Source organism: Gobio gobio (assembly GCF_949357685.1).
Source record: "Gobio gobio genome assembly, chromosome: 1".
In the NCBI taxonomy this organism is placed as follows: Eukaryota; Metazoa; Chordata; class Actinopteri; order Cypriniformes; family Gobionidae; genus Gobio; species Gobio gobio.
In genome coordinates, this window is record NC_137097.1 from 70,005,913 (window position 1) to 70,150,091 (window position 144,179).

The 144,179-nt window shown below is 39.1% G+C and overlaps 3 protein-coding genes across 6 annotated transcripts in view; 1 reads left to right on the forward strand and 2 right to left on the reverse strand.

Annotated features, from left to right (window-relative positions):
• Positions 1–17,445: 17,445 nt before the first annotated feature.
• rai1 (retinoic acid induced 1) lies at positions 17,446–34,225 on the forward strand. Its single transcript, XM_079831777.1, has 4 exons — positions 17,446–23,172; positions 23,544–23,637; positions 24,330–24,379; positions 33,776–34,225. Exons 1-4 carry the CDS (start codon positions 17,452–17,454, stop codon positions 33,782–33,784), a joined length of 5,874 nt encoding a protein of 1,957 aa, XP_079687903.1. The 5' UTR covers positions 17,446–17,451; the 3' UTR covers positions 33,785–34,225.
• A 6,518-nt stretch (positions 34,226–40,743) lies between these two features.
• Positions 40,744–93,749, reverse strand: srebf1 (sterol regulatory element binding transcription factor 1). Of its 2 annotated transcripts, none has more exons than XM_079827997.1 (19): positions 93,348–93,749; positions 83,475–83,930; positions 73,592–73,764; positions 73,342–73,488; positions 71,033–71,251; positions 70,796–70,913; positions 66,836–66,990; positions 66,494–66,671; positions 63,690–63,874; positions 63,350–63,611; positions 60,461–60,627; positions 58,390–58,558; positions 58,188–58,296; positions 55,455–55,564; positions 52,423–52,555; positions 51,100–51,265; positions 48,286–48,468; positions 46,002–46,113; positions 40,744–42,468 (listed from the first exon to the last, which is right to left on the reverse strand). In XM_079827997.1, the coding sequence occupies exons 1-19, from the start codon at positions 93,448–93,450 to the stop codon at positions 42,248–42,250; spliced, it is 3,366 nt and encodes a 1,121-aa protein (XP_079684123.1). In that variant the 5' UTR covers positions 93,451–93,749; the 3' UTR covers positions 40,744–42,247. The 2 variants fall into 2 exon arrangements, with proteins under 2 accessions (XP_079684123.1, XP_079684124.1); XM_079827998.1 differs by having other exon boundaries at positions 70,796–70,910; positions 93,348–93,743.
• Positions 93,750–103,769: 10,020 nt separating this feature from the next.
• tom1l2a (target of myb1 like 2 membrane trafficking protein a) overlaps positions 103,770–144,179 on the reverse strand; it is a 64,300-nt gene continuing 23,890 nt past the window's right edge. Inside the window, exons 2-16 of one of the 3 annotated variants that reach the window (XM_079831264.1) lie at positions 142,682–142,766; positions 134,581–134,659; positions 134,183–134,332; positions 131,456–131,590; positions 131,219–131,380; positions 131,020–131,136; positions 126,822–126,955; positions 125,947–125,989; positions 124,476–124,674; positions 121,713–121,830; positions 121,202–121,277; positions 118,750–118,815; positions 109,614–109,673; positions 107,406–107,448; positions 103,770–104,491 (exon numbers count right to left, since the gene is read on the reverse strand). In XM_079831264.1, coding sequence (XP_079687390.1) covers positions 104,343–104,491; positions 107,406–107,448; positions 109,614–109,673; positions 118,750–118,815; positions 121,202–121,277; positions 121,713–121,830; positions 124,476–124,674; positions 125,947–125,989; positions 126,822–126,955; positions 131,020–131,136; positions 131,219–131,380; positions 131,456–131,590; positions 134,183–134,332; positions 134,581–134,659; positions 142,682–142,766 — 1,616 coding nt within the window. In that variant the 3' untranslated portion in view covers positions 103,770–104,342. The remainder of the gene's footprint in view (positions 104,492–107,405; positions 107,449–109,613; positions 109,674–118,749; positions 118,816–121,201; positions 121,278–121,712; positions 121,831–124,475; positions 124,675–125,946; positions 125,990–126,821; positions 126,956–131,019; positions 131,137–131,218; positions 131,381–131,455; positions 131,591–134,182; positions 134,333–134,580; positions 134,660–142,681; positions 142,767–144,179) is intronic. The other 2 variants (XM_079831265.1, XM_079831266.1) reach the window with 2 other exon arrangements.

Genomic DNA, 144,179 nt, shown 5'->3' on the forward strand with positions numbered 1-144,179 from the left:
AAATACTTTCAGATTGATGGTGCATCTCCAAGGAGACAGCTGTGCTGATCTACTGGTTAAAACACCCAAACAGCAGTGAGTCAGGAGCCTGTAAGGCATACACTGAGCCGCTGAGTTAATATCCTAAAACAACCTGTCATGCACCGCACACACACATTTATCACCCAGAGCTCATGCATGTGCAGAGATAGCCCGAGAACAGACCCCTCCCCTGAACACAAACATGCACGCAAACACACTTCATCTCAGCCACAAACCCTCATAGCCGCTGTTCGTATTTGGTTCACAAAAATGACTGTGGAATCTCCAAAGCAGCTAGACTGAAGGCCAATTTATACTTTTGCGTCGAGTGTACGATGTACCCTGACGCTCACCTCTCAGAAAATGTAACAACGTGTCAATTCTACACGGACTGCAAGCGCTGTGATTGGTCTGCCAGAACCCCTCCCTCAGGTCAATAGATAAATAAAAAAATCTGCGATAGGAGTGTGTGTGTGTCCAGAAATGGGATGAGGTTCATCCTTACATCTGCTATATAACACGATATTTTGAAGTGCAGAGATTCTTTATGTTAGTAAATAAATACATAGATCCGCTGTGTAGAGTTTATTTATTTTCTCATTAAAACCAAAGATGTTAATCAGTGATTGCATATCAAGAACAGGGACACATTTGGGTGCATTTCGTTTTGTGATTTCAATGGCACGAATAAAGTCTCCGCAACAGCAATCGATTGAAGCGCTAGTCTGTGCACGATGCGTTTCAAAAACCTCTCGATCGCCTCTTATGTAACTCTACTAATCAACTAGAGATGCTTAATTTGTATTAGATACAACAACTCAAGCCGCGAGAAAAGCCGCTATTTGCCGGCATCACTGCTGCTGATACTTCGGGTGCGTCTCAATCAGCTCCCTAGATTAGTAGTCAGGGCACTGATCAGTGAGTCAGCCCATTGACTTATGTCCTGATCAGTGCCCTGACTTCTGAACTAGGGAGCTGATTGAGATGCATACAATGACAACGTAAACAAGCCCATTCAAACAAAAGGGTTACCATCAACATGCCTGTGGACACTGCCTACTAGCGTCTGCATGTGTAATTGCACATTGACGCGGACAACAACGCAGAAGTATAAATGAAAACCAATGCGTAACTTGCGGCGTAAAGGATACAGCGTAGGTCCGACGCACAAGTATAAATCAGCCTTAAGGCCTGAAACATACTTCACGCAAGTATGCAAATTCTATGTCATACTTTGTTGCATTTCAGAATATGTCAGAGCACAATTTCGAAAACGCAAGAAGTAGCCGTTGCATTCTCAGCACAGCCACAAGGGGCACTGTCGCAACAGTTTGAAGAAAACCTTAAACGTTAACGTTATTGCTAGGTACCTGAATAATGCCCCCCCAGCAGTAAACATCGGCAAAACATTTGCCCAATTTGCATAGAATGTTTCTTGGCTAATGCAATTTATGTTTTCCTGTTTATCAACGAAGCTAGTTATGCTCACATGCTCTTGATGTGTCTGTTTTCGTGTTATATTCATCGCCTTTTCTTTCAAAGCTCAGATCTGTGAAAACACACTTTTTGGTGATGTAAGGGCAGGGCTGTACGTTAACTTTTTTTTGCATATAGCACTGGTGCTACAGAGGTTGAACGTTTTGAAGCACAGATCAACACAATTGTAGTATAACGTTACATCTCATAAAGCAACCACAAGTAGCAGTTTGTCGCTTAAATGGGCAGGTGACTGGCAAAAGGACTGATAATGTCTCATACAGGGCACGCAAAAGCCAACCCTTAACAAGAAAACTTTTCAGACAAACATTTTCTCAGAATGGCAAACTGCAGGAACGTAACGCTTATTGCTTAACATTGACCATTTTGTTAATATAGCCCAATATCTCTGACTACAGTCCAAACAACATCCATTTAAAATTCAACCTCGCAATTAAACTTAAGTAAAATCCAATGTAAACTTCTCATTTTCATTAATGGAGATTAGTAGACGATTAGTAGACGACGCATAGTAGACGATTTCTGCCACCTGTTGGTTAGTCTCACTTAGCCAGACCTTCAAAATGACGGCAGAAGGTCTGGACTCTTTCACAGCTTTCATTGGTCAAGGACCGCCCAAGAGGACATTTGACTGACATGTAACTCAACCAATCACGTCATGTTTAGGAGCGTGAAAATGTAAAGTTGATGTCTCTACAATAACAGACCGGCGTGCATCTATAAATTGTTAATTCAGGAACGTTGAGCAAGTTTACTGAAACAATGGAGTCGCGAACTCCACATACTTTTGAAAATCCAGCGTTTCGTTGATTCTGGTAAGCGCTCGTTGTCACAGTTGCAAACACGACGGCGTTCTTCTTCCACGAGGGAGTTTGGACTTGTGGCATTTGTTTCTAAGCGCACCGTTAAAGAACGCAACACACACGTCTCGCGGATATCCTGTAGAATTCAACCAATCAGATGACGACTTGAAGTGACTCCTGAAGTGTTTCCAGAAAAGTGTGCCATATGCATCAGACGCTCAGCAAACGCTCCGTGGGTGTGACGCCTGAGGCTGAGAACACCTGCTGGTAAACAAGCACTTTTAAAATGATAACCAGTAGATGGTTGCAGAGGACCATTCAATTGCTAATTAGCCGTAACTGATAAACTGGTAAACTTTAGTACTTTTATTGTTCTGAAGTATGATGGCAAGTACAGGAAAAGTCACAAAGTCTCATGCCATTTAGGGCGTTTTCACACCTGAAAGTCCGCACCAAGGTCCGAACCGAAGTTCATGTTTTGATACATTTTATACATTCGGTTAGTTTTGGTTTGGTTTCACATTGCAGTTATGCGAGCGCACTAAAGAACTATACATGACATACTTGCGTCCACTCGTCATCATCTATGTGGGCGGCTTCTGGACATTGATTGGTTTGTAAACGGACGTGCGTCTGATGTTTGACAAGAATGAATGAACGGACGCATATCATTGCAACTATTGAAGAGTGCGCATTGCTTGACTATTTTCTTTTTGTTACGTTTAAAAGTGGACATTTCAGGCTTTATATACACATACTTCTCATGTTTGTGAGACAAGTAGCTGCTGAGTTTGGGTTTATTTGAGACGCGCTCCAGTTCATGTGCAAAGCATATGATCGCTCCCGCGATTATTGTCTGCTATGGACTATTTGCTTCTTATTTATTAAATCCAGGCAATTATCTGATTAAATGTTGATTAAAATTAAGATACAATTTATACAAAACGAAATTCACATTAAAGAAAGGCTTTCTAAGCAAAATCATACAACATTTCTTTCAAAATCATTTCTGACCTTCTGTCTTCTGACATATTGCGCATATTTTCACTTTTCATAATCAATGTAGCCTAGATTGAATTTAAAAGAAGCATTAAAATATTTAAACATAAACTTCCTGTAAATGGTCTGAAAGTCCGAATGATACAGAAAATGCTTTCACACTAGAAACGAACAGAACCTTTGTTCAGTTTGATCCGGACCGAGACTACCTCTTTTCGTCGGACCAAATTTCATCTGTTTGGTCCGGACCGTGGTACCGGGGAGGTTTCACACCTGTAATTTTGATTCGGACCAAACTGAAAAGTCCGAAAATCCGGACCAAACATGGTAGGTGTTAAAGGGCCCTTAGATGAAGGGAACTTTTTCCCCCTATTAAATCCAGACCCCAACAGCCTAGAAAGGTTAACTAGTGTGATTCCTTTAAAATACAAAATAAACAAACAATTTAATTATTAACACCAATAATGTAATGAATTATTTGAATAATGCATTGAATACCTTATTGTAAATTTTTTGGATATTTTATAGTCGGTTTTTCCTTTAACAGTAGAAGCTGCTGAACGTATTCAGTGAACGTTTTTGTGCACTGAGCTATTTTGACATAGGCTTGTCAGACGTTTTGTCCAGTCCGTTGCAATGGTTATCACTGTCACTCAAAGCAATTTCAGGAGGGACTCTCGGAAGAATTTAGCGGAGTCACTCCCGTAATTAAATGTGTCTGTCAGTAGCTGGTCGTCTGCATGACAAACAAACAAAAAAGAAGAAAAAGTTTTCTTTAAATTATGAATGGATTATATATAGAAAGCGAGAAAAGAGCGCCCGTTTACAGCACGCCTGAACTCACGCAAAACTTTAAACTACACACCGCACAATGAATCTCATTTACATCATACCTAAGCTTTGGTTTTATGATGAGCAGATTTTCCAGTGTGTAGGTCTCAGCCAGTTAACCCGCGCTAAACAAATACTCTTGTTTTTGAAGGCAGCACCGACTAACCTCACACACGAACAAACGGCTGTGTTTGACACACATGGAAAACTGTAGCGCACGCATGCTACTGCAGCAAATGTATTCATCGCACAGAACGGTGAACAAAAACTAGCATGCTCCTATTAAAGACCCACTCTTTGAATAGGTCTTAAAATGCTTGAGGAAGTTTTCATACACCTGCTCTCCTAACGTCAAATCAATGACATCAATTCTTAATACAGATCACCGCGCGTGCACACACGCACACATTTATGCACAGGAAATTTGATGTTTAGAGATCTGTTGGTGAAAGAGGGAGAAGGACTGCGTTAAAAGGGGATAGAGGGCGGCAGAATGAGACAGGCAGATGAGAGACAGAGAACTGGAGTGCTATTGTGTAGACTTCACCCAGGTGCGGGGCACATTGAGTCAGACAGGAGCCACAGCTGACTGCTCCATTTTCCAAGCAGCGCGGACACCGCTGTCCTCTATCCACTTAAAAAAGGAGAGAGAGAAAGAGACATTTTCCCAGCAGGAGGACATGACCTTCAGTCTATCCCCTGCATCCAGCGCCTTTAGCTCGCAGTCAAAAAAACACAGCCCTCTTTAAACCGCGGCTCTTCGCTCAATTACGTTGCAGGTAATTTGTGTGGTATTGGGAATTAAAGTTTAATTAGGGCGACTGGAGTAATTTGGGCCTGGGTTTAATATAATCACGGTGAACTGGCTGCTTGTGAAGTGCCCTGATGTCAGGCTGAGGTAGATGGGATCCAATGCCGCTTTTCATCAACAAAGAACAAAGAATCCCGTCTCCCCCAGCCCTCTGCTGGCTTGGCTGAGATCCACCGGCACATTTTCACTCACCCATCCCTGTCCACACTCCCCCACCACACACACACACACACACACACACACTCACAGCCCCCTAGCAAACAGCGGCGCAGACGGTTTGGACAGACAGGGACGGCAAGAGAAAAGGAAAACAAGGGAATGAAAAAGAGTGTGAAATAAATATGCCAAAGCCAGCACGTCCCTTTGTCTTAGACCTCATTCGCAAAGCCATGGACTCTCTGAGCATCAGAGAAAGCATTTCTGACAGAGCAATCGAATCTGTGGACACTTTTCAAAGAGCAAATCCTCTCCTCCACCACCCACCCCAGGCTCGGCAGGATAGAACGGCTTGTGCGCGCTGTCAAAGAGCATGTTGTTGCGTGGATGTGTGCACTTGCGTTCGGAAGGAAGTAAATACAGAGGCGTGTGGAGGCGGTCAGCATTAGGGTCTAAAAGAAGCCAAACAATAGATCCCAAACAGGATTCTATAAGACATTGTGAGCTTTGTCCCAGAGTCAATTTGATTCCACTAGATGAGGATGCCAAAAAGAAAAGAGGGGGGGAGGGAAATCAATGACAAAACCGCCTGGCAATAACGCTCTCCATTCCACCTTCAACCATCCAGCCATCCATCCATCCATTCCTTCCTTGTCTTCTATCTCATTCCCGCTTTGCCTGCAGTCTACCCCTTCACCCTGCTCTGATTTCATCCATACTGTCAGTGGATTGCTGAATGAGAGGCTTTTAGTGTCAGCCCATCTGGATTTTCAGAGCTAGAAAATTCCCCCGCTCATTCCTCAGGTAACAGGATGGTGGTTGATAACGGCTGAGAGAGTTGGGATGACATACATGGAGCATCAAGGGCATCGCCCGAGGATCTGTCGCAAAATAAAAGACCCCCAGCGTGCACACCTCCGCTACCCTAAAACTTTGCCACGTATACTTCACTTTGTTTTTCACCCATTTACTCCTTTAATTGTATTATAACGTCCTTTATTTTACATCCTCTACGTGGCAACCTTGAATTCTGGCCAGTTCCATCACGCATCCTGCATTTACAACAACCTAAGAGCCAGAGCCAAGTGAGAGTCCATGTCAGCTGTCATTGCTGGAGCAGTGAGCGACTCTCTCTGATGGTTCTCTCTCCGAGGGGTGTGAGTCGAAATGACAATGTGCTATGCAAAATAAATCAATTTGGCACAATCTAGTCGCCAAGCTTCGGAGTAGTGCAGATGTGTTGCTCAGACAGAGTACCATGACTATTATGTGTCCTTACACTAAAACCGCCCGTCTGACGATTATGGCAGGGTGCTGGTGGCAAAAGTGTACCCCATTGAAAATGTGATGGAGTAACGCATAAAAAGGGCCGAGGTGTGTGGAGAAAAATCTAGTGAGTTGCCAACCGAAACCCCATATTTGGAGACCATATGTAAATTCTCCATTTGGGGACATCATTGGCATGGCCACTGTGAGGCATGTTCCTGGATCATCATATTTTGAAAACTTTTCGAAAATGTTGTCCTAAGCTTAACCCAACCCCTAAACCTAACCCTACCCATGACTTATCCCTAAAACTAGAGTTAAATCCACCTGTTTCCGAGGGGGCGCTATTGTAAAAAAGAACGTGGGTACAACTTCCGGTGAGGTGGCGGAAGTAGTATACCAATGGTATTTTGTGTGCTAGTTAGTGAAGAGGCTAAGTGTTTTTCGGATCATTGACAAGGTTTTTTTATCAGATGGTGCCATAGTTAATCAATTATATCACAATACAATAAACAATATAATTTTCGTGCCCTGAATTGTCCTTACTTTACTGACCTTCCACAAAAGCTGCTGCATGACTACTACAGCGTCCTGGCCCTAATTCATGAACAACCCGCTGTCTGTACTTCCCCTGTCACTGATGCTAGCACCAATGCCTTGTGATGGTATACCTGTAGGCTCGGGCTCGGCTCAATGTCCACTTTTAGATAGTTTCCGACAGATTCTAATACGCCTCTGAGCTTTTCAGAGGCTACTGAATCTAGAAAATAGCTAAAAATGCTACCGTACGTGATACGAGGCCTCTTCGTCACGTCATCCTCACAATCAACTACGTTACCGCGGAGGGTAAAGGTACTGTTGTTTCACCCTTTTGAAAGTTCGTTGAGGTTGTGTTCCCACATCGTTAGCAAATTTGGATTTCTTGAATGTCAATAATCTGTTTCCATCCACCTATTTTATGCTGAATAGAAACGCCAAGATGTGCATAAAAAACGTATGCACTCGTTTGAGTCGGATACATTTTCTATCCGAAATGAAAACGTGCGCATAAACTACGATGGAAATGCATAAAGTCCCGCTTGTTTACTTCGAACCGCAAGACGCTCCCACTTTTGACGCAAGGCTTCATGGGGCGTAGGAAAATTGTGAATAGCACTGATGTAGAAGCACCTAACCCTGGTTGTAAGCCTAAACTAAACAAACTTGTTCCTCAAATCTGATTGGTCGATCGGATTAGTCTCAGCCTCAGACGTCACATTGGCTGAACGTCTGATGCATATGGCACACTCAACTGGAAACACTTCAGGAGTTTTGAAGTCGTCATCTGATTGGTTGAATTCTACAGGATGTCCAGGAGATGATTGTGTTGCGTTTTTCAACGGTCCGCCTGGAAACAAATGCCACGAGTCCAAACTCCCTCGTGGAAGAAGAACGCCGTCACATTTACAACGGTGACAATGAGCGCTTACCAGGATCAACTAAATGCTGGATTTTCAAAAGTTTGCGGCTCCATTGTTGCAGTAAACTTGCACAATGTTCTTGAATATATAATCTATAGATGCACGCCGGTCTGTTATTGCAGGCACATCGACTTGACATTTTCATGTCCCTAAACATGACGCGGAACAAACCAAACTGTAACCGGTTGCGTTACATGTCAGTCAAACGTCCTCTTGGATGGTCCTCAACCAATGTAAGCTGCGAACGAGTCCAGACTTTCTGCCGTCAGTCTGAAGGTCTGGCTACGCGAGACTATTCCAGGATTGGCAAAGATGTTGATCCAGTAACATGTCACACTTGGCGAAATCACATTCATCTCATAGGTCCAGAGAAAGTTCTATACCAAAACGGCATTTTTCGTCATAAAATTTGCAGAGGTAGTGAGCTGTCTATGGTCATCATGCACGATATTTCAGCATCAAAATTTGCAGAGGTAGTGAGCTGAGCTAAGTAGCAGCCTTCTAGACATAATTTTTGGGAATCACAGAAACACTGAGCCCCAATATGTGTCTAGGTAGGCAGCTGATGGTCTTTGTCTGTCACCTGAATGCAACAACACACAGCGTCGTCTCAAGGTCACTGCCAGCGTGTCCTCTGCTTCAGGGTAGAAAGGTTAATCTGTAGCTAAGGTGGAGCCAAAATTGGACCGAGCAGGGGTTTGTGGTGCAGAGATATGAAAGAGAAAAGAAAAGACACGTGAAAGAGAGAGAGAGATATCGGTAGCGTGAGTGACACTGCGACCGCTTCGCATCATCAATTAGCCGAGCTGAAGAGGCACAGAGCAGGAACAAGCGCAAAGTGGCGTGCCTCACAGGGAGAAATAAATGACTGTGCCCTTATTGAGCGCAGCAAGGCATATAGCATTTCAGGCCAGTAATGCCATTGCGCCTTTGTACCAGCATTATTGATGAAGTCTGTCTCAAAGAAAACAATCCCTCGGCACGCCAGCATTTGAGACTTCTCATTCCGTCTGAAAGATCAATGTAAGCGATCTTCGGGACGGAAAATGCACTGGGAGAAGGAAACGTCAGCGAGCGCGAGTGCGGGCCGGGGTGTTGAGAGCGTGGCCACAGCGGAGCGCTGCAGCAGAGAGAGGCTGAGATCAAAGCCAAGCGCTGCTTCACTGGAGCGCAGCACAGGGAGACTAGAGCGCAGCGGTCTCACCTTCCTGGCGAAGCCTCCCTCTCTCTACATCTGCTGCATCTCACCTCTCTGCTCCGCTAATGCCCTCTCCTGCACGCGCAGACCTGCCCAAGAATATCAATCAGCCCCGCACCCCCATTTATAGCAGCTCTATCTTTTAAATGTAGAGTCGCAATTCCCTCGATACGATGTGCCTGGTTATAAGCTGCATCTGTCGTTCTCTGCATCTGAGAATTTGTGCGCCATCAGCAGTCGGCATTTATGTTCCTTTGGTCTGCCACAAAGCAGCTTAAAGCCTATCGTGCTGGTGCAAACATGCACTTCAATCTTATTTAGGTTTTATGTGGGCATTAGGGCTCTCGCAGAGGAGCTTTAGACCTGATTTACCTGTGCACACAAACACACACACACCACACGTCTTTCGCTTAGTATCACACACTCTAATGCGCGGACTCAAAAATCGATCACATGCCTTGCCCAGCACCCAGCTCTCATTTCAGACCCCTGAGGCATGATGCCTTGGGCACCGCTGGCACAGATGAAATTGGCACCAGGCACCTCACTGCAGGGAGGGCAGGTTTGCTTTTTCACTCCTCTTAGCGTCGCCATGCCAACGGCGGCAGGTTTCAGTGTTTAAAGGGCACTCTCTGCAGCCTCTTAATAGAAGAAGCAGCAAAGAGTATTCTGAGGGAAAAAGTGTAGAGCGCAATTCTAAGCTAATTGGGGGGATCTGCGCAAGTCATTCGAAAGCATCGCCTGCTCCTGCTGCCAGACGCAGTCATTATCACATTGTTGATATTATGACTCATGATTTTTGAATGATGAGGCTGTCAGTAAAAAAGGCACTTCAATTATGTGGGACGACGCCATATCTGAGAAGATCTTACGTAATCATTTTATTACGTAAGATTTATAAGCGGTCATATCTTTTTCTTCAACGTCTACTGACTACGGATGCACCGAATCCAGGATTCAGCTTCGGATTCGGACGAATATTGGGCTTTTTGATGGGGTTAGTTTTTTTTTCCACCGAACCGAACCCTAGGCTTGCGCTACGCTGGTCGACGTAATGCCGCCACCGTTGATTACGGGAAGGTGTTTACTAGGTTGACCGTTCGAATGCAGGATTCAGCTTCGCATTCGGCCGAATATTGGGCTTTTTGATGGGGTTCGGGTTTTTTTTCCACCGAACCGAACCCTTGGCTTGCGCTACGCTGGTCGACGTAATGGCGCCGCCGTTGATTACGGCAAGGTGTTTACTAGGTTGACCGTTCGAATGCAGGATTCAGCTTCAGATTCGGCCGAATATGGGCTTTTTGATGTAGAACTGTTTGAATGCAGGATTCAGCTTCAGATTCGGCCGAATATGGGCTTTTTGATGTAGGACTGTTCGAATGCAGGATTCAGCTTCAGATTCGGCCGAATATGGGCTTTTTGATGTAGGACTGTTTGAATGCAGGATTCAGCTTCAGATTCGGCTGAATATTGGGCTTTTTGATGTAGGACCGTTCGAATGCAGGATTCAGCTTCAGATTCGGTTGAATATTGGGCTTTTTGATGTAGGACCGTTCGAATGCAGGATTCAGCTTCAGATTCGGCTGAATATTGGGCTTTTTGATGTAGGACTGTTTGAATGCAGGATTCAGCTTCAGATTCGGCTGAATATTGGGCTTTTTGATGTAGGACTGTTTGAATGCAGGATTCAGCTTCAGATTCTGCCGAATATTGGGCTTTTGGATGTAGGACTGTTCGAATGCAGGATTCAGCTTTGGATTTGGCCGAATATTGGGCTTTTTGATGTAGGACTGTTCGAATGCAGGATTCAGCCGAATATTGGGCTTTTGGATGTAGCACCGTTCGAATGCAGGATTCAGCTTTGGATTCGGCCGAATATTGGGCTTTTTGATGTAGGACTGTTCGAATGCAGGATTCAGCCGAATATTGGGCTTTTGGATGTAGCACCGTTCGAATGCAGGATTCAGCTTCGGATTCGGCCGAATATTGGGCTTTTTGATGTAGGACCGTTCGAATGCAGGATTCAGCTTCGGATTCGGCCGAATATTGGGCTTTTTGATGGGGTTTGTTTTTTTTCCCACCGAACCGAACCCTGGGCTTGCACTGCGCTGGTTGACGTAATGATGCCACCGTTGATTATGGGAAGGTGTTTACTAGGTTGACCATTCGAATGCAGTTGGCTGTGAGAAAGTGAAAATGGAACTTGTGAGCAGAAAAACGTGTTGTTTGGCAGTACTTTCAGTCAAAAGAAGTATCTCGTGGTGACAAGGACCCTAAACAATAGCCGCTGGTAAAACATTTGCGTATGAAACATCCGAAAGAATACGAGTTGTGCATGAGGGAATCTACAGACAGCGCCAAAATGCAGTAACTTCAGGTATGGCAAAGGAAGGACAGTCATCCTAGCATAATGATGCCTGTTCTTTTTTATTTTTTACAGTAAATGAAAAATACACTGCTGTGGACATTGTTTACTTCATTAATGTGTTAACTGTGATAATGGACTGAGGATGGGAGTAGGATTCGGTATTCGGATTCGGCAGAATCTTAACCAGTGGATTCGGTATTTGGCCGAACCCCAAAAATCTGGATTCGGCACATCCCTACTACTGACACAAATAGAGTATAGATAAAATACTCTATAGAGTAAATGCTATGCCGCCCCATACACAACAAACTGCGATGCACTGTGTATTCTGACACCTTTCTATCAGAACCAGCATTAACTTCTTGAGCAGTTTGAGCTCCAGTAGCTCGTCTGTTTGATCGGACCACACGGGCCAGCCTTTGCTCCCCACGTGCATCAATGAGCCTTGGCCGTCCATGACCCTGTGGCCGGTTCTCCACTGTTCCTTCCTTGGACCACTTTTGATAGAGACTGACCACTGCAGACCGGGAACACCCCACAAGAGCTGCAGTTTTGGAGATGCTCTGACCCAGTCGTCTAGCCATCACAATTTGGCCCAAACTCACTCAAATCCTTACGCTTGCCCATTTTTCCTGCTTCTAACACATAAACTTTGAGGACAAAATGTTCACTTGCTGCCTAATATATCCCACCCACTAACAAGTGCCGTGATGAACGATAATCAGCGTTATTCACTTCACCTAATGTTATGCCTGATCGGTGTTTATATACTGGTCAAAAGTATGGAAAGAAGTATCTTATGCTCATCAAGCCTCCATTTATTGGATCAAAAATAGAGTAATATTGTAAAATATTATAACAATTTAAAATAATGGTTTTCTGTTTCAATATACTTTAAAATGTAATTTATTCCTGTGATCAAAGCTGTCTTCAGTGTCACATAATCCTTCAGAAATCATTATAATATGATGATTTATTATCAATGTTGGAAGCAGTTGTGCTGCTTTATATTTTTTTGGAACCTGTGATACTTTTTTCAGGATTCATTGATGAATAAAAGGTTAAAAAGAACAGCATTTATTCAGAATATAAATCTTTTCTAACAAAATAAATATTTACTATAACTTTTGATCAATTTAAAACTTAACACATCTTTGCTGAATAAAAGTATTAATTTCTTTCAAAAAAAGAAACTTTTGAGCGGTAGTGTATATTGTTACAAAATATATATATATATTAAATAAATGGTGTTCTTTTTTTTAATTTTTATTCATCAGCAAATATTATAGGCTATAAAAAATTAAGCAGCACAACTGTTTTCAACATTGATAATAAATCATCATATTAGAATGATTTCTGAAGGATCATGAGACACTGAAGACTGGAGTAATGATGCTGAAAATACAGCTTTAATCACAGAAATAAATTACATTATAACATTTTAATTTGTGATAATATTTCACAAAATTAATCTGTATTTTTAATTAAATAAATGCAGGATTGATGAGCATAAGAGGCTTCTTTCAAAAACATTAAAAATAGAAATGTTTCCAAACTTTTGGGCTATCAGTTAAAGATTCATCCTGCCAAAATGATGACATTATTGTGTGATTTTAATTGTTGGATGCAGTTGAGAAGGTTAAGACCTCTGAGGTGGGTCAGGCCAAAAATCACCATTTTAAAGACTTTTGATGCGTTTAAAATCAGCTGTTTTTATCCAGCAGTTAATGTTATGAACTTTTTTCAAAACAAAAAAAGTAATGGAACACCAAAGCGTACCATATGGTGGAGATGGAAATGCTTACAGCAAATTATGGGACATTTGAACTAAATAGGAAAATACATTTGTAATTAAGAACTATATTAATGTCGTCTTCACTTACCGCTGCTTTTGTAATAGATATGCTTAGTTACCCCATGTTTTGGAGGTAAATTGGTGAGCAAACCAGCAACACTTGAAATACTGTGAAGAAGAATAGAATGTTCTGGACATTCAAGGTGTCCATTGCGGACAATGCCTTTAACCCTTTATTTTCCGGAGACTGCTGTTTCTCGGTATGGCTCTATTCTTTCAAAGGTCAGTAAAAAGCCGCAGAGATGTCAATCAAAATGACATCTCAGAGAGACAGGCCTCACGCCTGGCCAAGACAGACAGTCCAGTTGAAAGCCTCCGATCTGATTAGCATCTTTCCGTCCAGTGTGAACCATTCAAAGCAATATTTTCTCTGGAAAACCAACACTCTTATATAAGACATTTGTAACCCTAAATGATCATGATATTTGATGCAGTTTAGATCCAGGTTTTGAATTACGTTTTTACTAAACAAACGCATCTAACTTGCATATCTGTGTGCGGTTCTTGCAGGAAACTGATTACATTTGGTCCTCAAATTCAGTTCATGTCCTTAACGGACTGCGCTGAAATTGAATCGACCCCCTACCCTGACCTTCACTCCCACATCCTTTCCTTCTTCCTTGGCATCTTCTTTCCTGACTCAATGTTTGCTTTGGTTGAAAGCTCCTTATGTGCAGATTGTCTTTCTTGCGCCTTGTGCCCCTCAATCTCATAACTAAGCTGTTTTATGAAGGATTCACAAAATGCCAGAGAGCTGGTTTATTGGTTTATTATTTCACAAATCCAACCGTGTGAGAGTATTCCTTCACCTTTTCCTAAAACAGGTATTAATATAGCTCTTGACTTTGCTCCAAACAATACTGCCCTTCATAGGCAGCCTCCTAATCATATTACATGACTGTAGTTTGGGCAATGTTGCCTTAGCCAGCAGCCATATCACCCTGTAGCCTGTTTCCCACTGAAGCTAAACAGGGCTGAGCCTGGTTAGTACCTGGCTGGGAGACCAACTGGGAAAACTAGGTTGCTACTGGTAGAGGTGTTAGTGAGGCCAGCAGGGGGCGCTCACCCTGTGGTCTGTGTGGGTCCTAACGCCTCAGTATAGTGATGGGGACACTATACTCTAACAAGCACATCCTTCAGATGAGACGTTAAACCGAGGTCCTGACTCTCTGTGGTCATTAAAAATCCCAGGATGTCCTTCGATAAAGAGTAGGGGTGTAACCCCAGCATCCTGGCCAAATTTGCCCATTGGCCCCAGTCCATCACGGCCTCCTAATCATCCCCATGTATATATATGATTGGCTTCATCAAGTCTCCTCTCCACCAATCAGCTGATGTGTGGTGGGCGTTCTGGCATAAAATGGCTGCCATCGCATCCTCCAGGTGGTGCTGCACATTGGTGGTGGATGAGGAGATTCCCCCCTTCTATGTAAAAGCGCTTTGAGTGCCTATAAAAGCGCTATATAAATGCAACAAATTATTATTATTACATTTTATGTAAAATGCATTAAAACTCAGACTATAATGGTGCGTTCACACCGGACGCGAATGATGCGATTCGCGTGAGTGATTTACATGTTAAGTCAATCCAAAGACGCGAATAGACATTCTGCGGTGCGATTCGCGCGAATGACGCAAATTGAGAATTTCGAACGCGTGATTCGCTCAGGTTGAAAAATCTGAACTTTGGCGGATATTCGCGCCGCGTTAACCAATCAGGAGCTTGCTCTAGTAGTGACAACAATGAGGAGAAAATCTGTATATTAATATCTGGTTCAGACAATATGATTATCACTGTGATAACATTAAATGACATGAAACACAACACAGTCTCTTTTTGTTAAATGCAAGTTTATGTATGATCAATAATACAAAAGTATTAAAGCCTAAAAATAAATAAGTAATGAAACTTCACTTTGCCCTCAGCCTAAATGATTTACCAGGGAACAAATTATAGATCCATGAGACCAAAGATCGGCCGTTACATATACACAAAGACGAATTATAGCTTGAGACACCACAGAGACATCAGAGCCAGTGGCAGACGGCAGATGGACTAGCCGAGGAAAGGCTGCTCTCGCCGGGGTTAATGATCGCCGCTGATCCACTGGAGCTCACAACTCCGAACACGCCAGATAAAATGTTCACTCTTTTTATAAATAAACCACAGATTTGAGCTTTAAACAACTACATTATCACCTGAAAAAGTCTTAAAACTAAGTTGTCACACATTAACAGTAGATTTTAACAAAAAAAGACGTAAACACAGCCCATGTCAGCCATTTCTCAACGAGACGAGATGACTGGCAGAAGCCCCGCCCATGACACGAATTCGCGTCTGTTGTGCAATGAATGTCACACACGAATGAATCGAATTTCACGCGCGAATGAAGCGAGTAAACTCAAAATGTTCAAGCGTCCAACTTCGCGCGAATAGCACGATTTATTTGCGTCATTCGCGTCCGGTGTGAACGCCACATAAGAGTTTCCACATTCCCTATACAATCCATAGCAAATGCATAATTAAGTCAGGTGTGAATGAGAGTGAGAGTGAAACAGGCCTCCAGAGAAAGAAAGTGTATTGACTGCATTTGAGGTAAACACACATGCAGCTACAACAGAGAGTATACTCTGTTTATACATGCAGTCACTCTGCTGTTAATGAATGATTTTGTAGTGAAAGTCTCACTGGGAATTCTGCCTTAAAGTACGTAGAAGCTCATTGAGCTCACAGCTGGCTTAAACATACCCCTCTCCCCAGACTCTCTTTCTGCTTCAACAAGCTTCAGAAATACAACACGGAGGAGAATGACGACAAACGACGCCTACAACTCAAGTAACAGGAATAGAAGTTTTACCTACGTGTCTTTTAAAAGTTGTCAACAATTCACACCTACTTTGGAGCACTAAGTTTGAGACACATAGCCGTAGATTTTGACTCATTCTGGAAATGGGCCAGTCCATGCTAGTACACTCTACAGTAAGGGTATCTTTGTCATTATTTGGTACCCCAGGAGACGAATTCTGCCCTCTCAGCAGACCTAGAAAACTTACTGTACCTTTTAGACCACACTCTCAAAAGATCTCTAGCTGTGTCAGCAACATAGCCACACACAAGTCTTTAATCAGCTGCACACGGTGGATCTGTCATGCGATATGTTCAAGCAGAATGATCTGAATGCCAACAATTCTACAAAAATCGGAACACATTTAATGTGGGATAACATGTTAATGCTGCAATAATATGTGAAAGGGAAAGATCCATTCCCTTCACTTGCTCACTCTGGCCAGCTTGTACATTTCACCACATACTGTATGCATTTTTAAAGGCTTAAAGCATAGATCCCCGAGTGGTCTTATTTGGGTCACTGTGTAAACAAGCAGAGCAGCAAACAAGCAAAACTGAAGCGGTGGTGGATGGTGGGGCCTCTTGGGAAGGTGCTAAGAGGGGAGCACGTTGCTCGTGGGCCTGATGGCTTCAGACAGTGCACTAGTGAGATGAATAATGTGTGTGTCTGATGGGACTGGGCGGCCATCCCTCGACAGGCCTACAGCACTGGAGTGGAGAAATAGAACAGCCTCCATCTATGCCTACAAAACACACACTTGCTACTTTAAACTCACTGCTGAGAACAGAATATTACCAGAATATCACATTGCCAACTTTATCAAATTACCAAGCAAGATATCCGCAAATAGCACACATCGAAAAAATAGAATCCTCTAATTGCACATGCAAAATATCCTTTATTTTAATAAAAACACATCATGAACCAAAATTAAAATGCTTGGTTTGTTTGTATGCATGGTCCCTGATAATACGTTTTAAAACCATCTGAGAGAATTGAACAAAATAATAATAGTTGCACACATTATCACAGAAGATGAAACCACCAAAATGTGGAATAGATAGGCTCAAATTCCTAGATTCAATATAATACAATAATGATTGATTGCAGCTGCAGTAAGGGAGAGTAAAATGTTATAGTGCTCATTGAGAGATATGTGATTTAATTTTATGAATGATGTATATATTCTAATGTGATTTGTTTTAGGACAAATACAGCAATGAATTCAATTTAACTGAACGAGAGAATGATCACTGATAAGAAAACGAAGCCACTAAGCACAGCCTCTCTCTTTCTGTTTTTTCTCTGTCTTTCCAAAGAGCCCCCTAGCCGAAGTCATGCAGTCCTTCAGAGAGCGGAGTGGTTTCCATGGCAACCAGCACTGCTACCAGCAGGAACCCCAAGAATTATCGCGCCTTGAGAGTTATAGACATCATCACAGCCAGTCCAGACAGGGCTATGAGCCACACTCACTAGCCGCTGCAGGGATGTCAACAGCGGGAGCAGGTTCTAAGGACTGTTATGGACAGCAGACCTATCCCGTCTACACCAGCGCTACTCAGACTAAAAAACCTTATAGAGGAGCCAAGACCCCAAATCAGCACCTGCAGGCTGGCTACAGCAATCACATGGGCCCTGGATACACAGCCCAGTATATTAGTGAAGGTCACTTGCAGCAAAAATGGGATGAGTCAGCTCAGATGACCCAATTTGAACAGGACATGGTGGGACGGCTAGAGTCTGGGGTCAGTGGGTCATCCCAGTACCTAGAGCAGAACATGCTAGCTATCTCTCAAAGTCAGTGTCATCTCCCCTCCCAGTCCTCTGCCTCAACCTACACAAGTTCCCATCAACAGGGCCTCCCTCCCAATCCCACACCATCTCCTTTAATGTATCCACAGGGCCACCTCCATTTCCCTCAGCACTCGCAGCCCCCTTCTTCATCTTCGTCATCTTACATGGAGAAATGTAATACAATGCCACATGGTTACAAAGGCTATGGTATACCAACTAATGCACAGTATGGAAGACAACTCAGCAATCACAGCAGTCTAAAGCAGAGTGGATACAGGCCTCAGAATAATTATGGTTATCAACAAACTCCCTCACGGTCTGGATTTGAACAAGGCTCCCTGCAAGGAATGTCTGGTACACAGGAGAACCTTCAGAAATTCCAGCACTACAATCAGCCCCAGCAAAACTACTGCATAACAGATATTTCTGTAAGATCACCAGAACAATACTACCAGACCTGCAGTCCAAGTTCCAGTCATTCCCCTGCAAGGTCTGTGGGAAGATCTCCCTCATATAACTCTACACCATCCCCCCTAATGCCAAATCCTGACTCATTCCAATATGGCCAACCTCCCATCAACCCTGCAGCTTCCTCATCCACGAGTTTGCAAGACCAAAATATGCTGATGCCCCCTAATACCCATTCATCACCCAGTGTGAACCACCAGTCCCAGAGCTATTCTAGCTCCATGAAAGAACGATTCTCGGAAAAGCTCCTGTCCAATCCCAGTTTGTGGAGCCTCAATGCCCTGACATCTCAGGTTGAAAACATCTCCAACAATGTCCAGCAGCTGCTGCTGTCAGAGGCTCTTATGGCTAACAAAAAGACTGGCAAGCGAAACCCTGCAAAAAAGGGAGAGGACTATAGAGGTCAGTTAAAAGGTATGGAAGAGTCATCTTGTTCTGATAACCTACATGGTCCTCCTCCATCTGATGCTTATAGCACCCCAAGGTCCATGACAGCAGAACTACAGGAGGGAGGATACTCTAGCAGCACTGAGGACCAGATGGACAGGAGCTATTACTATTTTGGTCAGGAAAAAGGTCAAGCACACACCCAGACACACTCACGTCTCAGTCTTGACACAGCGTCCACTTGTTCCTTAAACTCAGCTGACGATATATCTGTTAGGTCAGGTGACTCAGTTCGAAGTCTCCAGAGTGTAGCCTCTGAAGATAATCTCAACTGTGACCCCAGAGTACAGAGAGTATTGACTGGAGAAGAGCCCAACAGCTCTCTCCGTTGCATTAGAGATGAGAGGTCTCCCATCAGTGTGACGGCTCCAAGTCCTATGAAACAAGAGAGTAATTCACCACCAGACATAAAGTGTTCAGAGAGTACTCTAAAGGAGAACTTTGAGGAGTCAGCATGGACTGAGAGGATGACTGATGAAGAAGAAATTGGACAAAGAAACCTGTCTGCAGACCGTGAGTGCAAAGGAGAGGTCACTGAAAAGCAAGAGAAGTGGTTGGAGGATGAGAAAAGTCCTTCACTTTTTCATAAACTAAATAAAGCAGTATTGGAGGAAGGTTACTCGTATGAAACAGAAGCAAATATCTACCAAGGTCTGCAAAACAAATACAATTTAGATAAAGGAAACTCAGAAGAAGAAATTGACTGTTTTTCTGAACTTAATCACAAATGTAATGAAGAAATAAAGTCAGAACATTTCAAATCAGAGCCACAGACCAATGTTGAAATGCTAGTGAAAACATCACCCGGTAATTCAGCCACTGATCTGTATTTGCCAGAGAATGAAGAAAATTCAAAGAGTGAGAATTCAGTAGATAGCGTCACATGCACTGAGGGACCAGTGGACACCCTTGAAGAACAGCCGTCTGTCCTCTCCCATAACTCCACTGAGGTGAGAGATGAAAAGGAGAATCTGACAACCTCAGAGGAGGTCATTAATAATAGAGCAAGTACATTCGAGGAGATGGGAAACATGCCGCAAGTCAACACAGAACCAGTAGAAAGCTTTGCCCAGGACGCACCACACAGAGGCTGCGAAAGGAGGTCAGCTTTATGTGACATTGCAACTCAGCCTCACACTGCCAAGAGTGGCTTCTCAGCTCTCAATGAGAAAACAACACCACTGGCTCAGGCTAGGGATCATCACATCGATCGTAGTGATGCAAAGGTACTGGAGCCTGACTCTCCTCAGTTGCCAGGCAAGTCATTACTGCACTCTGCACCATCTTGGGCTGACACCCCACCCTCTCCCAAGAAAGGGGATGAGGATATGGAACCGGGGATAAGCTGTCCCAGTGCAGTGACTCCCTCAGCAAAACCAGAGCCTTTGGCCCCATCTGCACATACAAGAATGTTCGGTAAGAAACATGCACGGGGCAGGAGGAGAATAATGCATTCAAGTGTAGGAATCAGAAGGCAGCTAAGTGTAGAAGGAGACAGTGATCCACCTTCTGCCCAAAATCCCAGTATGCCCTCCAGCAAAAGCGCCCTCATTCCTGATCAGATGGAAACTGCTCACCAGAATATTAGCAGTCAAACACAGAAACTAGTGACAGAGAGTTTACCATCGCGAATGTGCACTCGCTCCTATGGTTCACAAAATAGCCCAAAGGTCTGCCCTCAAGAGAGAAGGAAACCAGGTTCAAAACCTGGCCCAAAACCAGGTTCAAAACTAGGTGCAAAGCCAGGTCCAAAACCAGGTCCAAAAGCTGGTCCAAAATCAAATATAAAACCTGGTACAAAGCCTTGTCCAAAATCAATTTCAAAACCTGGTCCAAAATCCGGTCCTAAACATGAAGTTTTACCTAGTGTAAAACCTGGTACCAAACAAAGTTTAAAATGCACAGGGTCCACAGAAAATGCAAAGCCTGGTCCAAAACCAGGTGTAAAGCCAGGTCCTAAATCTGGTCCAAAATCTGGTTCTAAACAAGGCTCAAAGCCTGGGGCTTTACCAGGAGACACGCTTGTTCCAAAGCCAACTCAAACCACCACAGAGTCAAAGCCAATTGAGGGGTCAGTACCTAAAGCTCCAGGTCGACCAAGAGGCATCACCTCTAAGACAAAATCACTAAAACAAAATGAAAATATTCAGATTACAAAAGATCATACCAAGGAAACACATGAACTTATTTTGCAAGATGTGAGCACAGCATTGACTATGGACACACTTGTTGGTGTGGTGGACACCACGAAGGATGAAACTGTGTGTTCCACTTTGGAGTCGAATCTAGAAAGCAGTTGCGTAAAGTCTTTAACAAGAGATCGAAAGTCCATGGTGCTTAGATCACGAAAACAAACAAAAGAAAAGATGACTGAAGATAAAGAGCAAGAGAGTGACAAAAAAACAGAGACACCTTCAGCGATGCTCATACACTCACAAATACAGAATGTTACTGTGGATCAGTCATGTAAGACCGAATCTTCAAATCTTGAATTGCCAAAGCAGAAGGATGTCTCTACAGATTTACTTCAACAACCGAATGAAGAGATAGTTTCCACCAAAAGGAAATCCAGTTTACCATCATCAGACACCAACAAGAGGAAGAAAGGTATGCAAGAGTGTCAGGTAAAGACACAGGAGCCTCCATTAGATACAGTCACAGGAGTCTGTATTGCAAAGGGAAAGCGAAAGAGAGGAAAACATTTGCAAGCAGAATCTGTAAGCACCACAGTAACCACTGATAACCCTCCCACTGATGACATAAGTGACATGCCTTCTGTACCTCCTCAGTGTCCCACTAAAACCAAATATTTGCCTCCTCGGAAAGGCAGGGGACTTAAATACGAGGCAATGGTTCAGAAAATCACATCCCCAGGGTCCAAAAAGCAACCGTTAAATATTCAACCGGATATTGTACCAGACGAATCATCATCAAAACCAGTGGCACAGGTATCAGAGCCGAAGGAGACAATGAACGCCCCTGAGGTGACTCACGTGGAGGGCGAAAGCACAATAAGTACACAAGAGACCCAAAACACAGGAATTCAAACTCCAAGGAAGAAGAGGAGAACGTGGGCCACCGTAGAGAGCAGTGATGCACCAGATGTAGCTCTGGAGGCCGGGAGCCTAGTTATCAACACGCCAAGACTCGCCAAACAGAGAGCCATTAAAAACAACCACGAGATGCATCTGAAGCAACGAAAGAGGAGAAGAAAAGGCACTGAACCACAAGAAAGCACCCCCATTGTAGAGCAACAGGAGCCTAATCAGACTGATATATTACCCCCACCTCCACCCTCCTTCTCTTTACCAGAAACAGGTGAACAGACACAGCATGAGGAGCCACAGACAGAATTATGCTTACCACTAATAAAATCCAAACGAGGCAGGCGGCCATCACTCAAAAGGAAACAGGAGGAGGAACTCTCAAGTCAAAAAGAAGATGACAAAGTAAAGGAGAAAAAAAAGGCTGGCCCGAAAAAAAAGGTTCTGAATGTCCTCAAAGTTGTAGTGAAGAGACCCAGGATCAAGACAAAATGCAGCAATGATCTCCCCCCAACAGTGAAGGGGACATTATCAGACTTGCATCCTGCACTAGGAGATGGCAAATGTTCTTTCAGACCATATGTACACATTGACAGCTCTTTGGAGCTAGCGTCTCTTTGTACCATCATCAACAGGCCTGAGGAAGAGCAGATGCTCAGCCAGGCAAGAAAAAAGAGTGCAGCTAAAATGAAAAATCCAGTCACAGTTACCGAGGCAGTATCAACCTCCTCAGTAATGCTCCAGGGGCCCTTAGTTAACAAAAGCCTAATTGAAAGGTGTCTAACGTGCTGCCTATGTGGAAAGCCAGCAAATTACAGAGAGCTTGGGGACTTGTGCGGCCCCTATTATCCTGAGGACGGCATACCACGAAAAATGCTGTCTTCCACACACAGGAATGATTTCAGACAAAACAGCAACTGTGCAAATGAGACAGAGGTCAGCTACATCGCAGAGCAAATCAACTTGCAGAGTGCATGTGCGAAGGACTCCAATCAAGATAGTGCAACTGAAGGACACAGTGGTCATCCCAGGAGGGGGAAAAGGGCAATTAGGGGATCGTTAAGAACCCGCCCCACCTTGCGGATGAGATTCAAAAGACTACTGCTGTTGCAGAACAAACTTAGTGGAGCTTCTCCCCCTGCTGGCGAGGAGGGCAGTGGAAACGCTCTGCAGAGATTGCAGATGGAGGCTGAGGCGAAAGAGCACTGGGCTCATGAAGCTTGTGCCGTCTGGACCACAGGCATAATTCTGGTAGCAGGCAAACTCTTTGGGCTGAAGGAGGCTGTTCAGAAAGCTGCAACTGCAGTAAGTGTTTCATTTATATTAAACACTCTACATTAATAACTTTATGTACTGTTAAGAAGTGAGACAAGAGCACATCTCAGAACATAGCTTTCTGCACCATATTGTATCCCACCATGACTCACCTGGAAACAAAATCAACTGTAATATCCGTGACTTCTTTCTAGACACTGATACATGTATTTAGTGAGCCAGTGTCACGGCTGAATATCGTAGCAAGCCTAAATTATACTAATAATATACTTTGAGTCTAGTAGGTATAGAATTATATCAGTTATACTATTTTATCTGCAACTTGTGGTAGCTCAGAGGGCTGTAAAGGAAAGAGTCGATATTTTAGAGACAAGCTCCTCAGGCTTTCTGTTTCATCCCAGAAATGCTCCAGGTGCCAAGGTGAAGGAGCTTCCATCTGCTGCAGCTGGAAGAGCTGCACTCAGCGGTACCATTATGTCTGCGCCAAAGAGATGGGTAAGTGACATTTTGAAATGTGCTGTTTGTTTGTCTACAATATGTACTGTCCATCCAATGATTCCACCCTCCACTCCACATGAAGCTCTGTCTAGAAACCGAACAGGGTTTTATTACTAGTCCTATTAGTCTCACAAACCATACTTTAAACTATCAACTTAAGACATGATAGGAAGTTTCTGACCAACAGGTAAAAACAACCAATTATACTTTTTATGTTTTCTGTGACGTTTAGCTGTGACAATGGTGCTTACAGAATAATTGTCCTATGAAGTACTTCACTTAATTAACGGCAAACATTATGATATCTAGTTTACCTACTACAATTCTTGTGTCTATTTATTCATTGGAAGCACTCATTATAGCTTCCTGGGAACTGGCTTGACTGATAATACCCTGTGTACTCTAACTCCCAGAAGTTGCATAGAATTGGATCTGGCAGTTATCGTCAGCTCTGGACAATATGCACCAGATGGTCCGTGAATGCTCTATGGCATGTCATCCAAGGCTGGGAGTAGATTCCCTCCATCATGCATTGCTCTCTGCCAACAGAAATTGTCATTATAGAAAGTGGTTGTTACACCACTGGAGATGGGTGAATTCAGAAACAAAAGGGCAAGCTGACCTTGCTTTCCATTTCCAATGGCATCTAATGTATACCTTCCCTTTCTTTTCTCTCTATCTTTTTCCAGGCTGCACGTTTCAAGAAGAGACCTTCTCTATTAGCTGTTCGAAACACAAGGTAAGCACGTGAATTGGTTTTGCACACAGCAAAGGACATCTCTGATCTAAAAGACACCCCCATTGTACCATGAACTTCAGTGTCCTTGTACCACCTCCATAACAACAGAAAGGAGTGAAACTAGACAGCAGAGCACACAGTTCCTCATCAGCACCATCTCTCAGGGCAACAGATGAGCCCTGAGCATATCTCACCCTTATCTGTCTGCTATTGACTGTGCAGCTCTCTACTGACAGCAGAAGTTAGTGAAGGGATGTTAATTAGACATTCTAGTCTCTCTCCGTCTCCTTGTTCCCCTTTAGAAGCCACAAACTTTAAAGAGAAGAAAAAAAGAAGACATTTAGAAGTGCTGCTTGGTGATTATTACTGGATGGGGAACATACACGTCTTTCACTAAAGGTCTTGGCTCATGAATGAAGCAGAAAACTAAAACTAAAAACATGTTTCATTACTCAAAACAAATATCATACTGAATTAGCAAATTCCTAAACCTACAAATCAAATTTCTGCATTATTCACTCACCCTCCATTACTTGAACCCAGCAGGAACATTTTTGAAGAATCTTCACACATATCTTTTCCAAACAGCGACAGCTCATTACGACAACAGCTGTCGATCAGGCCTGGTCCTCTCATGTCTTTCACTTTCGTCACTCCTCCTTTTATCCTTCCGGATCTCCTCCGTGAGACTCGAGAACGATGTGGAGCGCAGGAGGCACTCATTAACACTTCGCTCCGGTCCCACAGCTCTCGGCCCCGCACTGCAAAGAGTTGCTTGAAGATTCTTCAAAATGTTTTCTTTTATGTTCTACTGAAGAAGTTTATGGGCTTGGAACAACGTAATACAACTTCATTTGACAACACTTGTGGCATAATGTTGATTGCTGTGAGCATTTTCTAGAAGTTGATTACCTGTGTAAAAAGTACACAATGATGCCAGTGTTGCAATGTCATTGCAAATGTATCGAGAGGGCTTTTTGAATATTGATACGCAGTTGTTACGACTTGGTTAATTAGATCACTAGACATGCTTCATCTATGTCATTGTCCATCAGGCAAAAAGTATCTAATTGATTGGAATGCAATAACACTCCCCTCCTCAACAATCAACACCATTTGGGGTATCATTCATATTCGTAAAATGTAGCAGGTTGCATGCCAAAGTTTAATACTTAGGGTTAGTATCAAGAAATGTAGGCCTGGTTTCACAGACAGGGCTTAGATTAAGCCAGGATTAGGCCTTAGTTCAATTAGGGCATTTAAGTAGCTTTATAAATTTGCCTTAGAAAAAGAAAAATGAAACATTACTGGTGGGCATCTTGAGATAAAACAATGGCTTTCAGTCAAGACAGCTCAAACATGCATTTTAGTCTGGGACTAGGCTTAAACCTTGTATGTGAAACCAGGCAAATATTAGTAATGCTCACCCTCACTTAGTTTCACATGCCTCTTTGGTCTTATACTGTTGCATTTGCTTATGCATTCGCCACCTACAGGCAATCTGTGAACTACAACTGAGGGAGGTCAGGGAGAGAGAAAGAAAACGAGATAGACGGAACAAGAAAGGCAGAGAAAATGGGCATAGCAGAAAGAGAGAAAGAGAAATGATATTCAGCAGTAGTACAGCTTCCTGTCGGAGACAGTGAAGCAAAACCTGGATGGAGATCAAAACACCCCACCCTCCTCTCTCCAGCTCTACCCCTCCCATCCTCTTTCACCCTCCCACGACAAAGGAAGAAGAGAACAGGATGAGTGAGAAATAGACAGACAAACAGAGCAGAGGAGAAAGTTCAGAACAAGCAGAGCACACATCAGCAGGGGGATCTAAGGGCTTTGGGTCTCTGGGATGCCAATTTGCCGCTTTAATGAAAGCGAGCGGTAGAGATACCACCCCCGTCCAGGTCTCCTAGGAAATCTCCTCTTCCTCTTCATCTTCCTCTTCTCCTCTGTGCTCACATGCACTCAGTGGCGAGCTCTCTTTTAGGTTCACGTGGCTTGAGAACATGACAACAGCAATGCAGCACAGGCAGAGCTTTAAGTCAGGCCGAAGGGGGCAGCGCAGCAGGCAGGGCAAGAGAAGGCTGCTGTTCTTTCCCCTGTTCTTGCATGAGAAAAAACCCATTTGCATTTCATCAAGGAAATACCAGTTCTAGCCAGGCAACAAAAGAATAGTGTTAAAGTTTAGGGTAAATTTAGGTTCTGCATCAGAGTCGTTTTGCCATTGTTATACTGACACTCGGCAGAGTTGGCACGCATCTTATATTCATTTGGGTACTCACTAAAATCAACACTAGGTGCTCGGTGATGAAAAACGGTTAAATATATAAATAAAAAGACTAGACCAATAACAATTCAAATGCAAATGTTGCAATGAAGTCAAGGCATACATTCCAACAATATAAGTCAATAAGAGATTTTCTTAAATACATTTTTTTCAAAGTTTACATTGTAAACTTGGAAAAGCTGCCTGTACAGGTCTGTAACTTCACCCAAAAATTTAAATTCTGTCATTAATTGGTCACCCTCATGTCGTTCTAAACTAACCGGTAATACGTTCATTCATCTTCGGAAAAACGTAAGAATGAACCTCATTGGTTCTTGCAGAAGCTAAAACTTGCTGCGTAACACAAGAATGAACCTCATTGGTTCTTGCTGAAGCTCAAACATGCTGCGTAACACAAGAATGAACCTCATTGGTTCTTGCAGAAGCTCAAACGTGCTTCGTAACCGAGAATGAACCTCATTGGTTCTTGAGGAAGCTCAAACGTGCTTCGTAACACAAGAATGAACCTCATTGGTTCTTGCAGAAGCTCAAACTTGCTGTGTAACACAAGAATGAACCTCATTGGTTCTTGAGGAAGCTCAAACGTGCTTCGTAACACAAGAATGAACCTCATTGGTTCTTGCTGAAGCTCAAACGTGCTGCGTAACACAAGAATTAACCTCATTGGTTCTTGCTGAAGCTCAAACGTGCAGCGTAACACAAGAATTAACCTCATTGGTTCTTGCTGAAGCTCAAACGTGCTGCGTAACACAAGAATTAACCTCATTGGTTCTTGCAGAAGCTCAAACGTGCTGTGTAACACGAGAATGAACCTCATTGGTTCTTGCCGAAGCTCAAACGTGCTGTGACACACATGAGAATGAACCTCATTGGTTCTTGCTGAAGCTCAAACGTGCTGTGTAACACATGAGAATGAACCTCATTGGTTCTTGCAGAAGCTAAAACTTGCTGTGTAACACGAGAATGAACCTCATTGGTTCTTGCAGAAGCTCAAACGTATTGCGTAACACATGAGAATGAACCTCATTGGTTCTTGCTGAAGCTCAAATGTGCAGCGTAACACGAGAATGAACCTCATTGGTTCTTGCAGAAGCTCAAATGTGCTGTGTAACACGAGAATGAACCTCATTGGTTCTTGCTGAAGCTCAAATGTGCTGTGTAACACGAGAATGAACCTCATTGGTTCTTGCAGAAGCTCAAATGTGCTGTGTAACACGAGAATGAACCTCATTGGTTCTTGCAGAAGCTCAAACGTGCTGTGTAACACGAGAATGAACCTCATTGGTTCTTGCAGAAGCTCAAATGTGCTGTGTAACACGAGAATGAACCTCATTGGTTCTTGCTGAAGCTCAAATGTGCTGTGTAACACGAGAATGAACCTCATTGGTTCTTGCTGAAGCTCAAATGTGCTGTGTAACACGAGAATGAACCTCATTGGTTCTTGCAGAAGCTCAAATGTGCTGTGTAACACGAGAATGAACCTCATTGGTTCTTGCAGAAGCTCAAATGTGCTGTGTAACACGAGAATGAACCTCATTGGTTCTTGCTGAAGCTCAAATGTGCTGTGTAACACGAGAATGAACCTCATTGGTTCTTGCAGAAGCTCAAATGTGCTGTGTAACACGAGAATGAACCTCATTGGTTCTTGCAGAAGCTCAAATGTGCTGTGTAACACGAGAATGAACCTCATTGGTTCTTGCAGAAGCTCAAACGTGCTGTGTAACACGAGAATGAACCTCATTGGTTCTTGCAGAAGCTCAAATGTGCTGTGTAACACGAGAATGAACCTCATTGGTTCTTGCTGAAGCTCAAATGTGCTGTGTAACACGAGAATGAACCTCATTGGTTCTTGCTGAAGCTCAAATGTGCTGTGTAACACGAGAATGAACCTCATTGGTTCTTGCAGAAGCTCAAACGTGCTGTGTAACACGAGAATGAACCTCATTGGTTCTTGCAGAAGCTCAAATGTGCTGTGTAACACGAGAATGAACCTCATTGGTTCTTGCTGAAGCTCAAATGTGCTGTGTAACACGAGAATGAACCTCATTGGTTCTTGCAGAAGCTCAAATGTGCTGTGTAACACGAGAATGAACCTCATTGGTTCTTGCTGAAGCTCAAACGTGCTGTGTAACACAAGAATGAACCTCATTGGTTCTTGCTGAAGCTCAAACGTGCTGTGTAACACAAGAATGAACCTCATTGGTTCTTGCTGAAGCTCAAATGTGCTGTGTAACACGAGAATGAACCTCATTGGTTCTTGCAGAAGCTCAAACGTATTGCGTAACACATGAGAATGAACCTCATTGGTTCTTGCTGAAGCTCAAACGTGCTGCGTAACACAAGAATTAACCTCATTGGTTCTTGCTGAAGCTCAAACGTGCTGTGTAACACAAGAATGAACCTCATTGGTTCTTGCAGAAGCTCAAACGTGCTGCGTAACATGAGAATGAACCTCATTGGTTCTTGCAGAAGCTCAAACGTGCTGTGTAACACGAGAATGAACCTCATTGGTTCTTGCAGAAGCTCAAACGTGCTGTGTAACACAAGAATGAACCTCATTGGTTCTTGCTGAAGCTCAAATGTGCTGTGTAACACGAGAATGAACCTCATTGGTTCTTGCTGAAGCTCAAATGTGCTGTGTAACACGAGAATGAACCTCATTGGTTCTTGCTGAAGCTCAAATGTGCTGTGTAACACGAGAATGAACCTCATTGGTTCTTGCAGAAGCTCAAATGTGCTGTGTAACACGAGAATGAACCTCATTGGTTCTTGCAGAAGCTCAAATGTGCTGTGTAACACGAGAATGAACCTCATTGGTTCTTGCTGAAGCTCAAATGTGCTGTGTAACACGAGAATGAACCTCATTGGTTCTTGCAGAAGCTCAAATGTGCTGTGTAACACGAGAATGAACCTCATTGGTTCTTGCAGAAGCTCAAATGTGCTGTGTAACACGAGAATGAACCTCATTGGTTCTTGCAGAAGCTCAAACGTGCTGTGTAACACGAGAATGAACCTCATTGGTTCTTGCAGAAGCTCAAATTTGCTGTGTAACACGAGAATGAACCTCATTGGTTCTTGCTGAAGCTCAAATGTGCTGTGTAACACGAGAATGAACCTCATTGGTTCTTGCAGAAGCTCAAACGTGCTGTGTAACACGAGAATGAACCTCATTGGTTCTTGCAGAAGCTCAAATGTGCTGTGTAACACGAGAATGAACCTCATTGGTTCTTGCTGAAGCTCAAATGTGCTGTGTAACACGAGAATGAACCTCATTGGTTCTTGCTGAAGCTCAAATGTGCTGTGTAACACGAGAATGAACCTCATTGGTTCTTGCAGAAGCTCAAACGTGCTGTGTAACACGAGAATGAACCTCATTGGTTCTTGCAGAAGCTCAAATGTGCTGTGTAACACGAGAATGAACCTCATTGGTTCTTGCTGAAGCTCAAATGTGCTGTGTAACACGAGAATGAACCTCATTGGTTCTTGCAGAAGCTCAAATGTGCTGTGTAACACGAGAATGAACCTCATTGGTTCTTGCTGAAGCTCAAACGTGCTGTGTAACACAAGAATGAACCTCATTGGTTCTTGCTGAAGCTCAAACGTGCTGTGTAACACAAGAATGAACCTCATTGGTTCTTGCTGAAGCTCAAATGTGCTGTGTAACACGAGAATGAACCTCATTGGTTCTTGCAGAAGCTCAAACGTATTGCGTAACACATGAGAATGAACCTCATTGGTTCTTGCTGAAGCTCAAACGTGCTGCGTAACACAAGAATTAACCTCATTGGTTCTTGCTGAAGCTCAAACGTGCTGTGTAACACAAGAATGAACCTCATTGGTTCTTGCAGAAGCTCAAACGTGCTGCGTAACATGAGAATGAACCTCATTGGTTCTTGCAGAAGCTCAAACGTGCTGTGTAACACGAGAATGAACCTCATTGGTTCTTGCAGAAGCTCAAACGTGCTGTGTAACACAAGAATGAACCTCATTGGTTCTTGCTGAAGCTCAAACGTGCTGTGTAACACATGAGAATGAACCTCATTGGTTCTTGCAGAAGCTCAAACGTATTGCGTAACACATGAGAATGAACCTCATTGGTTCTTGCAGAAGCTCAAACGTGCTGCGTAACACGAGAATGAACCTCATTGGTTCTTGCAGAAGCTCAAACGTGCTTCGTAACCGAGAATGAACCTCATTGGTTCTTGCTGAAGCTCAAACGTGCTGCGTAACATGAGAATGAACCTCATTGGTTCTTGCAGAAGCTCAAACGTGCAGCATAAAACACGAGAATGAACCCTCATTGGTTCTTGCAGAAGCTCAAACGTGCTGCGTAACACAAGAATGAACCTCATTAGTTCTTGCAGAAGCTCAAACGTGCTTCGTAACCGAGAATGAACCTCATTGGTTCTTGCAGAAGCTCAAACGTGCTGCGTAACACCAGAATGAACCTCATTGGTTCTTGCAGAAGCTCAAACGTATTGCGTAACACATGAGAATGAACCTCATTGGTTCTTGCAGAAGCTCAAACGTATCGCGTAACACGAGAATGAACCTCATTGGTTCTTGCAGAAGCTCAAATGTGCTTCGTAACCGAGAATGAACCTCATTGGTTCTTGCAGAAGCTCAAACGTGCTGCGTAACACGAGAATGAACCTCATTGGTTCTTGCAGAAGTGGGAAAATTTGAAATAGACCGCTTAATTCATGTGGACTAGTTATGATCTCTTTTTGAACTTTTGAGCTTCATTTGTGTTCTGAAGACGAACGAAGGGTGAGTAATAATCACAGAATTGTAATATTTGGGAGAACTATGCCTTTAAGCAGTTCACGCTAAACTAAGAGCCCGTACACACGGAGACGCGTTTAGCTGTATACGTAAAAATGTTGTATCGTATCGCCGTTTTGGGAGCCTGAATCTGCTATTTTTTTTAAACCGGGTCCCAGAGTGGATAAATCTGAAAACGTCAGCCAAACCGTACATTCAAGTCTTCTCCTCCATTTTCAGTGTCTCTGTGGCAGAATTACAGCGCCACATACTGGTATTGAGTCGGTTTCAGTAGTTTCGTGATGTACGCAGTTATTTCTTGAGGCGATGCCATGTTTACGGTTTTTTTTCTAGAACAAGGAAAGAAAAAAAAGATCGGATAGGGAAAGCTCTGGCTTTGTGTGGATGTGGCCTGAGACGTTTGTTTGGAACACGAGGACGTGATGAATATCAATGCAGTGCTGCCTAACAAACCAGGGCTGCGGTTAAATCGCGGTGCGAGAGAGATAATGATTACCAGCATTAAAGAGCAGAAGGATTAGCTCAGAGATCAGAGAGAAAGAGAGAGATCGGACCCAGAGCAGAGGAGGGAGAGAGAACGAGGGCAATAGCAAGAAAAGCTGCGGAGGAGGAGGAGAGAGAGATACATAAAACAAGAATACATCCATGTCAGCGCAATTAGGAAACGGTCCTGCAGTGTTTTTTTTTCCGAGAGCGGGCTGGCTGTAGATCCCGGCTCGACGCAGCTTTCATATCGGCGCAGGCAATTAGAGAGCGGCGCATGTGATGCACAACCAAATAAACACACATACACAACACAGAGGTCAAGCACAACGCACAGATTAGAGATACATTGGCAGATTATACAATAGTTGTTATAATAATTATTATATTATATTTAACAATCTCGTAATTAGGGGTTAATTCAGGTTGGTTGGGACACTTTTTCCAAGTCATCTTCCCAATCACCCTGAATTCCCCCCTATTGTTTGTAGCCTAATTATAGTATTAGCATTAAAGTTCATTTAATTTCAGCAAATTTGTGGACATCTGTCATTATCAGCATGGTCTTTACGTCAGTCAATCAATCATTTCTGCTTAGCATGTTGTTATGAATACATAAATCCATACAGATGTGCTTAGCACAGCATTTATAGCTATGCTAAGACAATGAACAGAATGTAAATAAAGAGCTAGCGTTAGCCATACGCTTCATGACATCTTTTTCAGATACTGATATTATCAGACTGATGTTGAAATTATCAAACAGATGTTTTCATATGAAACAAGACCAAATCATCAAAAAATTTATTAAATCCATTACTTACTGTTATGTGTGCTGTTGTTTTCCCTCCAAAATGATGTCACTTCCTGGAGGTTGATGTCATGTTACTTAAAGGGTTTGTTCACCCAAAAATGAAAATTCTGTCATTAATTCCTCACCCTCATGTCGTTCGACACCCGTAAGACCTCCGTTCATCTTCAGAACACAAATGAAGATATTTTAGTTGAAATCTGATGGCTCTGAAAGGCCTCCATTGACACAATGGCACGGTTCACTCTCAAGACCCTTAAAAGGTACTAAAGACATTGTTACAAAGTCCATCTCACTACAGTGATTCTAAAATAACTTTATGGAGTGACGAGAATAGTTTTTGTGTGCAAAAAAACCCTAAATAACGACTTATATAGTGATGACCGATTTCAAAACACGGCATCATGAAGCTTCGAAGCGTTATGAATCAGTGAGTCGAATCATGATTCGGATCGCGTGTCAAATCGCCAAACTGCTGAAATTTGGCGATTCAAACCGCTGAATCGACTCACTGACTCATAACGCTTTGCTGTTCGCTAAACTTTTCACTGTCCTCGATGTGTAACTGTTATTAATTTGTGTAACGCCCTCTTTCCTTTTCTTCTATGCTATTTGGTTCTACTTTGAGCTATGGTATTGATTATTTATGCCCCCCCCCCCCTCTATTGATGTTATTCGTAATTATTATTAAGTTGTAATTTTGTTGTGCTATAGTGTAAACTGAATGTTTAAATAAAGCATTTATAAAATTAAAAAAAGACTCACAGGATGGATTTTGATATTGGGGATGCAGTAAAACATGACTGCGGATTAAAACAATATTCCCAAGTAAACATGTTTTGTTTGTAGCATTTCCATCCGAGTAAGGAAAAGTGAACTCCTGGAACCCTAAATAAAAAGTGAAATATTGTGATGAATGTACCTAAAATGTGGAATCCCATACATTAGGTTTATATAAGGGGGCTTAATAACGCATATATGAATATGAAGCCTTTCTCCACTCTTACGCATTTCAAATGGTTCTGTCTTTCAGGCTATGTAATATACCGGCGCATGAAGACTGGTGAATGTCACCTATGCAGTAGAACAAGGACATGCGTCTGCCTGCGTGCTGCGAGTTGCTGTGGACACTGACACTGAGAAAAACTGGGGCTTCAGTCGAAGCACAAAGATACTGTAGCAATACCAAGATCAGATCATCTCCCAATCCATCCGGCACCCGGCCCAAACACAAGAACCTTCACGACCAAAAGCTGGAGAAAAAAAGGGAAAGACACTTTTGTTATGAATCCGAATGTGCCATTCTTCCGTTTTATCCCGTATTCTGGAGCGGATGTTATCAGTCGGGGACACCTGCTGGCGGATTTGGCCCGCTGCCCCTAGCACTGGTTGGCACACGTGTGTTTCCGCTGTGGGAAGGGGGATTGAAATTTGAAGATGTCATGCAACACTGGATGTATTTCAATGGACACTTACATGTTACAAAGAAGAAGAAAAAAAAGAAATTGTACATGGTGTGCTTTACAGGTCTAAATATTCTGATATCATGAAAAAAAAATGCATTATTTTAATATACTGCTACTCCTAGGCTTATTTCCATGTGCATTTGAAGACAAAACAGCACCACTGAGATAAAAATAACCTGCGTTCGTACAGTGTTGGGGGTAACGCATTACAAGTATGTAATCAGATTACTTTTCAAGTAACTAGTGAGGTAACACATTACTTTGAACGTATCCGAGTTACTTTTTCAAATAAGTAACGCAAGTTTTCCTATTTATTGACTGAACTTGCATTTCCTTCAGCCTGAGGCTTATCCATTTCGCACAGGTGAGAAAAAGTAACGCAAAAATACCGTAACGCATTACTTTCTAATAAAAAGTAACTACTTAGTTACTTTTTAAGGTGTAACGCAATAGTGTAACGCATTACTTTTAAAAGTAACTTTCCCCAACACTGAGTTCGTATTATGTGTATCAGCTTCTCTGCATTTATTAAAGGGACAGTTGAACCGAAAAACTAAAATAATCTGTCGTCATTTACTCAAAACCTTTATGACTTTCTTTCTTCTGTGAAACAAACACAGCAACAGCACATGGGAAATTGTCTGGGAATAGTATCATCACATGATATGAAATATAGCACTATGATTTTATGATACGTCTTGTCACTTTGGAGCTTGACAACCTCACTTTCAGTGAGTGGAAAAGGGCAGCTTGGACATTCTTCTAAATAACTCAAATGAACAAAGAAAGTCATACGGGATTGGGAAGAAACATCTAGATGAGTAAATAATGGCAGGATTGTAATTTTGGTTGAACTTACGAAAGCCTCCGTGTAACTCCTCCTGTTCAAACCGCCCTCTCCGAGCGGGACTCGAACCCGGGTCCTCCGGCATGAAAGTCGGACGCTCTAACAAGGAGGCTAAAGGCTGCAACCCCTAGTGTCAGTCGCTAGAGCGTCTCTTGAGATCAGAGGAGTGAGGTTTACTCGCACAGCAACTACTAGCTGGCCTCCATTACCCTCACCCCCCTAAACCTCACTCCCATCCGGGTCACGGCACCAATGTAACCCCTCCTGTTCAAACTGCCCTCTCCAAGCGGGACTCGAACCCGGGTCCGCCTGCATGAGAGTTGGACGCTCTAACAAGGAGGCTAAAGGCTGCAACCTCTAGCATCAGTCGCTAGAGCGTCTCTTGAGATCAGAGGAGTGAGGTTTACTAGCACAGCGACGACTAGCTGGCCTCCATTACACTCCCCCCCTAAACCTCCACTCCATTGCAACCCCTCATGTTCGAACCACCCGCTCCAAGCGGGACTCGAACCCGGGTCCGCCGATCAGAGGAGTGAGGTTTACTCGCACGGCGACGACTAGCTGGCCTCCGTTACATCCGCACAGCGAAGAGATCCATGTCACAAACAGATTTGACATTTCTGTTCATGTTATTTGTGAAATGACGCAGCAGACGACGTGAAAAACTGATCATGAGAATTCATAGTCATTTAATCAGATGTATATGTGACTAACATACAGTATTATAGGCTTCACTTCACCGCAGTATTACAGGTAAGGCCGCGCATAGAGATGACAGAACCATCACGTAATTATTTGATTCCTAACTCTAAGTAATTGTGTATATAAGTATTTGATGCTGTTTAAATGTAAGATGTGATGTACTATTATAATTGTGTATAGTATTTCTTAGAGATGTTTATTTTCTATAAAACAAATATGTTATTGCTTACAAAAGTTATTAAAACAATGAATTAAAAGGATTTTTTTGTTTTTGGAACTGAATTTGTTCACAGCTACAAAGTGTGTTTGGTATCGCCGTGAAATATAATAGATGTGCGAACACGAACAGCTGTCTTTGGAATTGAGATCAAAATCACGTTTTGTTTTGGTGCGTCTTTGTTTGGCGCTCAACGCAAAGTAATTCAGTGCTATTATCCTTAAAGATGTCTCTGTCTCACAGCCAGCGGTCTGAAATTGCATCTGGAGGCATACAGAAACAGATCTATGCCTGCTCGCTTCCTTAACACCTTTATTTACTCCGCCGGGGGCTTCTGTTGGTTTGGCGAGATGGAAACAAACCCTTTCTATTTCAAGTTTAAGAGTTTGTCTCGAATGTTCAGCCCATGTGAAGTGAACCACCAGCACACATGACTTTCTGCATTTATTTCTGGAAATCATACCTTTTTTGTGTGACAGCAAAAAACGTAATTGGCAGATATATAATTGTAATTATCATTGAGTTAATTAAGTTAATTTAATGTCATAAAATGTAAATTATCAGCATTAAATCTGCTATATTAAAGGTGCAACGTTAGGCCCTCTAGCGGTTAAAAAACAAAATTGCACTCATGTCGTGGAAGAACCTTGTTTTTGTTGTGGTTCGGCTCTGCTAGATTGTGCAGATGAGTATGATTATCCTACAGCTCATGACAAATTCACTACTAGGCTTAAAGGGATAGTTCACCCAAAAATGAACATTAGCCCATGTTTTACTCACCCTCAAGTCATCCTAGGTGTATATGACATTCTTCTTTCAGACGAACACAATCAAAATGTCCAAGCTTTATAATGGCTGTTTCTGTTTTGAAATCCATAAAAGTGCATCTATCCAGTAACCACCATAGACATTGAGGGGGACAAGTCCCCACAATAATTAGAAATGGCCAAATTGTCCCCCACAATATTTGAAATTCTTGCACTGCACTTCATCACGCAGCGCTCTGTGTGTTAGGATGACAAAAAGGTTTAAAAGTTACATTTTTAGTCCGGTCTGCCTCAGGTCTAACGGCGCTCGTCAATGTCAAAATGAATGAGATAGCCAATCAAATTAAAGTAGGCGGGGTTTACCTTCTCTTTTCTCCAATGCTGCGTTCCACTCCAGTTTTAGACACGCACTTGCGAACTTCCCTTCGGGGGAATCCCCACCGCCATTTTGAAGTGCGTTCCACTTCGTGAAGTGGACAAGGGAAGTTTATATGGACAGACCCTCGCTCCCTCGATTTTGAACGAGTCTACTTCATATGTACACTTCAGGCAGCTTCATATCCCACAATGCAACACGATTGTGACGTCACCGCATATCGCGTTTAATTCACCCCACCACAAACAACTCTGATATTTTTATTATTTTTACAAACATTTAAAACAACCCAAATACACCTATATACATATAGAATGCTGCATTAAGCAATTTCGTAAAGGAAAAAAAATAAATAATAAATCAACTCCATAGTGGATTCGAAGTGATCAAGGGACGTTCCAGTTCAGTCCATTGCAAATGTTCCTCCAGTAGTGGGCGCTCATGCAACATAAGCAATGACGCACATCCGAGTGAACGAGACGGAGGGAAGTTAACGAGAGAAGGGCATAATAAAAATGAACTGGAACGCTATAGGGCTGAATCCGAAATGGCCCCCTAAACCCTCAATCACTATTTCCTACATTAGTCCACTAATACAGTTCACTTGAAGGAGTGAATGAAAACGAGTGAGTGAAGTCGGACAGCCGTTGTGTGTACATCGGCTGTACACTCGTTATTGCGGTGCAATGTGGGATAGAATGAGTGCACTCAATAACGTCCACTATGGTTTCGGACACCACAACAAAAGGCTGTCCCCTCAAATAATGCCCTATTTAAAGGGTAACTTCAGTGATTTAGCATTAGGCTTTGTATCAGTAGAAACCCGGTAGTATATTTGAATGATGGTACTTTCCCCCCTCATATCCCCCTGAGACGAGAGAATTATGCATTTTATTTCTGGAAATAAAATCCTTCGATGACGCAAATATCGTAATTTTGCGTCATCTGTGTTTTTTTGGCCAGAGGCTAGAGACTATAGCCACTAGAAGGAGCTGTTCCGCATGTTATCAACCCGCCCACAGGGGAGAAATCTCACGCACAGAATGTAAATGTGCCCGGCCTCTGGCATTCATAACGGAGCGGTGCAGAGCAAAGTGAGTGTTTCAACTTTTCAATGAATTCCTATGATAGTTTAGCTTCCATATGCGATCAGAAAACGCGCCAGACTGGACACGCACTGAGAATATCAACCGCGCTTATCTCAACTCTTCACGCGTGATGAATGAGATCTGACTCCTGCAGCTGCGTCTGTGCCGTGACTTTCGTTCGGCTCACTCACACTTTATTGAAAAGACACGATCGATCAGTTTTTAATTGTAGTGTCTATTCTCTAACTGAACGAAATTATTTTATTACTATGAATATCTAAACGACGGTGGGGTGGAGCCGCGGTGGGCAAGTGATAACCAGTAGCCGTGGCTTTGGGAGTGGCCTCGTAGGGCAGCGAGGCAAGTGCATTGTGGGATTTGTTGTCTTTCATCCACATGAGACAAAAATCTTTTCTCAGTCTAGAAGGCACCAAATTCAAAAATAATTTCATATTTCTACTACATAAATGACCCAGTTTAAATACACTTTCAACTTCCCAGAGTGTCCAACGTCATCCGCTGGAAGAACGCGCGGACGACAGTTAGCGGAAGTTAGAGATTACAGTTTGTAAAGTTTTAAATATGGATATTTTTCTTACACAAACGCATCGCTTCGCTTCAGAAGGCCTTTATCAACCTCCCGGATAGATGCACTTTCATGGACTTCAAAACAGAAACAGCTATAAAGCTTGGAAGAGCCAGGACATATTTTAATATAACTCTTGATTGTATTTGTCTGAAAGAAGAAAGATCGTATACACCTGACTTGAGGGTGAGTAAATCATGGGCTAATTTTCATTCTTGGGTGAACTATCCCTTTAAGAGATAAGCTAACCGGTTTAGATGGAATTGTGACTAGCTTCGTTGAAAATAAATTCCAGCACAGTGCTACAACAACCCATAACGAAACTACCATTCACAATAGATAATAATTTACAACGAACTCTAGAGAGCTAACGTTACATATGGAAATGTATCTGTTCAATAAAATACCTTACTCACCTGTTGAGCAATAAATACGCCATCTGTGCGTCGCTTTTACAACATTTCAAATCCCTCAGGTCTCGCCATCTCTAAAAAGCCAATGTAGATTCGTGTTGTTGTTTTTATTATGAGCTCTGTCGCGTTTTCTTTTTGCCAGCAAACTCTCCTCATGGAAAAACGTCCAGGCACTTATAATACGCTTGCCATAGTGAATCAGGGAAAAATACGCGTTGACTGAAGGATTAATGATATCATATCATGAGGACAGTGACAAACATTTAAGACAAGAGTCAATTTTATAATGAAGGTGCCCCTTACGAAAATTAACCATGGTTTTACTTCAAATAAAACTAAAAAAACATGGTTATTATAATTAAACCATGGTATTAACCATGGCTTTTCTACTCTAACCATAGTTTAACCATGATATTTGTGGAAAAACTGTGGTTATATAAATAGTAATCAATTAGCCACAAAAAAAACATGGTTACTATACTTTTACTATAAAACCATGGTTAATTTTCACAAGGGAAATTTTAACCAAAAGCTTAAACTGTGTTCTCAAGACGAGTGGAAATGTTTTATGCAGAAGTTTACTTTAATAAATAAACATATATATTTAGAGTAAAAGGTGTAGCAAGTGTTGTTACGCTGAGAGACATGGCAACTTCTTAACATTCCTTTGATAGCTTACTAGAAAAGATATAACTAATTGCTTTATTCATTTATTTTAAACAAGATATTAAAGGTGCACTATGTAACTTTTCCGTCGGCTAGAGGTCAAAACAAAGGCGTAGTTTGATGATGCCACGTTTGAGCACAGAATCTTGGGACATGTGGTCTTCACCTCACAGCCGGTGGAAAAGAATCCGGACAGGACTCGGGCAGAAATCATGTTGATGTGATTATTAACGTTACTGTAGTGAAGCAGAAGCAGGAGCGAGTGTTGTGGGAGCTGAGGAACCACAGGAGCGATTGTTAATAAGATGAACACAACACACGCCTCGCGAGCAGCGGGACTTTTATTATGCCACAGTCGCCGGCGCCACTTCCTCTTTTCCGGTCATGAGTATGAGGTAACGCAGTTCTGTTTATCATATTAGACACATCTGAGTGTGTTAAAAATGATGTGATGACGTTACTCTGAGCGTTCTCTCGGCGGCTGCTATGACACTTGTTCACACTGCAGTGAGTAAAGCGTTTATGCAAAATAAAACCAGAAACCGAGGGGAACGCAGATATGACGTCATCGACAGGCGACGCCCTCACACGTCCCGGTTCATTGGTTAAAAGAGCAATTTCTCAAGATTTACAAATAGTTGGAAACATTTGGGATATTGCAAGTACTCAACTGAACAAAATATATAACACTGGCCTAGTGGTTTTTCGATATTTAACTGAAAAAATTTTACATAGTGCAGCTTTAACCGGAAATTAGTAAATTACCGATATGACGTAATCGGTCGCTACACTATGTAACTTTTTTGGTTCAAAAGTTAAATATAGAGCAAATTCAACAGTTATAGAAAAAAATACGATAATGGCATTTTATCTGGGAGCTTTTTAGAACTATTTATTCAGAAATACCTGGAATACAATTGAAAAGTTTGGGATAGGCAGGACTTTTTAATTCTCACCAAGGCTGCATTTATTTGATCTCAAATATTATTGTGATGTAATTTATTCCTGTGGGCAAATCATTACTCCAGTCTTCAGTGTCACATGATCCTTCAGAAATCATTCTGATATGATGATTTGATGCTCAAGAAACATTATTATCAATGTTGAAAACAGTTGTGCTGCGCAGAATTTCTGTGGAAACCTTTGACGAATGGAAAGTTCAAAAGAACTGCATTTATTTGATATCAAAATAGTTTTGCATCATTAAAAATGTCCTCCTGAACAACACATTTTACACATCTCTTAAATGATTGTAAAGAGTTTAACATCAGGAGTCAAAGGCACACAATGGAGGATTTCATTACAAAAGACTTTTATTTACAATCTGAAAGAATAAATCAAATAGAAGACAATATAGGATATACTATGTGTGTGCGTCTGCAAGTCTGAACACGTTTCATCTTTGAGATTTGATCACAAGCACTACAGAAAAGTTAGCGAACAAGTATTGAATGTCAATTGCAAATCTCACGGTTACTGCGGGTAGAAAAACGTGTCTAGTAATCAAGAGTCCGGCTAGAAAGGAAACATAAATACGGTCCTCTCCCTAACAAGCGCTGCAGGTATCAAATCGTATCTTTGGATAAAGATGTTAACGCTGATGTCTTTGCTTTAGAACCAATACCTCAAGAACATTCGATGCCGATGAAATTATTTGGATGTCCTACTAACTCCAATGGAAGACTCGCAACCGAAATGGTTGGGAAACACGAAATGAACAGTTGATTCAATGGCAAACGGCGGGCTCTTTTTGTCTGTAGGTGACCGTGCGGCCCACTCACTAAATAGTGCAAATGGACACAAATCCAGTGAACATTGTCATACTGTGGCTACGGTTCTTCAAATCATTCAAACCGAGCACCTCTTCAAATACTGCTCACCTACAGCGTCAGACGAATCATAAATACACTTAGTCAAAATATATACAAAAGAAAGACTTAATTTTCTCAAAAATTGATGAGAATTCATCCCAGACGATAGCAGATACTTTATTTTTTTTGTCCTCTATCGTAATGTTTGCGTCTCCCAAAAGGTGCTAACAGTAAAGCAAAGCTCTACAATACATGTCCAATTCAAGCACCGGCGTCCAGTTCACCCCAAAACACCATCTTGTGGCCAAAGTCAGCATCGTTTCACAGAGCCATTTCACACAGGAAATGGAATAAAAAATACCTTCCGCTCGATCTTTGTGTAGGGCGTATAAATAAGTTAAATAATTAATCTCATATCAAAAAAACTTGATGAATTGCTGGGGAGAAAAACGTTCCTGGGTGGCATCGACTGAGGCCTGAAATGAAGAGCGTGTTGATGGAGAGACGTTGGGGTGTGTTTTGTAAAAGTGCTCTTAAAGTGTGTGTGTGTGTGTGTGTGTGGTTGGCTAGGTGGAGGTGACGGTCGTTCCGCTGCCTAGTTTGATGATCATCTGTTGGCAGTCGTGGAGGGTGCGTTTGTCGCCGAGTTTCTCCAGCGTCCGGGCGGCGTCCACCAGCATGCCCACCCTTTGGCCCGGAGCGGACAGGAAGGAAGGGGGCAGATAACGGCACGCCAGAATCACGGCCTCTGCCTGCTCGCGCTGGCCTGGATGCATCTCACACTCCTCTGTGAACACACACACACACACACACATTAAACGTAAGCAGGGTGCAAAACTAACACTCAACGGAGTTACTTGCCTATTGGCTCATGACTTTATTAGTAACTGCAATACAATACATGATTTAAATTGAAATGATGTGATTGAAAAACTGTTATGACCTGCAAAATCGTCCATTTTCATTGGAAAATAATATATCATATATAAAATAAATGATAAGATTATACATTATATAAACACAATTTTAAAAACAATTTCAATTTACCAATACCAGATGTTTCATTCACAATATTACAGTTTTTACTTGCGCATTATATATATATATATATATATATATATATATATATATATATATATATATATATATATATATATATATATATATATATATATATATATATATATATATATATATATATATATATATATATATATATATATATTAGGGCTGTCAAAAGATTAATCGTGATTAATCGCATCCAAAATAAAAGTTTGTGTTTACATAATATATGTGTGTGTACTCTGTTAATTATCATTTATATATAAATACACACACAAGCATGTATATATTTAAGAATTTTTATTTAATTTTTATATATAAAACATTTATATTTATATATATATTATAGATTATATAAATGTATATATACAGTATATACATGCAAATATTTCTTAAATATATACATGAATGTGTGTGTATTTATATATAAATAATAATTAATAGAGTACACACACATATATTATGTAAACACAAACTTTTATTTTGGATGCGATTAATCGCGATTAATCTTTTGACAGCCCTAATATATATATAAATAAATATATATATATATTATTCTTTAAGTAACAGAAGTGTTTTTTACGGTTTTATATATTTATATATATTTTTTTTTTAAACCATATTTATCAATGTATTTAAATCATGTACTTCATAGATATGATGTATTATTTTTGATGACAAAATTTTTTTAAAAAAATGTGCAGGTCACAACATTATTAATATACACTATTTATATACACACACCTTATTTATAAATACATACATGCATACATACAATAAACACTAATTGTGAAATATTATTACAATTTAAAATGAGTCTTTTCTATTTTAATATCTGTGAATATGCAATTTATTCCTGTGATCAAAGCTGTATTTTCAGCATCATTACTCCAGTCTTCATTGTCACATGCTCCTTCAGAAATCACTCAGATATGATGATTTGCTGCTCAAGAAACATTTATGATCGAGTCAACCTTATTTATATAGCGCTTTTTACAATGCATATTGTTCCAAAGCAGCTTCACAGTGTTAAACAGGAAAATAATGCAACAGAATATGATTCGGCCGTACAGCCGCTCTCAGAGGCGGGCAGTACTTTTAAAAGTAAGTGTTTTTTACTTTCCAAGTAATTTTATTTTTCAAGTATAGGCACTTTATCAGTGTTCTTCTTTGGAAAAATGTTACTTAACAACCTTCTCAAACATAACATTGTACTTTTTACTGCACTATATTCATATTGATTATCATTTAATACTTCATTACATTAAAAATGTAGTACTGTATACTTTTACTCAAGTCGAAGTCATTAAAATTTTACATGAGTACAAGTAAGAAAGTACTATATTTTTAATGTAATTAAGTATTCAAGGTAAAAAAAACAACAACAACAACAACTTTTATTTATGAAACATATGAGATTATAAATTATGCTTTGGAATGTAATTAATTAAACATTTTCCAAAGAAAAACACTGATAAAATATATACTTGAAAAATGTACTGAACTACTGTCATCAGCTCATTTCAACTATCATACAGTGACAATGTGGGCAGATCAGTCATTTAGTTTATATAGTTAATTTAGTTTAGTAATTACATTTATTCGGATATTTAGTTGAAAATGTAGTGTCCCCAACTGAGCAAGCCAAGCCAAAGGCGACAGTGGCATTAAGATTATTATCAGTGATCAAAACAGCTGTACTGCGTAGTATTTGTGTGGAAAGCATGATATTTTTTTACAGGAATCTTTAAGGAATATAAAGTTCAAAAGAACAGCTTAAAAAAAAAAGTGTAACATCATAAATGACTTTTGATACATTTAATGTGCCTTTGCTGAAAATATAAAAGTATTAATTTCTTGGTAACGCTTTAAAATAAGATTTGTTAATATTAGTTAACTACATTAGTTAACATGAACAAACAAGGAATAATACTAGAGCATTTATTAATCTTAGTTAGATGTTAAATACACAACATTTACTAATATATTATTGAAATCAAAAATTTTACTTTTTAATTAACCGGAGCTGATATAAACTAACAATAAACAATTGCATTTTTTAACTAACTAACTAACATTACAAATAATTAATAAATACTTCAAAAAAAAAAAAAAGTCTTGCTCATTGCTTCAGTTCAGGCATTAACTAACGGGACCTTATTTTAAAGGGGTCATGAATTGAGAAATCAACTTTTCATTCAGCCTTTGATATATAAAAGTTCATCGTGATCGCGCTACCGAGCAATAAACATGCCGAAGATAGCAAGATACTGCGCTGTGCCTGGTTGTGGAAGAACACAGTCGCTGCATAAGCTTCCTCCGGATTCTACTTTTAGGAATTTGTGGTTGAACTTTATTTTTAATGAAGTTCCAGCTCATGTGTGTAAGACGTTACACGTTTGTTCTCTTCATTTCACCGCGGATTCGTTTGTAAACAAGACACAGGTCGAGACTGGATTTTTTTAGATTAACAGATTGAGATTAATACACAATGCTGTGCCTTTTATACTGGATCGGACAGGAATGGTGCAACACTCATGTGAGTAAAACTTGTTTTTTATATGTGTTAGTATTGCATTGTTATAGATCGTTTGATATCTTCTGATTATGTTGCGGAAGTTTTGAACATGCCGATTTGTCTGCAGTGAAGTTTTGCTGATGCACGTACTTGACGTGTGTGTGTGTGTGTGTTAGTGATGCGCGGTTCACGGATATATCCACCGATCGGGCGGGCCAAGTAATAAAATATAACATTCATATTAATTGCGAGTGGATGAAAGATAAATTATTGTGTTTGTTTGATAAAGACGTTTTGTGGGCAGATTCCGGTTGCCGTTTCTCCACAATGGAAGTTTTAAAAACAATTCCCCACATGTACTGACTGGGGAGCCGAAACTCATTATTATGCAAAACTGTTATCCAATCACAGCCGTGGGCGTTTACTTCCAAGTGTCCAGTGCGGCACGCCCATAAAAACAGAGCGTTCCAGGAGAGAGGCTCAAAACCACGGCAGAAAATAGCCTATTACTTATTCATTATGATGATTATGAATGTAAAAACCACACAAACTTCATAAGTTGACCTCAGACAACAGTATAAAAAATTAAAAAAGCCAGTTCATGACCCCTTTAAATTGTCAAAAAAAAGTCTCTGATGTAAACAATTGTATTCAAATAAAGACATTTAAATGAAAGAGTCACAGGAGAGAAGAAGCTAGAGCAGGAAGTGTCTTGGAAAGGCTCAGAGCACAGAAATCACCTGTTCTGCTTCCAGGCGTGGCGCGGCGGCGCAGGCTGCGGTCCAAGAGCTGGTGTGTGCGTGTGGGACTGGCGCCCGCCATCAGCCGAGCTGTGGCTTCATGCAGGAACAGCTGCAGAGAGAGAGACAGAGAGAGAGAGAGAGAGAGAGACAGAGAGAGAGAGAGAGAGACACTGAGTTACACAGGGAAGCAAGTCAAGCTACGCTAGAGAAGCTCAGTTAAACCTGTGCTTTTATTGTCATATTCGTACTTCCTAACTGGACAAGATTATTGTGCAAGCCTTTTTGGAAGCCACTTTAAGCAGGTGAATCTGCTAAAATGTTCGAAAATACAGTAAAAATTGTAATATTGTGAAATATTTTGATATATATTGTAAAATGTAATTTATTCCTGTGATCAAAGCTGTATTTTCAGCATCATTACTCCAGTCTTCAGTGTCACATGATCCTTCAGAAATCATTCTAATATGATTTGACGCTAAATACACATTTATTATTGTTATCATTATTGTGCTGCTTCTTTTTTTTTGGAAACTGATACTTTTTTCAGGATAATTTGATGAATAAAAAGTAGTGCTGTCAAACGATTAATTGCGATTAATCGCATCCAAAATAAAAGTTTGTGTTTACATATATGTGTGTGTACTCTATTAATTATTATTTATATATAAATACACACACACACACACACACACACACACACACACACAAGCATGTATATATTTAAGAAAAATTATTATTTTTATATATATAAAATATTGATATTTATATATATTACAGATTATATAAATGTATATACAGTATATACATGCAAATATTTCTTAAATATATACATGAATGTGTGTGTATTTATATACAAATAATAATTAACAGAGTACACACACATATATTATGTAAACACAAACTTTTATTTTGGATGCGATTAATCGCGATTAATCTTTTGACAGCCCTAGTATAAATATAAATACACTCATTCAAGTATATATTTAATTAATATTTGCATGTATATAGAGTATATATTTATATAATATATATTATATCAATATTTTATATATAAATATAACACATTTTTCTTAAATATATACATGAATGAGTGTGTCTTCCATCACAAAACAGTCGCCAAATATGGACCCTTGAGACTTTCCGACGATATGTGTTTTGTCAAGATTAGAAAAGATTTTGATTATAAAGTAGTTAAAATAAAAAACATAAAAAGTTTAAAAAAAATATAAAATAGTATAAATGTTGTAATATGAAACATGGCACCGCCCACTAGGGGGAGGAGCCCGGAAGAAGAATTGAAAGTACAGTTTACATGGTAACACGACATCCAATTTCAAAGCGGTTTTCACAGGATGAATTATGAGTTTGTAAGCTTTCGAATGATACCCAATTTATGATCATTACTAAAATATATGATACAAAAAAAGGCGATCAAAAAGGCGACAGTTAAGAGGGTTAATGAATAGGAAGTTCAAAAGAACAGCATTTATATGACATATAATATTTTGTAATAACATTATACATGTCACTTTTGATCAGTTTAATGTATCCTCGCTGAATAAAATTATTAATTTCTCTCCAAAAAAAAAATAAAAAATCTTACTGACCCCAAACTTTTGAACGGTAGTGTGTGTAATGTTACGAAAAAAGGCGATCAAAAAGGCGACAGTTAAGAGGGTTAATGAAAAGAAAGTTCAAAAGAACAGCATTTATATGACATATAATCTTTTGTAACATTATACATGTCACTTTTGATCAGTTTAATGTATCCTCGCTGAATAAAATTATTAATTTTTCTACAAAAAAAAAAAACTTTTGCACGGTAGTGCGTGTAATGTTACAAAAGCTTTCTATAAATAAATTCTGTTCTTTTGAACTTTCTATTCATCAGAAAAAAAAATCAACATTAATAATCATAAATGTTCATCATATAAGAATAATTTCTGAAGGATCATGTGACACTGAAGACTGGAGTAATGATGCTTTGATCACGGGAATACATTACACTTTAACACATATTACAATAGTAAATAACTATTTTAAATTGTAATAATATTTCACAATATAGAAAATTTGAATAATTATCGAGGCTGGGCGATGTCATGGTGTACAGCATTTGTTGGTTATATAAGATTTCGGCCGTACTGCCTGACCCAGGACACGTTGTATGCACTAACAGAACATTTCTTAGGTCAATGAACTTGAGACACAAGTATGACCACGTGTGAGTTTTGGTGAGGACTCTGCCCTGTGTGTGTGTGTGTGTGTGTGCGCGTCTCACCCTGCGCATGGCCGGTCTGAAGCTCTGGGCGAGTTTGCGGAGGGAGCTCAGGTCCTGCTGGAAGCCCTGCAGCTCCGCAGGCGAGGCGGCCGTGGGCGAGCTCTGCTGCGACACCACCTGCTGCTCCCGCCACACACTCGTGCGCGTCACCAGCAGCAGATCACACAGCAGCAACTGCACCAGCTACACACACACAGATGGAGATCACATCAGACACTCTCATTACAAAACTTGAGCCTTCTTCCAGAGCACAAATACCATCTGTGTGTGTAGCACAAGCTCAAATAAAGACCACTTTAAATCACATACTATATTTTAGCATCTGTTAAAACCTTTACAATTAGATTAAAGCATGCTAACAATGTGCTAATTCATGCTAACAATATTTGTATCCCGAATGACACTCTATACGCTACGCACTTAACCGTGTAGTGTATGAATTTTATACGTTATTTTGTCATTCATCATCGGAGTCTGAAGACCCTTCCCCTCCGCTACGTAATTAAAGCAGTGACAGTCGAGAGCATGAAGTGTCCATCATTCCACACTTTGTTTTTTGGGTTAATAAACTGCATCATTCGGGCATTTAATGTGCACTTTTTCATTACGATAACACTCTTTATACTAGAAAACATCATAGAATAGAATTCATGATAGAAACATGCTAGCAACAATCTATCCGTCTGTCTGTCTGTCTGTCCGTCCATCGAGCTGTCTGTCTGTCCGTCTATCTATCTATCTATCCATCTGCCTGTCTGTCCGTCTATCTATCTATCCATCTGTCTGTCTGTCCGTCTATCCATCTGTCTGTCTGTCCGTCTATCTATCCATCTGTCTGTCTGTCCGTCTATCTATCCAGCTGTCTGTCTGTCCGTCTATCCATCTGTCTGTCTGTCCGTCTCTCTATCCATCTGTCTGTCTGTCCGTCTATCCATCTGTCTGTCTGTCCGTCTATCCATCTGTCTGTCTGTCCGTCTATCCATCTGTCTGTCTGTCTGTCTGTCTGTCTGTCCGTCTATCCATCTGTCTGTCTGTCCGTCTATCTATCTATCTGTCTGTCTGTCTATCTATCTGTCTGTCTTTCTGTCCGTCTATCTGTCCGTCCGTCTATCTATCTATCCTTCTGTCTGTCCGTCTATCTGTCTGTCTGTCTATCCGTGTGTCTGTCTGTCCGTCTATCTGTCTGTCTATCCGTGTGTCTATCTGTCCGTCTGTCCGTCTATCTGTCTGTCTGTCTGTCTGTCTATCTGTCCGTCTGTCCATCTGTCTATCTGTCCATCCGTCCGTCCGTCTGTCTATCTGTCCGTCTGTCTATCTGTCCATCCTTCCGTCCGTCTGTCTGTCTATCTGTCTGTCTATCCGTGTGTCTATCTGTCTGTCGGTCTATCTGTCCGTCTGTCTATCCGTCCATCCGTCCGTCCGTCTGTCTGTCTATCCGTCTGTCTATCTGTCTGTCTGTCTGTCTATCTGTGTGTCTATCTGTCAGTCTGTCTGTCTGTCTATCCATGTGTCTATCTGTCTATCCGTGTGTCTATCTGTCTGTCGGTCTATCTATCCTTCTGTCTGTCCGTCTATCTGTCTGTCTGTCTGTCTATCTGTGTGTGTGTCTATCTGTCCGTCTGTCTGTCTATCCATCTGTCCGTCTATCTGTCTGTCTGTCTATCTGTCCGTCTGTCTGTCTATCTGTCCATCCGTCCGTCCGTCTGTCTATCCGTCTGTCTCTCTGTCCATCATTCCGTCCGTCTGTCTGTCTATCCGTCTGTCTATCCGTGTGTCTATCTGGCTGTCGGTCTATCTGTCTATCTATCTGTCTGTCTATCCGTCTGTCTATCCGTGTGTCTATCTGGCTGTCGGTCTATCTGTCTATCTATCTGTCTGTCTATCCGTCCGTCCGTCTGTCTGTCTATCCGTCTGTCTATCTGTCTATCCGTGTGTCTATCAGTCTGTCTATCCATGTGTCTATCTGTCTGTCTGTCTATCCGTGTGTGTATCTGTCTGTCTATCCATGTGTCTATCTGTCTGTCTATCTGTCTGTCTGTCTATCTGTCCATCCGTCTGTCTGTCTATCCATCTGTCTATCTGTCTGTCTATCCGTGTGTCTATCCGTGTGTCTATCTGTCTGTCTGTCTGTCTATCCATGTGTCTATCTGTCTGTCTGTCTATCCATGTGTCTATCTGTCTGTCGGTCTTGCCTTCAAAACCTTCAAAACTTTAAGCTTTAAAACTTCTTTAAAACTTTCTGGCCAGGCTTTTTGAAGTAAACAAAAGTGTGTCTAGACAGACTTTATTTATTCATTATTCTTCTTCTTAAAACATCAAAATGTAAAAAGACAGCACAAACACATTTTTAAACCAAAACACGTCACAAAAGAAGTTTGTTCAAATGACAAAAAAAACAAAACAGATAGTGCTCAAAAATATTAGATGGAAAAAAACTCAAAATTATTAAAACCAAAACTAAAAATGAAAACAAAAAAAATAAAAGCTAAATATAAACAAACACTCTATAAATAGCACTGGTTTGTGGTTGTCAAACATAATTTGACCATGAACAGATGAACTGCAACCATGAGACCAGTGGGAACTTGAGGAGAACTGCCTTTAAAGCAATGAGCTGTGCGTGTGTTGAGGAGAGGCACTGGCGCAGCTCTGGATTGCACTGCAGGAACATTGCACAGTTGAGACACATGCAATGCAACTACAATGCACTACAGCCCTGTCCAAGACAAAACACACACACACCGCACACATCGCAAAATGGCCCCGCCAAACTAATGCGACTCTAAGTGACTCCTCCCCGAAGTGTGCGCTTACCTTGTCTAGGGTGTTGGTGGTGCAGTGTGGGCCGAGGTTGAGGCTGTCTCTGAACAGGCCGCTGGCTTTCTCGCAGTAGCTGAGGCTGAGCTGGTAGTTCTCAGGTTTGGCCAGCAGGGAGCGCATCGCTTTAAACGTGTTAAGGCAGGCTTTGGGCAGCGGACTCCTGCAACACAAACAGGATGTGTTTAGCACAGGCCGAGCTAGAAGCAATAAACCCACACAAAGCGCACATCAAACGAAGCGTTGTTCCCGGGCGGCCGGGGGAAAGATAAACGGGGCTGTATCAACAATTCGCCGGGAAAACCATTGATAACTCGTGCAACCAATTTCATCTTTATTTACTTGTGGTAATGATATTTCATTGAAAGGAAATATAACCTGAGAGTGGCTTTACGTGGTCACAGCGATTGAATAAAGTGTTTCAATGGTTTCCTGGAGACCTGGTGCCTGTTCCATGATGGTAGTTTAACAAACTCAGGGTTACAGGATTAGTTTCGAGTTGACAAAACCAAACCAATCTATTCAGGCTTTGTTGGTCCCATGATGCTGATCATCAGCTTTCTCTGTCAACTCAGGCTTTGATCCTGAATTTAGGAGTTCAGCTGAACAGCCAATCACACGCTGTGGATCAGTGAAACTGAGATACACTTCTCGCTTCTGCAGAATATTACATGATTGAAAAATATTACGAATTTAAACAAATAGACAGGAAGAAAAGAGCTGTCTATAAAGAAATATCTTATACGTCAATGCAAGTAAAAGTTATGAAGTTAGTTTAGTTGATATATAGAGAGAATTGAACATTTAAGATCACCTGTAGTCATTTTTATAGCTTTATTTATTGATTTTAAAGCTTATTTATATATAGGCTATTAATATTAATGTTAACTAAGTGCCTATTAATGATTGATTAACTAAAATATATAAGGGTGTAATTACATAAATGATATCTAAATCATTCAAAAGTATTATTATTATAAATAAGCATTGTTAAAAGCCAGACGCGTTAGTCTTTAAAAACCATTTGCTATAGTGACCTTTAATTTGGATAGAAACAGAGGGAGTGACTTTATTGCATCAGAGGCGTGTCACTTTGCTCACAGCTGATTGGTCCAATTTCAGTTTGAGATGTCTTATCCAGAACATAACCTGCCCTGGAGCAGGTTAGCCGTGGAGAGTAAGTTACAATGAACACGGCTAAAAGCCAAACCACTTTAATGGTACCTAAAACCCAGGATTGGCACAAACTAAGCTTAAACATATCTGGCTAGCCAGCTAAACCGGCTTCATGGTACAGGCCCCAGGTCAAATGTCACTCACTCTGCGGACTGAAGGCTGCGGGGCAAGTGTTCCACCGCTGGGTACAATCTCTCTGCCGCCGCGTCATCGCCCTGGAGCCAGTTAATGACCACCACGGCCACCGACGACCACCATTTGGAGTGAGGGTCACAGCCTGGAGGTCAAGGACACAATGGTGATCACACACACACACACATTACATTCACCCTGACTAACATCTGCTTCAACGGAGACATGCCGAGAGGAACGCAGTGTGACGTGAAATGTGCCGGAAACTTTCTATTTAAGCAACACTATGTCGTTTTTCGACCTTAAAAATAATGTGGTAGAACAACTCTTAACCCTTAAAGACCTAGAACATTTTTGGGGGCGCCTTTACTTTTTTTCTCTCACCCATTCTAGCAGTTAGCATCAAGTGTCATATATCATTTTAAACAGGAGAGCATGACGTCTCAATCTAGCTCATTTGAAGACCCGGTTTTACATTTATTTAGTCTGATAATGGATTAGATTAATAGAATTTTAAGGGAAAAACGGCAGCAAAAATGTTGTGTTTTTACTGTGAACTCAAACAGAACTTCATGAAGTTTGGATTTTTTTCCTTTAGAAAGTTAGACTTGGTTGTGTCACATGTCTGTCCTGTCTTGTGAAGCACATGTGGTGTGTTGTTGTTTTGGGCTGTGCTCGTGTCTTTGTCTGATCCCTCCCCCTTGTTATCTGATTAGTGTTTGATTTCTTCCCCTTTATATAGTTCCCATGTGCTCATAGTCTTTTTGGTTACGTTGTAATGTCTACGTCCTCCGTTCCCTGTGATTCCCTGGTATGTTCAGTTTTCTGTTATGTTATGTTTTTTTCCCCCTCGTGGGTTTTGTTTTGAGTTTATGTTTTATTTTATAATAAATTTCTATTCTCCTGCACTTGAGTCCTCGCACCAGTTTTCCTTTGTGTTAAACGTGACAGAACGAAAAGACTATGAGCACATGGGAACTATATAAAGGGGAAGAAATCAGGAGGGAACAGGTGGAAGAAATCAAACACTAATCAGATAACAAGGGGGAGGGATCAGACAAAGACACGAGCACAGCCCAAAACAACAACACACCACATGTGCTTCACAAGACAGGACAGACATGTGACAGGTTGTTTTATGGTGCGTTCACACCGGACGTGAATGACTCGATTCGCGTGAGTGATTTACATGTTAAGTCAATGCAAAGACGCGAATAGACATTCTGCGGTGCGATTCGCGCGAATCACCCGAGTTAAAAAATCTGAACTTTGGCGGTTATTCGCGTCTCGTTAACCAATCAGGAGCTTGCTCTAGCAGTGACAACAATGAGGAGAAAATCTGGTTTATATTAATCATATATTAATATCTGGTTCAGACAAGTGTGCATATGATTATCACTGTGATAACATTAAATGACATGAAACACAACCCAGTCTCTTTTTGTTAAATACAAGTTTATGTATGATCAATAATACAAAAGTAAAAGGTATAATAAGCTATACATGAAATAAAGCAAACAGTCAAACATTCAAAGTCAGTGCTAGTCGGCTACAACTGTAACGTAAAGTTACAGCCTAAAAATAAAAAAGTTATGAAACTTCACTTTGCCCTCAGCCTAAATGATTTGCCAGGGAACAAATTATAGATCCACGAGACCAAAGATCGGCCGTAACATTTACACAAGACGAATTATAGCTCGAGACACCACAGAGACATCAGAGCCAGTGGCAGACGGACTAGCCGAGGAAAGGCTGCTCTCGCCGGGGTTAATGATCGCCGCTGATCCACTGGAGCTCACAACTCCGAAAACGCCAGATAAAATGTTCAAATAGCCACTCTTTATATAAATAAACCACAGATTTGAGCTTTAAACAACTACATTATTGCCTGAAAAGGTCTTAAAACTAAGTTGTCACACATTAACAGTAGATTTTAACAAAAAAAGACGTGTAAACACAGCCCATGTCAGCCATTTCTCAACGAGACGAGACGAGCCGGCTGGCAGAAGCCCCTCCCATGACACGAATTCGCGTCTGTTGTGAAGTGAATTTCACGCGCGAATGAAACGAGTAAACTCAAAATGTTCAAGCGTCCAACTTCACGTGAATAGCGTGATTTATTCGCTTCCGGTGTGAACGCACCATTAGACTTCCAGATGAAATTTTGTCTACATGTAAAAATCCCTCATCAAGTTATAACCATTTATTATAGTATTATTCTAGGCGTTTTTGAGTGAAAACAGGTGTATTTTATTTACTGACAATGAAGATGTGTCCCAAAAAAAGTCTAGGGAGTAAAGTAAATAGAAAGATTGTTATATAATAACAGAACTCTGAATCGGTGTAAAACACAAACTACATGCAAATAGAGAAATATATAATAATAATATAATGCATAATAATTTGGAAGAGATTGTATAAAGCTCGTATCGGCCGATAACGATCAATCGGAGCACCTTTACTTTGAATGAGTTGCACATGCAGTGGCGATTCGTCCAAATAGGTATTTTTTTTTATCATAGCACCTTTCACTTTTCAAAAATGACCGGTAAATCGGTCCTGGTAATTTAGCAGTATAAGAAGTTGTAACATTACCAGTAAATTACCGGTATGATTCGCTGTGTGAACAAAGAATGAAGATGGTCAGAGCGTCCTGACATAAGAAGTCTGCTTTGGGCCAATCATAAAGTTCTTATGGAGATGACGCGATGCACTAGATGGACGTCTTCGTGTCACGCTCAAAAAACCCTGCCTTCTTTTTCATTCATCAGGCACTGCGGACACTATTATGTGTGATCATCCTGTCACGCCTGTCCCTCTGACGTAAAACAAAGGAAGTCAAATTGAACAATGTATTTTGTAGCCGATGTGTAGATGGTCTCTAAAAAGCCAGAACACCATTTGCTTGAGCGAACAGCACAATTGTGTATTTACCGGTATATTAACTCTGGTAATTTTACGGTAATTTACTATGTGAAAGGGGCTGTTGATAACATGATCCAGGAGTCAGAGCAGAAGTGAATGGAATCTAAAGTGAAGCTGACCTGTGACGGTGGCCATGTTTGATCCGATGGCGAAGGACTGTGTTGTGGCTCCTGCTGCGTCTGAGGCGCTGGTGAGTAACTGCAGGTATTCCAGAGCGTCGGAGTATTCCCTGTCCAAACAAACACACACACACAACTCAAAATCACACACAAGCCACAATATAAAGGGATAAGGCTGATTTAAAAGTGTGTGGGGCACCAAAATTTAAAATTTAGCATCATCAAATCCTCAATTTGGTTATATTTAGTAACCAATGCTGCCAGATTTTGCCATAGTTACCTAAACAAACTCTTAATATACATAAGTCTAGATTTTGATTTAACATTTCAATTGAAGCTTCACGTTGTTATAATTATAGTATTGTCAAATATTAATTAAAAAAATACTAGTATATTTTTTGGGGGTAGGGTTGGGGTCGAAAATTTAAATATTACGCTTTAAATGTTCACCCACTTTTTCAGCTGCCTTGGTTTCGGATGTATTTTTTTCCATTAATTTTTTCCTTTTTGTATTAAAAAAAAAAAAACTTTGATAAAACATGAACCAAAACAACCAGCTCTGAGGTGAATCACAACATTACAAACTTTCATTTGAAGCAAAAAACAAATGTTTACGTACTTATACACGTAATAATAATACAATAGTCTGTCTCCCTAAGCTAAAATTGCTCAAAACATATATATATGTTTTTACACTACATACACACATTTGACTATTGCATTATTCAAGTGCTTCATGGGAGTGGGCGGCATAAAGGAGTTCTTTTGGCAAGATTTGCTTGGTGGAGATTTTTTTATGAAGAATCATGGGTAATGTAGTTTTTAAGTCCGGAGTTAAAACATTTGTTTAAAAAAATTAAGTTGAAATAATGTGGACTGACGGTTTCAACAAAAGCATTTCATATCGATTAACAGCCTTGGAGCTTACAAACAGGTCTGTCAATTCCCCTATGCCGAAAATTAATTGGATTTTTACTTCCACCCTTCCTGTTGCACTCTATTAAGGATGTATCGTAAAATTAATTTGCAATATTGCAATCCAATAATAACCCACTTTCAGCCACTTCTGTCCTGATTTCTTCAAGGGGAGGGTCTGTAACTGGATAAATATAAGAGCTTTTTCAGATCTAATTGGCAATATTAAGCTCACGCAATTTGAACGCGGTCGGAGAAGACGGAAAAACACAGAGCAGCAGTTGTTGCGTCGACAGCCACAAGACCAGCCGCACGCTGTGAGTGTGTGTTAGACATCAGAAATGGTGCGAGAACATTGTGCTTAGTATGTTTTTCCTCTTGGGTCTTCAGCCGACAAAATTTAAATCCTGTCTGGCTTGTGCGCGTCCCATAATGTGCATTAGGTCAGTAGGCGGAGAGCAGGCAGTCTTTCGCGGCGGTTCGATCACATGAGTGTTTACACTAGGAAAGCAATCCGGTCGAATGTGTTTTCAACTACCTCTGGAAGTGATCCAAAGTGGACAAGCTAAAAGCGTTTTAGACCCTGTTAACACATGTATTTAGCGTCGTCCCCTTGTGATCAGATCGACTAAATGGCATCTTAACACCAGGTGTAAACAGGGCCTTTAGGTGAAACCAGACATCTGACAAGTATTAGCAATGCACAATAGAAACGATGGATATCTCTTCTAGAAACCAGCGCAGCTCTATTCCCTATAGAGATTAGTATAAACTAGAGGTGGGAGAAAAGGTCGATGCATCGCGATTCGTTATCCAACGATTCAGAATCGATTCTCAAAAATTCAGAATTGATTCTGTGTTCAATTCAAACGCGCGGTCACCGGCCAAACAGAAAAACCCGTTGATAAGCGAACGTTCGTATGCTGGTGAATTGGCTTCGTTTAAGATAAAAAGGACAATCTACGACCTGCTCATGGGCATCACACCCGTGGGGACACTTTTCCCGATGAGAGGGTTCAACAACCGCACGTTTTATGCAGCTTTTCCGCAGTTTTGCACAAACGCCTTACAGCAGTCGCTCCTCCGTTCCTCAGGCCACTCTGTGTCTGAGCTTGCTGCGGCTGCCTCTCCATTTAAAACATGTATTTTGCTTATTAAATGCAAAGTTTTTCATTTCAAAAGCATTTCTAAATTAAGTTCATATTTCCAACAAACGAAATTGAGCCAAAATAACGAAGTGGTGCTCATAAAAGCATTTCTAAATTAAGTTCATATTTCCAACAAACGAAATTCTGAGCCAAAATAACGAAGTTGTGCTCAAGTAGGCTATAGGGCGCTTTCCTTGCCATTAATGCTTAATAACACTCCTGTGTCTCCGATGCGGTGGCCGGGACATAAACCCACCAACATCCGTGGCATAATTTTTGTAATGACTTATCGAATATTGCTGAACTACTTGCACAATGTTTCAAACGAATGGAAAATTCTGAACAAAGACTTGTGCAGACACACACTGAATTTGGCTTCTCAGCGAGCGCTAAAGTTGTTTAAAGACATTTTTTGTTAAAATGTTCTAAATTGTCACACTAAGTTTGTAAATTGAGCACCGTTTATTCTTAATGATTGTTCTTTGCAACTGTATGGCTTCATATGTTTCAGTAGAGCTTGTTAATCTTGAATATAACTCAAATTTTGGTTAAAATGTAAAGTTCATGTCGAATCGTTTTGGGAATCGGATCGTTACTCCCAGAATCGAATCGTTAAAGTGCCTTAAGATTCCCACCCCTAGTGTAAACTAGCGCTGAGAAAGACACCCACCCGTCCTCATCGGAGAGGGTCTTGACGCCTCGAGGCTGTGCCACACAGTAAAGGGCCTTTTCCAACAGATGCTCCCGGAACGCCTGGGTCACCTGAGCCAGCGGGTCAACTACAGACAAACCCAAAAACAGTCAAGGGTGAGACCGAGGAATCATCATCAGAAACGCAAACTGATCCTCACAAAATAGTGCATAGTGCTGACCTGAGTTTCCTGCCTGGCTGTAGATGCTCTCCTTAGGGGTGCTGCGTATGGACCAGTCCTCATCCACGAAGAAACGATGTCCCAGAGGGTGACACAACCACTGCATGGCAGGAGGGACGCTGCCACTGGGCGAGAGACAGGCCTGCCGAGCGCTGCTTAAGAACACTCGCTGAGACAGAAACATCAAATCTCCACTTACAATATGCAACAAACAAAACAGTACTGGATGAAAAGAGACTCTGACGCTGTTCCAAAACCTAGTTAGCTCCCTACGAAGGCAGCATTTTAAGTGTTATGTCACGCCAGAGGTGGACAAAGTACACAACTCGATTACTCGAGTGAAGGTAAAAGTACTACTGGTCAAATATTACTCTGTTACAAGCGAAAGTTGTTAAAAACTATTTTTACTTAAAGGGTTAGTTCACCCAAAAATTTTAATTCTGTCATTAATTACTGACCCTCATGTCGTTCGACACCCGTAAGACCTCCGTTCATCTTCGGAACACAAATGAAGATATTTTAGTTGAAATCTGATGGCTCTGAAAGGCCTCCATTGGCTCAATGGCACGGTTCACTCTCAAGACCCTTAAAAGGCACTAAAGACGTCGTTACAAAGTCCATCTCACTACAGTGGTTCTACAATAACTTTATGAATCGGCGACAATAGTTTTTGTGCACAAAAAACCCTAAATAACGACTTATATAGTGATGACCGATTTCAAAACAAAGCATCATGAAGCTTCGAAGCGTTATGAATCAGTGAGTCGAATCAGCAGTTTGAATCGCCAAATTTCAGCAGTTTGACACGCGATCCGAATCATGATTCGACTCATTGATTCATAACGCTTCGAAGCTTCATGAGGCCTTGTTTTGAAATCGTCATCACTATATAAGTCGTTATTTAGGGTTTTTTTGCGCACAAAAACTATTCTCGCCGCTTCATAAAGTTATTTTAGAACCACTGTAGTGAGATGGACTTTGTAACGACATCTTTAGTGCCTTTTAAGGGTCTTGAGAGTGAACGGTGCCATTAAGCCAATTAAGGACTTTCAGAGCCATCAGATTTCAACTAAAATATCTTCATTTGTGTTCTGAAGATGAACGGAGGTCTTACGGGTGTCGAATGACATGAGGGTAAGTAATTAATGACAGAATTTTCATTTTTGGGTGAACTAACCCTTTAAGTTAAAGTACAGAAGTACTTGCTTTTAAAAGTACTTAAGTATCAAAAGTAAATTTCCTTTATGTCAATGCATTATTTTATTATTGTTGCATTGTTGTATGAATGCACGCTATGCCATGGTGGTTTAAGCCAGTCATCTGACATGCTAGCATACGACTACCTTGAACTAATTTAAATACTTTAAATACTTTTTACAAAGCTGCTGTCACTTTAAGGCAGAATTTACAAATCCTACACACTGATACACATCCGATATTCCCCCAACGGTTTACGTTCACTTAAGACATAATCAACTTTGTTTACGTGAATACTTTCCAAAATGAAATTGTTGACATTTTGTGTGCTTTGGTCTGTTTAAGTGCGAAAAAAACACAAAAGAAAGCTCTATTCAGTACTCTTGCATCTCAGAGAAACATACAACAGACTGAACTGAACTCTTTCATCGTGCTTTTTCAGATTCATCCATACGTCTATGTTTCTCTTTCTCCCAGACATTTACATTTTGCACCAAAAAAAAACTTTTAAAGAAGAAAAAAAATCATCCAATGACTTGCAAAGCTGCTACAGAAACGACTTTTGACTTCGAGGGCCTTGATAGAAATGTATAGGAGTAAAAAGTACGATATTTGTCTTTCAAATGTAGTGAAGTTAAAGTAAATGTTTCCCTAAAAAATAATACTTCAGTAAAGTACAGATACTCAAAAAGTGTACTTAAGTACAGTACTCAAGTAAATCTACTTCCTTACTGTCCACCTCTGCACATAACCTAGCGCACGACATACTTGTACAGCACTTTTGAGGTTTCGTCTTATTCAAGATTCGTAGACAGACGTGCAGCTCGCTAGATTCTGGAACAGAGTGTGTGAGTGTGAAAGCGTGTGTACTAACAGTAGTGAAGTGGAGCAGGCGGGGCAGGCTGGATTTAACCCGTAGGGCTGCAGACACATAGACTTCCGCCAGTGTGGCCACAGGGAGACAGTCTCCGGCACACTCGGCCAGGTTAAGGGCGCTCAGTGCCATGTGGATGGCAGAGAGGTGGCTTCCTCCGAGCTTGCCTGCACACACACAGATCAACATCATGAGCACATATGATTAACCACTTCAGCTCAGAATTGTTTAGAGAATTAGGCATATGTGAATTTAAAAGAGCGCCCCACCCACATACATTGAAGTAAATTGATAAAAATGGTCTCATTTTACAGAAAACACTCTAACTTTTAACACAGTGGTGGAATATTGCATACATTATATTGTATTTATTCACAATTTTATGATAAACATAGATTAAAAAGTCATATTTTGATTTAATTTTTATTTGAAAATCTATCATTTTTAATCTGTTTGGTCTTTTTCCCTTCAGAAAGTTTCTGTGGATTCCACTAGGTGTCAGTAAACAGGGGAAACAAATAACTTTCTTGAGATCTCAAATTCACCTTAGTATCTTTTTCTATGTAACATAAACGCAAAAGAGATTGGGTTATCAAGAAAGCCGAGGTTCTAATCTTTCAAACGATACCAAACATGTCTTGTTTTGTGCTGTACAACTAATAGATTTTTTCCAATGATTATGATGATGCAATATTGGATCGGTGAGGGGGTGCAGAGCTGAAGTGAAGACTTGTCACGTGAAATGCCAGCAAACAGCAAACGACAGACCAGAAGTGATAAAAGGCGGCTTAAGGGTCCATTCACAAAGAACATGTTTTTGTGGTTAAAAATGTGAGATGCAGAAAAAAGCAAGGTCTCGAGCAGGGGTGTCCAACCCTGCTCCTGAAGAGCAGATTTCAGTTCCAACCGTACTCCAACACACCTGTCTGTAATTATCTAGCACCCTGGACACCATGATTAGCTGCTTCAGGTGTGTTTGATTGAGGTTGGAGCTAAAATCTGCAGTGTGGTAGCTCTCCAGGACCAGGGTTGGACACCCCTGGTCTAGAGACGCGTTTTTTTAAAGTTGCCATTATTTTAACTTGAGCACCGTGTTCCACGTCATGCAAATACGTGTGAGTGTGAGTGAGAGAGAGAGAGAGATACTGCATGATTGACAGGAACAGATGAACGAAGCTGATCAGACAGTTGAAACGAATGTGGTCTAACAGCGCTCGTCAATGTCAAAATGATTGAGATGGCCAATCAAATCAAAGTAAGCGGGGTTTACGTTCTCTTTTGGCTCGTGCACAGTCTTCACACACAGACGAGCGCGTCAATCTATCGCTTAATGCCGTTGCTGGCAGAGACTCTATTCTTTCCGGTGAAATCACAAAACAAAATGCAAATGGCCTTATTATACAATCATTGATGAACATCTTTGATTTTAATGAAGAAAAACGATATGAGAGCGGATTAGAACCCGGGACCTTTGACACGGTTGACAAAAAGTCTACCACCAGACCACTAGAGAAGTCTTTCGCGGATCTATGCATTTATTCACACACTCATGCAAAGAATATCAGGACTAATAATATATTTGACGCAAATTAATGCAAATATTATTTGCATTAATGATTATTTCCCAACTAGAATTAGACCTAGAATTTCGTTCACTGTTCTGTTTGACCTGGTTACGGCCTTGCTGTGAATTAGTCGATTACTTAAAATAAAATAAAAATCATTCATTATTTCATATTAGCCTACATGATTTAATTTCTATAGGCTATATTTAGTTCAAATTCAGAGGAACAGTTCATGTTCAGAAGAAACATTCATGTTGAAGAACTGTTAAAGGGTTAGTTCACCCAAAAATGAAAATTCTGTCATTAATTACTCACCCTCATGTCGTTCGACACTCGTCAGACCTCCGTTCATATTCAGAACACAAATGAAGATATTTTAGTGTAAAGCTGATGCTGAGAAAGGCTTCAGATAGGCCTCCATTGGCATTCAGTACATTTACACTCCCAGGATCCATAAAATGCACTTAAAACGTTGTTACAAAGTCCATCTCACCACAGTGACTCTACAATAATTTTACGATGCGACGACAATAGTTTTTGTGCGCAAAAAAAATCAAAATAACACCTTTATCCAACTTATTCTTGTCTTCCGTGTGTGCCTCCACGGCGCATGCGCGAGAATATGACGTAGCACCGGCGTTCGGGAATCCATGAAATGCACACTTTAACCCCATTTTGAGAACTACGGCGAGACCTAAAGCACGATCAATGAAGAATTCAACAGCTTAGACACGTGCGTCTTCCTCTGCTTGTAAACAAATCGCTTCTGGGTCATGTGTCCGAGCTCCGGATCTACGTCATATTCTCGCGCATGCGTCGTGGAGGCACACACGGAAGACAAGAACAAGTTGGATAAAGGTGTTATTTAGATTTTTTTTTTGCGCACAAAAACTATTGTCGTCGCATCGTAAAATTATTGTAGAGTCACTGTGGTGAGATGGACTTTGTAGCGACGTTTTAATGGGTCCTGGGAGAGTAAATGTACTGAATGCCAATGGAGGCCTATCTGAAGCCTTTCTCAGCCATCAGCTTTCAACTAAAATATCTTCATTTGTGTTCCGAATATGAACGGAGGTCTGACGGGTGTCGAACGACATGAGGGTGAGTAATTAATGACAGAATTTTCATTTTTGGGTGAACTAACCCTTTAATAATAAAGATTGAGAAGATTGGATCAGTTGTGCTACTTTTTTTTGGAATACTTGAAACACTTTTTATGTGTAAAATTTGATGCGGCCCAGCCTGACCCAGAGTCTACCTCCAGCGCCCCCCCCCCAAGTAAAATGAGTTTGAGACCCCTGCTCTAGAAGCTAAAGCGACTTACCGGTCATGTGGAGTTGGTGTAAGCGGTGGTAGACCAAGGCGGCATCTCGGCAGCTCTTGCGGGCATCTTCCTGTTGGGGGCGGTTGGAGCGAAGGGCTCCGGCGCGGCTGGCTAGCCAGCGGCCCACCCACAGTCTCTGCAGACACAGACGCAGGGCGGACCACAGTACAGCACAGGTCAGGTCCAGTTGAGACGTGGGCAGAGGTCGACCAAGAGCTTTGAGACACGTCCAGAGGTTCTGAGAGGCCTGGGCAAAGTCTCCCTGCAGAAACGCGTAGAAGAATATTATAGAAACAGAAGCGGAGTAGGGAAACTTGTGAGTGCAAGGGAGTTTTTATACCCTGGCTAGATCCAGGTCGGCCTGCTTCCGGTGTCTCCAGAAGAGGACGGATGATTCGGAGTGAGGTCTGGTCACAGGTTCTCCATACACGAGCAGTCGGATCAAAACTCCAGCGACCAGAACACCGTTTAACAGCCACACCAGAAGAGTGGGCAACATCCAATCCATCCAACCCCAAGACTCGGCTACACATATCGAAACAAGGCCACATTTAGATTGGGTGGAATGCTATTCTGAACATATTGTGTGTCTTATGAACTAAAGGCCCCGATATACTTCAAACAAAATACATTTCCAACAAAATCAGGAAGTTCATTGGAGTTCGAAAAAGCTTGGAAAGCAAGCTTTCCACAAAAAGTCAGACTGCTTCAATTACATAATAGGTGGGTGTGTCTCTGAAGCACCGCCTTCTTTGACATGGGAATCTTCTCCGGTTCATTTCTTATGTTCAGCCCGTCAAGGTCATATTTGAGTAAAAACTTCTTATTGAAAGTGACACCGACTCATCATACTGTAAAGCTGCTTGATTTAAACCAATCTATTGTATAAAGTGCTGTATAAATAAATGTGATGTGACTGCTACCTTGCAAACATATCCACACCGCTATGATCAGAAGCTTCCTTAACTACCGTTTTCTCATTGCTATTATTTTTGTTGCACGTTTATTTTGTTATTGAGAGGAAAGCATGCAGCGTATATTTACATATTCATCTAAACGCCGCTCTCAGCAGTGTGGATGGCGTCGGCAAGTTTGCTAACAGTATGTATTTTAACTTGTTTTACCCCTAAAGACCGCGATTTACTTCAAGCGTAATCGAAAAATGAACTGTGACATAATTTCGAACATAACCAGGCCGAAACAAACCACGTTTGGAGTTTGTTTTGGGAGTTTGAAGCGGCTTAAAGCGAACTTTCCAGAAAAGTTTGCTCCGGCTGGTAAACACCTTCGCACTACCATTGGTCCATGGTGAAGTAATAGGTGGGTGTGGCTCTGAGGCTCCGCCTTCTTCACTGGTTCATTTCTTCAGTTCAGTCCGTCAAGGTTAGACGTCCGCGAGTGAAAACATGAACGCACTGAAGGAGCCGCTTTATACAAACAAAATGAAGTACTTTTGATGAAACGTTTCATGTTTTCATGTTTCGCTGCTTGATTTTAAGCAATCTATTATATAAAGCGATATAATAAAAGGGACGTGGCTTTATTGGAGCGCCGTAGAGCTTGTGCAAACATAAACACAAGCTTAATAAAAAAACAATGCGTGCCGTTTTCTCATTTTTGTTGTTGTGTTTATTTTGTTATTGAGAGGAAAGCACGTAGCACATATTTACATATTCATCTAAACGTCGCTCTTAGCAGTGTGGGCCGCTTTAAAGTTCACAGTATATTTCGAACTTCGGCGTGAATATATCAGGGCCTTAAGCGAAGACTGAAAAGCACTTTGCGGTGAGTATATCGAGAAGCTGCTCAATGCAGAGCAAAATGGGTGGAGCTCACATCTAGCTCCTCCTCGCTAGACCTCCAGCGAGGAGGAGTGAATGTAAATGAGTGCCGAAGTTATGACGTCACTTTGTAGGCCAAAACGCGGTTAGCATTTTAGCCCTTCCGGTTCCCTCGCCCTAAAGTCTATGGGTTTTTTGAATGGGTTTTTGCTAAATCGCCTGAAATAAGGTCTGTGGTTAACAAAGCCTCTAAATATTTTCACGTTTTGATCTATGACATAAAACACATTAGTTAAAACCTGCTTGTGATTTTTTTTTTTTAAACTTTAGTTTGCTTAACAAGTTGCTAAAAGGGACTACATCCTTTGGCGGGGACTTTAGACGTCATCGTGACAAACAGGCAATCTCTCACTCGCCCGCGTTTCAGCCTTATGAAGAACTTATGTGGCGTGAATAAATCGCGCTATTCGCGCAAAGTTGGACTCGCAGAAGTTTACTCTCTTCACATGTTCGTCTCGTTGAGAAATGGCTGACGTGGGCTGTGTTTACACGTCTTTTTTTGTTAAAATCTACTGTTAATGTGTGACAAAACGTAGTTTTAAGACTTTTTCGGTCGATAATGTAGTTGTTTAAAGCTCAAATCTGTGGTTTATTTATAAGAAGAGTGCCTATTTAAACATTTTATCTGGTGTTTTCGGAGTTGTGAGCTCCAGTGGATCAGCGGCGCTAATGTTAGTTTCTAACATTTTTGGAAAAAACGAATGGGCAATATTTCTCATGAAAAAGTGGATATTGTTCATACACAGCGCAGATCATAATGAGCGATAATGTTTTTTAAATAAAGTTTGAGGAAGCTTGATGATGACGTTGATCCGCGACCATGGTGTGCTGTAGTCCGTTTATAGCCTACCGTTAGCATTTTATATCTGACGGCTTTATTTAAGCTTCAAAATGTATACATTTTGGATTAATTTGTAAAGATTATCTTGATAGACAAAACGTGTAAGGGTCATAACTCTTTGTTGAACACAGATCTTATTTTTTGCGATTTTCCAAAAGTCTATGGGGAAAATGCATGGCTTTTCGATCGAGGGAACCCATGCGCCGCTAACTTTCGGGTTGGCCTACAAAGTGACGTCATAACTTCGGCACTCTATTTGGGTCTAATGGGTGGAGCTATAATATTCAGCCACACCCCAACGCTACCCACAACTCTAGCCCTCCACCCCGTTAGTTGTCCAGAGAGGTGGAGCTGGACTATTCCCACCACACTGGACCTCCAGAGAGGAGGAGCTAGACATCATTTGACTGCAGTGCGTACCACTTGAGTATATCAGGACCTTAAAGGTGTGAGCATTAGCACCTGCTTCCTGCATTGCCAGCATACTCCTTCCTGTGTGTCCTGAGACAGACGCCCCAGAGCTACTCCAGCCGCCACACAGCAGAGACGCCAGCGGGTTAAAGGACAGGAAGAGCAGGGTGAAGGCGCACAGAGCCATGCGAGAGCGATCCAGCATTCCTCCAGCCCTCTCCATCACAGGCTACACGAGAGAACAGGGAAACAGAGAAGCCGTTAGATCGTGATACGTCTATTCTTCCAGGATCTCGACCTCATGCAATTGAGTTACCCACTACGCGTTAACACATTCAATTACTTCATGACCAAAGCCAATTCATTAAAAGGCATGCCAGGAGTTTCTGCTACCTTGCTGTCTTCTCCCATTGGGCTGTCCGGCTCCGAGTCGCTGCCGTGGTGGGAGAAGGCGCCGCTGGATTGAGGCGAGCCAACATCTGATGCTGGAGGGGTGGGGATTTCCGGTTTCACGTCCACCTCCATGGTCACAAGGTCCTTCAGAGACTCTGAGGAGGCAAAGCGACAGGTCAATGCGAGGACAAAGAAAAAGAAGTGCACTTTTAGTGTACTTCAAATCTTAAAAGTGCACTGTATTATAACTGTATTATAATGATGCTCACTGTATTATAACTGTATTATAATGATGCTCACTGTATTATAACTGTATTATAATGATGCTCACTGTATTATAACTGTATTATAATGATGCTCACTGTATTATAACTGTATTATAATGATGCTCACTGTATTATAACTGTATTATAATGATGCTCACTGTATTATAACTGTATTATAATGATGCTCACTGTATTATAACTATTATAATGATGCTCACTGTATTATAACTGTATTATAATGATGCTCACTGTATTATAACTGTATTATAATGATGCTCACTGTATTATAATGATGCTCACTGTATTATAACTGTATTATAATGATGCTCACTGTATTATAATGATGCTCACTGTATTATAACTGTATTATAATGATGCTCACTGTATTATAACTGTATTATAATGATGCTCACTGTATTATAACTGTATTATAATGATGCTCACTGTATTATAACTGTATTATAATGATGCTCACTGTATTATAACTGTATTATAATGATGCTCACTGTATTATAACTGTATTATAATGATGCTCACTGTATTATAATGATGCTCACTGTATTATAACTGTATTATAATGATGCTCACTGTATTATAACTGTATTATAATGATGCTCACTGTATTATAACTGTATTATAATGATGCTCACTGTATTATAACTGTATTATAATGATGCTCACTGTATTATAATGATGCTCACTGTATTATAACTGTATTATAATGATGCTCACTGTATTATAACTGTATTATAATGATGCTCACTGTATTATAATGATGCTCACTGTATTATAACTGTATTATAATGATGCTCACTGTATTATAACTGTATTATAATGATGCTCACTGTATTATAACTGTATTATAATGATGCTCACTGTATTATAACTGTATTATAATGATGCTCACTGTATTATAACTGTATTATAATGATGCTCACTGTATTATAACTGTATTATAATGATGCTCACTGTATTATAATGATGCTCACTGTATTATAACTATTATAATGATGCTCACTGTATTATAACTGTATTATAATGATGCTCACTGTATTATAACTGTATTATAATGATGCTCACTGTATTATAACTGTATTATAATGATGCTCACTGTATTATAACTGTATTATAATGATGCTCACTGTATTATAACTGTATTATAATGATGCTCACTGTATTATAACTGTATTATAATGATGCTCACTGTATTATAACTGTATTATAATGATGCTCACTGTATTATAACTGTATTATAATGATGCTCACTGTATTATAACTGTATTATAATGATGCTCACTGTATTATAACTGTATTATAATGATGCTCACTGTATTATAACTGTATTATAATGATGCTCACTGTATTATAACTGTATTATAATGATGCTCACTGTATTATAACTGTATTATAATGATGCTCACTGTATTATAACTGTATTATAATGATGCTCACTGTATTATAACTGTATTATAATGATGCTCACTGTATTATAACTGTATTATAATGATGCTCACTGTATTATAACTGTATTATAATGATGCTCACTGTATTATAATGATGCTCACTGTATTATAACTGTATTATAATGATGCTCACTGTATTATAATGATGCTCACTGTATTATAACTGTATTATAATGATGCTCACTGTATTATAACTGTATTATAATGATGCTCACAAGCCCTAGGTGCAGCTCGGTCAGATTTCAATCATATTTGTGGAAACATTGGTATGGGTGCCTGTTAAGGCTCTCATGAATCAAAGTATGTCTGTATGTGTTTATGTATCTATGCCTTGTTTTGTTTTGTTTTTTCTTTTCTTTATGTTGTATGGCTTGTTGTTGGGCCTGTAATAGTTTATATATATAATAATAAGTTTTACTTTTAAAGTACATTTTAAATCATTTTAACTGTAGTGTGTTTTTAGATACTATTTAAAGTTAATATATTTTAAATGTAGTAAATTGCATCTTCATCATTACAATAGTGTAAATCACAAATATATTTAAATACATGACAAACAAGTTTAACAAGAAATGGTCTTAAAAGTATATTTTAGCTTTCCATAAATGCTTGTCAGTACATTCAGCTGTAACTTTAAACATATTTCAAAAGACAATAGAATTAGGAGATTTTATATAAAGATGTACTTAAGTCCTCATTAAATAAAAAGAAAAACACTAAAGTTCAGCTAATTGCGTTTAATATAAATTTAAACCAATACATTTTCATTTAATTGTAAAAAACGCACCTGCGAACCGTTAACCAAGGTCCGCTTAAAAAGGGTTCGGTTCATGTGAACTCCGGTACGGTTTGCGGCGGATGTGCATCCAATCGTACTAAATCACAGAAGTGAACATAAAAATGTGTGTTTGTGTTTTCCTGGTGAGTGTGACTGACGTACTGCAAGCAGAGAGCTGCATATTTCATTTCTGCTTGTCTTCAGCGTTCTTTAGAGCATTTGCAGTACATTCACGGCATTGAGACGCAAGTGCCATTACGTACTGAAGCTTTGGAAACAAAACCAACAGTTCAAAAACAAAAATATAAAAGTGAGGTGAGCAACGCTATGCGTTTCGCCACCTTCTCGCTTGTCTTCTTTACCAAGCAACCGGGTAAACAGCTGCTGATTTGATGACGCAAACACACCGCGGTTCGGACCCAAATAATAAAATCTGAACACAGTCCAGCAGGGAGCAATCGAACTCGGGTTCGGTCCAGGCAATCGAACCAAGTGTGAAAGCTCCCCAAGTGTCCGAAAACATTACATTCGTCTAAGGGGATGTCTAATAACTTATTTACACTTTTAAAGAGTTGGATTCTAATGCTAAACATGGCAAAATAGTCAATGTTTATTAAAAAAAAAAAAACAACGAGTTGCACGTATGATGGAGTATTTCTGTGCAAAATACACTCCTTCAGGATTCGAATACGCTTGGGAACGTTTTTTTTCGAGTATGGCCCTGTATGACGTCATAAAGGGCGGAAATGTTTGTATGGGCACTTCTCCCGGATGAGCACATGCACATCCACCCGAGCAAGAGCAAGAACCGCCCATCAGCGAGCTTCGTTCGGGTTACAGAAGCCGTCAGCAGAGCTGTCATTTTGTTTTTAGACCACAAAATCAACAATGTCACTAAAGAAGTGTGTTTCGGATTGTGAGGGAAAGATAACCCAAATAACCCAGCATTAAGGAAACAGTGGATGCAGTTTGTTTTGTTGGATGCAGTCCGGTCATGAGTGAAACTGCATCAAATGTGTGTGTTTTGTTGGCAATCGACACGTAAGAGCATATAATGTCAACAACACGAACGTATAGAGAATCGAAAGTTATCCAGGGATAATGCCATGATGTATTGTGTGTGTGTGTGTGTGTGTGTGTGTGTTTCGGGACTCTTTAGCTCCGGCCACTGCACGCCTGCATGAGCTCGGCTGTTTTCTGAAAGAATCAATACAGCGTATCTGTCTTTTATAAATATGGTAAAACTAAAGACTCTTCGGAGATATGAAGGATGCAACACTACTCTATAGACACTCAAGATTAACATGAGATTAGAAACGGTGTGTGTTATGTACCCTTTAATCTTGATTAGCATTAGCCAATAGTGTTGTTTCAGAAGTGAAGCAAATTAGGAATGTAAAAAGGGTCCATTTTGATTTCATGTTGACTTTGAAGGTACTGTGGATGAGCTTACTGTTCTTCTGGATGGACATCTTGAGTGCCATGTTCTCCTGCTTTAGTTTTTGGTTGGACTGCTGAAGGTAGCGAATGTAGTCGATGGCTTTCCTCAACACTGCCGACTTATTGAGCTGCTTAAAAGAGAAGATAATAGCAGAGACATTTTGAGACGATTGTCCTTTTCAAGGGTCACTACCATGAGCAGCTTCTCTTGGTGAACAAATACCCAGATTTGCACAGACAGTGAGCTCACCTTAGCTTCTGTCCCAGCCACCAGGTCTTTGAGCTCAATAATCTTGTCGTTGATGGAGGAGCGGTAGCGTTTTTCAATGGCGTTATGGGCGGTGCGTTTCTCGCCCTTATGTGGCTGGCCGCCCAGTTTCCCACTGATGGCGATGCGATTGATGGGCAGTTTCTCTGCGTCCACCATCAGTGGAACGGTGGTCAGAATGGTGCCTCCACTCATCAGCGCCTGAGACGGGAGACACACAGGTCAACAAAATAAAAACTTCATGAAGGCCTTCAGCAATGCCTTAGGCGTTTGGAAAATGGCAATTGAAATGTCAAATGTGAGAGCCTTTTTAACTAAAAATAAGAACTTAAGTTGTTCAAGTTTTAGGTTAAAATGTGACATTTAATATCAAATATCTTGAAAAATTATGTATAGCACTACTAATTCGATTGCCGGCCAGTTCACACCAACAATAAAGCAATAAACTGAAGCGAATCTGAGACTTTTCAAACTTTGATTGGCGAAAAGTCTCAAATTTCTTTTTTTTTTTATACTTTATGATTTTATTTTTTTACAAGACAGACAAAACAAAAAAAAGGGAAAGAAAAACCAGACAGACAGATCGTCATAGATTAACAGAGATGTTCAACATCATGTAAAAACAGGAAAAACAAAACAACAGGAAAAAATAAATAAAATAAAATACATATACATCTCATGGATAAGATTTCCAGTTTTTCCAATATGCTTCATATTTTAGGTTTAGGTTTATAGGTTTAGGTTTATTTAAGGTTTGACAAGGCAGGGTATTGCAGTACAAAACCCTGAAATGTGTCAAACATAACACATACTCAGAAACAACCATTATATCTCACTTATCATATCCACTTACTTTATATTTTATATATTTTTTTTTTTTTTTTTTTTTTTATCTTATTTCCTATTTTTATCTTACTTGATTTATTTATAACTCTACTTATGTTAATACTTTTTATTCTAATTTTATTCTATTTCTATTTTAATTTCCCTTGTGTTCTTGTAACTGTTATTTGCACTGTCCATGGAGCGGACCTGTTTACATTTCACTGCCAGTTGTATATTGTGTATATAACTGTGTATGTGACAAATAAAACTCTTGAATCTTGAATATACCTGGTTTAAAACAAGCTAAAAAGCATAAAATCAAATAATTCTAACATAATATTATCATTAACTTCTGTGAGGTAATACAAGACAAATACACAGGAAAACACATATTTCCTCCTGTCTCATGTTCAACGTCAAATGTTCCATAACATATATTTCCTGTACTATTTCTATCCATTCTGCAATTGTCGGGGACTCTTTACTTAGCCATTTCCTAGTTATTGCTTTCTTACTACCTGCTAAAAGTATTTGTAACAAATATCGATCTGTCTTTCTCAGCCCTGATGGTAGATTTCCTAAGAAATGTCTCAAATTTCAATGGGAACCTGCACCAGGGGCTTGACACTTGAAAATGCATCAAATAATGTGTTTTTTGGGATACAAGGAGACATTTACAAGCAAACTTATTTAACCCTTATGTTATGTTGGGGACGTTTTCGTCTACTATGGGGTGCTTTTGAGTCTTAATTTGGCCACAACTTTCTCTGTGTTTCAGCAAATGGAATGATTTTTGATGACAAATCTTATTTGGACATATTTTGGGAAAACGCTTTGACATTTTTCACAAAACTCAACATGCTGTGGGCAAATTCACTACCCGGCTTTTGTTATGATCGGGATGAAAACATCCACTAAATTAAATAATTAATCCACTATTTTTTTTTTTTTTGCATAAATCTATTAAATCAATCTCAGTCCTGATCAAAACTACTACATGTCTTCTTTTTTTAAATCCAGGATTTGTACCATTCAATTGCCAAGTTCATAAATTCTTTTTCGATATAAAATCTTTTCTTTTCGATATAAAATGTGATTGTGGACTGGATTTTTTTTTTTACCTTTTATCATAGTCTTGGGCATGTTAAAGATTAGTAACAACATTGGCTTTGATGCATTGCTAGTTTTTGTGCAGCATCAGATTTACTAAAAGCGTCATTGATGTATATTTACAACATGTTTTTTTAAACGCTGGTCATTGTAGCCAATCACAGGCATGTTTGATGAGCGCGTGAACACAATGGTCAATCAAAGGTGTTTACGATTTCGCTTTCCGATTACATTTTTTAAATTTCAGTACCGACTTGGTATCGCGTCGGTACTTTTGACAACACTAGTTTGCACACATCCATGTTTAGTGAAGCGCTGGCACCTTGTGAAGGGGCCGTGGGAGTGTGTTTGTGTACCTGTAGTGAGGTGCCCTGGATCGGGGCAGTGGATGTCGCCAGCGTTGTGATGCAGGGTGACGCTACTGTAGTTACCATGGACACATCAGGCTTCAGAGTTGTGAGCAAGAGAGAGTCTGCCTTAATGAACTGCGGCTGCAACAAAACCTGCGAAACACAGGAAAAACGCTCAACACACACACACACAAAAAAGCTGTTTGGCTGTAAAATGCAAATGTTTGGGCATTAGTGGGTCAATTAAAGCACTTACAGGAACCTGCTGAACCTGAGGGGCGATTGTCTGTGTGGGTGGGCTGGAGGAGGTGGCCAGGATTGATGAAGCCGAGAGGCTCTGCATCTGGGCTTGGATGGCCATTGGCTGAACATTCTGTGGGGAGGCGGGGAGATTCGGGATTGGCTGAGGAGAGCTCTGCTGAGTGACAGCTGTAAGAGCCAATGAGATCATGAGAGGAAAGAAATGGTAAGATGTCGCACTAAGAAAAAAAAAAAAAACAACTGAAAATGTATCCATTTTGGCTGCAATGGTGTGGGCCTGAAAACGCAAGCTTTTGAAAACGGGGTTGCGTCCGAATACTTCTCTACTATATAGTATGCGAAAAACAGTACGCCAACATAGTAGTATGTCCGAATTCATAGCATACGAAAAACAGGAGGCGAAAAAAGTACCCGGATGGACACTTTACCATCCCATGAGGCGACGGGAGAAGGTGATGGGACACATGATCATGACAACAAGGCGGATGTAGTACGTACAGATTACATTCATACTACTTTAAATGTCGTGAAATTCGCTCGAATTCAAATTTAGTACCTACTGACATAGTACGCGATTTCGGACACAGCCCAAGTTTTGGAAAACTGAAATGTGAATTTGTAAGTCATTACGGGCTCAGTCTATAGGCGCGTAGTGTTTATTTACAAAGTGGCATCGCCATCTACTGGCCTGGCATGAATAATACACGTTTTTGTGGATGGGATCGTTTGACACATTGTCGTCTGTATGCGAAAAACGCGAAGCACAAACAATGTTGTCGTGTAAACGTACCCTCAAACTCTTTGGGTTCACTTAAGACATAACCGACTATGTTTACAAGAGACGTGCGTTTTTTGACAATTTTTGTATGTGACGTGCTGGTTCGAAAATATGTGAAATAAGTAGGGCTGCCCCCGACTTAAGTTTTTTCTAGTCAACTAGTAGCTGTTCATTTAAGTCGACTAAGCACACATTTATATTAATTAATTTAATATACTGGAGAGAATTCGAAACAATAATGAGCGTTTACATAATACATTCCGCACTCAATCACTCAATAATCATTATGAATGTGTCAATTTTGTGTGTGACATTTTATCTGTTTATTAATAAACTAGTGTTTTCTGTGTCAGTGCTGGCTGCAAAGATGAAGTTGACGATGCTACATCGCCATCTCCGCAGTGGACGCGCAAAGAGAGAAATGAACATTTCATACGGAATACATAATCCGAAAGTATAGAAGCCTATTTGTTTCGTAATCGTTTCGTTTTAAAAGTAGACATTTCAAGCTTTCTCATGTCGGAGGCAAGTACCTTCTGCACTGAGTTTCAGTTAGTTTATGAGAGGCTACAATTCACAGTGATCGCGCCGGCGCCTCCATGTCATGATTAAAGGCTATTCTCTGCTATATTTGCTTCTTATTTATTAAATACAAGCAATTGGCTGATGAAACATTGATTAAAATTAAGATTAAAGCCCCTTATTACTTTAAAGAAAGGCTTTCAACAAAACAAAACTTAATGAAGTGGTCAAAATCATGTCTGACCCACTCCATGTCTTCTGACATATTGCGCATCTTATAATGTAGTCTATCTTACTTGTGCTGTTCACTTTTCATAATCTACATAGATGAAATTAAAAAATAACTATAATATTTAAACATAAATATAAGTAACTAAATACGTTTTTTTATTGGCTACAACAATAGTAAAGTCAGAGAAATGTCATGTCGGAGCCAGTGATGGGATTTGATTTGTTCTAGTGTTAATTTCGTCAGCTATTTTTATTTTATTTAGTCTTAGTTCTGTGTCAAATGTGCTTTTTTAGTTATCATTGTATTTAGTCTACCTTGTCCTGTTTTTGTTTAGTCAAGTTTTAGTCGACTACACATCTGAGCATTTTAGTCTAGTTTTCATCAATGAAATCTAAGTCACATTTTCGTCATGCTCCATTGACCCGATTATTTTGCTCAAAATTGCATAAATAGTCAGATAAAAAGATAAAAAGTCAAAAAGTAGATTAAAAGTCATAATAGTGAGATAAGTCGAAAATACGACATGCTAAGTCATAATTATAAAGATAAAATGTTGAAAATATGATTTTAAAAGTCATCATTATTAGATAAAAAGTCCAAAAATATGACATGCTAAATCATTGTGATATGAACGGCTGAAATTAGGACTTAAAAAATTCTGAGATAAATGGATTTAAAGTCAAAATTATGACTTAAAAATCCTAATTATGAGATAAAAAGCTGAAATTAGATTTTTTAAAAGTCTAAATTATGACGGTGCTTGGCGACTGTTCATTTTAAGCTGTGTATGCCTAACCAGGATCTGCGTTTATAGATAGTTTTAAGCTGAATTTTACCAAAAACTCTTAAAATATACAGTAATATTTTGTTGCCAGATCACTTGTGACACAGGGATACACGCTGTATTTTTTATTTTGCATAAATCCTGAGAAGTTTATGCTCTGGATTACATAACGGTCCCCTTTACACCCGGTAATGACATTAGACTTAGACGATATCAGAGTTTTCATACCGGTAAGGTTTCCGCATTCAAACCGGCATTACTGGTATTACACTGTCCTTTGCACACATATGTAAATATGGTAACACTTTATTTAAAGGTTCAGTTCTCACTATGAACTAGTTCCTTATTAGCATGCATATAGGATATTGGCTGTTTATTAGTACTTCTAAAGCACTTATTAATGCTTTATTCTGCATCCCTGAATCCTACCAATACCTAAACTTAACAACTACCGTACTAACTATTATTAACCAGTAAATTAGGAGTTTATAGAGGCAAAATGTCCATTCTAATGTGTACTCTAATTAAATATTTATGTTTCACATTCTGTATCCTGCATTTATGTTAAGTACTGGAATTCCTTGTGTGCTTGAATAGACTTGGCTAATAAAACACACACACACACACACACACACACGTGTAACGTTAGAAATACATAACTCAATTGACCCGGACTGAACTTTGATCTACGCTAGTGTGATGCTGTATTGTCTCTTTGACCCAGTGGAGACATTACCTAAGCCACGCAACGATAAGCAGAACGAAAACGAAATGATAAAAGCATATGCTTAAAGAAAGAATGTGGGCCGGGCTTCTTTACACATGAACACGGAGTACGATTAAAAGTCACTAGGTGACCAGGACTGACAACAGTGACTGAACCTTGAACGCCGATCGCCTCTTCATAACGAATCACAGCTACCTGAAGCGAACTGCTGACATGACGCGACTGGTCAAAGGTGACGCAGTTTAATAGTGGCCGTCATAATGCGCATTACTCATGAGCAACATGCGAGTAATCATTTACACAATACACTACATAATCTTTTAGAAAGTCATAACACAAGCTTTCATAAAAGCTCCTATCTGATCAATCAAATATGCCAGGACTGAACTGATTAAAAACTATGAAATCACTGTGGGGCTACAGCAGGACAAGCTGATTATTGCCAAGCCCATACATTTTCTTTACATGGTTTATCAAGACTTGAATAATTGAACGTTTCATTATAAAGGCCTGTTCACACCGGGACGATTTCCACGCATTTACCTCGTGACTAAACAAAGGGCGCCAATGTGTGTGTGCACTCCGACTCGTAAAAGCATTTAAATGCCTTTTTTTTTTTTTTACTGGCCGACCAATGAGATCGCCGCTTTTTTTATTTCATTGGATAGGAATCAGATAGCGCAAGTGTGAAGCTGGTCCAACTAGGGTTGGGTACCGAACTCAGTACTTTTAAGGGCAGTGACCGAATTATGTCGGTACTACAGAGTACCGATTAGGGCTGAACGATTAATCGAAATCGAACCGCAATTGCGATTTGGGTTTTGTGCGAAGGGCAAAGTTTAAACCGACCAAACAAACTTGACAAAAATAGTCTTTGAGAATCTGTTATCATTAGATTAGATTAGATATTAGATTCAACTTTATTGTCATTACACAAGTACAAGGCATTAAATGGTAATTTGAAGTGCCAGTTTTACTTTATAATACAGTCAAACCTGAACATTGCATTAGAAAGAGAACAAACGGAAAGCATTTGTTTACCCATTGTTTTATTTGATTCATATATTTTATTTCACATAATTTTTAGGGCTGTCAAAAGATTAATCGCGATTAATCGCATCCAAAATAAAAGTCTGTGTTTACATAATATATGTGTGTGTACTCTGTTAATTATTATTTATAAATAAATACACACACAAGCATGTATATATTTAAGAAAAAAATATTATTTTTATATATAAACATTTATATTTATATATATATTATAGATTATATAAATGTATATACAGTATATACATGCAAATATTTCTTAAATATATACATGAATGTGTGTGTATTTATATATAAATAATAATTAACAGAGTACACACACATATATTATGTAAACACAAACTTTTATTTTGGATGCGATTAAACTTTTGTCAGCCCTAACATTTTTTACATTTCTCTGTTACTGTTTCACCAGTCTCTTATTTCCCTATGTGTGTGTGTGTGTGTGTGTGTGTGAGTGAGTGTGTCTATTTTGCAACCTTGATGGCTTACAGTCGCATGCTTTCATTGCTGTGCACTTTATTTCTTACATTGATGAATAATTGCTTTTATTTCACACATTTCCCAAAATTAGCTTTTGGAATGACATGCGTTCATTTGTGTGTGCGCGTGTGTTTTTGTGTGTATAAGTGTGTGAGGTTTTTTTTCTGTTTTGCACTCTTGATGTTTTAGAGATTCACCCCTTCACTGTTGAGTCCTTTTTTTCTGCATCGTGGCTGATTTGTAGATTGTATGCACAAAAAAAACTCTATTTTCATATTTTTTGCCAATTTCCCATTCATTTCCTATGGGGGTCAATTTTGACCCGAAAGTCCTGAGTGTGACTATTTTTTTTTACGACCACTTATACTTTTCAAATCCTGTCCCCAAGGATTTTTTTGGGGTGTTCATATACCAAGTACCAATAAAGTCACCAAGTTTCGGACCATTCTGATGAAGCTACGATTTTTTAAAATATTTTATAAAACGCTTCGGGTCATTTTTGACCCGAAGTACCCCAGAGGGTTAACTTGACAAATACTAGGGGTGTAACGGTACACGTATTCGTATTGAACCGTTTCGGTACAAGGCTCTCGGTTCGGTGCACGCGTGTACCGAACGGTTATGAATGCAATCTTTAACAGTTAACAGTCGGCTTGTTTAAAGCGCGGAACACACTTCAATCCTAGTTCCCACACGAACATATTGAGTATTCAGTCCATTTTATCACGAAATTCAAACGATAAATGCATTTTAATGCTCTTTAATGTTACGTGACTGATAGACGCGTATCAGTTCAACTTCAAGCGGCAGCACGCGCCGCGCGAGTGAACGCGTCGCGATCAGGAAGAGAATAAATATAAATTAATATCTTGTTGAGGATACATTACAACTTACTGAAACGTATCATGTGTTGTGTAATCACTCCATCGGTGATTCAACCGCGGAAAGACAATAAAACAGCTGGTAAACAATGTCGTGTAGAATCACGTTTACCTCAGAAGTCAGTGTCCACAGCTGTTAGCTCACTAACGTTAGAGAGATTAACTCTTTCACTGAATACATGCACTATATTAGCCTATATATTCATTATATTAGCCTATATATATTCATTATATACCACTTAGCCTGTTAGTGATGTCTTGTTTATTTAATGTATGTTTAAATAAACCTGTCATTAAAATTACAGCCACTAAATGATTATATTTCAACAAAAAATTGGAGAAAAAATTATAATAATTCGATTTAGAAGTTACTGCAAAAACTGCCTTATGTGAAGCTTATGAGTGTTGATTATTATATCTAAAAATAAATAGCAACTGAATTTAGGCTAATAGTTTGGGCTCTGTTGTTAATCTTTAATAGCAATATGTAAGGGCTCCCTATATAGTTTACAGCATTATCTTTAAGAAACTTTTAGTTATAACTGAATTAATTTAAGGACAGACACAATTTTTTTTCATTAAACCACTGTTGAATAAAAATTAATAAAAAGCAATTTTGTAAAACTGCTGTACCGAGTCCGTACCGAACCGTGACTTCAAAACCGAGGTACGTACCGAACCGTCAGTTTTGTGTACCGTTACACCCCTAACAAATACATTACTGTTGAACAGTAGAATTTAGATACGTCTCAATGTTACAATAATACTAAAACTAACATAATAATACTAAATGATCAAAACTTTATTTTTTTAAGTAATAAAACACAATTTTAACTTTAACAGTATAAAGCTCAGTTGTGCAGCAGAAAAAAAGGTTGTTTAATTAAGTTAAAACTAGATAAATTAATGTTTTATGGCTTCATTTGATTACCAGAATTTGTGGGAAATCTTTTCATAGAAATTGAATTAAAAAGAAAAAAATAATAATATGGTTGTTTTTATGAATTAAATTAATTAAGTAGCTAGTGGCCTACAATTAACTGGTAAATATCACAGTAAACAAACATCACAGACAATGGCAGATAGAGACCAGAGCAGCTCTGGCATAATGTCAATAACACTCATGACCTACAGTTTCTTTACGGTTATTGATTTATCCCTAAAGTACAGAAAAAAGGTACCGTTGGGTTAAAGTATAAACGGTCTCCAAACCTAGGCCCAACTGAAGACTGAAAAAAAGACAAGTAGTTGGCAATTTAAACCCCACTTCATTGGAAAGCTATTCAGTATAAGAAAACACCTAAAACATTCGGATGGGCTTATTAGAGTCACTTTCCCCACATTATATCAGATGCTTTAGTCACATAGTAGTTCAATATTCATTAAAGACACGTATTAGAAAGTGCGACCAATTAGCTTATCAGTTAGCAGTGATTTACACCCTTTGAGATGAAGTGCCAATAGATGTAACTGACACATTTATGGTCAAAGAGAGATACGCTTTATGTTCCCCGGTAGCTCACGAATGACAGATTTCTAGCTTTCACATTTGTACGGCCCTATGATTTTCACAATGCAGAAAACAGACGGAATCAGGCAATACAGCCATTAATGTTCAGTGTGACACTGTAGAATGAATCATTTAGCAGACGCTTTTATCCAAAGCGAATCAAATCGTGATATGGACTAGCGTCTGTGAATATTAAAGCGCAAAAATACAGCTATTGAAATCTGAAGTCTGCGTGTCTCTGTGTGAATGTATTTAGGGAAAATACCGGTATATGTTTGATTTCAAACGGTTATAAAACTGATGAAGAGCCATCAAACCTTGCCAAGCATCGGTCACTTGCCCATCCTGACTTGTACAAGACATTAAGAGATCGACAGGTGAGGGCATAATTCAAACCATCTCATTTAGACATTTATTTTCTTTTAACAATGATCGACGCACATAAAAATGATTGTATTGTATCGTTTAAAGGGTCATGAAAATGCCGATCAACATGTGCTGTCATGAATTAAGCAACGCGTCTTCTCATAGGATAAAGACGCGCAGTCTCATGAATAATTATGAGACACACGATGAGTCATCGCCGGACTATAGTACGAGAAAACGTCACAGCCTATGACGAATTTAAACCAGAAAGTTGAAAATAGAGCAAAAAGGTTTCATATTAACTAGTTTTCTCCCACATTCAAAACTAACAGATGGTCACATTGTCTTCAACACACATAATTCTGTTAAAATCTAAGAAACTTTGGTTTAGGGTTTCATAACCCTTTAAATAAAACAAAATCTCCAGCATTTGATTTCAACCAGTGACATTTAGATTCCATCATATTTGCACACATTCTACTTACATTCGCGAAAGACATAACCGACTGTGTTGATGTGCCTACTCACTAAAGATGGACATTTTTGACATAATTTAGTGTGTATTTGACTAAGGAAAAACAACTTAATTTGGAAAGCGCGAGCTCTTTTATTTCCTGTAGCTCAAACAGTAGAGCGTTGCGCTAGCAACGCCAAGGTCATGGGTTCAATTTCCAGGGAAAGCAAGAACTGACACAAATGTAAAATGTGTTCCTTGAATGCAATGTAAGTCGCTTTGGATAAATGTAATGTAATGTAAATGTCTCTTTAGGCTTGTGTGTGTGTTTGTTGGTATGAGCGCAACGAAAACTCTCTCAAAGAGCTCCCGTACCGAAATGCTAAAAAAAAATTGCTTGCATGTTCAAATTGGCAAGGTTTAAAAAGACGTGGGCAGGGATTCAACAGCGAAAGTGTTGAATCGGAGCGCACAGATTGCTTTTATAGTGCAGGTGCGATGTCATTTGGGACATTTGGGATATTGTAAATACTCAACTGAACAAAATATATAACACTGGCCTAGTGGTATTTGGATATTTTACTGCAAAAATGTTACATACTGCACCTTTAAGTTTAGGAATTGGTAGGATTAAGGGATGTAGAATATGGTCATGCAGAATAAGGCATTAATATGCATTTTATAAGTACTAATAAACAGTCAATATCCTAGTAATATACATGCTAACAAGTAGTGATGCACCGATCATGATTTTACATGGCCGATTCCGATACCGATTTTTATTTTATTTTTTATTTAAAGCTACACTGAGTGATTTTTTCCCCCATCTAGTGGTGAAAAGGTATATGACCATCCAGTGAATTTTAGTTTCTCTTCCTCTCAATTCCGATTTCGTTTTAACTCCTACGGTGGCCGATTCAGTCCAAGATTAATATGGCTTCCAGTTCGACCTCGTCCACATTCGACACGGTGCCATCGAGTGTTAAAACGCGAAAGGCGAAGCTTGAATTTACGGGTATGTCCCTCTTTGGCTGATGTACTTTCAAGATGGAGGGGCAACATGGCGACCGGCATTCGAACCCCTCACCCGTATGTATTTTCAATGGCATATTATAAACTTACGCGAATACTTTATTACTTGAAAGAAGTAAATATACATTAATGAGCACCTATATTTTTGAAAGAACTAAGTGTTTTTAGCTAAAAATAAAATAAAAAAGTTACACAGTGTAGCTTTAAAGAATGAAAGTATACATGAACAAGATGTTTATTTGGTATTTAACAGGCCAAATTGGCTTTTGGCCAAAACGGGAAATTGAATTGGTTTGAACTTATGTGAAATTAAAGGCAAGAACTGCATATTCTGCAATCTGGTTATTAAAAATAACCCAAGTTGGGTTGAAAATGGACTAATCCAGCAATTGGGTTGTTTTAACCCAGCGATTGGGTTGGTTTAAGCAAACATTTAACCCAACCGCTGGGTCAAAACAACCCAATTGCTGGGTTAGTCTAAATTCAACCCAACTTGGGTTATTTTTAACCCAGCATTTTTTTAGAGTGTAACCATTAAATGACTAGGTTGTAAATAGTTTTAAAATTAAGTATAGTACAGTCAGTGTGCACTTTATATGCTGCTTGCTTGTTGATACTGTGTGCAATAGTGTGATTATTTTATTTATGCTTAAATATTTATTTTCAGAATTTATTTTCACTACTGAACTCTTTTTTTTCCTTGTTCTACCTCACCTGTTTTTACTATTTGTTAAATATTGTTTTTTTTTAGTTCAATAAATGTTCCTTTAATGTTAAATTGTTATCATCATGATCATTGTGTCTTTTTTATGATGTAAATTGAGGGAGCAAAAGCAGTATCGGCTCCAAATATCGGCTCAAGAAAATCGGCAGCCCGTATCGGTCATCGGCTAAGGCTGATGAAAAAAAAATCGGTATCGGCACTAAAAAAATCCATATCGGTCGATCCCTAGTGAGAACTGGACCCTAAACTAGAGTGTTACCGAATTACTAAAATTGTATTTAACATTAAAAATGGGAAAGCACATAATTCAGACACATTGCGCTAATAAAACTCACCAGTATAACCGTTCTGGATGGGGAAAGTGACCACAGGCTGCGTCGGCGAGCTGAAGAGGACCTGCTGGGTGGTGCCGAACACAGGGCTCTTCCCGGCCGGGGAGGATGGGTGGAGGCTGGGAGACGGAGCGGGCTGAGCTTTGGGCTGCGTGGTCTGCAGTGTTGCAGGGGCGGAGGTCACCTGAGCCAGAGGAGACTGCTGGAAAGTGGGAGGGTGGAACACCTTGTCCGGGATGGAGGAGCTGCGGGTGATGGGGGGGCCCAGCAGGGCATCCAGGTGCGGGCTGCTGCTGAGGATGGAGGAGGTGTTGGTGGGCGTAGAAGCGGCGGGTGGAGGAGAGGAAGGGCTGGAGTGAGGCAAGGCTGAGAGCTCCTGCGCGGCGGGGGCAGGAAAGGAAGTGTGATCGAACAACCCTCCAAACTCCATGTCCTGGTTGTTGATAAGCTGGAGCATATCTGTTAAAACATGGAAAAAGAGATGGATATAGTGAGCAACAGGGGCATCAGACTAATGGTGCGTTCACACCGGACGCGATTCGCGCGAGTGAATTACATGTTAAGTCAATGCAGAGACGCGAAAAGGCATTCTGCGGCGCGATTCGCGCGATTGAGGCGGCGCGAAGGACGTGAATTGAGCGTTTTGAACGCGCGATTCGCGCAAATCGCGGGAATTAGTTGAAAAATCTAAACTTTGGCGGATATTTCGCGCCGCGTTCACCAATCAGGAGCTTGCTCTCGTAGTGACAACAATGAGGAGAAAATCTGTATATTAATATCTGGTTCCGACAATATGATTATCACTGTGATAACATTAAATGACATGAAACACAACCCAGTCTCTTTTTGTTAAATGCAAGTTTATGTATGATCAATAATACAAAAGTATAAGTAAAAGGTATAATAAGATACACATGAAATAAAGCAAACAATGCAGTCAAACATTCAAAGTCAGTGCTAGTAGGCTAACGTTACAACTAGGGATGGGGCCGATCCGATCCAGTATCGGTATCGGGACCGATACCAGCTTAATTCACGTATCGGATTTTCCCGATCCAACCTGCGGAGAAATCCGATACCCATGAGCCACGTCTGCGCTTTCCAAAAGTGATTCCCGCCGGCTTGTCTGCTAGCTGGCTGCAAACTATGGAATGGATTTCCTGAACGGAGGCGCGGCTCAATGAGACACAGAGTTATGAGACACGCCCCACTCAGGAAATCCATTCCGCAGTTTGCAGCAGGATAGCATTGAGCAGCATTGTGGCTAGCCAACATGTCAGCTGTGTGGAAATACTTCACACTGGAAACACCGCAGAGCAAGACAATGTTTGCAAAACCATAATTCAGAGAGGTGGAAGCTCCCTCGCGTCGTACAACACAACGAACGCAATCAAACATTTAAAAAAGCTGACAAGACTAGGGTGACATTGAAGAGATAATAATCAGGGCTTGACATTGACAATCGCCATCTGCGTGTGTATTTCGGCTGTGTAACACTCACACCAGCCGCTTTGAACTTATTACGGTCTTCTCAAAAAGCCATCTGTTATAATCGCGTTGCGCATTATAACCAATCACACGTGTTTATATTGAGTTTATGAATATAATAATCAGAGGCGTTCAGATTAGCGTAGTTTTGTTCAGAGCACGCGCGGCTCTCACTCGCTGAAATCTACACTCAAAGCGGAGATAAACGTGCGATGCACGCAGGAGATTCATTCATCATACAGTGATTGACAGTTTTTGTTATATTTCAGCACCGAAAATAGTTTCAAACAAAACACTACAGCGCATCTGATATGACTGGCATTAGGTTGGCGAATCTAGGGACCGTCTCTAAAGTTACATACAGCATTGGTAGGCTATACACGTTTCTAACTTAAATGGCATTTGAAGAGAATGACTTAGTAATAAAACTGACTGTAAAGTGTTCATCTAGGTGTTAGGTATGATGCACACCTTTTGGATTTTTGATGTTTAATCAAATAAACTGTCAAATCATATGAAAATACATGCTTTATTTCACTAGAATACTGTATGGGCTCTTACACAAAATATGCTAGATTTAAATGTGTCATAGCTGATAGAACACTGATGAGAATATTGCTTGAGAATATATTTACAGATATAATATTAGAGATTCATGCATTATGCGTTGCCATTGACGACGGCCATTATAAGGAAGGAAATCCCATAGAATCTAGCTTAAAGTGCTTAGAGCTGCTTGATTTATTTTTTGTTTATTGATTTTCAAATATAAATTGATAACCGTGATAATTTGGGTCACTATTATGTTCATATCATACTTGCCTGTTGAGTGGAGTTTATGTCAGCATCATAGAAAATCAACAATAATGATAATAATAATATTAAAGCAAACACAGCTCTGGTATCGGAATAGTATCGGTAGCGGCCGATATCCAAATTCAGGTATCGGGATCGGATCGGAAGTGAAAAAATGTGGATCGGTGCATCCCTAGTTACAACTGCAACGTACAGTTATAGCCTAAAAATATAAAGTAATGAAACTTATCTTTGCCCTCAGCCTAAACGATTTGCCAGGGAACAAATTATAGATCCATGAGACCAAAGATCGGCCATTACAAGACGAATTATAGCTCGAGACACCACAGAGACATCAGAGCCAGCGGCAGAAGGACTGGCCGAGGAAAGGCTGCTCTCGCAGGGGTTAATGATCGCCGCTGATCCACTGGAGCTCACAACTCCGAAAACGCCAGATAAAATGTTCAAATAGGCACTCTTTATATAAATAAACCACAGATTTGAGCTTTAAACAACTACATTATCGACTGAAAAAGTCTTAAAACTACGTTTTGTCACACATTAACAGTAGATTTTTTACAAAAAAAAGACGTGTAAACACAGCCCATGTCAGCCATTTCTCAACGAGACGAGCCGCTGGCAGAAGCCCCGCCCATGACACGAATTCGCGTCTGTTGTGCAGTGAATGTCAAGCGCGATTCGCGCGAATTTTACGCGCGATTGAAGCGAGTAAACTCAAAATGTTCAAGCGTCCACCTTCGCGCGATTAGCGCGAATTATTCGCGCGAATCTCGCCCGGTGTGAACGCCACATTAGGGAGCTTTAGGGGCAAGAATTTTGTAGTGATGTCCGAGACCATAGTGGACGTTATTGAGTCCCACAATGCACCACAAATCTAAATTAAAATGTAAAAAAAAAACACACACACATAATCAAGATGTAAATTAAAATCATGTTTCTTTCCCCCTCCCACTCCATCAATAACTAATGATTGTATTGAAGAACATACAGTTTTAGGTTAATTAGTTTAATATATCAATAATCCCCCAGTGTCTGTTAATAAGAAGGTCAAGCAGACTTGACATAATTACAGCAAAAATACTGAAAATAGCGTTTTTTAGATACCACAAGCCCCCACATATTATCATCCTTGTGCGAGGGTATGGCATAACATGTAAAAGAAAGCTGTATATTTTCATGTATAATTTATACAGTGAAAAATGAATATTATAAATATGTGTAAAATATTATTTGGAAAATTTCTAGCCTCATATTTTCAATATGTTAAAGTTCTAGTGAACCTTAGGGGGCTTTAGGGGCAAGAATTGGGCTACTTTAACACTGTTGCCGCAGGCTATTTTTCCTGTCTGAGGGTTGAAGTGACCCCAATAATGTGATATTTAGCATCGGGAATGCGACTTTTAGCAGGAGAACCCCACCTAAAAAACGCAGATTTTACCCCCGAAACGCGATTGGCCTTGTTTTGGGCTAGTTTTCAGCAGTGTGGGGGAAAGTTACTTTGAAAAGTAATGCATTACAATATTGCGTTACTCCCTTAAAAAGTAACTAATTGAGTTACTTTTTAAGAAAAGTAATGCGTTACGTTACTTTTGCGTTACTTTTTCTCACCTGGGCTGGGCTTGTTTTTGTTTTTGTTTATAACAAAAAACTTTTATTTTTGTGCAACGGTAAAGACATCTTCATACCAAAATTGAAATAATAAGCCCCAGGCTGAGGTAAAAACTCAAATTCCCGCATGAACAGTAGAGGGCGCGGCTCTGGATGATGGGAGAATAGGATGCAGGAGAAAAAAGTTTTACCAATAAAAACAAAAAATCAAGTAATTTTCATCATCATAGGTCAGCAGCGAGACATTGGTAAATTAAATATAAAGGTAGATTATGCATAAAAATAGTTGTTTTATTTAACATTTAATTATTGGAGGTTTGCATAGTACTCTCTGATTTTGCATTTGACTGATTTTAGTCATTTTGAGGAGTACAGAATCTTTATTGTGCAAGTGAGATAAATAAATGCTCACATTTGGTCTAGAACTACAATAACCATCATGTTCACACACACGCCTCTGCACTTATTTTTCTCAACATGGGGGCAGGAGAGCTGTCAGTCAAATGAATGTGAAAAAGTAACTTGAGTTACTTTTTTGAAAAAGTAACTCATATATTTTGTTGTAAATTTGAAAAGTAATGCGTTACTTTACTAGTTACTTGGAAAAAGTAATATTATTACGTAACTCAAGTACTTGTAATGCGTTACCCCCAACACTAGACTAGAAATTGGGTAGATTTTGTAGTGAAAGCCTGGCAACCGTGTTTAGGGGTCCCTGTGGTGAACGCACCGAGGGGAACAACCGCACTCTTCTGCAAACCAAACACGAACTGACATGATCCGAAGAGGAGGATGAACTAGGCAGTGATGTGCATTTTAAACACAATATTGTCAGTATTATTTGCACTTACGTGACATTGAAAGCCAAAGCAGAAACTGCAACACACAGCGATGTTTCGTGAACAAAGCTTTGAACGGGACGGGAGTGTCAATAATTCAATGACTCAAACATTAAGACACCACCACCTAATATTTGAAAAGTATCACTTCATTTTTACTATCATTGCATACTTCCACTTTGAACATTTCTTATTAAATGCACACAGGAAAATCTAAATCTAAATCTAAAATTTAAGGGGGCACATATGTTCCCTCAAAGGAAAGGGTGGAAGAGAGGGGAAGGCAGAAGGATGTTAAATGAGTTTGGGAACAACTGTCCTATTTTAATCAATTCCAGAGATCTGAGGATCTCAAAGTGACTCCATGAGCAAACCGAGACACATTTTCAGCGTTTAGAAAACAAACAAAAAAACGTGCGTTTTATTTTCTACACAGATCTTTCACCTTATTTGTGAGCCAGGGGGCGTATTATAGAAACATCTTAACTTTTAAATCCTATCTTATCTGTTTGGTAATCACTGCAATTTCTGTTAGGACCGCATTTAGGACAAAGGCTATACAGAATGACTTAAGTGCTTAATCTTATCTTAACTACGGATAGGAAACGGGTATTACAGAAGCATCCTAACTCGACAAAAAGTCCTAAAAGCTGTCTTAACTTTAGTACAACCCCACTGGTGTCCTAACTTCAAAACTTTTTGGAATCCAAAGGTAAAAATCACAGCCTTTTTCGAGAGAGCGTTGCATTTATTGATGATATAAGATGAAGAGCAGCGACGTTTTGATGGTGGAGATACTTTTGGAGGACCCAGAGGATGTGCTGTGCTTTAGTGATAAAATACTCGTAAATAATCACAGACTCCCACCACACATGATTTTGCAGTTAATTGATGAATTGCGACCAACATTACAGAGGCCAACGAGCCGTCACGGAGCATTACCGGTCGCTCTTCACCGGCATAAAGCTGGTTTGACGCTGGACGTTCGGTATTCGCAACTTTAGGGACCGTCTCTAAAGTTACATACGACATTGGTACCTACACATTTCTAACTTCAATAGCATTTGAACGGAATATGTAAAAGGTGTGCATCATAGCTGACACCTAGATGAACACTTTACAGTTGGTTTTGATACTGTAAGTCACTCCGTTCAAATGCTATTGAAGTTAGAAATGTGTATACCAATGACGTATGTCACTTTAGAGACGGTCCCTAAATCTGCGCATATCGTCAAACCAACTCTATGCCAGTTCATTCTTCAAGTGACTAACGCCTTATACTTTTTTTTGTTGCAAAAAGTAATAAAACAGGCTTTAACTTTTCAACGGAGCTTAACAAAATGTCAATTTCTGCCGCACTGGAATTAAAAGCACGTCGTTGTTTCTCCATTTTGATTTTAGGTTTACCTCAGAGGCAGTTTGCGCGTTGTTGGTTGCTCGGCAACAGACCTGACAGTTGACTACCAAACTCGACGGAGCGTTTTTAAGATTTCCTAACTACAGATAAAATGAGATTTTGTAAGATAGGATAATAATCTTAAATCAAGTTAAGATTTTCTTTGTGAAAAATCCTAAATTTACTTATCACATCTTAAGTTAAGACCTAAGATAGAACATTTTTGTAATACGCACAAAACCAGTCATTAAGGGGCAATTTTTTGAAATTGAGATACATCATCTGAAAGCTAAACTTCAACTAATAAACAAGCTTTCCATTGATGTGTGGTTTGTTAGGACAATATCTGTCAGAGATACGAGAAAATCTGGAATCTGAGGGTGTAAAAAAATCGATATATTGAGAAAATCACCTTTAAAATTGTCCAAATGAAGTCCTTAGCAATGCACATTACTAATAATAATACATTTATGATATATTTACGGTAGGAAATTGACAAAATATCTTCACTTAACATCCTAATGATTTTTGGCATGAAAGAAAAATGGATCATTTTGACCCACACAATCATGTATTGTATACAAATACACCCGTGAGACTTCTGACTTATGGTTTTTAATGGTGCTCCAGGGTCACATTTGCTTGTTATTTTTAGTTTCATCTCAAAACGACTGCGATGTCGAGATGTGTGAGACCCACAGAGCACAAACTCATTGTCACACTCATCAGGTCCGGATCCCTGTGAACTAAACCATCATCAAGCCCAACTGTAGGGTCTTTAATATGAAAGATTGATAATTAATAATAACAGTAGGTGTCCGTTTATCAGGATCCTATTATCCATTCATCTGGTTGTGCCAACATAATGACATGCTAATGATCCCGAATTATCTGGAATTTAAAGAGTCAATTTACTTTAGAAACACCCTAAGGCACAAATTAATCTGGAAATTAAAGTAAAAGGCTTTTGTACATTCATTATTAGAACCAGGCATTGTTATTATTATCATCACATTTTTATTAAATAATACATTATACTTATTTGGATCTGAGATAAAGAAAATAAAGTATTTTGTCCACGGATTACAGATGTATAATTCAATTATTATTCATGTTATTATTTTCTTAGAATTTGTTTTTTAATAATTAAATGTTAGATTATAAAATAACACATTATTATTGGGATCTGAAGAAAGGAAATAAAGTATTTTAAGCACAAATATTATATATAATTTAATATTCGTTATTTTTTCAATCAGAGTATTAAAAAAAGAAATAATTAATTAATAATAATAATATTGGGATCTGAGATAAAGAAATAAAAATAATCTGAGTAAAATCAGTGTAATAATAATAATATTAATTATAATTATTATTAAATAATGCACAAATATGATATATAATGTATTCATATATTATTCATGTTTTTTTTTTAACAAAGTATATATATTTTTTAAATAATTAATATTAGGATCTGTGATAAAGAAAATAAAAACAATCCGAGTATAATCACTTTAACAACAATAATATGAGTTATTATTACTATTATATTATAAAATAATACATTGTTAATGGGATCTGGAAATAAAAAGTATCTTATGCACAAATATTATATATAATTTATGAATATATTATTCATGTTAATATATTATTATGTAACAGAGTATATATATTTTTAAATAAATAATATTGGGATCTGTGATTAAGAAATAAAAACAATCTCAGTATAATCATTATTATTATTATTATTGGGATGTGGAAATAAAAATAATCAGAGTAAAATCTGAATAATTATAAATATTATTATTATTAAATACATAAAACATATTAGGATCTGTGATAAAGAAATAAAAACAGAGTATAATCAGTTTAACAATAATATTATTATTACTATTATATCATAAAATAATAAATTCTTATTGGGATCTGGAAATAAAAAGTATCTTGTGCACAAATATTATATATAAATTTAATATATTATTAATGGTTTTTTTTAATCAGAGTATTTTTTGTGAATAATTAATTTATATTGGGATCTGAGATATATAAAAGATAAATAAAATAATCATAGTAAAATCAAAATAATAACAATATAATTATTATTATTATTATTATATATGAATAATATTGGGATCTGATTTAAAGAAATAAAAAAGAAGAGTAAAATCAGTATTATAATTATTATTAAATAATAAATTCTAAATATTGGGTTCTGTAATAAAGAAAAAAAAGAGTACAATCAGTATAATAAAATTATTAGTATTATTATTAGATTATAAAATAAAACATTAATATTATCAGGATCTGAAATAATGAAATAAAAAAAATTTGGGCACAAATATTATATATAAATTTAATATATTATTAACATTATTATTTTCTTCAATCAGAGTAGAATATTTTTTTAATAATACAATTTTAGATGATAAAATAACACATTATTATTGGGATATGAAGTAAGGAAATAAAGTATTTTATGCACAAATATTTAATATATTATTTGTTTTTATTCCAATCAGAGTATTAAAAAAAATAATAATAATAATATTGGGATCTGAGATAAAGAAATAAAAACAATCTGAGTATAATCAATGTAATAATGATATTAATTATTATACATTATTATGTGATCTGGAAATAAAAAGTATCTTATGCACAAATATTATATATATATAATCTATTAATATATTATTAATGATATTAGTTTCTTAAATTAGAGTTTAATCAGCATAATAACAATAATTATTAGTATAAACAACAACAACATCATGACTAACTTTATTATAATAATTATTATTATTATTATATTAGTGATATTACTCTGCAGGAGAGTTAATTCCCAACATTATAAAAAAAAATGAAGTGGTCAAAATGTGTTTTTCATACATGTGACCTCATATAACATTAGACTCCTTCGGTGTGTTTGTATGAGGTGATCGCGCTCGGCCAATCAGAGGGCCAGAAAGCGCCTCGCGATGCCGCGCAGCGCGCGCGCGTGCTGGAGGTTACTATCGGGTACCGTCCGCTTCAGCGCAGGGGTTACTGTCGGTTACTACTTCACTACTACACCCACCGTACATTTACCATTTTACCATTTAACCATTTAATCATCCTCCATTTGACCATTTAAAATGATCATCATCATCACAAATGAATAACTAAAGGCTCGAATAACGACATACATGTACATAAACACACACACACACACACATATATATATATATATATTCAAATTGTGTTTTTAAATGCATTTCGGTATGTGATACAGGACTGCCGTTTTGTTTTTTAATATTCTAGCTGTCAAATGAGAGAAAATGTGTGAGTAGGTCAGAAGAATATAGAGGGAATGTCCGTTAGTAACCTCGCGTGCACGCTGGAGGGGGCGGGGCCGCGCACAATATAACGACACCCTGTGTTTTCATGCTCGTTCTCATCACATTTAACACACACAAAGCGCCACTAAACTATTAAACTGTGTGTATATAAAGGTCCCGAGCATGTGATATTCGCTCTCCTGGCTGAAAACACACAGTGTCAGTGTGTTTAAAGAGGATATTTATGAGCGAAAACAAACGACACATATGTTCTCTCTCTCACACGTGTACGCGCCTGACAGCGCTGTCAATCAATTACTGCATGTATGTATCCGTCCCCTAGGCTACAAGCTCGCGACCCGCTTCGTCCGACCTGCCAACCGGCACTGCAAAGTGTAAACAAACGGTCTCTTACCGTCGATGTCACTGAGCAGAGCCGTGTCAATATCACTCGGGTCGTGTAAAGACATGCTGGAGTCCAGGGTGTCCAGTGTCGAGTCGTCAAAAGACAGATTCATTGTCCTCAAATGCTCTTCCTTCAAAAAGTACTAAAGTCCCACCACTCACAACAAGCGGTATTCCATGTAAACTAGGAACTTCTTGCACTCATCGAGCAGCCAAACGTGCATTTGTTGGCGTAGTTTTCGTAGGATACGTCCACTCGGTTGTCGGTTAAGTCAACTACCTGCTCGCGTTCGTTTCCATACTGCCGCACAAGGCAAAGTTGACTTAAGAGTTTGCTTTGGACATTAGCATGCTAACACTCAGAGCCAGGCAAACCCCAGACGGCTGTGGGTGATTGACACGCCCCTCGACCAATCAGAGCTCGCTCCTTTAGTTGACGCTCCTTCACATGGCGTGCGCGCTCTCACACTTGCGCTGCACTTATTTGAGATTTACCTTTTACTGTAGTTTAGTTTTAGTCGAGATAGAGTAGCTTTTGTTTTAGTGTTGTTTTTACATATATTATCTATGTTATGTTTTGTATATACATGATTTTCCAGCTTTTAAAACACGTTAATAATTACTTTCAATCTGTTCTGTTAGTACGCTGAGAGTCAATGTGTGTTAAAAGAGGACATGAAATCAATATATATTGTTTTTACTATAAAGTCCTGAATATACACCCCCGCTTTTGTTTACAAAATCTCAGTCGGCAACTGCGCGTTGCGGTGGGCTTGTCTCCGTCAGCCAATCAGAGTTGAGCGGAGGCGGGCACTGGGAAATCAAGTTAGTCTGAGCCGCAGCGATGACTCCGCCTGTAGAACCAGAGGAAACCGACCAATTAGGAGCCAGAAGGCGAGTGGGGCGATATGACGTCACGTGTGGCTCTGCGATTACATCATGTATTTCTTGTAGAGAATAATAAGGATAATATATTTATCCGAACGGGGGATTAATATGAAACGCTTGTTTTATAAACGAAGCGTTTATTAAAATGGTGGACATAAAAATAAAATAAACGAATCCAATATATAAGCCAAATTGATACTATTCACTTGAACAATGAAAATAAATACATAAATTGGTCAAGGTATTACATTAGGATGTATTGATCTGACCTAAATAATCCGTTGACTTGGTGTCTACAATGTTAAGTAATTCTATATGTCGGTGAACTCGCACATAGATAACAACAAACAGGAGTGAAGTGGGTCAATGACCGGGAGTAGCACCGCCGACTGACTGCAGGAAAATGGCGGAAACCAAGGAGCTCGGAAATATGGAAATATGGCATGTTCGTGAGGTGTTCATGTCTGCATGTGTGTTAAAGGCAAACAATAGAGCCCCGAGGCTTCAGTCATTCACCCATGAAGCTCTTCAGAAGCTCTGAACCTCCCATTTGGTCCTTATCCCAGTTCATTTATCTCATTGACAAATGCATAATTATTGTGCATTGTGGACACACTGGTAAAACTAGTTACAAAAATGATCTTAGACAATTGTTGAGTGGCATAAGTTATTCTATTTTTAAATAACAGCTGTATATTGAGATGAGATTGTGACATTTGTTCATTGCAGGTCGGAAACATGTAAAATAATAATTTCTCTTGTAATGTAAGTTTGTCCTCTTACAGACCTTAAAACTAGACAAATTATTTAAACGGATGAGACTGTGTTACGTGACTTTAGAACAAGTTTTTTTTTTTTTATTCAACTTCACATGGCTAAAAGTGCCCGTAGTTGAAGAAACGGCCAAATGTGAATGGGAATATACTTAGCCTAAGAGATATTGTACTCTTAAGTAAAATTCAAGGGGTGCCAATAAATGTGGCCAACACATAAACATTTATTTAATAATGTAACAATCATTCTAACATGCTGATGTGGTGCTAAAGAAACATTAATATTAGACACAGTTGTGCTGCTCAATAATTTTGTAGATCATTTGTAATGTTTTTTTCAGGAGTCTTTGATTAATAGAAACATATTTATAAATAGACCTTTTTTGTAATATTTATTAATTTCATAAACGTCTTCACTTTTTTTGTCATGATTTGTAATAATATCAATGCCTTTGCAATCAATTATGAAAACAAAGGCATTATAATATCAACGCCTTTGCTAAATAAAACTATTAATTTAATTTTTCTTCTGTTTTTAAACTTGCTCACCCCAAACTTTTGTCATATAGGCAGCTGAAACTTTTTCCAACATCATCATAATAATAGGAAATTATCTTATAATGATTTCTGAAGGATCATGTGACACTGCCGACAGGAGTAATGATGCTGAAAATACAGCTTTGATCACAGGAATAAATAAAAATATTACAACTGAAACCATTTCATTTCAATTGTAATAATATTTCAGTATTTTTGATCAAATAAATGCTGGTGAGATTGACAGACTACTTTCAAAAACATTATTGGCACCCTTGGTAAATATGCTCAAAGATGGCTGTAAAAATAAATCTGAATTATTTTATACTTTTGATCTTTCATTCAAAAAAATTCACAAAAATCCAACCTTTCATTGAAGTAAAACAAATAATAACTCACATTATGAAATAAATGTTTTTTTTCCAAAACACGTTTTTATTGGCACCACTAGAATTTTTTTAATGAGTAAAATATCTCTAAAGTATATTCCCATTAATATTTACATTTTTTAGCACACCAGATTGACTAGTAGCATGAAATTGTCCAGCCATGACTTCCTGTTCCACAGGAGTAAAACTATGAGGAAACACAAAAGCCAAATTCACTTAATCATTATCACAATGAGTAAAACAAAGGATATAGCTCTGATGTCCAGCAAAAGTGTGTCGATATCGTCCTAATGCACGGCGAGGAGGAGAGTTTGAGTGGACAAAGACTCTCCGAGGATCACAGGTGGATAATTGCAGAGATTAGTTGAGTCTTGGGGTCAGAAAGACGAAAAATTATCAAACAACCCCAACATCACCACATGTTGTTTGGGAGGGATTCCAGAAAAATCCTCCTCGCTCATCCAGAAACAAACTCCAGCATATTCAGATGTCAGACACGACTGGGACTTCAAAAGGGACTGGTTTCTGTGGTCAGACGAAACTAAAGAAAGAGCTTTTTGGCTGAAAACCCACCAGATGGAAAACAGGTGCAAACAGGGATTAAAAGTACCCCATGTCCACGGTTAAATATACAGCTGGATCTTTAATGTTGTGGGCCTATTTTTTTTGCTGGAGGTCCTAGACATCTTGTTCAGAAACATGATATCATGGATTCTAGCAAATACCAACAGATAAAAAAATCAAAACCTGACGGCTTCTGCTAGAAATCTTATAATGGGCCGTGGTTGGATCTTCCATCAGAACAATGATCCAAAAAAATGTAGCTTCTGCCATGACCGTCCCAGTCCCTGACCTGAACCCTTTAGAAAATGAGTGAACTGAAGAGAAGGAGCACCAACATGGATCTGTGAATCTGAAGGATCTGTGAGAGATTCTGTATGGAGGAATGATCTCTGATCTCTGGTCAGGTGTTCTCCAAACTCATCAGGCATTATAGAAGAAGACTCAGAGCTGTTATCTTGGGAAATGGAAAGTATTTAATAAAAGGGTGCCAATAGTTATGGCCAACATGTTTAGGGAGAAAAGCACTTATTTCATAATGTGATTTCCACCCACTTTCAATTCTTTTACTGCAATGAAATGTTAGAATTTTGCCAATTTTATGAATGAAAGATTAAAAGGATAAATAACGCAGATTTATGTTTTGCTGCCATCTTTGATCATATTTACCAGGGGTGCCAATATTACTGACCACAGCTGTATGGGATTTCAGTTTGTCATCTTACCCCAATATAACAACTGTCCATGTGTCAATTTATATTTGTGATGTAATTATCATGTTATATTTTATGGAGGTCCACCAGAGCCAATTAAAACAGAATTAGAAACCTGAATGAACCGTTTTTAAAATGTAGTCAAATGCGACAAATAAAGTAAAGTACTAAAATGTCACTTTCACAACTTTTTTCATAGCTAACCTTAAAATGATGGAAGATTTATTAGATGCGCTTGTCAAAATGAATCACACAGGGAAATGTTTGCATTAAGCAAATGAATCACTTTAATAAAATAGTTTGGATTAAACAATAAATCTGACAATAGGAAACTTTATTACACGTCATAATTCTAAAACACAGTTAAGACATTATGAGGTAAATAATCCAAATAGTTAAGACTTTTAATGTCACATGATGGCAACATTCATTTAAGCGGTTAATCCAAACAATGATGAAAGCGGAGCTACACTTTCCTTCTTACGAGCGGAAATCAAAAATAGATACTGCAGATTAACCTTAATCTATGTATTATTACATTATGGCATAACAAATGCTGTTCATAGATATTTTTTCGAATGGCATTGGTTAAGAAACTAATCGGGCCATTGTTGATTTTGCTCTGAACATGTTGCAATTTCATTTGAATCAAAGCCACAGTGACTTACACCTTCAATTCAAGTAAAGCACACACACTCCTCCAGTGTTTCACACATTGAACTGCTGATCTGACTGATTTAGGGGGTTTGCGACAGGTTAGATTAACAAAGTTCAAGCCCTTGCCTTCCCAGGCGTTAAACATTTGACTGTAAACTGCGGTTACTTTATATACATAAGACTGAAGTGAACATCTTCCTTAAACATTGACCTCACTTTGTTGGGAAGATAGCAGTGCAACATTTAGCATGATTAAAACTGTTCGGTACAGCTGCTAGTGACTGGAATGAAAAGTAACGGCAATCCCTCAAATAAAGACGAATCACAAATAAAGAGGGGCGCAGTTAAAGGTACACTATGTAAAAAACTAAATTGCACATTTAGCGTTGTTTTGGTTCTGCGTGACTGCGGATGAATATGACCCGTCACTATAGATAATGCTTTAGGGCCCTTGTGGTGAGGTTAGCGAGCGAGAGACGTGGGAGGAGCGAGCGAGACCGGTGCAGGATTGAGAATGAGCGCGAACATGAGAGGACTCGAGAGGCGGCACTCATTCTCAATCCTGCACCGGTCTCGCTCGCTCCTCCCACGTCTCTCGCTCGCAAACCTCACCACAGCCCTTTCACACCTACCTGGTTTGGTCCGGATTTTCCAGTTTGATCCGAATCAAAATTACCCGTGTGAAACCCTGGACCAAACAGACGAAATTTGGTCCTGACGAAAAGAGGTAGTCTCGGTCCGGATCAAACTGAACAAAGGTTTGGTTCGTTTCTAGCGTGAAAGCATTTTCTGTGTGGTTCGGATTGTCAGACCATTTACAGGAAGTTCCTGTTTATGTTTAAATATTATTTTTTAATTTAATCTCGGCTATATTGATTATGAAAAGTGTAAAGATGCGCAATATGTCAGAAGACAGAAGGTCAGAAATGATTTTGACCACTTCATTAAGTTTTGTTTCGTAGAAAGCCTTTCTTTAAAGTGAATTTCCGTTTTTATCTTAATTTTTCATCAACCAATTGCCTGGATTTAATAAATAAGAAGCAAATAGGCTATAGCAGACAACAATCGTGACACTTGCATTGCTCTTGAACATGTCTCATTAATAAAGCGAAACTCAGCACTTGCCTCACAGACATGAGAAATATGTGTATAGAAAGCTTGAAATGTCCACTTTTAAACGAAACAATTCGAAACTAAAAGAAATAGTCAAGCAATGCGCACTGTTCACTAGTAGCAATGATATGCATCGGTTCATTCATTCTTGTAAAAGACGCTGACGTCAAACACACGTCCGTTTACAAACCAATCAACGTCAAGATGCCGCCCACATAGATGATGACGACAGGACGCAAGTGTGTCATGTAAAGTTCTTTAGTGCGCTCGCAAAATTACAATGTGAAACCAAACCAAAACTCAATTCAATTCAAATTTATTTGTATAGCGCTTTTTCACAATACACATTGTTTCAAAACTACCGAATGTATAAAATGTATCAAAACATGAACTTCGGTTCGGACCTTGGTGATAGAGCGCTACATGTAATGCACTGTATCTGTTCAATAAAACTCCTTACTCGCGCCATCTCCGTGTCTCTTTTACAACATTTCAAATCCCTCAGTTCTCGCCATCTCTGAAAAGCCAAGTCAATGTTGGTTCTTGTTTTATTACAAGCTCTTGTTTTGCCAACAGTTCTTCCCTCTATTCGACGTTTGGAGTTAAACTTTCTCGCTCGTGACAACTAACCTCTGCCTCTCCCACACATACACGCGTCAAAGTAGACGGAGCGACCTTTCTCTATTTACGGATATGACGAGACACACACACACACACACGAGTGACGCATGTACCCGTAATTTCCCACGAAAACAATCCCGACAGGTCTAAAATATACACACTTATGCACTGTAAACCCTAACGCTCAAAATAATTAATTGGGTTGACTAGAGCCAACTCAAATTAAACAAATTTGTTCAATCAAATTAAAGTATTTAGAACTTTATGTTTTGAGTTCTCAAAACTGACATATTTTGAGTAATCTGAACCCTTTCATTGTTTTGAGTTTTGTGAACATGTTTCTTTTAATTTAGACTAACTTAAATTTAACCGAAACTGGGCTGCGATTTCTATTTCCCAGCATGCTTTGCCACGAGACTCAAAAGGGACAGTAAATGCCCAAATGAAGTGTTATATTATGTTTTGTTTGTGCACGATTAAGTGGGAGATTTAGTAGTGTTTAATGTTTTGCTATGCTAGTTTAGAAGAGTTTCTGTTATGTTGGGTTTTTGGACGGTTTACCATCATGGAGACGAATGGAGCATGAACTTAGTTTAACAAAAAATATATATTAAATGTTCTATAATGTCTTATTCATTCAGCAATTTCTATGCTAATGCTATCAAAGCATTGTGTTACCAATTAGCAAGTTAGCATTTAATGAATTAGCTAGTTAAAGCTAGCCAAGTTTCCACTACTAAAAATATTGAAGTTGAGATTTCATGATAATTTTAAGTTAAATGTATGAATACACTTTCTCACATAAAGACAGTTAAGAGCAATTCAAATGTATGAGTACAAAATCTGCTAGCTTTGCTAACTCAAACTTTGAATTTCTGATTACCTCAAATTTGAGTTTTGCCAACTTATTCGGGTTTACAGTGTAATAGGATTACCAGAGTGAATCAGGGTAAGACAAAAACACACTTTGGAAGAAGGGTTGATGATGTATTGACTCGAATGTTGAACAAAAAAAAAAGTTACATAGTGTACCTTTAAACAGTGATGTTTTACACAGAGTTAATACAAACCTTAAGTACTATACACACTTTCCTACTGTATATACACATTCATGTATACGTATGGATACATATCTTACAAAAGCCCTTAGGCAAATATAATTCTTGGTTAGGTCTAGCAAAGCACAAAACAAAACTTTCTGATTCATCGCTACTGCCAAATGTGAGGATTTTTCCATACTGAGATCAATCAGGAATCTGACAATAAGATGCGGTGAGTGGGAGAATCTTATGAAGAAATGTCTTTCATATTTCACCCCAAAACAAGAGAAAATAGTATGAACATATTTTTAAAATGTTTTTAAATGAAGTCACTTATCAAGGCAGTGAATCAAAAATACATTAAAATATTATTACAATTTAAAGTAACCGTGAATATATTGTTAACATTTAATTTATTTATGTAATCAAAGCTGAATTTTCAGCATCATTACCTTCCTTCAAGAAACATGTTGAAAACTTTATGCTGCCTCATATTTTCCTTTGATTTTGGGATGAAATATGACCCAAATCTTTCTTGACTTTGTTTTTAAATGAGCCTGTTCCAGGAAATCATAATCAAAATTAAGAATTATTATTTTTCAAAAGCGTGTTTTTGTATCACTGTAGACACCAGGGGCCTCATGTATAAAACCTCCGACAGTTTTCAGATTTGTGAATCCATGCGTATGCCAGAACCTGTGCAAAAATCCCTTTATAAAACCAAGTCAGCGGAAGATTATGCACACGTGCATTTAAAAAAAAAGCACCCCGAATAAAAAAAAAACATATATGGAGCTTACAACGCCTAGTTTTACCATGAATAACGTCATCTGCATATCACTTCCATATGAATATTCCCATCCCCCCGACACTATGTTTAACGATACAAGATATTAGGAAAATATAAGATACGGACTATAAATGCCGTCATATTACATTGCTAAAAATCATTCAGTATCCTTGTCTTGTTTTAGAATAATTAAATCAAATGAGTTATTTCCTTCAAATTCAGTGGTATATTTCATAATATTGGGAAGGCCACAACAGGAGTCACTATCAAGCTAGCGTCTGTATTATACCGTCTTTAGTTGCCAAGCCATCTGCTTAGATGGAGTAAAGTGCGCATCGTTGATCAATTATTTGCGTGAAAATATATAAAGTATAATTATCATGCGCCAAGCAATCCTCGCTGTAGTAAAACACAGCATGCCACAGGAAAAGTGTTCAAAAGCTGCGCGTCCCCTATAAATATTTCCATTTAAATTAATGTAAAAATGCTGGATAATGACTTCATGTCATTTGAGCGCTTTACTCCATCAATGAGAGTGGAATATTTCCTCTAAACGTGTATTTCAAAATTAAAACGAGAGTTTATTAATTCGCTCATACCAGTAAGAGAGTGTCCTTTACAGTGTCCTTGTTATATGCGTTACATGTACTTACCATAGTAATAACAACAGTAATGCAACTAACCCTCAACCTTAACCCTAACCCTATAGTAAGTATATAGTTAATTAATATTACCCAGTACTTAAATATATAATTACACTGTAACAAAGACACCTTAAAATAAAGGGTTATGCTGCGTTCACACCAAACGCGAATAGAGCGTCAAAATCGCGTCTGCCGCATCTAATTGGACGCTTGAACATTTTGAATCCATTCGCACGAATTGGACGCGCGTATAAATTGAGCGTTTGAAGCTAAATAGACGCGAGTTCAAGGCGCTCCAGGAGAAATATGTCATAAAACACCACTCTGCCTCTTTTCATTTTCATTCAAATATATATTAAACATTAATAGCCACACTAATGTGGTCCAGGCAACTCTTACATTATCTTCACTGCATGTATATTTAAATATCTTTAAAAAATAAACTTATGAAACTTCTCTTTGCCCTCAGTCAAAACGATTTGGCAGACAACAAATTGTAGATTCATGAGACCAAAGATCGCATGTTAGATTCACACAAGACGAACCACTACAGGACATCAGAGCCAGCGGCAGACGTCAGAAGGACAAGCCGAGGAAAGGCTGCTCTCGCCGGGGTTAATGAGCGCTGAGCGCCCGGTGATCGCCTGGATCTCACAACTCCAAAAACAAAAGATTATTTTTTTTAAATAGGTGCTCTCTTTATAAATAAACCACAGTATTGAGCTTTAAACAACTACATTCTCACCTGAAAGAGTCTTAAAACTACATTTTGTGACACAATAGTAGTATTTTTAAATTATGCGGGGTTTCTCATCACGTCACGTCACCACGTGACAGCAGCAAGCAGGCTCCTGATTGGTTAACGCGGCACGAATTGACGCCAAAGTTCAAATTTTTCAACTCGGGCGTCAGACGCGAATTCGCTTCAAACGTGTGAATGCACAAAAAGCACCACTCGGGCTTAACGCGCGTATTGCGCAAGACGCTCAATTTGCGTAAAATTCACGTCATTCGTGCGAACTGGATTGCGTCCATCGCGCGAAAAGCATCTATCGCGCCGCAGGAACTCCAGACGCATGTCAACACGCCTTTCCTTTGACTTAACGTTGAATTCACTCGCTCCTGACGCTCTATTCGCGTTTGGTGTGAACGCAGCATTACACTTTATTTTAAGGTGTCATTGTTACAGTGTAGTTACATAATTAAGTACTGAGTAATACTAATTAACTACATGTGCTTATTATAGGGTTAAGGTTTGGTTTAGGGTTGACTGTTATTACTACAGTAACGATATGTACAGGGACGCTGAAAAATAAAGTGTGACCAAATAAAGAGCAACCTTTCTTTTTCACAAATCCCGATGTGTGCGTGGAAAATTGCGTACGCCCATTTCTACGGCCGTTTTGTGCGTGCGCAACGTTTATACATCAGGCCCCTGATCTATACAGAGCCCCGCACATGACACACAGACAATATATATGTATATCATGGCCACAAATTAAAAATTAATTCCCATGATTTACTAAATTGTGGCCGCGTTGAACTAATTCCTTCCCTCATTTTGATTTAAAGCAAGGGAACACATTTATACAACATGGCCATGATTTAGTAAATCAAGGGAATGAATTTATAAAACGTGCTGACATATTAGTAAGTCATGGGAATTGATTGTTAATTGGTGACCATGATTATCCATCTTTTTTTTTCGCGTCCGGGGCTCTCCATCTACACTCTAAAATGCCCTCAAATAGTGCCTTTAAACCTCAAGACGTCAACATATTTCGTTAATCGATGGAGAACAAGTTTATTCTATCTTTGGTAATTCGCACATGATGATTACGAGAATGTAGCCATTTTCCTTCACCAGACCCTCATAAGCATGAGACAGCCAATCACGAGCTTGTCTCTGCGCTCCTACGCCTGATTAAGATCTAATGTTTTCCTGCTCACGGGGACAGATTGAGTCCGTAGTTGACTCGCCCCTATAGAAGAACGGACGCACCTCACAAAACCGTAACCTCGTGGAATAGCAATCCCGTTAGTTAATTACTGAGCAATAAATACTCTATCTGTTATTAGCTCTCTAAAGAGACTTATTTGGGCTACATGTTGGCTTAAGCCATCGCTTGACTGCGCCGTTCAGCGTGAAGGTTAAAGCTGTAATGAAGCAGGATTCTCACAGTGGGGATATTAGGGGTCCTGCTGCCATCAGTAGGTGCAACAGCAAGCGTTTGGAAGTCGGAGGGAATGTGGTTGCGGTCTCTCTCTGGGTCAGTGTCCTACAAGGCAAAGAGATTGTCCTCCGTCTGTTCGGTCTTCCTGCGGCTGCCGCTAGATGCGCTGACGGGAGGTCTGGACTCTCCACCAGAGGCCGGCGGGGAAGCCTTGTCTGCAGCTTTGGCCCGCTCCGCTAAGAACTTGTCGAACTCTAAAGAGACAACAGGAGAACAATAGACACCTTTAAAAGGGGTTAGCTCACCCAAAAATGTAAATTCTGTCATTAATTACTCGCCCTCATGTCGACTTTCGTTCATCTTCAGAACACACATGAAGATATTTCTGATGAAATCTGAGACGCTTTGACGCTTTAGAAAGCGCTCAGATTTCATCAGAAAGATCTTCATTTGTGTTCCGAAGATGAACGAAAGTCTTACGAGTTTGGGACAACATGAGGGCAAGTAACACGTTTTCATTTTTAGGTTAACTAACCCTTTAAATGGAACTGATTATTATCATATTTCATCCATCAGAGAATACATGGAGCTCATACTCGAGGAGGAAAAACATCTCAGTTTTAATCAGACACCCAAACTGGGCCAAAATATGCCAACATTTAGTACAGTTGCTGATACTTCTACGACCAAAAATGTAAATCATGATTGATTGTAATGTAAATAAATGTTTCCGTGATGAACTTTTTTTCCATGGCTAAAGCGAGACGAGACGACACCAACGTCATTAAATAACTTTATCAACATGTAATATTGTAACTAAAATGTCGTTTAAAAAAAAAAAACTCAACCAAAGTCAAATCATGATTGATTGTAATGTAAATCAGCAAGACCTTTAATGCTGGATTCAGACTACACAATAATTACTATAGTCACTGTGTCAGATTATGCAGATTTTGACTCCTAAATTCTTGAAATGTTGTTGACAAGAAAAGTCAGATTACACATTGCTTCCCGACCAATCATCGCTTGCTGTCTTTAACGACGAACATCATCGAGAACTGGCGACTGACTTCCAGAATAGAGTTAATTTTGTTAATCTGTGGTGAAAAATGTTCCTTGATGACCTTTTGGTCCATGGCTAAGACGAGACGACACCAACGCCATTAAATGATAACTGACTATATCAACATTGACTATAATGTAGTTTAAGCAATAAAAACTCAACCAAAATCATTCTTTGTTTCAGTCTAATAAAAGATGATAAAACATTAGTGTGTTTTAAGCCGCTATGAGCTTTCATGCTTACGGGTGCCAAATTTATTCAAGAATTAGTTTCTCCAATCAGAGGTTTTCTATTAAAAGAACATGTTTTCTGTGTTTTATTTAATCTTCGCAATCTGGCAAAGACGCGCACATGCTCTCTCTAAACTGCAGAAGAAGCGTGGATGATCTGAAGACAAACGAGTAAGATGCAGTTTAGAGATCTCCACCAAACCTCCTGAGTGACGACCTGTAATAAATCCAAACATGGATATCTCGACTATATTTGCAGTTGAATGTTGCTTCAATAGAAAAACATTAATGCAATTTGAAATTATTGGATTACTAGGAATGTCACCGTTTTAAATTTTGAGAGAAGTCTGTAGTCGGCCTTTATGATAAACAACCTATAATAAATCAGGAAACTACAGTAGATTAGGCACACACACTAAAACATGCGTATTTGTGCTTATAGGTGAAAGTGCAATCATTTCAAAAACATCACATTTCTGTTGTTTATGAATCACCACAACAGCCTAAGTCAAACAGATCGTGCCAACATTGAGCTGATATTGTCATATATAGTCATAAAACAGTATTACAAACTACTTGCATAAAATGCATATAAATATTAATTGTCACTCAATATCTCAAAATGCATAGTTTTATGATCAAAGCGCTGCAGTATTTACTGAGGGACAAACACATATAATGCAGATACACAGATCAAACATTCCTCTAAAGCCTGATGGATCATATTTGATAATCACATTTTAACAAGATTTATAAAAAAAAATAAAACAGATAAACTGCCAGTCAAAAGTTTGGAATCATTAAGATTTTTAATGGTTTTTAAAGAAGTCTCTTATGTTCACCAAGGCTGCATTTATTAGATCAGAAATACAGCAAAAAACAGTAAAATTGTGAAATATTTTTACAATTTAAAATAACTGTTTTCTATTTGAATATATTGTAAAATGTAATTTATTCCTGTGATTTTCAGCATCATTACTCCAGCCTTCAGTGTCACATAATCCTTCACAAATCACTCATGAAACATTTCAGAAACATTTAAGATTATTATCAATGTTTTTTTTTCAGGAGTATTTAATGAACAGAAAGTTCAAAAGAGCAGCATTTATCTGAAATATACAGCTTTTACAACATTATAAATGTCTATAAAGACACTTGATCAACTTAATGCATCCTTGCTGAATAAATGTGTTATTTTTTTTAAGTTCTTTCCCCCCAAAAAATTAATTCTTACCAACCCAAAACTTTTGAACGGTAGTACAATGTTACAAAAGCTTTCTACTTCAGATAAACGCTGTTTGAACTTTCTGTTCATCAAAGAATCCTAAAAAAAAAATTTTTTAAATTGATAATAATCTTAAATGTTTCTTGAGCATCAAATCATCATATCTGAGTGATTTCTGAAGGATCATGTGACACTGAAGACTGGAGTAATGATGCTGAAAATCACAGGCATTTATTACATTTTACAATATATTCAAATAGAAAACAGTTATTTTACGTTTTAATAATATTTCACAATATTACAGCTTTTTTTTTTGTATTTCTAATGACAGCCTTGGTGAGCAGAAGAGACTTCTTTAATCCAAACTTTTGACTGGTAGTGTGTATGGAAACTCAAGTACAGCTAAGCTGCTTCAGTCCAGTAAGAGTTCATTATTAAATATTACTAACAATATAAACTTAGGTTTACTTTATAAAAAGGAAGACGTCTTCCAATGAAACTAAAAGGCTAAACAAGTATAAACTCAATGAAGGCATGCAGTAGATTGTGTACAACAGGTTTTTCTACAACTGGTCAATTTGAAACGGCATTTTATATATTTCCGTAATTGAACACCTCGGAGTGAAACACAATGCAAGGCTGTATTGTACCTTCACTCGTGACTCCGTCTTCTGCCTCTGCCTCCTCACCTTTCTGTTTAAGGAAGCAAAGAGAGCATTATTTACATGTCAGACCATTTACATACGCCACATTGTGCCACAAAGACAGAACAACCCACCATTCAGCAATAAAACCAGATTACAACATGACATTGTTATAAACAGAGGTACATACTGTATATATGTATGCATTTTCCATATTTATGACGATAGATCAGTGTTGGGGAGAAACTGACTGAAAGTAACGACGCAAACTAGTCTTTTTTAATATTTACAACAATGAGAAGTGTAACATGCCCAAACACATTCTCCTATAATGTCGGGGAAATCCATGTTATTTAATCAAATCGATTGGCTCGGTTGATTATTTATATTATAACACGACTCAAAATACAATCCATGTACCTTCTTCTTCTTCTTCTTCTTCTTCTTCTTCTTATCGTAACAGGAAGTTATCGCGTTCATTAGACAAACAGATACTACGACGATACTTTTTGGTGATTGCCGCCTCTTTTTTTGGGGAGGGTTATTACAGCTTAGACAACACATACTTAAATGTTTATCACTTTTAGCAGTGTTTTATGTAACTTTAAAGGGTTTCCTGTAAAATGACACCAGAATTGTGTATTTAGAGACCACTGTATGTGGGCATGGGAAGCTTTTCAATTTGGGAAGGCCAAATCCAGGCGGAAATCCCCAAAAATGGTCCCAGAGCTAAAGAGGTTAAAGTACATTTTAAGTCACTATGATTTAATAATCTTTTGTCATGCACTAAAGAAGAACACTACACGCACTATAACTTTAATAATATATTTAAAGTTAATACATTTTAAATGTGCTAAATTGTAACTTCACATTATACATGTAAATATGTACAATACTGTATTATGGCATACACGTTTCAATAGAAATGACACTTAAGTATATTATTTCTGTATTATTTTGTTCTCACTTAAGTATATTATTTCTGTATTATTTTGTTCTCACTTAAGTATATTAGTTCTGTATTATTTTGTTCTCACTTAAGTATATTATTTCTGTATTATTTTGTTCTCACTTAAGTATATTATTTCTGTATTATTTTGTTCTCACTTAAGTATATTAGTTCTGTATTATTTTGTTCTCACTTAAGTATATTATTTCTGTATTATTTTGTTCTCACTTAAGTATATTATTTCTGTATTATTTTGTTCTCACTTAAGTATATTATTTTGTTCTCACTTAAGTATATTAGTTCTGTATTATTTTGTTCTCACTTAAGTATATTATTTTGTTCTCACTTAAGTATATTATTTTGTTCTCACTTAAGTATATTAGTTCTGTATTATTTTGTTCTCACTTAAGTATATTATTTCTGTATTATTTTGTTCTCACTTAAGTATATTATTTCTGTATTATTTTGTTCTCACTTAAGTATATTATTTTGTTCTCACTTAAGTATATTAGTTCTGTATTATTTTGTTCTCACTTAAGTATATTATTTCCGTATTATTTTGTTCTCACTTAAGTATATTATTTTGTTCTCACTTAAGTATATTATTTCTGTATTATTTTGTTCTCACGTAAGTATATTAGTTCTGTATTATTTTATTCTCACGTAAGTATATTATTTTGTTCTCACTTAAGTATATTATTTCTGTATCTCCGCAATGTGTTTTCTCTACGTGAGAACGTGTGTGTGTGTGTGTGTGTGTGTGTGTGTGTGTGTGTGTGTGTGGTGTGAGAGTGCCATGGCTTGTCGGACATAGCAACAGTAACTAAAAGGGGCGGGTCTTTGCGACGAGTTTTCGTCAAAGTAACTCTCCCAACACTGTTCAATGGACACACATCACATGACTTCAACAAACTACACAATCATTTGAACATCAGTACAGACACAACACAATAAGCAACAGATGAAGGGAAGCATCCGGCATCAGTGAACTGCGACTCTTTATCTGCATCTCTGACTGACCTCTTCAACGGTCATCGCTTATCCCTAGTTAATGCTCATTAGTATCATGTGAACGGGTGGCATAAGGTGGACTGACAACATGATTGGTGGAAATGAATGATTAGTACCGAGGTGAGGAAAGAACAAATCCAAAAATAGAAGAAAGAAAAAAACGGACTTGGGATAAATGAAAAGCCAGTGAGATGACATGGTGTTACCATGGAAACAAAAACAGAGAGAATGAAATCAAGGTAAAGAAGTCTCACCACATCGGCACAGAGCCACTCCTCAATGTCATCCATGACAGAGGACTGCGATACGGGGATCTATGGAGCAAAGCCACGGGCAAACCAAAGACCCCGAAAGCCACGGAAAACAAAAACAAACAACATCCCAAACAAACAAAAACACAAACAATAAAATCACCAGAAGGTCTGAGAGGAAAATAACAACAACAGAAAAATGCAGTCAATGCCAAAGCGAGCCACGCGCCTCACACACACACACACACAAACACAGAGCTCGGAGCAGTTTCACATGCTGTGAGAGTGGAAAATGAAAGGACACTGAAGGAGAGATGCCGTGATGTGTCACGAATATAAGACGAGCCTTTTATCCACAGAAATATGGGATTATGATGAAGGAGATGCTCTTTTAACAGCCACATCAGAGCAGCGGCACAAGGGCTCCCCCTACAGGCTCTCCGCACATTACACACTTTATTGCACAGTCAAATATCACGGCCACATATTAGTTTGCTGTGGCATTTCTTAAGAAAAAAATGTACGGTTTTTATTGAAGAGCATTTAAAGCCGCCCTATTATGCTTTTTTAAATATTCCTAGTTTTGTTTTGAAGGTCTCTTAAATGCATCCAAGGTCAAAAAACACTTTCATTTCATATCTTTCATATTGAATCTTTCGATAAGGGATTCAGTCTCTCCCATCCTTTCTAAAAGCCCAGTCTGTTGTGATTGGGCCATCTGACCAATCAGAGCAGAGTAGACCAGTCTGTTGTGATTGGGCCATCTGACCAATCAGAGCAGAGTAGACCAGTCTGTTGTGATTGGGCCATCTGACCAATCAGAGCAGAGTAGACCAGTCTGTTGTGATTGGGCCATCTGACCAATCAGAGCAGAGTAGACCAGTCTGTTGTGATTGTTCTACTCTGCTCTGATTGGTCTGTTGCCAGGGCTCGACATTAAGCCGGTTCACGTGCTTGTCCTTCGAAATAAAAATCTGTCATTCACTTGTCTGAGTAAAAAATGTGCTTGTCTGGAATTTTTTTATTTGTAAATATAATTTCTTCTGAAGCAATATTCTCACCAGAGTTCAATAAGCTTTGACATATTTATATGCATATTTGTGATATTTTTACCTTTTATAAAGGGCATTTTTTTCCATAATCTTATTAAATATAGGCTATGCTTCAGCTTTCATTTTATTTTTTTTTACTTTGATCTAGGAATTAATTCAGAACAAGACACTATAGGGCTGTTACCAATCAAATTAAATAATTTACACAAAAAAAACGTACAACTGCATTAAATAATGTAATGAGATTGTTTAAAATATGTTTGAATATACGAATAAGAAATAAACTAAACCACTAGTAGGTGGCAGCAGGTGACCGTCTTAATGAGTGAGTCATTGAGTCGATTCATTTAAACGATTCATTCGAACGGATGATTCATTCAAGAATGAGGCAGTCGTTTACGAATCTTTGATTCAACCGATTCATTCAAAACGCTGAATCATTCAGTAACGCTCTGTTGCTGTGAGATGCGTTACGGTTCTGCTGTGATCTTTGTTTGGAATGATTTTTGCAGCTGAAATCGAACAAAAACAGTGAATATTGCATCTAAATGTAAGTGCCTTAATGTTAATTAATTGTTTATGGAACTGTCGTATGAAATCAGTGTCATTTTCAGTCGTGATGTTATTCAGGAAAACAGCACTCTTGCTCGTGTGATGTTGCTTAACTGTATCTTATGTTATAATATAAAAACTCCACAATTTGTCATTTTAACCGTGTATGTTAACTGAGTTTCTTTGTATGAGCGGCGCTCGAGAGGCTGCACGAGTGTCAACAGCGCAACCTTGTTACCGTCAGATCATTATACATTATATATATTATTATCCACTATCGATCACCAATTACACTGAATGAATGCAGAATTATTGTTGCATTTTGGTGATTCCCTAGTTATTTTTGTTATGGACGTTTTAATCAGCTTGTCCGGTCGGGAAGTTAAATTCTCTTTTACTCGCCCTTCTCAAAAAATCCACTTGTCCCGGACAAGGGTTAATGTCGAGGCCTGGTTGTGATTGGTCCGTTTACAGCACGTCCCATTATCATTTCTGAAATTAAGCTCTGGATCTTCCTCAGCACTTGATTCACAGTGAGTGATACAAACAGTAACAATGGCGTCGCGTTTGACCGAATCTATTCTAGCCTGAGTCCTCCTCCTTTGGAGGTGCATCAGAGTGGATTTGAAAACAGCGTCTTCACAACATGTCCACGACACAAACCAAACACTTCCAGTCTCAGATGCAACTACAGAGTTTGTCAAAGTAGACATTGTTTGTGAGCAGCCAATGACGGCCATAGACTGGCGTTCAATGCGTTACAAACCTTACAGCAGGAAGACTAGAATTACTGATGACTCAAAGTGATGATTCAGGCACAGTCGCTTCTTCTTTTTTTTTTTTGGAAGAAAATAAACTCCATTTATCTGCACTTTGATCTTTGAAACTTTGCAGAGCTTTTACTGTCAGCTGTACTACACACTACATGAACGACGATATCTGAAAAAGCATAATAGGGGCACTTTAAATACTACCAGTTCAAAGTTTGGACACAAATAATGATTTACTATACTATGAAATTAGTTTAGTGGACAAGTTTAACCCTCTGGTGCTCTTCGTTTAGGGGTTGCATTGGTCATCTTCCCCGTCATAAGTGACCGGACACCTAAAAATTAAACTTCCTCCACCCCAGTAAAACCAATGCAATTTATTTTTCTTCAATAATATATTTTTCTTTTTAATTTTGTATTTTGAGATGATTTGATGGTATTTTTTAACATTTATGCAATAATTATGGTCTATTTTTGCCATTGAAAATTATTCACTTTTTTTTTTTTTTAATTATTGCAGTATTTCAGGTTAAAATAGAGACTAGGCCTTCAAAATATATATTTTTTTGAAGGCAGATTAGTGCCCTCTTTTGGAATTATTTAAGAAATCATGCAACCATGGCTGTAACCACTAGAGGTCTCTATGGAGAATTCACTAGTTCTGTTTTGAACACATTTAATGATTTTTTTTTTTTATGGATTTGAATATATATTTAAAAAATCTGAAAGACTATTTATTATAAAGTTTTAGATATTTTTTGGTTTGTTAGAAATATAGATTTTTTTCTGTGAATTTGTGTTTTTGCAGATTTCCCATTAATTTCCTATTGTGTCATTTTTGACCGTAGAGCACAAGTGGGAGTATTTTTTTTACGACCTCTTAGCATGCTCGAATCATGCCCTATTGACAAATTTTTTTGTGTGTTTACATACCTAACGCTAGAAAAGTCACCAAGTTTCATATCATTCTGATGAAGCTGTGATTTTTAAAAATTCCAAATGTGGTTCATAGGTTCAGTTTTTCATAGGTGTGTGTGTGTGTGTGTGTGTGTGTGTGTGTGTGTGTGTGTGTGTGTGTGTGTGTGTGTGTGTGTGTGTGTGTGTGTGTGTGTGTGTGTGTGTGTGTGTGTGTGTGTGTGTGTGTGTGTGTGTGTGTGTGTGTGAGTGTGAGTGTGAGTGGATGTGTCAATATCACACTCTTGATGTTTTAGAGTGTCACCCCTTTACTGCTGTGTACTTTTTTCAGCATTGTGGCCGATTTGTAGATTGTAGACACAAATTCTGTGAATTTTTGTGTTTTTGCCGATTTCACATTCATTTCCTATGGTCGGTCATTTTTGACCGAAGACAATGAACGCTACTTTTTTTTAATGACCAATTAGCATGCTCGAATCATGACCCCAAATTTTCCGGTCACAAATGACCGAAGAGCACCAGAGGGTTAAATTGTGCCAATGCATGACTTTCTTTACAAAACTAAAATGTATGTGTATGAAAGAGAAGAAGCCAAAAGTAGCCATTATATATGTGAACTTCTTCAATAATGTTTAAAGTGAATCCCAGGATGTTCCTCATGAAGTTGGTCCAGAGAATAAAGTGTTTGCAAAAGTTTTTTTTGGTCACTACATAAGTCCATCCATTCGTGTATTTCAAAGTGTTGAGTCTAAACTAGTATTGTGACATGTGGAAACAGTGGGTGATACTGCATATAATATTACAATATTTGTTTGTTATTATTATTTTGGTTAAGGTAAAACTGTCAAATCTGTTAGAGCAGAACAGCTCAGACTGATGTGAATTAATGGGTGAGGTGGGTAGTTTTAATAGTAGTGATGATAAAAGAAAGGCTCTGACCGCACAGCTGTCCAGTTTAAGGACCTTCTATAAGCCGTTCACACTGACAGTGATTTTATATGAGTGGATATATAGTACTGTTCAAAAGTTTGGGGTCTGTAAGATTGTCTTTTCTTTAAGAAATTAATACTTTCCTTCAGCAAGGATGCGTAAAATTGATCAAAAGTGACAGGAAATATAATATAAATGTCTTTACTATTTCAAATAAATACTCGTTTGAGCTTTCTATTCATCAAAGAATACTGGAAAACATGTATCACTGTATTCATCATTGATAATAAGAAATGTTGAGCAGTAAAATGCTGAGAATTCAGCTTTGCATCACAGGAATAAATTACATCTTAAAATATATTACAATAGAAAACTGTAATTGTAATAATATGTCCCAATATTATTGTTTTTACTGTATCAAATAAATGCTGCCTTGGTGATTATAAGAGAATATTAAAATCTTACCAACCATAAACTTTTGCACACTAGTGTAGTTTTGGTGAAAGTATGTGTTCATACTGTCGGATACCCAATGGGCGTCGGAAGCAAAAAAAAATGTGGGTGGGTCCTCTCCCAGAATGCATTTTTACTGGAGTAGATGCCATTTACATTAAGGACAAATATACCGCCTTGTTTGCTAAATGTCTGGTTGGGCCAGACAAAATGACGGAAATCACTGAATCATTTAGAGCGGCAATAGTGTTGGGGTAAGACGCATGGCGGAAAGTCGACGCAAATCGACCCGAGTTCGAATCTGCCTTTTGCTGAACTCACTCTACTCCCTTTTCCCATCACATATCAGATCGGAAAGGCATTTATTGTCAATAAAAATGAAGAAAATATTCGAAAAGTGGAAATAAAGCGTCTAACATGTGTAATAATAAGTGTTTATCGGTTAGGGGTAGGTAAACAGACATTGAGGCTGAATTAGAGACGATAAAAGAGAGTGGGCCCAATATCATTGGTCGTAAAAAAAGTGGGTGGGTCTTGTCCCACATACAATAGTTCCGACGCCCATGGGATACCCTAACGTTATTAATGGGCTGCACAATTGGCCAATCTGATAACAAATGGCGTAATTGCCGCTGAAAACTAACATTCTTGAGGGGAAAGAGATCTCCTGATCTCCTCCACTCCTATTGGTAGCCGTCAGATTGTATTGCAGCTAATTTGCATAAAGTTAAACTTTGGTGCGTCACTGGATACGCCCGCAATGCATCGCCGACATTCTTGGTGAATAATCGGAATAATGATAATTTCATGTAAACGGTTTGCTTGTGTCATGACTACGTTCACATGTGCACCAGTAATGAGATTATTTCTAATAACCGGAGTAAGGTCTTAATCACAGTAAGATGTTTACATGACACGAGCAGAATTTCGTTATTCTGATTATTCGCTAATAAGTATGGTTAAACCACGCTCAGATAGACATGGTATGCATGTTACCAGCCATAGTTTTAATATACTCACACTAAATTCAAAATACATTTTTATGGACGTAATGAATATTATTCGCCCTCGTGATGAACATTGCAATGCTGGTTTTGAGCAGAGACTGCCCAGCGAGTTGTGTTGACAGAGTTTAGCGATTTGGAGATGTGAAAACTTCAGAATAATGTCACAAAGTTCATTCATGAAGAAGTGAACAACACACGGCATCTGTGTAGAACCGAGCGCATGCACACTTTGGTCAGAGCGAGATTAATGTGTTTGATCCATAGTTTAATGCGAATATGGTTACTACGATTATTAGCTGAATTACATTAGTTTGTTCGAAGTATACATGAGGTAAAGTTCACCTGCAATATTGCCAAAGTCCCACTATAATCGCAATATGAGGTTCGCATGTAGACGCACTCATTATTGCGAGTTATGCTGCCTTCACGTGCTAGCGGACATTTCATAACTCCAACTTCAGAAGTCTTGTTGCTTTCAAGTGCTTTGTTGTCTGAATGAACAGGAATCATGGAGGACGCCAAGTTTATTCTTGCTTATTTATTGGGAAAATCCTACTAAAATCACCTTCATATGTAGTGTCACATGCACGGACAACCATATAAACATTTATGATGCCGTCCAGATAGTCTGTTTACTGACGATTCTGTCATTTCGGTCAAATGAAGGCTATTTTCGCTGTGTATAAAACATAGCCTAGAAATCTAGACGCACCCTAGCGGCAGCAAATCAAATTTGCAGACAGGGATGTCTAGCAACTCTCCGTTGGCTTGCGAGCTGGAAAAATCAAACTCTGTTCAGGCCAATCATGTTGTGTATAGAGTCGGTGGGCGGGCTTAACATAATGACGGCAGCGGTTCTGCGTGTTACTTGTAAACAAAGAAGCTGGCGAACAGCAGTCTTTCGAAACGGCTTTGGCTGCGACTCTGGAAGACGAAGCTTTTCTTTGAGAAAAGAACAAATAACGGCACTGAAGTCATTCTTAAGAAAGGAAGATGTGTTCAGAGTTTTGCCGACCGGATACGACGAAAGTTTAATCTATCAACTAGCTCCGCTTCACCTTCTCCGTTGCTCTGGTTGGTTGTAGCGCTATCCTATTGCGTGCAGAGGGAATTTGAAAGACAACCGTTTATCCCGCCCCTCGGATTGAGCCCTGCCAATGGGGAGTTCCCAGACCCAACATCTTGATGTGGGTCAGGCTTGTCAGGCTATATAAAACACACAATACACTTCAAATGATTACTCGTATATGTAAATATGCACTACATTAGTGTTTCTCAACGGGGGCGGCCAGAGCACAACGGGGGGCGTTGGAAGCAAGATTTCTGAAAAGGGGGCGTTCACGAGTTTACAACAAAGATCCAGGCAAGACAAGATTAAACATGTAGGCTAATTACTTGCAAAATAATTGCCTACAACATTATCAAATCTGCCAGTTTAATGCGACATGTAAGCTATGTATCATTTATTTTGCAATGACTCAAGCCTCAATCCGGTGTAGAGCTTAGATCGGGCTCCAAAAATCAAGCCTGACCCTACCCAAGCCTGTGCACGTTGTGTCCGAGCCTGGCCCGGCCCGGCCCGACACATTAACTTTAATTATGAGCCCGAACCAGATTAAAACCCGACCATTTTTTAATACTTGGGCTCATAACAGAAGCGACGCGGTTGCGACGCGCATGCGGTGCGTTTTTCCAGGCGCGCCTAGGTCGCGGCGAGATGAAAACAACTTTTCAGAGTGCCGCAAGCCCACCGCAGGTCATGTAACAAAAACCAACCGATCAGCTGATCATAGCTGAACACTAGGGCAGATTTGTATTTCTCATCTCGCAAGCGCTTGGAGACAGCAACGCGGCCGCGATTTCCACGTGTTCCACGCAAACGCCCCTAATATAGTCCCAATATTTATAAACACTACTTATAGGTGTGCCAGTGATTCAGGATAAGACAAAAACACGGTTTGGGAAATGGATTCATGATGTACTCGATATTCATTATATACATTTTCTACATTTTAAATTGAAAAAAAAGTTATGGATTTAATAATAGCTAATAATAGTAAGAAAATAATGATGTGAAAAATATACATATTATTGGGGGGGGTAAGGGACCTGGGTAATGGATAGGGGCGCTGGCCCAAAAAAGGTTGAGAACCACTGCAGTACATTAATGACAAGACGATGTAGCTCTTGTGGGGAAAAAACTAATAAATCACACCTGACACAGCAGTAGTTCTCCCAGCCACCATGTTTAAAGTTTATGGCACGCCTATCTCGGAAATTTGGGTATCAAAATGATTTCCGAACTTCCCCGTGGTAAACACGACATCAGAGTATGTGCAATTTTTACCTGGCAAACTCATATTTACGATAATGCCGATAGCATAAGTCCTTACTCTGATTTTGGCAATAATAACATAATTGGTGCGCATGTAAACGTAGTGAATGAAAATGAATGACTTCTGGGGACAAATTTCAAACCAGGAGTGAACGTTTCTTGAAACTCCAGCCCTAAGATTGGAGTTCAACAGTAAACAAGACCCAGAACCTTCCATGAGCCGAGGGCCGTTTATGATCGTGTTAATTCATGTTAGAGTCCAGGGTCTAGCTAGTGTATGAAAATGAAATCTTCAACTTTTCTCCTGAAAAAAAGTTGCGTTGCATCCGAAATCACGTACTGAGTAGGTACAACAATTTGAATTTGAATTTACTTTGCGACTGTTAAAACAGTACGCTCAATATAATATGAATGAAATTACATCCGCCATGTTGAACCTACCAGTGGTCGCTTCACTGCCATTGACAAATCCTCTCCTGTGGCCTCATGGGATAGTAAAGTGTCCATCGAATGCACACATGGGCGGAGACTTTTCACCTGTTTTTCGAATAGGGTGAATTCAGGGTGATTGGGACACTTTTTCCAAGTCATCTCAATGGCAAAAAGTGTCCCAATCGCCCTAAATTCACGCCATTTGGACATACTACCGTTTTGGCATACTATATAATAGGAAGGTATTTGATTTTGGACGCAACGTATGTTTCCTACTTGTGATGGAAATGAGGTGATTCACAGTAAAAGGGACAGAGCAAATAGAAGAGCCCTGGAGTTATTAGAGATCAGAGATGTCGAGAAAAAAAAGATGCTCTTTCCATACAACGAAAAAAAACACCATAAAAGAGGTCTATTCAATACCTTCATGGTGTGTCTGTGGTTTTGTTGTACAGAAAGAGCTGCTTCCATGGGGAAAAAACAGAATAGAAGTTTGATGAGGGTGAGAAAATAAAGACCGATTTGTCATTTTTGGTTGATCTCTTAACACATGCAAGTCGGAGAGAGCTTTGAGAGAGCGGCTCTCCCTTTTACTGTGGTGTGTGTTTTAGTGGAGGTGGGAGGTGTAAGGGATGAGGCTGAGGTCAGGGCTGGGTGGACACGAGGGGACAGTGGTTCTGGTGAAATCCTCACCATTCCTTGGGTAATGAGCCAGCTGTCTATGGGCTCCAACTCAGCGTTAGGACCCTTTACATTCGGCTAAATCAACAACAGAAAACACCTTACACACATGAAGAAGAGCAAAGCACCCACCCCAAACAAGCACAGAGACATGTGGCCACCTCCATCTTCAGGGGAACTGAAGCGGGTGTCGTTTAAGGCAAGAGAAATGTCATTCTGAGTCAATGAACTAAGGTAGATGGAGTGGGAAAACAAACAAAAAGAGAGGAGAGGGGGGGAAAGAAGTGTAAACTTTGACCCATGGGCTGATCGCTTTGCATTGCACCTCTAATCCACGACCGTTATGTAACCGTGGTCGATTTCAACACAAAGCATGTCTGGAACCAGAGATTCAATCAGTCTATGATTTCTTAATATCACTCTTGAAGATTTCATAATAATTCTTTATATTAAGTTAATTCAAAAATAATAATAATGTATGAGCCTTGGCAATTATCACTAATAAATATGGGATCTTATTTTGTGCCCAGATCTATACTTGAAATAAGTGCAAATTATACAAGTAAAGACACAATTACACAAGTAAAATTCGTTGTGATTTTTTTGTTGTGATATTCGTCAGGGTGATCTGTTGTTATAGAGTGCAAATGCCAGGTTCTGTAAGAAAAAAACTACATTTTCTCCATAGGAAAATAATATTTCAATGATAACTTATAAACCTTTAAATACAGACCAACTGTGAGCTACGAGGCGGTTAATCGATGGTATTTGCTTCTGTTGAAGCTGCCAGCTCGCAACTACAATCGTTTTTAACAGCAGCATTCGTGGTGAAAAAACTACATTACCCATGAGGCTCTACCATAGGCTGTAAAAAAAATATGGACGTAGGATTCTGAAGAGCAGTTTTGAAGCGTAAAGTAGGGACGAGCTGGCCGTCGCCATCTTGGCAGCGCATTACTCCCGGATAACAGAAAATGGGCAAAGAGGCGGAGCCGAGGTGACGCGATGACTAACAGACAGCAGACAAACGGCAATCCACCTGTCACTCAAAGTGGCCACGCCCTTAATTATGCAGAACTTTAAGGCTTTATCTAATGTAAACGAATGAGTTATAAAAAAATTCACCCCCATCACAGTTGTCATGAAGGGCAAAATTAGCCGTATAGACCAAAAGCACAATTTGTACCAGGCTGTAAACATGTTTTATTCTGCTGTAAAGTTGGGCATTTTAACATGAGGCTCAATGAGATTCTGCTCTGTCTCTAGTGGCCAACCCATGAATTGCAGTTTAAGTCACTTCCGTATTGGCTTCAAGAGAAACTGCGGGAGGTTGTCGCTTGGGCGGCACAGAAATTCCACCAATCAGAGAGTCACTTCAAGCAAAACGCATAAAAATATCTCGTTAGCTCCGCCCACTCCCATGAAGCATCGCAAATAATATAATTGAGTCCATCTAGAATATTTAAATATATATGCATATTTGGCAATAAAACTTCATATTCATTTTTAATTTTTAATTTGATTATGCTGTTCGCAAAGCTTCATGGGATTTTAGTACCTTTATATTTTCATCCGGTTTTCAAATACTTATTTGCTTCACATAAAAGTTTATAGTGTTATGATTTACCTCGTAGCTGGTTGTCTTGGTTCATGGCTTAACACGTTTAAATTTAGACTTTTTTGAAATCTCTATGGAAGGAATTAATGGGAAAAATACTCCCAGAACAAACGCCGCTAAAAAAGGGACGGGCACTGATGCACTCTATAACACAAATGGGAAAAAAAGCCATTAAAAGAATGAAATTCTTGAAAGAATTAAGACGTACTGTACGCTGTAATCAGTATATATTAGAAAACTAAATATTTTAACAACTGCTTCACTGCTGATTAATATTTAAAAAAAACTTGGTCTACCAAAAAGTCCAAAAAAAGGAGATAATTTAGCCTTTTTATGGCAAGGTTTGTTCAATTTGTAAAATGACATATAGTGTGTCTTCCCAAAAACTTGAATGAATTAATAATTCATGGAGTTAAATATATTTTATTTTTTAACTTTACCGTTCTTTTTAAATAAATAATGATTAAGATGTGTAGTACACTTCATTATGTATTCAAGGTGAGAGGAAAATATGCAGAGCATCAAATCCCATTTTTATAGTCATTACATGTAAACTTTTCCTGAAAATGATTTAAAAGTACTTTTTTTTTTTTTTTACCATATCAAACTAACATGAATTCAAGAACTTCTAAGAACATGACGGAAGAGTGCCCTATCATGGGCACTCTTATTTGTGCGATTCAAGACAAGTGCGATTTCCCATCGTCTGAGGTTCACAGCACACTATAACAATAACAAGTGAGAACTGAGCGATCGGAGAGACCCATCAGCCATTAGCACCACAAAAAACCCAAACCCTTCATCACTGTGAAAGTACGGAGAAACATCATGCTGAAGGAAACTCACCCCAGTGGCATTTTGCTGCCTGATGTCTAAAGCAGACGCCAGGCTAACCAGAGCCTGAGGTTCTTCGTATGTAACACTGGAAAACAAGCAAAGATAATAGTTTAGACCTTGTGTAGCCCCAGCGCATTTGTATTTCCACAGATGTTACGGATTTATGGATGAACCGCTCGTTTTAAAATCTTTCCGGTCGACATTTGTTATAACATCCGCTACAAACATTACACAGCGATTGATTTTATTAGACAGGAATTAACAACATTAGATTCAAACAACATTTAAAAAAAACTGCCGAGGATAAAAGCACAAAAAAGCCAAAGGCTTATTTCCATTGTGGTCCTCAACCTTCCTTAACTTTCCTTAACTCCTTATCCCTTCACCAGCGAATCACTCTTTTAAATATACAGAGCTACCGCAAAAAATAAAGTTCAAACTGATTTCTAAAGGTGGCAGCGTGCTTGTTTCTCTGATATATAAGTTCTGTAGCCGTAGTAGTGTGGATCTGGACACTCACTTTTTGCGCTGGTCAGCCAGAGAGCTGGACCTGGTGTGGGCGAACATGTCGAAGTCATCCTGAGGGTTGTGAGCGGTCAGAGAGCTGAGAGTGCCGCTGACGCTCTCTGCGCCAACATCTACCGGGAGAAAATCATCTTAAAGGATTAGTTCACTTCAAAATGAAAATGTCACCTCCAAGATGTTCATGTCTTTCTTTCTTCAGTCGAAAAGAAATTACGTTTTTTGAGGAAAACATTCCAGGATTTTCCTCCAAATAATGGACTTCGATGGCAACCAACGGTTGAAGGTCCAAATCAATGCAGTTTCAAAGGAAGGGCTTCAGAGGCTCTGATCCCAGACGAGGAATAGGGTCTGATCTAGACAAACCATCGGCCATTTTCAAAACAAACAAAAACATTTATATACGTTTTAACCTAAATTGCTCATCTTGTGCTCTGCGACACACCAGGGATGACGTAATCACGGCGGAAAGGTCACGCTAGACCTAGGCGGAAGTACCGCCCCCGTTATTACAAAGCGCATATGCGAAGACTAACTGTGCGTTCACACCAAGCCTGCAGCGCTCCTCTCAGAAACTGAAGCCTCCGCTCCTCGATCGCCCCCCCGGTGGCCGGTCCCAGTATAGCTCATAAACCTCTCCATGTATTACAATTAACGCGTGTCAAACTAAACAATTAAATTCCACTTCAAATAACTGTTTCCTAAAGATGGTTTCTGTCATTTTAGGACGTTTTTATCACGATGATTTCATTTCAAGTGTTCGTTTTTTAAATAAGTTTAGTTTTAGTGAGATATTTGATAGTATAAAAACGGGGGGTGTGACGTCATGATTGACAGCTGAGATTGACGGCTTCTCTGAGTGAAGTTTTCACTGAGGCACCAACAGACTTTTTCGGGATTTTCAGGAGGAGATTGGAGCTTTAGCTTTAATTTCTACATTTTCATAACTGTTGATTTCACACAAACGTAATGAATTGTTCTGCATCTGTGAGAGTGTGGGCGGCCTTTTGATAATCTCGCCTCTACTTCCTGCTCTCTACTGCGCAACTCCGGTCCCAGGATAGCTACTGCGCAGACTCTGTCCCAAATCTGCGCAAGATGTCATTGCCGTGTGCGGGCCTCCGAAAGCTTCAACTCTCGTCAGCGGAAGTCAATGAAGAACTACGTGTGCGAATAAGCGTAATTTATTCGCGCGTAGTTGGACGCTTGAACATTTTGAGTTTACACGCTTCATTCGCGCGTGACATTCACTTCACAACAGATGCAAATTCGCGTCATGGGAGGGGCTTCTGTCAGGCGGCTCCAGTCTCGTTGCGAAATGGCTGACATGGATTGTTTTAAAATACGGCGAATAAGCTCAATTTTCCGGCTTTAGCTAGCTTGAATATATATATAGCTCAAATTGAGTAAAGAGCGCTTTTTACAACTTACCAGACTGTCCGACCTCCTCACTCACCTTCTTACAAGCAAGATCCTTTTTATTCCTGTTTCTATAAAGTATGAAGTATCGTACAGCTCCGGGTATCCACATATGATTTTGTCCTCATTGTTGTCACTACTAGAGCAAGCTCCTGATTGGTTAACGCGGTGCAAATATCTGCCAAAGTTCAGATTTTTCAACTCGCGCGAAGCACGCGTTACGCGCATCAAACACCCGAAACACTCAATTCGAACAATTTCATTTGCGCGAATCGTGCCGCATAACGTCTATTCACGTCTTTGCATTGACTTAACATGTATATCACTCGCGCTTAACGCTTATTCGTGCCTGGTGTGAACACATTAGTCTTCTCATGCTAGCTTGGGGCGGTACTTCTGCCTACGTCTAGCCTGACCTTTCTGACGTGATTACGCAATCCGTGGCGCGTTGCAGAGCAGCGCGAGATAAGCAATTTAGGATAAAAAGGTTTAGGTTTTTATTTTTTTAGAAAATGGCCGATGGTTTGTCTAGATCAGACCCTATTCCTCGTCTGGGATCAGAGCCTTTGAAGCCCTTCCTTTGAAACTGCATTGATTTGGACCTTCAACCGTTGGTTGGCATTGAAGTCCATTATGTGGAGGAAAATCCTAGAATGTTTTCCTCAAAAAACATAATTTCTTTTCGACTGAAGAAAGAAAGACATGAACATCTTGGATGAGATGGGGGTGAGTAAAATATCAGGAAATGTTCATTTTGAAGTGAACTAATCCTTTAAAGTCAGCTTTAAGTTGTATAGAGGAATAAAAGTTACATTTCTTTCACCATACAACAAAAAAACATGTTAAATTCTTTTCGTTGCACTTTATTTTACAGTATGTGCACTTACATGAACTTACAGTGTACTTACCTAACACTGTGTCTACACTGGACGTGACAAAGTGCCCATTGCAAAGCATTTGTCCTTCATGTCAGTACGTCATAAATCGGACGAGGCATTGGTTTACTGTCTGGGATTTGTCATGTCGTGTCAGTGTAGACAACATCACTGACTATACTGGGTTTTATTGTCTTTTATCGCATTGTGCCGTTCGCGTCCGGTGTAGACACGGTGTATATGGTGTAATATAAGAAAACTACATGGGTTAAGGTTAGGTTTTGGGGTAAGTTCAGGGTTAGTACCTATGGTTATTACACAGTTATTGCAATTACTATAGTAAGTACACAGTACAGGTGGAACAGCGCTATAAAATGAAGTGCTGCCATACTTTTATCAATGTTTTTTTTATTTTTATAATTAGTATTAATTTGTCATCTTAATTCAGATGTGCTTGAGATCCTCACCAAGTCCTGCCAGCTGTGTGGAGAGGGAGGCTGTGTTTGCAGCAGCAGGAGCAGCAGCAGCAGCAGCAGCAGGAGGAGGAGGCTGAAGGGTGGATGTGGGCGCATGAGTGGGCGTAGCACTGACCCGAGGACTGACCACTGCTGGAGAACCAGGACCCAGATCTATTAGATTGTCCTCCTCTGAAGCCTCATTCAGGACCTGTGCATTCACAACACACACACACACACACACACACACACACACACACACACACACACACACACACACACACACACACACACACACACACACACACACACCTAAGTTAACAATCAGCATTCACCTATTATATATATATATATATATATACACTAGCTTCATAAATGGATTTGCATCATAATGATAATTCAATTCGGCTCAATAAAAAAAGCAAATGAAAAAGCGATTCAATAGTTTTTGAATACCATTGTATTTTTATTTTTTATTTAAGTATTTCAATATTTTATTTCAGGGACACTGCATTATGTTCAATCAATTTAGATGAATATATATTATTATGAAAATATTACACTTATAATTAAATAACCTATTAAATTATAACAAATAATATAATATATAATCTATACCTTAAGCATGCATATGCATATATGCATATATGTGTGTGTGTGTGTGTGTGTGTGTGTGTGTGTGTGTGTGTGTGTGTGTGTGTGTGTGTGTGTGTGTGTGTGTGTGTGTGTGTGTGTGTGTGTGTGTGTGTGTGTGTGTGTGTGTGTGTGTGTGTGTGTGTGTGTGTGTGTGTGTGTGTCAAATTAAAGAATACATGCTTAAGGTTTATTATACTTCAGATATACTGGTTATGCGAGCATATTAATATAACTTAAGCATGTTTTTTATAACTTTTATAATGAAAACATTTATAATTAATATTATGCATTTTTACGTAATTGCTTTGGCAAAATATACCCATGTATGTCATGCCAATAAAGCAATATGAACAGAACAAAATTGAACATTACACACTATTTTATATACATGCTTAAGTGATATAATTATATTTACATAACCTATAACTATATTTAGTGAATATTTAATTATAAGTAATAATAGTAATATTAAAAATAATAACAACTAATTAACTAAATAATTTTTTTTATATGAATACATTCATTATTTAAAATGCATAATAATAAACGGCCACATTCACAAACACTTTTTTTATGTAAAAGCTGAACTTAAGGCCTTTAATGTGTGTGTAAAAGGTAGGAAAAGGAAGACAACAGGAAATTGTATTTGTATTTCTAGGGTCTCGAGCTCTAGAGTTCAAGACACTTTCTACACGACAGCGATGCATCATACTTGCCTCTCTCAGCTAAGCGTCATGCAAACAGTAAAATAAAAAATAAACAGACACACTTAAATCACAAGGCATACGTGTACCCTGCAAGAAACAATGACAGAACTGATAGTATGCGTTAAGAAAGCAGAACTCACCCCGTTGTTTTGAGCCGCTCTGCCTAACCTGTATCTCTCGTACCTGTTGGAACACAAGAGCGCTGGTGAAACACTCGTCAAGATGGAGATGAAATAAATGTCAATGTGTTTTCAGAGCCTGTGCGCTCCGCTCTTAAAGGGTTAGTTCACCCAAAAATGAAAATTCTGTCATTTAATTACTAAACTAATTACTTCAGAACACAAATGAAGATATTTTAGTTGAAATCTGATGGCTCTGAAAGGCCTCCATTGGCACAATGCACTTTACAATCTCAAGACCCTTAAAAGGCACTAAAGACGTCGTTACAAAGTCCATCTCACTACAGTGATTCTACAATAACTTTATGGAGTGACGAGAATAGTTTTTGTGCGCAAAAAAACCCTAAATAACGACTTATATAGTGATGACGATTTCAAAACACGGCCTCATGAAGCTTCGAAGCGTTATGAATCAGTGAGTCGAATCAGCAGTTTGAATCGCCAAATTTCAGCAGTTTGACACGCGATCCGAATCATGATTCGACTCACTGATTCATAACGCTTTTGCGCACAAAAACTATTCTCGTCACTCCATAAAGTTATTGTAGAACCACTGTAGTGAGATGGACTTTATAACGACGTCTTAAGTACCTTTTAAGGGTCTTGAGAGTGAACCGTGCATTGAGCCAATGGAGGCCTTTCAGAGCCATCAGATTTCAACTAAAATATCTTCATTTGTGTTCTGAAGATGAACGGAGGTCTGACGGGTGTCGAACAACATGAGGGTGAGGAATTAATGACAGAATTTTCATTTTTGGGTGAACTAACCCTTTAAGCAAAGGCAAGGCTGAGCTGACGTGAAGGCAAGGCTGATGAGCGCATCTTTTTGTGCTCACCTCTCGTAGCGCAGGAAGATGTTGTTTAAATCGTCGTTGGCGTGTAGCAGCTCTTCGGTGACCTCTTCGTTAGACACACGAGAGATGAGCTCCACTATCCTGTGCTGCATGGCTCGACACGTCCTGTTCAGCTCCTGAGACACAGCAGTGATTCGACTCTTACATGCATTGTGGAATCAATGCATTAAGGACCCACCAAAACAAATACATAATATCCAAACATATAAAGCACGGGTTCATAGAGGTGCAATAGGCTAGATGAGGTTTTAAAATACTGTGCTAGTACACCCTCTTGTGGTGATGTGTAGATTATGACATTTCTCTCGTTTACTCACCCTCATGTCGTCCCCTATTTATATGGCTTTCTTTCTTCAGGAAAACACAAGCAAAGATTTTTTAGGAGAATAATACATTTCTGTGAGTCCAGTGAATGGGTGGATACGACCCCAGTGGATGAATTAACGGCCCTGTTTACACTTAGTATTAAGATGCGTTTTGGTCGATCGCATCACAAGTAGACGAGGGAGACTCGTTTCCCGTTTACACCTGGTGTTTTAATCCGTCTCTTTTGTCCACTTTCAACCACTTTTTGTCCAACCCAGACTTGTTGACAGGCACGAGGAAATGGTCTAGCATTTCTCCGGTGCTGGCCTCTTCGCTCTGGCTTCCTGTTGATTTTAGAGTCCAATATAAAGTTTGGATTATGACGCTTAAAGGTTTGCATGGTCTTGCTCCAGAGTACATATCATGCCTGTTACAGCATCAATGTTCTGCTAGACCCCCGAGATCCTCCCAGAGTTTGCCCTTACATATTCCCAAACCACAGGAGATCGAGCCCCACGTTTGTGGAATAGTCTTCCCCTGCATATTAGATCCTGTGACTCATTATTATGTTTTAATCTATGCTGAAAACACACCTCTAGGCGGTGGCATACAGTTGCCCCTAGGTTTTGGGACAGTGATCAGTGTTGTGTTTTGAGTTATGCTATGTGCTTAGTGAGTAATTTCTAGACATGTAAAGCACTTGTGTTGATTTTAAATGTGCTTAACAAATTTAAATGTTGAAGGCATTTCCTTTTTTATTATCTTATTTCTAATATGTGGTTTTATTTGTGGTCTGTGTTTTGTTTTATTATCTTATTTCTATATGTGTATTTCTATTCAGTAAAGCACTTTTAAAGGACAACTCCGGTGAAAAATGAACCTAATTAACACATGGTTACCGAGTAGATCGTTCTCTGGGATGCGTTTTCATGAAAATCGAATGTAAAGAGTTTTATCTCTAAAAACAGATTAGCTTATGACGCTAGTATATGGGGCATAAAATAAGTTAAATTAAATCGCTAGTTAATACCACTAACCAGGCTCAAAATAGCCTCACACTAACACGGTAGCATGATGAGGGTCCCTACATGCAAACCGAAGTTATACTGGTTACAAACAGTTTAATAAGCAGATACTTTATAAAGACTGTACATTACGCGTATACAGACATCTTGGAAAACAAGTTGAGCCACGAACGCTGTGCTAAGTGATGAACTGTGACTTGGAATCTCATATGGACCGTTGTTTCCGGAAGAAAGCACTGAACGCAACAGAGAAAATAAATAAATAAAAATATTTGTTTAAAAGAAACTGAACGCGACAGAGACTAGTGCTTCCAAAGGATACACACTAAAGAGATGGTGGATTATTCAACCGTGGCTCGACTTGTCGAGACTGTGTTCCAAGATGGCTCCTGTCTGTATACGCGTAATGTTCTGTCTTTATAAAGTATCTGCTTATTAAACTGTTTGTACACTTACAAAGTTCTCAATGCTTCGGTTTGCATGTAGGGACCCTCATCATGCTACCGTGTTAGTGTGAGGCTATTTTGAGCCTTGTTAGTGGTATTAACTAGTGATTTAATTTGACTTACTCTATGCCCCATATACTAGCGTTATAAGCTAATCTGTTTTTAGAGATAAAACTCGTTACATTCGATTTTCATGAAAACGCATCCCAGAGAACGATCTACTCGGTAACCATGTGTTAATTACCCCTAGGTTCATTTTTCACCGGAGTTGTCCTTTAAGCACAGTTTTAACCTCTTAACAAGCGCCCCATTTTTGAGAATTCTTTGAAAACGATATACCCAAATGAAAATGTCTGCAGCTCTTAAACCCTATGGTCTATATTCATAAACCTGGTCTTATTTTAAACTAGACACTTGAAATATTGCTACCCAAGAGTCATAATAACTCAAAGTAATATGGGAACAGAGTAATATACATGTAAATATACATGTAAGTGACTCACGTTTTTTGTTTTCACTTAGGGAAAAAAATATTATAATTTAATGTTAAGAGCCTGAAAATAACTTAAATATAAAACTGAATGTCTAATCATGTCATGATTCAAATATGAGGATGATTCTCTCAGTAATGTAGCTTCTGTGAGCTTTTATGTCAAGAAAAGTCTAGGCGTCATTTCAAAAAGGCCATTTATTTCAGAACATTTGCTATTGTAAAGAGTAGTTTTTCATTCAAATAAATCTGCAATAAACTGCAATATACTACTAATTATAATGGATAAACAGTTACTGAAAAACTAAAGCAACTATTTACAGAGATTACAAAGTGTAAAAAACTCATTTAGCTGATGGGAAGCGTCAGTGAGAGACAGCGTGCTCCACTGCAGTTGCGCCATGGAGAACGCGCAGCCAGCGCGCAAACAGTATTCACCAAAGCCTACTTACGCAAACTGCGCAAGATAATGCCTTTTGATTGGTTACTAAGTCCATCAATCAAACCTTTGTTGGAAAGGCATTGGCTGGGCACCGAGTGCCTTTATCCAACGAAAACCATGGGCGCAATGATTGACAGCTCACCAAGCCTGTAAGGCACTTCCTCTATATGATGCATCCCAGAAGAGACTCTGATTGAAGGAGAGAGACGAGGGTTGAACCATTTCACGTGGGAGAAACTATTCTAGCAGGGGGAGTTTGCCAGACACGGATTAGAATCGATATTTCATTGAAAATGGACATGATTGATCACGCTAACTCAGAACTCTCTTGCAAACAACGGAGGATTTTTAGTTTTTTCCCTATTTTTTCGTTGTTTTGGATTAAAAAGTGGGATGCATTTTGAAGAGTGGACTCTTACACAGAGATGTATGCGGGTGTTTATTGGATTCGTCCGATCTGATCTGAACGACAGGAGATGAAAGATGAGTAACGCTGATATTTTGCTAATGTTTACATGGACGGTCCTTTAGCGTTTCATTTAACCCTTTCCTCTCTGGTGTATTTATTGCAAAAACAAGTTCAGAACATGAATCTTGAGTGTTTTAGCTTTCAAATGATGCATAGTTTGTGATAGTTGATTGAATATTTTGTATAAAACAAAAGTAAATAAAAGTACACACCCCCCCACTTCCGTCAACCCCCCCGTACACGAACCGGTGCGGGTTAAGAAGTTAAAAGGTCCTATATACATAAAGCTTTACTTACTAAAGAAATCATATTGATCTGTTTAAACTGTTGGACAGTCAACAAAGGCCCTCGTGTTCCCACTTTTACTTTTCAGAAGAGTGATAACGTTATATGTGCGTAACTTTTTTTTGCAACATGTTACATGGATAAAGAAGGGGGGGAATCTCCTCATCCACCACCAATGTGCATCACCACCTGGAAGATTCGACGGCAGCCATTTTGTGCCAGAACGCCCACCACACACCAGCTGATTGGTGGAGAGGAGATTGAGTGATGAAGCCAATCAGTATATGGGGATGATTAGGAGGCCATGATGGACTGGGGCCAATGAGCAAATTTGGCCAGGATGCCGGGGTTACACCCCTACTCTTTATCGAAGGACATCCTAGGATTTTTAATGACCACAGAGAGTCAGGACCTCGGTTTAACGTCTCATCTGAAGGACGGTGCTTGTTAGAGTATAGTGTCCCCATCACTATACTGAGGCGTTAGGACCCACACAGACCACAGGGTGAGCGCCCCCTGCTGGCCTCACTAACACCTCTACCAGTAGCAACCTAGTTTTCCCAGTTGGTCTCCCATCCAGGTACTGACCAGGCTCAGCCCTGCTTAGCTTCAGTGGGAAACAGGCTACAGGGTGATATGGCTGCTGGTAAGGGTGATAGGGTGATTTGAGCATATATTCTCTGTAAAGGAATGAGCGTAATGGGAAAACTCGCAAACCTGGAGCAGTTCGAGATCAGAGGCGTTTTCTTGGCCCGGCACCATCTCGGTCAGCATCTCCGACATCACTTTAATATTCCCACGCACAATGTCCAGCTCACTTCTCAGTCTTGCGATCTGCATGTGCAAACAAAACATTTCCAGATGAACTAAAGATATGAATAGAAAATAAAGTGGTAAAATTGTGATCTATTGTGACCTGCTCTGAGTTCGCTGTGATGGAGCCAGATCCAGTTGGGATCTGGGCGGGGGTTAAGTCGGGTGTCGCAGCAGCTGCAGGTTTAGGGGCCGCCTGAGATTCTGTCTTGGGCTGCGTGGGTGCTTTGTACTTGTGAATGCCTGGATCCACCTCTGGGACTCCCTAGAAATGACACACAAGAGGAGATGAAGCGAAATGAACGGTAAACAAGCCCTGAGGGCGCGGAGTGTGTCTCACCCGCTGTGGCGTATGGATGGGTGACAAGGCGTCCAGGTCTGCCATGGGAAACTCAAGTCCTTTCCTCTTCAGCTCCTCGTAAATGTGCACGACTCCGGTGAGGTCTGGGCTACTCCTGAACGCATCTGCCCAGGACTGGGGTGGAACACAAACACTGGTTAACGTACAGTGGACAAGATGAGAGCTGACATTTACACCTAACCGGGGATTATCAGGTAAAAGTCAGACCGTTTTTCAGCCATTAGTAACACGTGTGTCTTTAGCAGGTAACTGGAATCATGTATTTGCACACTGAATTTTGTTAATCACTGTTGCTGATGGCTATTCTGATGCTGATGACAAGTAAAAATCATTCAGGTCAAAGGTTGAAGTAGTGGTTCTCATCCCTTTTGGCCCCCATTGTCCACATCCGATACTACATTTCTCAGCCAATACCAAAACCCGATTCAAAATTGTATCGGCCAATATCGATGAAAAAATCTCTTCCAACTAATGCTGTAAACTATAGCAGGAATCCTCTCATTTGGTACATTACTATAATATTAGAGGTTCAAATTAACAACATAGCACAACTTATACACACATAGTTATCTGTATATACATGTGTATTTGTATTTGTATTTGTTCCTAGTGATGATTTGATTATTTTGGGTGTTTTGATTTTATGTAAAAGCCTAACCAGGGACGAGGGCCGCAAACTAGCTTTATGCTATATGCCCTATGTACACGGCATCGGTTGTCTGTGTGAAACAATGCCTAGTGTATTGTCCATGTTAAATAAACAAACGAATAAATAAATACAATAAAACAAACTATTATATTCATTCACAACTCATTCATCAACACCTGTCTTCCTGATAAATGTATTCAAACATACATATAGATATAATCATTGTAACAGTAAATAAGCTCCTAGTGTTTTTTTATTGCTGACTAATGAACTGTGAACATTGGATAATTTTCCTGAGGTAAATGCAACTTTAAGTGACATATTGTTCACAAGCTGTTTTATTGACGTCTTTCCACGGTTGAGACACTGATTGAGCGATTACATGAGCCATGATACGTTTCAGTAAGTTGTACGGTATCTTTCAACACACCTTCTGATGTTCATGCATGTTTTTTTCATGCTTTAACTCGTATTAGAGTGGAAGAAAAAGAAACTGAGGTGCTACAGCGATCTGTCGCGTCACATTTGAGAGCGTCGCAATGAGATTTATTGTTTGAATTTCATGATAAAATGGGCAAAATGTGAAAGCTGAGACTGCTCATATCAGAAGTAACAAGCACAAAGTGATTATTGGAATACTGCTTTTGACACCATTGATCATAATATCCTACTTTCCCGGTTGAAACATGTTGTCGGTATTAAAGGTACTGCTCTGGAGTGGTTTAGGTCCTATTTATCAAACAGGACTTTTGCTGTCCGCCTTGGCAACTATGTTTCTTCATCAGCACCCCTTCCAATTTGCAGTCCCTCAAGGCTCTATTTTTGGCCCAATGCTGTATTCCCTGTATATGCTCCCATTAGGGTCCATTCTCAGGAAACATGACACTTCGTTTCACTGTTATGCAGATGACACACAAAATGATCTGCCACTGAAACGGAAAGATGCCAGTCCTTTAAAACTTCTGTTTGATTGCCACAAAGACATTAAAGATTGGATGGTCCTACATTTTTTACATTTAAATGAGAGCAAGACTGAAATCATGATGTTTGGTGCAAAAAACACAGACCTGGATACCCTGACTTGAACTGCGGGTGATTCATAGAGTCAAATATAGCGTGATTTATCGATGTCGAGTTAACTTTGACAGCCCTAATTTCAACACAAGATACATTTTCTTCACACACAGTATGAGTTGCAGTCTGACACATTTGTCTGTCCCTTTTGATTGACAGGATATAATCGGCCCTGATCATTGTTGTTTTTAAACATCGACTGACGGCCAATAGTGAAAATAATTGCTTTTATCTGCTTTTTTATTACTTTTGACAAACATATGCATCACGTTAAGTATATCAGTTTGTTTATATGTTAAATCTGTGTAATCGAAATGGATGGAAAGTTTTGAGTGAACACTTTTTATTTTTATTTTGGCTTGTTTTTTCTTATTTTAAATCATCTTAAGTCATCTTAAGGTCCCTTGAGGAAGTTTGCTATGCTCTGGTTCCCTTGTTGAGAACCTCTAGGTTAGAAAATGGCTATAATTGGCAAATTTTGAAGAATAGATTCTCTGGATGTTAGGGATATGCTTGTTGTCTAATGTTTGGACATTTTACAGGCTGACCATTGGATTTGGGAGGATGCAATATTAGACAAAATGCAGAGCGCCCGCTCCAAGCGGGACTCGAACCCTGGTCCGCCGGCATGAGTGTAGGACGCTCTAACAAGGAGGCTAAAGGCTGCAACCTCTAGTGTCAGTCGCTAGAGCGTCTCTTGACATCAGAGGAGTGAGGTTAACTCGCACAGTGACGACTAGCTGGCATATGCACTGTATACAATTTTGGAAACTCTGTCAATCGGATTCTGTAATGGCTTCCAGTCAGCTAGAATAAATGCCATTGCAAGCTGCTAGTTTCCAGCCCCAGTGAAAGCGGCCATCATCAGAGGCAGTCCTCAAGCCCTACCGCACACACCCATTCTGGTGGTTTCTGAAGGCCATTTTCGCTAAAACAAAGGAAGAGCTCAGGGGGAACTGAGCCATTCGCCTCACTCAGTTCACCTGAATCAGTGCCAGCACTTTATCCTGCACTATAGCGGGAGGGTTGGTCTTCGGAGTGATGATTTTCACCATGACACCTTCGATGAAGTCTCTGTTGGCGATGTGGACGTGAAATCGATGGCCGCAGTTTTTCACGCAAGTCTCCAGCACCTAGAAAAGACAATAAGCGCTAAGATAATTGATCATGTAGACAAGCCAAAGCTTGCAGATGACAGCATAAAACAGCATTTCCCGCTAGCATAATGCATCCAAAACACCTTCTTTAAAATGTCAAAATAGCCTCTGGCAGGCCTGGAGGAGAAGTTTACAAAGTACATAGCCATTAAAGTTGCAGAGCAACTGATTTTGTTCCTTGACAGTATGAGCACAGGGGTTTATGTGAAAGCGAGGGAACTCACAGTTAGAGCCAGCATCACTTCACGGAAGTTCCTGTTGCCGTTGAGTCTCTTTTTCACCGCGCGCATGGCATCTTTGGGCCTGTGGGGGCAAACAGTTTAGATGAGGATAGACGACCTCGCCCGTTCTCAGCATAAACGGCATATATTACCATCCACACTAATGGACGATCACGTTATGTTTCATGCTTCGGTTATGTTCTGCCATAATTGCACTTTGAAGAAAGAAGGATTTGATTGGCTTGGACTCCACTATTCTGTTAAGGTGCGATTTCACGATTTGAATGATGTTTTTGCGTCATAGACTTGTGTATTTCAGCACAATTGGATCATCAACCATAATTACCCAGGAGCGTGACTATCCATTTTATAACATACAATTTAGCAGAGCAGTCTGTGAGCTCAGGATGGGAATTAAAAAACTCATTTTGACTAGACACCACCAGAGCGCCAGTGCTGAAAGCCCTCTTACAAACACTGCAATTCAGGGTCAGGAAGTTCATCAACTCCAAGCTCACACAAGAAGCAGCAGTTGGGTTTGTTTTTCCTTTGGCGTGATCAAAGCTCCCATGTCTTCCAAGTCAGATCTAAGGAGCATGAACTTATGTGCAAACCAATGGGAGAAATTATCCTCAACACTGCGCCATAGTTAAAATAACCAATCATTATTTGTGTTACCAAGATGGCCGCCGACTGACTTGTCTTAAAGTGCCCCAACTATGTTTTTTCAAATATTCCCTTTCCAGCAGTGTGTAATATAACTGTTTGTGAAACGTAAACAGTCTGTAAAGTCGAAAGTGCACAATAAATAAAGTTATTGTCTCCCAAAGGAAAGATTTGCTTATATGAGTTGTTTGAATCTCAAATCTCAGTTCAACATCACTAGAAAAGACATAATGCCCGCCTATGTTGTACGTTGTCTGTCTGTGAACATCATTTCACGAAGACTATTTCTCAAATCTCGGATGGGTCACTCCTAGGGATGGGTATCAAGAACCGGTTCCTTTTTTTTTGGAACCATTCAAAATTGCCCAGAACCGGTGATTCGATAAGAAACGCGCATTTTGATTCTGCTTATCGTTACTGTGTGCGCATTTTATTGTGATTTTTAACCGCTACACACACACACACACGTCGTTTCCTGTGCTGCAGACACACACACACACACTACCACGCGCGCGCGCACAGAACGGCTTCTCATGGTTCTCAGTTTTCTTCCTCGTCTTTTTGCACAGCACGCGAATGGACAAATACACACAAAAATGTTAAAAAAAACACAGTCGGTTATGTCGTTGACAGCAGATTTTCTTGATGCCGTCTTTATGATAACGTTAATCAAACAATAAAAGACACACATGCTGCACACACACACACGTGTGCACAGAATGGCTTCTCATGATAAATGAATAGTGCGCAATAATGAACCGAGTTCTCTTCCTCATCTTTTTGCACACGCAAAACAAAAATGTCAAAATACTCTCGTAAACACAGTCGGTTATGTCGTTGATGGCAGATTTTCTTGATGCCTATGATAACGTTAATAAAACAACAAACTGGGGCCTCCAGATGGTTCTAAGGGGTCTAAGAAAATTTCAGAGAATAAAAAGACAAAGCAAAAATGGATAAAGTCTACCAAACATTTCAATTGTTTCAGTTCTTAATGTTTATCTCCCTCTCTTGCCGTATACATACTTTCCAGAATTGTATGTGTTTGCTTTGTATCTTTAGTGCGTTTTTCTCACCCCTTTATCTCGCTCACTGGGGTTGTAAGGCAGTTTTCTTAACACAGTATGTGAGCTGCTTACATACATTTATTGTGAAAGTTGTTTATACAAATAATTTTTAATTGAAAATGCTCTTCTTCGGGTTTATACATACAACATTACTAGCCAATTTAAGTTGGGAAACAATATGTTGTATTTATAATGTCGCGCTTACTATTTTTCTAACCATTTAAATGTTTTTTTTTTCCATACATACAAATATATAGATGGATTTTAGGAAGGGGTCCCTCATAAAATGTTCATCATATTTGGGGGTCCTTGGCATCAGAAAGTTTGAAAACCCCTGGTATAGCCCATATTTTATTAATAAAGTGCAGTGTTATTTTACATTTGATTACAGTTTCTGTACCTACCTGAAAATGTTTATTTCAATCATCTCTGTTCAATTGTATTTATTTGTGCAAGTTCGTTTAATTCTTTTTTTAATTACTAAGTGTTTTCTTGTCTTTAATAATGCTTGAAATTTATATTATATTATTTATATTTATATTGTATTTTTAAGGCAAAAGTTGTTAGCCTGTTGATTTTTGTTCATGGTATTCAGCTACAATTAAATGTTCAATAATAATAATAAATGTGTTTTTTACCCTATTGGAATCGAAATTAGGAATAAGATAAGAATCGGAATCGTTAAAATTCAAGCGATGCCCAACCCTAGTCACTACTCGGTTTATTTGGACCCGCTACTCCTCAGAATGACATCCTGTAAGTATCGATAACTATTGATGTATATACAGGGTGTTCAAAATACGTAGTTTTGTGTTTTATATTGTGTAAATTTTCGGCTAACCGGCTTACTCGCGTTATTACTGTCTTACTGAAATACTTCTGCTCATCAGCAGTGGGACACTTTTACTTAAAACTGTACCTATTTATGCAGATTGTCTGTCATTCTTACCAGAGGTGGAAAGTAACGAATTACATTTACTCGCGTTTCTGTAATTGAGTAGTTTTTCTGCGTACTTCTACTTTTTTAAGTAGATTTAAAAATCTGTCATTTTACTTTTACTTAAGTATGTTTTGTTTGAAGTATTGTACTTCGCTACATTTTAAACCACATCCATTACTGAGTAAAAATAAATAATACAAAGGGAGGAAAAACGCGATCCGGAAACGACTGCATTGAATTGAAGGCGGGAGAACGAACGCAAAAATCACAAAAAGATGGAGACGGACGGACAAGACAGACGTCAGACCCAGCAGCTGAAAGCGAAACGCCGTCGTGAACCCCAGTATAGTATGGAAAAACTTTGGATATAGACAAAACATAGCCGGGTGTTGTCCTGGAGGATATCAAATTAGCAAAAAAATGTTGATGTAAAGGAGGAAGCTGTACAATAAATCAAATCGCGACATGGTCTGTGAATATTAAAGCTCAAAACACTGCTATATGAATATATGATCGGCTTGTTCTGTCTCTGTGTGAATGAGCAGCGCCGTTTCGTCCACTAGCCTACATACTTAAGTAGCCTACGCGATGCTCGTGGTGTTTAACATCTCAAAAAACATATTTGGGCATGAACATACGGTATGAACATTTCCAGAGCTGATCTGAGACCCCCTAATGAACATTTTCATCATTTTATTTGATTAAAAGCCATTATCAAATGCACTCTGAAACAGATCTTTCCTGAAATAGGTCCTCACTAAAACCCGTCAAAATAAACGGTTTAACTAGATGAAATTGTGACAGAAATATATTACTATTGTAGGCCTATAGAACACTTGTCAAAATAATAATAACAACAATAATAATATTACATCATTTAAACATAATTTAAGAATATATTTTTAAATCCATGGTTTAATTTAGTAAAACAGCAGCCCTTTGCCCCAAAAAATTAAAGGATAAGTATTTGATTACCGCCGTTTTGGTAATGTATTTGTATTAAATCATAAAAAGAAAAATATCTTAGGACTCTATTATTCTTAAAGTTGTTAATCTAATTCATAATAATTTATTTAGTTCATTAGACATGTTTTATTGACATTTTTATTTAAAAAAATGTTTTCAAGTTTGTTATAGTAATAAAGCATTTGTTCAACCAAAAAAAAACAAAAAAAACAGTTTTCATTAATTTAATGCCATTTTAACTGGTGATAATAATAACCATAATTTAATAATACAGTTTATTTATTAAATAATTAATACTGTGATGCTGTGAAACTGATGTTTTCATATCATGAAAATCTCATTCTATTACAACCCTACACGGGAGAGTCCCTCACCAAGCTGTTAAAAAAGTAACTCAGTAACTTTTACTCTGAGTACATTTTAAATGAACTACTTTTTACTTTTACTTGAGTACATTTTTAGACAAGTACTTTTACTTCTACTTAAGTAAAATTTCATTGAAGTAATAGTACTTTTACTTGAGTAGAATATTTTGTTACTCTTTCCACCTCTGATTCTTACTACTTTGAGTAAAGATAAAAGATGGAGCAAGGTTTGTTTTGCAAACTTTAATATTACATCAGTCATTGACGTTAGTGCTGGGCTAACGTATGCGCTGTTATTGATAGAGTTCCTGCATGTGCAACGCAATAAATGAGAAACACACACATTTGTTTGTTGATGGACATGCAGTTGTTAATGCTGATGGTGAGGAATTACAGTTGCAACATCTCATATTGTACCTCAAAATGAGTAGCGTATCACTGAGAAACGTCCTTGCAATGGAGGTTCGGGATGAATAAAGTTCCAATGTTTCATCGGACTCGCGTTCAGATTGAAATGGTTAAATCAACTTCATCGTTACTGTCTTTACCGTGTGTACAATCACTGAGTTTTAGGAAGCCTCCAGGACTGAAGCTCAGTTATGGTAATGAGCGTTTAGCTTCAGAAACACGTGACCAATCACAACAGACTGAGCCATCTGGCCAATCAGAGCAGAGTAGCTCGCGGAAAGGAGGGATTTAGAGAGACTGATTCATCCATCGAGTCATTTGAGAATCATTGATAAATGTGCAATGTATAATATGAGAAAAGTCTTTTGACCTTTGATGCATGCAAACCTGTTGTAGGAGACCTTCAGAACAACAGTAGGAGCCTTTAAAAATAGCCTAATGGGGCACTTTAAGAGAGACTCAAACTTCAGACCAGAGATATGGAGAAAAGCAATATTAGCTGCATCCAAAATGGCATTACCTCTGAGCAAGTACTTCTTTTGAATAAGTAATTACTTTTCAACCGCGGTGGACGTACTACATTCATACTGTCAATCACAAATCCTCTCCCGTGACCTCATGGGAAAGTACAGTGTCCGTTTTGTTTAGTCTTCTGTTTTATGAATACCGTGAATACTAGATTCACATTCTGTTTATCACCAAGTATATAGTCGGGAAGTATGTGTTTTCAGAGAGGGCCATTAAGTGCCGTAATAGAGAAGAGGAACTATAGTAATAATCTCTTTGGCATTATGGGAAGTGCAAAATGGCAGAAGTGAAAAACAAAACTAAAGGGGCGGGGAAACTGGGAAATTAAATAAACGTACTCGAGTCCAAATGGGGCATTTATGTAAATAATTGACAGCAGGAAGGATTGTTTAAATTCCCGAAAACACCCACAACTTCGAATACAACAGGAAAAACCCAGCCCAAACAAAGCAGAACACAACAGAGTCCTGTGTTCCCGCACACAGAACAGAGACAAGCCTGTAGTGCCAGATCGACGGCAGAATGTGTGAGAGAAAAAGAGAAAGTGGAGAATCACATGGAGCAGGAACAGCACCGTCACTCTGTGTGAAGAAGAAGCTGTTTACACCTGACGTATGGACATTCCAGTCACACCAGAGCTGATTTCATTCATCAAAAGTGAGATTTCCACAGAAATATGAAGCAGCACAACTGTTTTCAACATTGATAACAATAATAAATGTTTCTTGAGCATCAAATCATCATATTAGAGTGATTTCTGAAGGATCATGAGACTGCAGAGTGGAGTAATGATCAGCTTTGATCACAGGAATAAATTACATTTTTTACAATATATTCACATAGAAAAGTTATTTTAAATCGTTCACTGTAAAAAAAAATGTACCATTGGTCATGTAATTTTCACTTAATAAATTAAGGTGATAATTAAAAATAGTGTGTATATTTTCTTAAGAAAATTGTGGTTCAGTGTTGTATAGAAAACATTGAGAACATTTCACTAATAAAACCAAGAGATACATTTTCCAATTTTCCTTTTTTTAAACAATTTTGGAGTAGGGTTGGGTATCGTTTGGGTTTTTTACGATACCGGTGCCTGAACCGATACTTTAAAAGAAAAAAGGAAAGAAAAAGAGCCACAAAACGACGGTGGATGACATTAAAGAATGGCTTTTTATTGCATTTTTTATTTGATTTGATTCTTTAGATTGAACAATTGATTAAAAGTTTAAAGTATACTAAAATATATAAATATAAATAGATACAAAACACAATTTACTAATTCACAGTAAATCCTGAGCCATATAACCCAACTACAACAGGCCAAAAATAACACTAAATAAGTTACACTACAGGACAAATAACAGCAAAGTAGTTGGTATTCTTGGTATGCAACAAACCAGTGTCAAGGTTCAGCTTTATTTTGCAGAAATATATTATTATTTATTAGAACGCATTCTCACATGACACACAGCAGCCACAATAGCGGTCTATTACAGATGTATCGGTTTTATTGCGTTTTTCTTTTTTATTCAAAATATTCACAAACTTGTTGACTATGTCATGAACTATCTTTCAAATATGTGTGAGTGAATGTGTTTTGTCATTTAAAACCCTTTATAATGATCATGTTAGTTGATCTATAAAGCGCGATGGGCGTCGCCATGTTAGTTTGCGCCTCGGAGAAGGATTTAAATGTCTGAAATCTAAAATAAACATGATGTGGTTGAAAACAGTGAATAGTTGTGATATGTGACTATTCATGTCTGTCTCTGACTCGGCGCCAGCCAAAGAGCGAAAGCACGTTTTAATTTAAGTGGCACCGAAACCTGCGTTCTGATTGGCTCCGGTTACATGCCGGTTATATATGGCACCAGTGGTTTCAGTACCCAACCCTAATTTTGAGGCTTGAATTGAGGATAACCGATTAAGCTGATAAAAATAAGGGAAAAAAGGCTACCTATTTATTTTAAGAGAATTAGCTCAATTGTGCAGTTTTATTTAGCATGTTAATTCCATTGTTAATTCCCAGCATGCTTTGAATATGGCTGGAAATGGAGAGTTAATATTGAAATGAAGTGTTATTTAATGTGTTTTTGAGTGAAGGGAAACATCTGTTCAGATATGTTTGACATTTGAAAGAGTTTCTGTTATGTTATGTTTTGACCGTTATCGTTGTGCAGAAGAGTAGAGATTATGGTTAGGTTGTGATGTGAATAACATGTAGTAATATTATAAAGCATGTTGCTTTGTTTAATGAGCAATAACTTTGCTAATGCCAGTGCAGTAACAAGTTTGTTTCTGCTTGTGCTGTGCTAGCTAAAAGGCTAAACTTCTGAACAGTTATATGTACATCATTTAATATGTCAGTGTGAAATGTTTATATTGGACCATTCATGTCTTCTATAGTTGATAAGATCACACAAAAATGTAAATGTTGTCATCATTTACCTGATATATTTGATATTTGTGACCCTGGAGCACAAAACCAGTCATAAGTCTCACGGGTGTATTTGTGGCGATAGCCAACAATACATGATTGTGTGGGTCAAAATTATCCATTTTTCTTTTATGCCAAAAATCATTAGGATATTAAGTGAAGATATTTTGTATTATTAGTAGTAATATATGCATTGCTTTGGACTTCATTTGGACAACTTTAAAGGCGATTTTCTCAATATTTCGATTTTTTTGCACCCTCAGATTCCAGATTTTAAAAACAGATGCATCTTGTCCTAATATGGTCCTATCCTAACCACACATCAATGGAAAGCTTATTTATTCAGCTTTCAGATGATGTATACATCTCAATTTCAGAAAATGAACCCTTATGTGGTCCAGGGTCAATATTACGTGACGAGATATCACCAAAAAAAAAAAGTTTTTTTTCTTTCTCCGTTCATAAAATGAAAGACGACAACTGTTTTGAACCTCACAGCTTCATAGTGTAGACAAAAACCAGTTGAATGCATTCTTCTTTAGAAAGAAAGTCAAAGGTTTTATGCTTTTCAACGTCAGCTGTAAACGGGCCAAGAGGAACTGTGAGAACCCATTAGCGGTGGAGCACATTCCCAGTCAGTCTGCTCTGAACGAGTCCACCGTGAGTCATCAGCAGGATCCGTGCGCGAGTGTGTGTGTGTGTGTGTGTGTGTGTGTTGGTCTCTCACCCTTCCTCGGTCTCATTAATGATGTCACAGATCTCCATGTTGAGCGTCCAGTCTTCATTCTGCAGGGAGCCGTCTGTGGCTCTTTCTGTGAGAAACAAATCACACACTGATCAGCAGCAGCGTCTCAATTACTGACACAAACTCAATCATGAGATCCAGACATGACCAGCTGTGTACGTAGTGTTCGCTGCTCACTATTCCCTGAGCACGGGATATCTTATATCTGAAGGTGCTAAATCTGAAAATAAATACATTCACAGATCAATTGCAAATAAATGTGAAGTGTGTAATTTCTGCACCACTACTGTCATCAATATTTGCTGCAACTGTTTTCAAAATGGTTTCCAGAACACTCGCCCTGTCTGACATTGGTCGAACAAATGGATCTAGTCGTGATACTCAAACAAACGTATGTAAAATACAGCGTGACATTAACTTTTTTTGCTCAGCAGCCGCTGTGGCTGGTGGTTTTCCAAAGTTACTAGCCACTCAGCATTTTCACTGGCCACAATTTTGACATTGATACCACGAGGAAAAACTGCCATATAGATATTTTAATATTATCTCATAATTTGGCAGCCGGTATATTAGGCTGCTGTCACTTTAAGACCCGACGCGTGGAGCCATTATACTGTTTTATATAGGCAAAATACTTGGCTTTATGTGCACGCACTTTGGGTGTGAGCACAAAATCTGCGAGAATGAGTAAAATGATGCACAATCCGCACAATCCCACTGCAAAATTCAAGCCCTGTAACGATATCGCCTCCACGACGCATGCGCGAGAATATGACGTAGCGCCGGCGTTCGGGAATCCATGAAATACACACTTAAGCCCCATTTTGAGAACTACGCCGAGACCTAAAGCACGATCAATGTAGAATTCAACAGCTTAGATACGCACGTCTTCCTCTGCTTGTAAACAAATCGCTTCTGGGTCATGTGTCCGAGCGCCGGATCTACGTCATATTCTCGCGCATGCGTCGTGGAGGCACACACGGAAGACAAGAACAAGTTGGATAAAGGCGTTATTTTGATTTTTTTTTGCGCACAAAAACTATTGTTGTCGCATCGTAAAATTATTGTAGAGCCACTGTGGTGAGATGAACTCTGTAACGACGTTTTAAGTGCCTTTCATGGATCTTGGAAGTGTCAATGTACTGAATGCCAATGGACCCTGTCTGAAGCCTTTCTCAGCATCAGCTTTACACTAAAATGTCTTCATTTGTGTTCCGAATATGAACGGAGGTCTTACGGGTGTCCAACGACATGAGGGTGAGGAATTAATGACAGAATTTTCATTTTTGGGTGAACTAACCCTTTAATGTAAGGCAAACAACAAAGGACAAAGAAAAAAACACTCACTGCTCTTGACTGAATAACTTTAGTAACTTTATATTAAGGATGAATTAATAAGGATGTTTAATTTATACGGTGATGACTAGTGTCATTTTACATTTGCTTCATTTGCATCTTTGTTAAATTGTATGTATTTGTG

Excerpts from the sequence above, each read along its gene's own strand:
- rai1 (XM_079831777.1), top strand. The coding sequence starts at position 17,452 with ATGCAGTCCTTCAGAGAGCGGAGTGGTTTCCATGGCAACCAGCACTGC. Across the intron at positions 23,173-23,543 it reads TTCAGAAAGCTGCAACTGCA|AAATGCTCCAGGTGCCAAGG; the intron begins GTAAGTGTTTCA and ends GTTTCATCCCAG. Across the intron at positions 23,638-24,329 it reads TGTCTGCGCCAAAGAGATGG|GCTGCACGTTTCAAGAAGAG; the intron begins GTAAGTGACATT and ends ATCTTTTTCCAG.
- srebf1 (XM_079827997.1), bottom strand. The coding sequence starts at position 93,450 with ATGAATCTGTCTTTTGACGACTCGACACTGGACACCCTGGACTCCAGC. Across the intron at positions 71,252-73,341 it reads TCCAGGGCACCTCACTACAG|GCGCTGATGAGTGGAGGCAC; the intron begins GTACACAAACAC and ends CTCCCGTCTCAG. Across the intron at positions 63,875-66,493 it reads GCTGGCAATGCAGGAAGCAG|CCGAGTCTTGGGGTTGGATG; the intron begins GTGCTAATGCTC and ends CGATATGTGTAG.